At 45.0% G+C, this 115,029-nt stretch overlaps 3 protein-coding genes across 13 annotated transcripts; all 3 read right to left on the reverse strand.

The window, feature by feature from the left end:
• Positions 1-26,064: 26,064 nt before the first annotated feature.
• rnf152 (ring finger protein 152) lies at positions 26,065-76,119 on the reverse strand. 8 transcript variants are annotated; one of them, XR_005707482.1, is made up of 4 exons: positions 75,853-76,115; positions 45,601-45,705; positions 28,574-29,635; positions 26,065-28,482 (listed from the first exon to the last, which is right to left on the reverse strand). XR_005707482.1 is itself a non-coding variant. In XM_040127130.1 (4 exons), exon 4 carries the CDS (start codon positions 29,434-29,436, stop codon positions 28,792-28,794), a length of 645 nt encoding a protein of 214 aa, XP_039983064.1. In that variant the 5' UTR covers positions 29,437-29,635; positions 45,601-45,705; positions 50,606-50,685; positions 75,853-76,119; the 3' UTR covers positions 26,065-28,791. The 8 variants fall into 8 exon arrangements, 7 of the variants coding, with proteins under 7 accessions (XP_039983064.1, XP_039983063.1, XP_039983067.1 ...); XM_040127130.1 differs by adding an exon at positions 50,606-50,685 and having other exon boundaries at positions 26,065-29,635; positions 75,853-76,119; XM_040127129.1 differs by having other exon boundaries at positions 26,065-29,635.
• A 27,760-nt stretch (positions 76,120-103,879) lies between these two features.
• On the reverse strand, positions 103,880-109,229 carry buc2l (bucky ball 2-like). 3 transcript variants are annotated; one of them, XM_040126275.1, is made up of 5 exons: positions 109,112-109,229; positions 108,477-108,752; positions 105,127-107,268; positions 104,626-104,742; positions 103,880-104,061 (listed from the first exon to the last, which is right to left on the reverse strand). In XM_040126275.1, exons 2-5 carry the CDS (start codon positions 108,748-108,750, stop codon positions 104,033-104,035), a joined length of 2,562 nt encoding a protein of 853 aa, XP_039982209.1. In that variant the 5' UTR covers positions 108,751-108,752; positions 109,112-109,229; the 3' UTR covers positions 103,880-104,032. The 3 variants fall into 3 exon arrangements, with proteins under 3 accessions (XP_039982209.1, XP_039982207.1, XP_039982208.1); XM_040126273.1 differs by lacking the exon at positions 109,112-109,229 and adding an exon at positions 108,881-109,034; XM_040126274.1 differs by lacking the exon at positions 109,112-109,229 and adding an exon at positions 108,877-109,034.
• Positions 109,230-110,558: 1,329 nt separating this feature from the next.
• buc (bucky ball) lies at positions 110,559-114,505 on the reverse strand. Of its 2 annotated transcripts, XM_040126276.1 has the most exons (7): positions 114,234-114,503; positions 113,913-114,065; positions 112,350-113,825; positions 112,127-112,228; positions 111,171-111,260; positions 111,005-111,076; positions 110,559-110,832 (listed from the first exon to the last, which is right to left on the reverse strand). In XM_040126276.1, exons 1-6 carry the CDS (start codon positions 114,238-114,240, stop codon positions 111,045-111,047), a joined length of 1,860 nt encoding a protein of 619 aa, XP_039982210.1. In that variant the 5' UTR covers positions 114,241-114,503; the 3' UTR covers positions 110,559-110,832; positions 111,005-111,044. The 2 variants fall into 2 exon arrangements, with proteins under 2 accessions (XP_039982210.1, XP_039982211.1); XM_040126277.1 differs by lacking the exon at positions 111,171-111,260 and having other exon boundaries at positions 114,234-114,505.
• Positions 114,506-115,029: the final 524 nt, after the last annotated feature.

Raw genomic sequence — 115,029 nt, forward strand, 5'->3', positions numbered from 1 at the left:
AAAACACCAAAAGACAAAAAAGGATTTTACACACTGGGAGGGAATTGATGGTACGTTTTGATAATTCGATTGGGTGGAGTTTACTTGAAATCCATGTGGTCAGTCATGCTACAGTACGTGGTATGTGAATGTAGATATTTTTTTGTATTCTTGGTAATAAAAAAGTTCAAAAGTGATGCTGCTGCTGTCCTTAAACCACCTGGAGTTGAGCAAGTTGTTGTTCTATTCACAGCCCTCGCGCCAGAAAAGAAATGATCCTTTTCTAAACATCTCGGTGGCCAAAAATTTCAGAGTAGTTTGGAATGAATGAACTGCTTCTTCTGGCAGTGAAGAACATTATGCAATCCCCCGAAGCATGACAGAAATGTAAGTTCTTAAAAAGATAAAGTAGCTATTTAAATTTGCAATCACAAGCTAAATTGTCCTCCAAAGCGTTATTGCAGAGGATTCAGTTTTCATTACAGTTTCCCTTAAAGTACTTAATTTGCGTGACTTATTTTCTTTTGCAGCGATAATGCTTAGCATTGATTAAAAGCTCATCCCTCCCTACACCGTCTGCTGTACCTGAGCCTCGAGCCTCGGCCGCGCCTCGCAAAATTGTTCCATCTGATCGCTTTCACCGTAACATTTAAATGGACGCATTTGCCAGCGGGAATCAATCGATTGTAAACAACAGTCTCCACGTAATCGCTTGTGTCAATCAAAACCAATGAAGGGACGAGAAAGGAAAAATAGAAAAGGAGAGGAGAGGCGAGGCACGAAAATTGAAGTAAAGATGAAAAAAAAAAAATGAAGAAATTCATAATTGGACGGCAAAAGAACAGAGAATCAAAGCAATAATCTACCCCGTGTGATATTTTCCTTTACTTTGGATTTCCATCTCCGTTGTCAACACAAATAACAAAAGAAATAACTCTGAAATCAGTGGCTCTTGCCCACCTGCTGGGTGGCATTCGGCGGTGAAACGGCGCCGAAAATGAGCCTATAATATTCCCCCGCTTTAAAAGTCTTCGCTGGAACGCCGTCGCACCCTCCGCTCTCTGAGCACAACTCTTCAATTACACACCGGGGGGTGATTTTTCTCTAATTAACCTCCCTTTGTCTTGGCGGTCTGCCGATCTTTGTGTGCGCGTTCCTCCCTTTCACAGTCAGTGTTTTTAAACCAACACTCTCTAACCTCCAACTTTACCCATCAGTCAAACTGTGCGCGAGGACCAGCCGCGTCGGCCAGTGCGCGTTGTCTTTCTGCCCTCTAGTGGTCAACAAGTCTAGTAGCTTTATCTCTTTAAAATTTTACTATTTAATATATTTGCAAGCTTATAAAGTATTCAAGAGCATTGCCGCAAGGTGTATAACTTAAATCACTACGGTTTGTCTGTCCAACGATCTAATGGCGGTTGCTAAAAATGCTAACGGTAGCTGCTTGGCAGAGCTAACAAGCAAGACCTCCGGTCTTTGACATTTTTTGGTATTTACAGTATCCGATTGGCATCATAGTGTAGTATTTTTAAATGAATACAAAGGTACAGGAATAATTAGAAAAAAGTCAGAACTTGACTAAAACGAAGAGCATTTCTCTGTTAATAATGAATGTATTTAGTAGAAGATTTTAGTTGCTGTTTTTTTTCCCTGAAGCCCTTTAAAACTTGGTTTCGAAATAAAAATATTTCTATAGGACACCAAAAATCAGATTTTGATTAATGGAAGTTTGTTACATTACGTTTTTCCGAAACGGGAACCCACCCACTTCAAACCAGTAAGAGGAGCACAGACAAAAACAGAGAAATCTCATGTGAAATAACCAAAAAAAAAACTGTTCGTTTTGTATGTTTGTGCAAGACCCCATTGCTCATGTTTAAAAAAAACCGACTGAGAACATGTTTTCACAGCCGTTAAATAAATAAATAAATAAATAGATCCAGAAAAAAAAAATTAAAATCAAAATAGCACCATTATAGTTGCTTTAAAATTACCCTGCAATTCATGGATATACATGCATTTCTTGCAATTTCTCTTCATAACCATGGCTGCAAGTTACGATCATTTCAATTATCAGCTAATTTCTTTTAGAAATCTCTTTAATTGTTTGGTTTATTGTGACGACCCTCCGGACAGGAATCCTTTGCCTCTCCCTGCAGGTGCGTGGAGTCGGCTCGTCGAGGAGGAGATTCGGCTCACCTGGTCCATCTGAGAAAAAAAAAAAAATCAGCCAGTGCCCCTCTGCTTTCCATCTCCTTGTATTTGGTTTGTTTTTACTTCAGTTTCTCTTTTTGGTTCCCTTACAACTCCTGTATCATCTGTCCAACCTTGACACTAACAAAAAAAAAAAAACTGTCATAAAATATACACAAAAGCCTGTCACAGTTTCCCAGCACCTACTGCATTTTTTCCAATTTTGTTGAAAAAAAAAAAAAAAACGCTGGAAAAACCGAAAGGGCTTCAGTTCATAATGACATGAGGGAGGTTTCCATCCAAATGTAGCGCAGATTTTAATTAAATTGAGAAAAATCAACATGGAAGTGGAAATTAATGTGCATTTCCATTCACTATCATTATGCAAATATTAGGAGTCGGTTCATGAAGTTAAACAGCTGGTGGTGCTAATTTTCCAGTCGGCTGCCATTAAGCCACTGAACGAGAAGAGGTCACAATGAGATGATGTAATTAACAGAGTACCAGTCAACGTTAAATGGTGGTGGTGGGGGGGGGGTGTAGAAAAAGTAATGGAAATATGACCTTTGTTTCAATCACGGATTAGGGATGTTACAGTCTCCTTATCGCTCCGCACGGATCTGGCGTTTTCGCCTGAGTCGCGTGCTTCACGTACGTCTTGGATTCATTTGCTGAGTCTGTGTTTCCATCGCACTTTGCTTTTGCTGATACGCCAACTTTTCCACCTCCACGGAGCGTGAACATTTTTTGGCGTTAATTCAAGAATCTTATGAGCTTGCGGCGTTCCCACACAGGGTTTTGTTTAAGTGCACATTTTACAAAGGTGGATTTACAAAACTGATTAATACAGAAATCTCTCATGAAATGAGTGTTTCAAATTCTGTGCTCATTTAAAAAAAGTTCCTAAGAAGTAGTAAGGAGCTGATCGAGAAATGTGTTCAAGGCCTTTAAAATATTCAAAGTAGATCCAAAAATCCAAATAATTCTGTTGGAAATAGTTTAATTTCCCCTGCAATTCACAGAAATTGCAAATACATGCGTTATGCTACTATGGCTGCAAGTTAACATTATTTTAATCATCAACTAATTCTTAATTGTTTAGTTTATTGTGAGCACCCCCGGGACAGGTCTTGTTGGCCTTCCAACACAGAGATTCAGCTCCCCTGGACTGGCTGCATATAAGTCAGGGCTTTTTCCCCACCTATACTAAATCGGTTGATTTAAGAATGGTTGCGTCACACTGATAAATGCAAAGCCCACCTGGCTACAGGAGCCGTTTAGCTCGAACGGGCAGATTACACCTGGTAGATCGAGGTCAGGTCACATCCCCAGAGTCCGTTTAGCACTGGACCGAGACCACCTCCTCTCAAGGGGTCTCGGCGCAGTTGTTTTGGTCCGCACCTGAGCGTGATAACTGAGTTCACACCTGCCCAAAGGAATCGCACCAACGGAGGAAACGAACCAGTCCAATTTAACCGGGCTAAAAAGCGCCGGCGTGAAAAACACTCTGAAGTGTCAAAAAAATGAACAGTGGCCACTAAGTTTTCTTCCAGTGTCTCGTTTCGTTGGAAAAACTTGACAATCCAAAAGTGTTTCAGTTCATAATAATTACAGACAAAAGCCGCAAATCCTCAAATTGGAAAGGCTGGAAACTCTTTGCCATTTTTATTTGATGGAAATGACAAAGGATTAATTGGTACATAGAAATTCACGACGTTACCTTCTTCCGTCTCAAACCAGTAAGAGGAGCACAGACAAAAAAAAAAAACACTGAAAATGTCAGAAAATATATAAGTCTGTCACAGTTCCCCAGCGCCCACTGAATATTCTTCCAGTGTCTTCTTTTCTTTGAACAAAAGCTTTAAAAACAATGATAGGTCATGATGATAGAAAAAAAAAAAAAAGAAGAAGCTACAAATCCTCTCAATGGAAATGCAAACGTTCAAATGTTTGCTGTTCTTTTATTTGATCTGAAAGGATTCATTATTAATTGTTTGTTGATCTACTAAAGAGATTGATGGACTAGTCGTCTTTGTGTGACAGGAAACGTCGTGTTTCCGCTTTTAGTTTTCATAGTTCTGTGAATGTCCTACTCTTCGAGCACTCTCTCAGTCCGCCGCTCCTCGGGAGGACGAGAAGGATCTGCTCTTGCTGTGACCTTATTCCCATCACCTCTCAGCATAAAATCTCTTGTCGGGAGCCTTTGTCAGCATATAGGGCTCATGTCCTGCAGTCTCTTTCCTCCCCAGTGCCCTTCCTTACACATAAATTAAATCCTAACAACCTTTCACGTTCGGATGCCCTATTGCAGCCTCCTCCTCCTCCTCCCCATTTGCCCCGTTGCCAGCGCCCCCCAGGACCATTTCCAGGCCGGAGCAGTGCCATCCCAAAAGGCACCGAGGGGGTAATTTGTCTGAAGCTCGGCTGCTCGTTCTAACGGACGAAGGAGCTCAAATGGTGGAAGATAATAAGACGCCTTCCAGCTCTAATCCTGCTGAGGGTAAATCGTAGCAGACCCAGTGAATCATCCCCTAATGCGAAGTGGAAAAACACACTCTGCTCCGCTGGAAATTGAGGGGCGAAAAGAGAGGCAAACTCCAGGCCGGAGGAGAGAGGAGCAGGTCCAACCCGTTTGACATGTGGAGTTACTGAGCCAAACACATAATGCAGACCCAAATCGCTGCAGGGTTTTCTCTCCCCGATCCTCTCCTGCCTCTCATTCTCCCTGCAGTTTAACTCTGTTTTTTTTTCTCCACCCTTTCACCCCAACATTTTTCTCTCATCCAAATCCCCGCTCCTTCTCTTCGATTCTCCTCTTCCTCCCTCACTTGCACTGTTTCTTTCTCCTCTCCCTCTTTGTCTTTCCCACCTCGTCCTCCCCTCAGCCCGGCTCACGAGTGCAGCGATGGGTTATTTCAGCTTTTATCTCTTTAAGCTTTCAGCAGAACACAGGCTTTCGCCGTCAGACTGTTTGCTGGGAGAACAGAGTGTCTCCTGAGCCTCTCGGGAGGTTTACGGTAACTTCACACTCAGCTGCAGACGTTGGCGCGTAGCTTCACTTTAAAGCAATAATCTGCCGATTTGTTTTGTTTTCCTTTTCCTCCTTTTGGAGGTTTCTTTTCGTGAAATCGTGGGTTCTAAGTGGCTGTTTTCTGGCTGTCTGCTGCAGGATTGGGGCCAACTCCTCAGTGCCAACATTCACACGTCAGTCACATAACGGACAGCCGGACTGAATTTCTGGGTTCCTTAGGAAAACCTAATTACAAATCACGCTGACATTCATAAGACTTAAAAATCAGGCCCTGCAAACGAAACCCTGCTGCATGTGATCGCTCCATTTGCCTGGGCATGAGTGGGACAAACTTTAAAACAGAAAAAAAAAAAACTTCTGTTCCTAGCTGCCTTTTATGAATGCCATCTCTCGCAAGATCAAGGCTGTTGTGGGTTAAAATTGTTCCTCAGGTCGTCCATCTAACCGACCCGTGGGGAGTCCCAGGCCTTCAACCTCTTGTTGGGGTCGCTAACACCTTGAGAGCCCCTGAGGTCACATGAAGGTCGTTGACCCACCCGGCCATCATGTGAGTTGTTGTCAGGTACTTGTTTTTAAAATGGGCATTTCCGTTTTTTATTTTTTTTAAACTGCGCAAGAATGCAGAAAACCAGAGAAGAAAAATCGCACAGGTTTTTATGTTTGGCTGAAGTGGAAAAGTTAGTGTATCAGTAAAATATACAAAAAATTTAAAAAAACTGCAACGGAAATGGACTTGCAGGATAAACGATGACGTGCATGACGCACGTGACTTTAATGCCCACTGGAGAAACAACATCTGCAGATGAAAAAACATCAGACTTGTGTCGAGCGATACGATTGTAATGTTCCTCAAATCAGTTCATGAAATAAAACAGCTCATATTTCCATCACGTCTTCCGGATAAACCACCTCCTAAATCGTACGGGGCTAGGGGATGGGAACCTCGATTTGTTCCCGTTCGCCTTCGCCGACTTGCTGGGAAAATTTTCACGCCGAAGTTTGCACGGCGTTTGGACGGAGACCTGGCCCGGTGCGATGGTGAGGGCAGCTCCACCGAGCCGCAGAAAAAGCCGACTACGGTCAGAAGCCTCATTAGCCGAACACCGTACACCTGCGTGAGCCCAATAGCCTTGTGAAAGAAGGTTCCTAAGGAAGACGTGGAAAAGGAGAGCCCGTATTATGACTCGGCGAGCGCGCGGTAAACTAACCTGTACTCGCTCGATACCCACTCACCACCTTCTTTAATTTGAAAGATGTTCTAGACTTAACACCTACTAAATCTGCGCGGGCCTCTGGGAGGCCAGGCGTCTTGGAAGGACACACGGTCCCTCCGGTCACGTGGACTCCCTACGTTCACCTTATTACCTTCCAGTACGTAGCAAATTTGATTTATAACAACCTTCGATTGACCCCCGTGCTTCTTCTGTCCTGGAGGTATCCACGTGTCCCTCATATTCTGATTCTTAAAGTTTACGAGTTAACCTAGAGCACATCTCCTTTCCCTGTCCCTCACTATTAATTGTCTAAAACATGAGCATTAAGACCAGAGAGGCTGAATTTTAATTACATTCAATGCAAATGTTGTCGTTTTGATTCAAATCGCGATATCAAGTGCTTTAGAAGTCATTTGTTACAATGCAGACTGTAAATAAAATTATTTGGCATCAGGACGTAGGCTCTCTCTGCGTGATTTCAGTAATGTGTGACAGTTGTTTGCCTTGGCTCCGATTATGTTTCTCTTTTCAGACACTCGGTCGCTCATACTAACTAATTATCAGTTTCTTCTTCTCTCTAACATCACTGATTGTGGAATAAACACAGTTCCCAGGGGAGACGCACCAGACTTTGATACTCGAAACGATGTATTAGGTTTTATTTATCTGTTATTGAGATTAAAATACGGGAAATTATTACTTGGATTATCTTTTACGGATCCCTGTCAACTGGCACTTTTTTTTTTTTGATAGCAGCTTTTCCCCGGAGCCACATGAAAACACAAGCCAAAAAAAAATGTTTAAAAAAATCTAAATCAAAAGGCAACATCAAAGCATCCCTCATCCCTGATGGTAAAGCATCATCACGCCCAAATATATGTCTACACAAGGCATTGGAAAGATGGCAAATATTTTCCATGGGAGGATGACAAACATGAGGGAAACACAAGTGCTTCAGCTTTCCGTCTTGCTCCCGGTTAAAATTATTCAGGACAGAGATTCTTCAAAATTCTTGATTCTGTGAGATTTGTCCCTGTGCATTTCGATCCCGCCTGCTTCGCAGATATTATTGTTAACGGCAGTGGCTGACACCCTCGTTTTAGAGCAGTCGTCGAAAGGCAGTGGATTAGAGGGAAAAGGGGGGCGAAATGAAAAATATCCCTCCACTGCTCTTCCCATCCCTGCTTCGCCTCCCGGGACCAAGGAGACGCCAAACGAATTGGTCACTGCGAAAGGGGATGAGAGAGGGGAGGAACCCTAGCGCTTCTTTCTGCTTTGACGAAAAGAAAAGTGAGGCGTGATAGGACAAACTGGGTCCTACAAATTGGACTTGGCACAGAGTGTATTAGGTGTCCGGGACCCCTTAGTTCAGACGGACGCCACTTTCCGCAAATAGAGCAGCTAGGGGACTGGAAGGAAAGTGATGAGAGCGGGTAAATATGAAGTGTTTGTCAAATCAGAGCTGGATTGGAATATGGTTACGGTGCCAGTTGTCCCTGTGATAGTGTTCCCTTCGGAGCTGCCAATCCGGTAAATCCCGGGAGGACTCCGTTTACCAGCTTTCTGTATTTTGTGAGACCATAGAGATCGAGTTCATGTGGGTGTGACTTCCTGCTGATAAAGTGGATCTGTGCGTGTTAAATAAACTCATCTCTACAAGTCTCCTGCTGACTTCTGGGAAAGTCGTGTCCCGCATCTGGCCACGTGCAAACAGTCCGCAGGTTTCCATTTCCAACCGGTCCACCTCAGCCGGTGATTCTCCTGAATGTGATTTCTACTCGAGAGCGTGCTAATCAGTGAAATCGGCAGGCCTTCGGTTCAAAATTAAATCCTGCAGGCTCTGAGACCCTGCTTGGCACGTGATGGCCCATCCCAAGAGGCTTTTGCCAGCCGAGCGCACGGCCGAAGGCCGGCAGGGGACGTGCAACTTGTGTGCCTTCCGTCACGCACACATGTAACCCAGCTGTGCAGGCTAAGGCAGAAGTAAAAGCCCGTTGCGTGCCATTAGCAGAGGGAGAGGGACTCCCAGGCACACACACACACTTGTAATGCACTTGAGCGTCAACTCAAATCATAACACGGCAGCGAGGTGGATGAGGCAGCAAGTTTCATGAATGTTAGACCGTCCGTGTTGCCCAGCAATGTACAGTAGAAACGCACAACCCTTTTTCTTTTTTTTTTTTGAGTATCCAACTTGTCCGTGAAATAATTCTCGGTCAGTTCGGCAGCCTTTGGTACGGAAAACGACTCCACCTGAGCTCTGAAGTCAGAATTCATGCATCTATATTCAGCTCTTTGTCGTTGCAAATCAAAAAAAACAAACCAAACCGTATGTGCGGATGTCATCCGACACTGAGCCAGAATCCGAACTGATTTGTTAAAGCATTCAGTCGTGCCACATCCAGGTTTTAAGCTAAAATCTTAGTGCTGCGACAGTGCGGCGACTTCCTTTGAGTGTCTCGTACTGTTGACTTTTTAAAAATCAATCAATCAATCAATCAATCAATCAATCTACCAAAAACCGTTCAGAAAAAAACAGTTTCTCGGCTTTTCGCGAGCAAGTCGAGGTACTGCTGAAGTCCCCCCATGAAGTTTGAGTTCCACCTGCCTGTCAGCGCACAATTAGTCGGTTTCAAACCATATGTTCAGTTTTCCCCATCAAAAAAAAAAAAAAATTCATTAAGCATACGACCTTAACGTCCACTGAAAAGCTGAAAGATACTGGAAGACGTAAACATTACATCTGTGTGGAGCGATTGGTTGGCTGCAACCTTCCTCAAATTCTAATCACGGAACATAAAAGCCGCAATTTCCTTCATGTTTTTCTACCTGGTAAGTTTTGACAGATGGGGACGAATAAAGCAAGGGGGGAAATTCACTCAATTTTTCCACCCTTACTGTGTGAAAATAAATAAATAAAAAATCACAGAGTCTTGTCGGGAAGTGCCAAGCATCTGTTTCATGCATCTGCAGCATAAATGAAGGCTCATTTACTTTATATATGTTAATGTATCTCATGTTGTTGATTAGGCAGGCACTTAATTACATTATTAGAGGTGACAGCCAACAAGATTTTACACAAGAGGCCTTGAGGCCAGTTGAGGAGCCGCTTCCCCCTCGCAGAGCTTCAGAGGTCGGTCGTGACGAGCTCTGACATCCACATCCTCAGGTGAGGGAGACGGCGGGGCATTGAAGGGCAAGCGGCGGAGGCCATGCCTCAGGCTACCTCGTCGGAGAGAGAGAGAGACAGGGCTGGTGAGGAAGGGCTGTCATATTCGGTGCAGGATTACTTCTTGGAAAGCTCGGCCTGTGCTCGATACATCACAGGAGCTGCCAGTGCGCATCACTCAATCGGCACACGTCATGGCGAGCCTGCCATGCGAGTGAAGAGCAGCTGTCTCCGTCTGGTCCAGCCTGCCGGCTAGTTCATCTACTTGGATGCCGTCTGCTGACGAGTAAATCTTCGTATGCAACGAGGCAAAAAAGAAAAATTTGCAGAAAATAGTCTGAAATGTAGATTTATTGCTGTGGAGACAGATAGTGACTATTACATTTCTTGAGCTGGAAGTTTCATTCTTGCTTTTTGAAATAGTCAATAGTCCACTTCAATATTAAAAAGGATCATGACAACAGACTCTACATTATATTTTTAAGTTGTCATATTTTGGATTTGAAAATGAAACTAAAAAGCATAGGAGCTAATGTCTTAAGCTTTTTTTGGTTTTGTGCATTATGTAGTGGCACTTTAAATTGAGACGTACATTAAACAAGGTTGTATAAAATTGTGTAAAAGGGAAACACCTTCTGGAAAAAAAAGGGCTGTTCAGCCAAAACTCAAGAGATCTGCATCAGCACCAGTTTTTTGCGACGTCAGCAAACTGACCGTCAGGTTCAACCAAAATTATTCCTTGAATAAACTTACAATCTCATACAAAAGTACATGATAAATAAATTCTCATTGTCGGCAGTTATGCCCGTAAAGCACAACCAGTTTTTGTAAAAACTGGCTGTGCTGAAAACAAAGCGGAGAAAAAAGTTACAATTTTCTAACTTCAGGTCGGCAAAAAAATGTGGGCTCCAAAATGTCAGATGCGCCTGTTATCAGCCGGAGCCCCCTTCCCAGCGCCATCGTGACGCGTCAGGACGCACCGATGTCATGTTCTGGGAGCACCCTCTCATTTTACGGATCTGTGAAATTCCGATTCGTTTTTCCAGATATTCTCCCAAGCATATTTCTAAATGCTAAGCTAGCACAACCTTGAGACTTGTATTCAGAGGAGAGCAGGCGAGCTACATGTGCGTGTCTACAAACAATTCAGCATAAAAGAAGAATGAAGTTTCCAATAATAAAATGAGTGAGTAGTAAATATTCACTTTGCTTTCCATTTTCTTTCATTTAAAATTCAATAAACTCGACACAACTAACTGTAGGAACTAAAATAAGTCTCAGAACTTTGCTTTTATTTTCCCCTTCTAATTAAAACCAGACCACATGGTTCTCTTTCAAGGAAGGTTTCGAGAAATGATCAGATGATAACGGACCCGTATTTCCCGGCGAAACTTGGGTTCAGCGATTTTATAAATTATCCGGTCAGCAGAGCAGCAAATCCCAAGTACCTCCCTGCGTGTGTGTGCGTGTGTGTGTGTGTAACAGGCACCCAAACGATGTGTGTTTCGAACCCGAGGGTTCTGCGGCTGATACGATTTGCAGGAGGTTACGAATTAGAAACCTTCCGCTGAAAACTTGTTACAGATTCAGAAGGTATATCTAAAACACTTCCCGCATGTTTCCCCTCGGCAACTTGGCTGCATTTCCGCCCTCACAATGGACTGTCCCCTCCGTCTCTCTCTCTCCCCTATTGTAACTACAGTCCTACACACAGACTCACAGCCTGACCTTCTGAGACAGTTCCTCCCGGTGCGAGAAGTGAAGCGAGGCATTTCGCTTCACCTCTTGACTCCACATCTTTCCAACCGACACGAGCAGGGAGAGAGGAGTCCAGTTGTGGGCCACGGCCTCTCTGACCCGCCTCCAGTGACAAATGGGGAGAGAGAGAAGCCGGTACGTGCCCCACTGCAAGTACTAGACGTAGTTTTGTGGTGATATTTCCTTTTTTTTTTAAAAAGGGAACATTTGTGAGCTTTATTTCTTGCCTTGAAATAGACCGAACTTATTTCCTTCTGCCACCAAGGGCACCACAGCAGTTTACATGGCTGAATAACCTTGATAGTCCAGTCTGAAGCACGTGTAACCGGTATGTGTCAGGCTGGTGCCGGGATGCAGGTGGATTTTGGGAGGACAGAAATCGTGAGAAAGCATCCTGCCAAGGCAGGGCGTACACACAGCAGCATGATGCATATTCCCAGGATTAGACGCATTTGTTTTGAGTTGAGTATGACCTCCTTTAATCCGTCATGGCGCCTCTCCAGCCTCCCCGATGCATTTATTAAGGCCGGGAGGCGTAAACAGATCGATGGCCCCAGAAACAGGTAGAAATGGAGGCGCAAACAGGGTCAAATGAAGTCGCTGCTTACATGTGAAAAACACTGAAAATAATCACAACTATGAACCTGGTGTCACCAAAACTGAAATGTTAAAAAGGTTGCATTATAACTGAATCTTTTACATGAAATAGAATTACAAATCTGTTTCTCTGGCTACGGTATACCTCTAAACACAAGAGACACCATCTGACAACTGGAGACAGCATTTGGCTGATCCAAAGCTAATGTTTTTGAGCCAGTTTTGATTTCTCTCTCTCTCTCTCTCATCTTGAAAAAGGCATCGCGTGCAGGCTATTAGCTGTATCCGGGTTCTCTCCTTTTGTGGCACCTGATCAAAAAGATAATTACAGGCTTCGTCTGGCAGTCTTGATAAGTGAGTATTCGTGTTCTGATGCGTCTTTTTAAAAAAAAAAAAAAAAAAAAGGAGGAAACTCGTCAAATGCACATTTCCTGCAGCCCAGTGGAAAGAACTGCTAATACTTTGTGTTGCTGGAGTGAAGAGAGAGAAACCAGAGCAGAAACACTTGATACACTCTTCTCTTCAACCTGTGACATGATGTTTTTTCTATTTAATTTTTTAAAAATCTATGAATTTGACAGCCGGACATTCCAGATGGGCCGGCTGTGATTCTCGCTGCAGCATATTGTACATTTCCGCCCCCAGTACATGCACACAGAGACACACACCACGTCACATTTTTATCCTGCGGGGGCCTTGCAGCTCGGTAACAGAATCCCGGGTCCTAAATTAATTCTGACATGTCTCAAATGCCATTAAAACTTGCCTCTGACAGATAAATGAAAAAGTACGGTGTCGTAGCTCTGGTGCCATTGCAAACTGCATGATTTTCATATATTTAAAAAAAAAACAAAAAAAAAAACACAACAGGACCTGATTCCATAGGTGAGCCACACTTATTTTCAGACCCTGATTTGAACATAATGGGGTTGAACTGTTCAATTCCCACTGGAGCAAATCGTGAAAATTAAAGAAAAACGAGATTCGTATGGAAAAAAAAAAAACTTCTCCCAAATGAGATTATATATAAATTTTTTAATTTATTACACTTGAGAGTTCAGGTGAGGTGTAAATGTCAGAGCAGGCCGTTCTCCGTCAGTCGGGTCTGATTAGAGCAACCCCACTGACCCCACTGTGCAGGTTTGTTTAAATATATACACGTAGACATGTCTCTGTCTGGCGTCTGGCATGAATATCTAGGTGCATGTGTACCTTCGCCTGGCTTCTGGGGACAAAAAGCCAGTCCACATTAGGTTAAACTTTTGCTTTTTGAGTTTATATTGGGTTTTAAGTACACTTAGGCTAAGGTTGGTATAAACAATGGGGAAGGAAATAGACAAAAGCTGGCTTGCAAGTGGGAAAAAAACATATATATGAGTCCAGACAGGCAGGTAACAGAACTCAAGAAATCCTGAACTCAGGTGGCAAAGACGCAGGGGAAACACTCAGGAACATGAACAAGAAACTATACAGAGACCAAGGGAACTGAACAGACAACCTGACAAGGAACAAAGAAAGGGCACTGGTGTGTGTGTGTGTGTGTATATATATAGTCCAAGCTTGATTATTGAATGAGGTGCAGGTGGGTAGAGACCAGGAGACGGGGACAGGGTTGATGGCAAGTGTGAACAGGTGTGTGAATGGGTAGAGCAGTCAGGAGAAGGGAAAGATCTGGGGAGATGAGAGGAGGAACAAGGGGTGAGGGGCCGGATCCTGATAATTATATGAGGCTACTAGTCCGGGATCAAGACTGAACTTGTGCGTTTAACGCACAGAAATCACTTTCCCTTGGCCACATCAACGCCCGTGACAATAGTTTTGCTTTTACGCGCCCATGTTTTGTCATGACCTCTTCTGAAATGTCTGTCTCCATTGTCCTGTCTAAAGCTATGAAAAATTCAACATCAACTTGTTTTCCTAGAAACACTGCGTGGGTTATTCTGGAAAATCCACAGGCCCCAATATGGTTTTTTATATTTTATTTAAAAGTTTGAATTGGGGGGGGGGGTTGGCAATGGTTTGAACACCACAAATATCATGGATTCGAATCTACAGTTAATCCCCTACCCTTTGCATGATGGTCCACTTTCCCCCCATAGTAGGAGACTCTTTGAATCTAAAAGTTGCACATAGATGCAAGTGTGTGTCACGTTTGTGTGTCATATATGCATGTGTCGGCCCTGTGATAGACAAGATGTACCTTGCTCCAGCGGATAATATCAAAATATCCCTTTTGTAATTTTTTTTTTTCTTTTTTTTTTAGGGATTCGGGTGAACTGACACTTGAAGGTTAGGTACAAGTCAGAACAATGTCCTCAAAAGTGACAAGAAAAAGTGTGTTTGCAGTGTTAAAATCTTTCGCAGGGCCCTGAGGTGGGGACAGACTGGTGGTCTGATGACTTTGACGGCGGGGGATTTAGTGAAAATGACTGGCCCAGCGCTTTCTCCACAACTGATGGATTAGACAAGCTGGAGCAGGGCCACAAAGGAAAGTGGCCCGTCTCTCGCTGAGCAAGACTCACTGCACGGTTCATTTCAACTGGGAATGAAAGAAACAAGTGCGGTGTGCATTTGGTGTCTGCGTGTGTGTGTGTGTGTGTGTGTGTGTGTGTGTGTGTGCGTGCATAATTTTGTTAGTCCGCCCTTTATGATTGTGAGCATAAAAAATGCACTGCTTGCAGAAATAGGCCCGCAGGCCTGTGTGATGATGGCACAATAAAGGTTTCTACAGTCAATATTCCAGTATAGTCCAATAATTTGCACAGGGCCAAGCATCGCTGGGAACTATCTGAATCAATAAGTAGGGAAATAAATTAAACCCGTGATGGGACAGTCGAGGAAATACACTGACAAATGGCAAAAACGCCAGTGAAACGGAGAGAGCAAGCGCCAGCTCCTCCGCTGGCACCGACGGAATTAATTTCAGATTATGTCTCTTTGAACTATCAAAACACACGAGTGTGTGTGGGCGGCGGAGAGCGTTCAAACTAAAACCAGAACCACATTCCTAATGTGAAAATATTCCAATAAACATTTCTACCACCTGCCGCAAAAGGTTGACTCCCAGCAGCATCGATCCTGCCGAGCGCTATCACCTCATTTCCCAGCCCTGTCACCCCCGACAACAAATAATCTGTGCCACAAATCTAATTAAGAAAAAATCTAATTGAGGATGAAGTGTTTTGCCGGTAGAAAAAATTCATTTAAACAACCTCTAGGAAGCTGTGAGGATCGATATTGTCCTCACTGGGTTTGCAGGATTTTGCTGAATTCAGGAGATAAGAGGAAGAAATTTGATATGGCACCACTTTGTGGCTGAAAATGTGGTAGAAAAACCAAGATGTGTGGATAAGAAAATCTATAACAGGCGTTAGGAAAGATATTAGCCGGATTGTGTCTTTCCATCAAGAGAGGCTCGAAAACAGTAGAAATTTGAAAGAGGGCTGAAATTTGACACCCAGTGGAACGTCTGGGTGAAGCGGCCGAAGAGGACAAGTGGGCACTTCCGAGGGCCGTTCAGATCAGAGTGGAGAAGCAGCGATTTGAGTGATTTCAGGCGTAGTGGGAAAAAGAGTCGGCCGTTCTGAGTGGGCTGCCAGGAGGGAGTGAAAAGCTGGCCGGCATGTCGTGTGTCGGGGGAGGTTACCCGCCATTTCACGGATTGAGGAGGAGAGAAAACAGTCCGGAAGAATAAGTGAGTGGACAATTGACAATTGAGTCCCTGCAGCAACTCAATAGACAAGACCAAGAAAACCAAGCCAAGTGAAAATGGTTAGTTAGGCACTGTTAAATAAAGGTGGCTTTCTATTGTCTATTGTTCGTTATTTTGTATTACTGCTGACGACCTTCCAAATTACCAACACTTGGTACTGGCTACAAGACGAGTAAACAAGACTAAGGGCAAGGTTATACGGGAAAAGAAATGGTTCCAACGATGTGTTATACAAAAATCAAAAGTGTCTATACCCAAACAGCCACACTGTAAAGGTGGAGAGAAGTTGTCCATCTTAGAGAGGGAGGGGGGGTTATTGTTTAAATATGGGAAAAACCTCTGTAAAGAATTTGGACTGTAGATGGCTTTGGACTGGGTTCATGATAAATGGGGACGTGGATGTTTGCACCAAATTTCATGGCAATCCATCCAATAGTGGTTGAGGAATTTCACTCAGAACCACAAATATCAACCTCATCGTGGCGCAAAAAGAAAGGTCAGGGGATCGTCAAAGTCACGAGGATTCCTCATCTGGGATCCATGACTGTCCGTACCAAATTACTTGGAAATCCATTTGGTTGTTGTTGTTGTTGTTGTTGTTGTTGTTGTTGTTGTTGTTGTATTTGTTGAGATATTTCAGCGGTGGACCAACCAACCTTTTCGCATAAGGAATTTTCATGAAAACTTCCACAGTATTACCAAGGTTGGAGACTGATTTGCTACCTTAGTGAGCCATTGTTTTACAGTGTTTTCAGTAGACTATGAAAATCCGTTGTGAAAATGACAAATCCTCTATTACTATTCCTCCATTTTTTATTTTTTTTTGGTCAAAATTACATCAACATCCTGGGAATACATTTGCGAGCAAGAACTGTATTATTCAAGCACACTCTGACATCTGACATTTTAGAAGTTGACTGCCAAACAGCAACATTTTTAAATATAATAAAAGAATCAAGGTCCATGATTATGTATTGTTTGTCTACTGGGTTTCATCAATGACTAATGCTACTGAATAAAATATTTTGTAGCAGCTCAATTTTGGCCGTAATATTTTCTAAAATGGTCCCTTCCCAACATTTACATGTTGATATAAAAATGAGGGTAACAAAGAGTTCACTGCGATGGATTATGAATCTCAAGTTTCAATTTTCTAGTCTTCAGTTTTCTATCTGTACTTTTTATCGTCCTTCTTTTGATGTATTTTGTCCTTTTGTTTTTTAAACAATTTAGAACAAACACCCCTGGATGAATTTACCAAACTGCTTCACGAAGAAAAAGGGTTTGACATTAAGTAATGATCACTTGGTTCTGAAGCACCTAAGTCTGTACTCTCCAAACTGCTGACTGTTTGTTTACTACCCTTGCTGTCATCTGCAGAGACGCAGGGTTGAAGCGATGAAGGATGAGCGGCCCATCACAAAGACTGACACCAACTGATGGTTTACTGTCCAAACCACAGAGGTCAGACCGAATCAGGCCACTCAGCTTTTCTGTGGTTTTCTGATCAAAACAGTCTCAAGGAAGGGAGGAAGGTTTGTTCACATACCTTTTTATGCACATGCACACATGCATATTTAATTTAATTGTTTTTAACCTGTATTTTTTTTCCTATTGTCGTCTCTTATTGCTGTTTTTTTTTTTTTATCCACACTAGCAGCATGGCACCAGGGATTCACAATCGACTGCTTTGGCCCAGACTGAAATGTCTCAACAATTACTGGATGAATTACCTTGAAATTTTGTACAGACAAGCATGGTTCCCAGAGAATGATGTTAGTGATCCTCTGACTTTTCCTCTAGCGCCACCATGAGGTTGACATTTGTGGTTTTGAGTGAAATATATCTCAAATTGATGAATGGCCATGAAATGAAATCCAGGTATTGTCTTTCATTTGCGTGTTTTGTCTGCACCACATTAAAAGATCCTAAAAGGATTTAGTCTATGATGATATGAGACGGAGAAAAGCTGCAAATCCTCACATTGAAAAAGCTGGAACCCACAAATGTACTTCAAATGGATTCATTGATTATTAAAATCATTGTCGATTGATTTTCTGCTCTACTTTACTTCTAAACGGAGAACGTCTTGTGGTAAAAAGAGGATGTTAAATCTTACATAAAAAGGCCCAGCAGTGGTAAAGCTGAAGTGACGGCTTGAATAGAAGCCTGCAGAAAAACACACTGAAACCATCTCGTCCTTTCCCTCCCCGACTTCAGCTCCATCACTGCAAAGATTGACAGAGCTCTCCAACAAAAGGGCCACTTCCTACACAACCAACACTCTCAGCTTTCTAAACTCCTAATTAAGGCTTCTCTTAATGGGTATCCCTGCGATCCTTGACACCCCTCCTTGAAGATAAGAAGACACTGATGGGCACGGCGAGACAGATGAGCAGGGAAAACTAAACACCACGTCTATTAAATCGGTAATTAAGTCAGAGCTGGGGAGTCAATCAGAGAGGTAAAATCGAGGAGAATCCTGGGGCAAAAAATGTGGCGATTGTCAACCGGTGTGATTAAGTCCTTTTAAGTGTAATTGCACGAGGGAATCAGGGTATTGTCAGCATCAGAGAGGGATTTCCAGGAGTGAAGCGGGAAGCAAAGGGATGGGAAATGACTGCCTGTACACACTTGAGGTCCCGGAGCTGGGGGAGGAAGGAAGCCGGTCTGGGCAACACTTGAAGCGAACAATACTCAAGTTCAAAGAATAGCACGAGAGCTGATTGGAGGAGTTGAGCGCTCGCCGTTGATAAACCATACCATCTGTTGTTTATACCCCATCGCTACCTCGTGGGCATCCTCTGTGAAGAAAATGAGATGAACACAAGGGGGGGCCAGTATATCCATTCAGATTACAAGCTCTATTTTTCTTCTTCTACCGTCCCCCGACGAGCTCCTGGTTACCTCTCGGAACTTTCGTACACACTTGTGAATACAATAGTGCAGTTGGCAGCAGCCATCTCAACTTCTCACACTTGTTTTTCAGAGCAGATGTGCCTGTTGAGAGACTAAGCTGTTGGAAGCGGTTCAGGATCTGTTTGGCCATCTGCCCTGCCCAGGGCAAAGGTCACAGCGAGAGTGTCTGAGCAAATGGTCTGCTGCTGATTGGAAAGTCTCGTGCCTCGAATCAGGCTGTGTGTTTCCGCGGTAGACATGCTGGCTGGGAAATTAACAAGCACGGGAGTGATGATCGTCATTTCCTGATCTGGAAGCCAAATGAAACCAGATAGATATCAGGGTGTTTTGACTCCAGTGCACATGGAGTATCTCCAATGCGAGACAACGCTTTTAGCAGTTCACGCATAAACAAACTTAGTGCACAGAGAATTTTGTTTTTTGACCCCATCACCAAGTAGCCCAGTTTTAGTTCAGCACATAAAAACATCATGAATACTTCCCTTAAAGATTGAGGTTTTATTTCCTGAAAGTGTGTCACTTTGTACGTTAGCAGAGATGGTCTTTGTTTCAGGTTGGTGGGGTTTTTTCATGGAAGTTGCCGGTCCCATCGCGCAACATCCATACCGGAGCAACTCTTTCAATATGGATGTCTGTATATCTGCTCTACAACAAAACAAATAACAGGAACCTAACTTGTGAGCCAACACCACAGCATTAAGTAAAATAATACAGGCCTCTTGACAAACGCTGACACAAAGGAAGGCGGTAGATTTGCAGTTAAATATTGAACAAAATGAAGTGTTTCCATGGCACTTACGTTGAAAACCACTGCTGTAGATTAAACTAGTGTTGATTTGTTATACTTGTTTTAAATCTCTGGATGGGAAACCCACTCACAGGGATCACATTGACAGCCTAAGGTGAAGAGGACTCGTTTGTCTGGAAGGTGGAGCCGATGATCGTTTCGGAGAATCCAGCTCACCTGGTGTGACTGCCAAACTAAATAAACGTGTCTCTTTTTGTCCTTCAGTGGCGTCCGTCCTTTGGATTTGTTAGGTTTGGTTTGGTTGTATATGGCTTTTCATTAGTTTACCTTCACAAGTTAGGTAAAATTAACCTATTTTAGGTTATAACTCATTTATCAGTCTCCCCTCTTTGTCTGACCTTCGACCAGGTTGTAACTTGAACAAAATCTTAATGGAGTTTGGCCATTAGCTGGGTCACTCGCTGGATGTGAACAGTTACTGGTAAAAATATGCAGAGTGTCCTGTACTTTATCAGCACTGCTAGAATATGCGACTATATTTTTAGAAAAAACTGTTCAATTTAGGGAAAGCTCTTGCTTAAAGCCTTTTTTGCGAAGAGCCTTATGCGAGGGATTAGAGTGTCAAGTAATTCATAATGAATAATCAGGGAATTTAGGCGATTCATTTCTAAATGTTGGCGGGAGTTAAAAAATCAACAATGACCTCGGTGTCTGCCATTCCAGAGTCTCCTTTAAAAACATCAAAGACCCTCAGACATAAATGTTTTCTCCAAATTGTTCTTCAAATTTAGTCTCCAATACTTGGTGTTTTTACTTTGTAATACAGTGAGTTTTTCAGGCACAAGGTTCAGACATCTAAGCCGTTCCATGAAAAGCTCTCAATTGAGTCCATCAATAGGGCCTCCAGAAAAAAGATTGGCGTCTGAATTTCATGAGCGTGGATTGATTGGTAAATGTTCTCCTGCTTGCCGAAACGCTGTCAAAATGCAAATGAGGGCCTTTGTACCCTGAGAACCCACCAGCCACCAGTTACCGAAAACAGAATTTGGGTGGCGTGTGTGCGAGCGCAGCCTCCCACACACACACAGATACGCCGAACACGCATCCTAATTAACCTGTCATTACCTACAGCTGCACTCCAAACGAACGGTCACGTGAGCAGGAGAATTGATTCCCCCCTCATCTCTGCGCTGAGTTTGCCTGCCCAGCGAAGGTCAGTCGCCGAGGCTGTCATATTTCAGAGTGTTTGATCATCCTGGGATCAATCCAACCTACAGCAGTTGCTGTCTTGGAAGCAGGAGCGAGAGCTCAGACGCGAGCATGCAAAATTGTGGAGGATCATTTTCTGGCTGAATTGTACGGCCACTTTTAAAGAAGCAAGTCGAACTGAGTAGAAGAGGTTGTGGGGTCGAATCCTGCCTGGGTCTTTAAACATATAATTTATATTTTTAGCTTTTGAATATTAATTTTTCTACATAAGAGTCCAACCAAAAATGAAAAAAAAAGAAAACGTCTTAGAAGTTGGCATTTTTAACTGCCGGACTGTGTTCAGCACCATGTTTATATCCAGTTTTATGAATATCCATCTATTTATCATCATCATCACGGCTCAAATCCCACTCAGAACTTTTTTTTTTTTTTTAAATGTCTCTTGTACAAAACCAACCGAGAAACAACCCTGTTAACCTCTAAACATTTACATATTAATTTTATATATAGAGGCTAAAGGGTTACATATATAATATATAGTTCCCAGAATGTGTCTCCTTTTTAAAAAGCCAAAAAGGACAGTTTCACCCTGTATGTTTTATAAAATAATGTTCCAGGTCAAAACCACGTACATACTGTACTCGTCTGTCTTTGCGAACTTCGCCTCCCGGTGCATGTTAAGGTAACACGGACCTCCCTCTAATCCTTGTCACATATAGTTAAGTGTTCAGCTTCCTGACATACTGTAGGAGTGTTCTCTGAAAAATTGATATTGCTTTTATTCACTCCGCGCTGTCATCCAACACTGCCTCCTACAAATAGGAACGATAAATTTTTTTTTTTTTTTTTTTTTCTTCCCAGCATGAGGAAAAGAAGTCTCATCCGCTGCCGGGCTTAAACGGATGACAGTCTCCCAAGCTTAAGCCAAGAATCCATGATACGTCCTCGAGAGAGCTCACATAATACAGTGATACATGAAAATAGTTCCCTGGCACGACTTCCGCTTAAAGTGCAAATGAGCAGCCATCCAGGTGTGAACTGAGTTAGATTTGATTTTCACTATTACATGAGTTTAAGTCTCTGAACTTATCTGAATTTTAGGTAGATAAATTTAAAAAAGTAAATAAAAAATAGGAGGGTAAAGTTGCGCTCCTTCATCATTTCTGCACGTTAACTGCTTACAGAGTATTTGCTGCTGAAAGTAGCCATATGTGTAAATATACAGTAGCTGGTGGTGCGTTATCAGGAGGAAACTTTTAACAAAGCTGCAACTTAGAGTGTTTTCACAAGCAAGCTGCTGGGAAAAACGCTGAGATCCATAATCTCTCATTCGTAAATTCTTATTTAAAGAAAATGAAAATAATGTGGAAATTCGAAGAGAGCCCTGCCTGGTTTTTTTTTTGTTGCTGTGCGGGAAGAGTTTGTGCAGCGTGTCACCGCATCACCGACTGCTCTCCCAGGTACATTATTCTGCAAGTGTGCATGAGTAAGATCAAATTACCGATCTTCTCTGGCATTCCATCCAGAGAGGGCTTTAGCTCTGAATACTGACAGGCTCAGGCTCCAGAAGCGCCGGCAGACATTAGACGGCGGCATCAGAGACGGGATCGGGTGCCCAAATGTGCACAGGAAAGGGGACGGCGGATTTGCGCAAGTGGGAATGTCATTCAGCGCATGATGTTAAATGGGCATCTGAGAGAGAATCGAAAGAAAACGGTAGTTTTCAGTAACACGATAATGTTATTAAAACCTATAGATATGACCTTATACCATATAATTATCACTGGCAAGGTAGGAACAAAGGAAAGAAGTTTAGTTTGTCTTTTTCTTTCCATTAAGAAACTTATTTGACCTTAATAGTCACTTAATACTGTAAATTATAGTTACTATTCTCTCCATATTGTTATTCTACTATTGCTACCTCCCCTGTTGCTCTTCGTTTTTTCCCCCTTTTCTCCCCTGTTAAAGGATTTTGTTTGCGTCGTTTTCCCCATTCAGATTGAGTCTTAAGAGAGATTTTGTTTCGTCAATAACCGTGATGCTCAGGGAGACTCTCAGGCTGACAAAAGCCTGCAAGTTCAAGCCCTGACACAAGTAATACGCCTATCAATAATCATTTGTGTCCACAATCGATACACTGAGCCGCTATTATAAGCAAGATAATATACGTGATACCACAAAATAAAGTCTTTTTTTTTATTATATTAGTTGGCAGAACTAATCCATCCTTTTTCAAGAATAACTGAAAAAAACTGTGCTCATTAAAGTAAAGAATCTATCATTAAGAGTGAGTAGCGATGGCTGCGGAGTCCATGATGAGTGTGGTCATCATTAGCAGCTGCTGCCTGTGAGGAATGGAGGTGTTTTCCTGCAGCAGAGCCGCCTGCAATTGGTCCCTGGAGAGTGTTAATTACCTCCCTGACACCATATCAATAAATATTTGAGGAGAAAAGAGGTTCCTGAGGGTAAACAAAGAGAGCCTGAATTTCCACCAGGTTCACTCAACTGTGAAATATGGGATTTCGATAAATGGAACTACAGGGAATAAGCTTTTTTTATCTTTCAGTGGAGTTCATTTCTTTAAAAATAGGCACGTTTATGAGGAGGTTATCTGTGTTTTTGTCGGGACTTTGTGCAATAAATGTCAAGAAGTATTTCTCCAAAAAAAAAAGGTTCCAAAGGAGCAAAAAGGAGATTTATTTTACAGCTGAAAAGGATCAATGGAAACAAAAAAAAAAAAAAAAATGCTATTAAAACGCTGTTAGATCTAAAATAAAGACTGCTGGAGCACTCGTCGTTCATTCAGAGCGTTTGCTTTAATAGTTCACCAAAAAACAGCTGCTGCTTGCGTCGTCAGACCTGACACAAACAGGAAACTACAACAGGAACTTCACAGCATTTTACAAACACACAGGCACAGAAATGACAAGCCTCCTTTCTGCGGGTCTCTAGTCGTCACTCTTTTAAGTTTCTGTAAAAACGTCGTACGGGGCAGTTTCTGAATTTGAAAAACAGTTATTACAGAGGACAGGAAGGAGATTCAGAGGCATGATGTTCTCTCAAAATTACAAGCAAATGTCATGTGACAGAAGGGATGAAAAGGTTGAATTACGGCAGGAACGGCATTTCTGTATAATGATCAGGCTGTTGAAGGGCATTCTGTCTTATCGTGCTGCTTGTTAAGTGTTTAATTCTACATGGAAAAATATGAAAAGGTGTAACAGAGAGTGCGTATCCAACCTTGCCATTCCTTACTTTGGTGCATAGCAGCATTTTACGGTGTTTGCCTCCGAATAATGGGATTTTACTGTTGTTAAATCAATTATCGCGTTAGTTATGGTGCAAACAGTAGAAAGGTGGGAAAAAAAAGGTTCATTTGTTTCATTTGTTTCTCCTCCACCAGGGGAGGTCGGTGCTGGTAATGAAAAAACTCTGGTAATGCTACACCAGCCAATATTAATGACACTGTTTCAAAACATAGCTTTAGCAATTCTGTACTTCAGCTTCCTGTACATCGTCCGATTTATCAGCCTGGAAGATTTTGGTTTTATTTGTCCTGGTTTTTACCAGTTGAGGTGAGTGGAGCAACAACTCTTTTCGGAAAGAGACTCCCCAGTACTCTGCTTATGATGCATAAAAAAAAACAGTGAAGAGTTTTCAAACTGACTATTTTTTTTTTATTAGAGAGTAGTTCCGGTGAAATCTGCCTCTTACAGCAAACTGGGTGAAAGAGATGTGATGATTTTATTTTATTTTTTCCTCCTCCTTCCAGTGCTTCAGTCCCACCAACCTCCATTTTATCGTGGTGGAGGCAGATGTCACAAAACACCTGGCCTGGCCTGGGTAGGTGTAGGTAAGAAAAAGCTGTCTGTTCTCTACACACCCCGTCCGTGTTTGCCACAGAGTCCAAAAGTTGCCACGTCGTGCCTCTCACATTGTGTGCGATGTACTGTACTTGTGAGTGTCAAAATCACATGATGAACAGTTAAGACTGGATCTGGCAAGTAACTCTTCATTCTTTCAATTGTTTTTTTCTTTTTTTGGATTCACCTTCCCGATGGAAATACTGTCAAATTGTGACATGGAATTGGAAGATAGATGTTTTTGTACCACTTTTTGGTAACACTTTATGTCAACCTCACCTATTCGGCATTAATAAACAGTATATACACATTAATAAATGGTTTCTAACACAATATAAAAATAATAAAGCTAAATGATAAAATAAACACTTAAACACTTTAAAATGTCCACATACCCACTGACAAATACATGACAGTGTTGTAAACCACTTATTAAATGTTTATACTTTGCTTATACAGTGTTTAATGGCTTAATAAAACATTTATTATAAAACATTTATTAACGCTTAATAGATCAGTAATAACACCAATGAATTTTGGATTGCCAGGTTGTGCCAGTTAAATGGTCCCTGATGTTTTAAAGTCTTTTTTTTAATTAATGATCAATCAAGCATTAATAAAAACATTTACAACTAATAAACTCCTTACAAAGTAAGTTTCAATAAAGTCGGAAAAATATGTTAATAAAACTTACGTGACGCAGCGCAAGAAATGCCAAAAACGATTCTTGAATCTGTTTTATTTTGACAGGATTTCAAAATAAAGTCTTCAAGTTATCTCCAAGTTACCTTGGGTCAAGCCACGCTAGAAAAACCACTTCAACCTCAAGTGCTGAGAAATGAGCTTTTTTTTTAGCGCTGAGTGCTAAGGAGCTAAAAATATTTCAATTTTTCAGCAAAGGAGCCCCGAACTTCAAAAAGGGCTCTCAATGCAGTCTCATAGCAACAGCAGCAGCATGTCCGACATGAACCAGTTCAGCTGAACTTAACTCTCACTGCAAAGGCAAAATAAACAGCTTCCCCGCTGTGGTCCAAACGCCTTTTCAAAAGATTATTCATGTGCAGGAACCCTCCAGCCTCAAGTATGTTTTGATTTCAGCCAAGTCAAAGTGTCCAGACTCTCTCTTCTGTTTGAGGGGGAGGAAATCTCAGACCTTGCTGCGGTGGCAGGTCATTTTTAAGGAAAATACTTCATGTTTAGTAGGGAGGAAACTTTAGGCTTTGGTTTTAAGGTGGTAAGAACGCGCCTACGTGCGTTACTGGGGCGGCTGTGGCTCGGGAGGTGGAGTGGGTCGTCCGCTAGTGGGAATGCCGGTGGTCGATTCCCACTCCACGTGCAAGATACTGAACCCCAAATCGTCCCCAATGTATCATCGCTGTGTGGCTGATGGAAAAAGCGCTGCATGAAAGCGTGTGCGAATGGGTGGGTGTAAAGCACTTTGAGTGGTCGATAAGACTAAAAAAAAAAAAAAAAAAAGGCGTTATATAAGTGCAGTCTAAATTTCTTGTAATTTTTAAGAGAAAAAGTCACCTTTTTTAACCGTGAGTGACTGGATCCTCCATAATGTAGATATATTAAATAAATCAAGTAATTGTTTTTGTGGCAGATATAAGTATATATATATGTAACATGTCGGTGCAGTTTAGAACTCTTTATATGCTAAATACCAAACTTTTTTTTTTTTAAACTTTCTTTCCTCACGTTGTATTACTGGTGTGTTGTGAAGTGAGTGCCCTGAAGTGAACTGAAGAACTTGGCATGTTTGTTTCTTTAAGAGCAAACACAGAGAGAGAGAGAGAGAGAGTGTGCTCCCTAATCTCAGATCAGAGGTAAAACATGTCAACAGAAGAAAAATTATCAGAGAGAGACAAAATTACAATCAGTCTGTACATGACGAGGCTGCTATACAAAAGAGTTCACCCTGTGAATCGCGTGTGCTGTACACGCCATTGTTGTAACGATACAGTAAAGAGACAAACTGCTTGCCTCAACATATAAAAGTGAAAAAACAAAGAGAAACATCCGTCTCTGCGTATACGAGAGATATTCAAAAGCAGATAAATCGATACAGCAGTCATTAACCGGACCCCTGCAGTGCCCGCCCACTCCTGACCCATTACTGACCCATTACTTGCACGCATAAATACACACCATCGCACTGTTGAGCCCATATATCCACCAGTTTCTAAATTAAGGGAGGTATTAAGATGAGGAGTCGATAGTGTGTGGGCTGCTGGCGAAGGCCTGGTGGGAGTTGGAGAGTCCGTCTTTAGAGATCGATTGTGGTCTGAAGGAGGTCAGGGGGAAAAGCGGATGGACAAACAAGTGATCACTGAAAAGCATCCGTGGCAAAACACAAAAATGTAAAATGTATGCACTGAAGACGCACAACAAAAAAAAATAAAAGCTATAAAACAAGAATGCTTTCCTTATGAAGGCTTTTGTCAAATGTCAAATATGTTTTGTTTTTTTGTTTTTTATTTAAAAGGCTATTTCTACATTTTGGCTTACTGGGGATTCTTGCAGACAGTTAGATGAGAAGATCGATACCACTCTCTTTTATGTGTTTCAAATGCAGAGCTGGAGCCAGGAGGCCATTAGCTTGGCTTAGCATGAAGACCGGAAGCTAGGGGAAAAAGCTAACCTGAGTCTCTTTAAAGATCAAAAATATCGCTAGTAACACACCAAAAGCACTAAAAGTGCTGTCACATGTTATCTTATTTCTTTAATCCATAAAAAATTTGAAATGTAAAAGTGTCAAGTTGTGGTTTTTATGGGGAGTTACATGCTGTAACTCACGTAGCACGTGAAACCTCCTGAAAGCAAAGGGGAAAACAGCTAGCCTGGCTCTTTTCAAAATTCAAATATACATCTATCAACACCGCTAAAGCCCATCAATTACTGTAATTTGTTTTATCTTGTTTGTTTGCTTTTAAGATTCTAGTTTGGATTAAAGTTTTACAGGGAGTGCTGCGGCTCATGTGGCATATGTAGCACCTAGCACGAGGTCACTGAAACAACTGAGAAACAACATGTTGAGGGATGGGCTTCAAAAAAAGACAGCCTAGCCATTTCCCCCTGCTTCCCCTTTATACCGGGCTAAGCCAATAGCCTTTTCCATAGCTAACAGACAGATATAAAAGGTGGTATTGATCTTTCTCAATGGTTTGAGCCATATCTTTGATTATCAGATGGCCTGTAGATTTTTGGCAGTTAGCATTATACCAGAAGGCTGCACAAATGTTAATTATTATATTGATAAATAAAGACATTGTTTAGTAAAGCAACTGTCAGAAAAATGGTGACCATTGCAAGTTCTGAGATCCCAAGTGACATCTTCCCATTGCTTGTTTTGTGCAACCGACAGACCAAAATCCAGAGACATTAATTTAACAATGATATAAAAACAGAAAAATCCCCACCATCAAATGTTTGGCAATTTTGCTTAATAAATTACTTTTCCAATCAACCAGTCAACAGATCATTTCAGCACTAATTCATATTTTTAAAGCGTAAAGCAACTTAGTACTACCCGTGTTTTTAGTTCAGCTGAATAATAATGCTGGCATGTATGAACGTTACAATCCATGTTTTGTATTTTTTGACAACCACTTTACTAACTACAAGGAACCATCAAAGCAACAGTTTGTTTTTTTTCCAAACAGAAACTCATTGTGTGAAAGAAAATTTTAAAAAAAAATTAAAAAAAAGAGAAAATGAAAGCTCTGTTGATTTTGAGTTTCCCAGATAATTCAGATGGGGCCCAGACATGGATCCTGCACAGTTCATTCCCGCAGCATCAGAGAACGGAGAGCAGCCAAGTCTGGACTCTCTGTAATGCAGCACCAGCTGAATACACCACACTTGGAACCTACACTCATCTAAACAACACTATGATAACTGATGTACTTCTACAAACCACAGACTAAACAGGCAATCCAACCACTGGGAGTGCTGAGTGAGTGTCAGACCGGACCCCAGCCCAAAACATATCAGCTCGCCAAAAACATATCAGGAGCAATTCCCAAAGCGTTCTTCAGAGGAAACGGAAGGACAGGAAAAGGGTGGGAGTTTCAGGGCCAGCAGAGTGCTGTTGGACAAGAAAAATGAGAAGGTTTGTTTGAGTATTTCCATTTTAATTTCAGTCTCCCAAACAAAAAAAGGGGGACATAATGGCAGACCTTTTTCGATTCTCCTTCTTGCCCTAGTCTTCTTCCTCTGTCTCTCTACGTTGCTCCGCGATTTCCTTGGATGCCCATGATGTGACTTTAGTCCCCTCCTCAGCAGAGTTCTGCCCTGAAGAGAGGCGGGCTAGTGGGGGAATCAGGGGTGGGAGAGTGGGGATGGGGGGGGGGGGGTGGGGATGGGGGTCGGCAGTCCAAGCAACCTGCCCCTGCCCTCAGCCGCAGGAGATGACAGTGAAGCGTTTGGAGATGCAGGACATGTTGTGCAGCACGATGCCCAGGAGGAAGAGCAGCACACAGGCCACCAAGATCACCGTGCACACGCCGGACCACGTGGAGCCCTTCCCTCCTCCTCCCACCGGGCCAGTAACTCTCCTCTCTCCCTCGCCTCCTTCCAGACCCATCCCCACGCCCTCTAGACCCATAGCCAGCCCCAGAGGCTGCTGCTCAGGCACCGTCACCACGGTCACCCCTTTCTGCTGGCTGCCAGGTAGGAAGCGACATCCAAGCTCCCCCGGCAGGCCGAGCGCCCGCTCCTTGGCGACGGGCAGGGGCAGCATGTAGCAGCCGTTGCTGGGGAGGCGGATGAAGACGGGCGTGTGCTCAGAGGCATGAGGGATGGCGATGACAGTGATGATGTCCGGGTCGTCCGGGAGCTGGGAGACGGACAGGCCCGGCGGAAGCTTGGTGACGCCGCGGCACCAAGGACAACGAATCTCCTTCTGGCTGCTGCGCATCTGGGTCAAACACACCGAGCAGCATGTGTGACGGCAATCCAGGAGCTTGGGCCGCCGGCGGGGGCTGTAGTAGTTAAAGCAGATCTGGCACTCCAGAATCGAATCCTGGGAAAGAGTCTCCATTTTTGGAAAAGTGGGTAGGTGTTCCCTTATTATATTCACTGACAGATATTTTTGGAGAATGGAAGTCAAAAACAAACAGATCTAGCAAAAAGGGTGCACAGCTCCAAGTGGAGTTAGGAAAGTACAGCTGGCTCCGATGCTTGACTGTTCACCACCATCCACGAATTCACAGCCCTTTGGTGGCAGCATGGTCACACATCTGCAACAGAAGACAACAGAAAGCCTTGAGGATGATGTTCCTTGGTGCCTATGGAACTGCGCTTTGATGTGAGTTGATAAGCAAGAAAGGGCAATAAAAACTGTACTTTCTGTGGAGGTTAATATTTTTTAACTCTGACATGAAGTTTATGTCCTGACATGCACAGTGATTTGTTGGTAGGGGATTTAATACCTTAGTATTAGCATCATGAACGATAGAGAGTCATTATTATGTACAGCACATATCGTATGTATCAGCCGGCAGCTGACTGCAGCAGGGGCGAGTTCATGAGACCCTTCGCCTCAGTATCTGTGTTAAGTATGGCTAATTCTTTTAACTGTCTCCTTCAGGCCACAGACTCCATAAACAATTTCTTCCTCCTCCTCCTACTCTTCTTGCATAATCACGTCTACCGTGCTAATCCATGCGGAAGCTGTGATAGTTTGCTTTTACAGATGATTAAACCCTGTCAAAATAGCACCAAGGAAACAATGAATACCAAACAGGGCCCTGCCGACTTTATATTTTCTTTTTCGCCCAAATTGTCAAGTGTGAAAACTGCTGAGGAGGGAAGAGGACTAGATTTTTTCTTTCCCTTTCTCTTGGCTGCCATCTCAACAGAACCGGTGTCCCCCCAGGCACGACTGTGGGTAGACAGCTAGAGTGAAGACTGAGAAAGGAGGGGGAAGAGATGGAGAGAAAAGCGTTGATAGAAATGGAAAAAGGTGACCACTGATGGCCCTGCAACACTGTATATCTCAGTTCCTTATCAGAAACAAGATCTTAGGCAATTAAACTCCTCATAGTGACCTGTGGGGGACACCGATGTGGCAATAACAGATTAGCGCATGTTCACACCAGGCATGCTTGGAGCAGTTTATTCAGTCTGGACTCCTATTTAGTTTGGTTCATTTGGAGGAGAGGGGATGATCACATTCGACCTTGGGCTGCACCGAGACACGGTTAAAGATTTGATAGCATTTTATTGAGCTGAAATCCCACATAGAACCTACTTATCAAATCGAAATCATTTCATTGACTGATCTCTAGGTAAAGAACGTCACAGCAGCAGAATAAACAAGGTAGTCTAGACGGAGGAATCCTTCATCTCTTTCTGCGGGATTCCAAGGCATTCCCAGGCCAGATGGTTAAATGGATCGAATCAGTATTGGGGCAGAAACGAGCTGTTTTTTGGATGGTTAGACCTTTGCTACGAATTTGGAAATAAAGTTTTCCAAGATTCAATTGTGGACTGCCAGGCTGCTTTGAAAGAAAGGAGAGGCCATATTTTTAGTCATAGTACGCGGCAGGGCTCTACGGATGGAAATATCTGTTATCGATCCACCACTTTGGTCCAGACCAAAATGTCTCAACAACTAATTGATGTATTATCATGTCATTTGTAAAAGACATTCATGGTCACAAGAGGAGGAATCCTAACGACTTTGGCGATCTCCTGCCTTTTAGTCTGGCGCCACCATGAGGTTGATACTGGCTGTTTCGTGTGAAATCTCTCTAAAGATATTGGATAGTTTGCCATAATAATCGGGTTAACATTTCAATACCTTGGCTTGTGACTGAACACAAAGTACATTTCCCTCAGCCTCAGCTATGCTCTGGGTTTAGTGCTAATTCGCAAATGCTATCACGCTAACACACTAAACTAGGATGATGACATTGGCACAACACTATACTGTCGCATGTTAGCATTGTCAGTGTGAAAGTTTTAGCACGTTGATGGTAGCATTTAGCTTTAAGCAATGCTGTGCCTAAATACAGTCTCACAGAGCCGCTGGCATGGCTAGCATGTAGACTCTTATTCTAGTATTATAAGGTTTCAGTTTTTATTAAAAAGCATCAAATTGAACAAAAAGACAAGATTTTGATCTATTGTTACATACATGTATATGATATGTTCATATTCATAATTATTGAGTAGTACTAAGAGTCCATGAAAAGCAAACAGTGGGTGGAAAAGCCTGTAAAGAACTAGAATGCAAATATTGACATTTCAAAAGCTAAAAGTCAAGTTTTGCCAGGAATGGTATTTGTTATTGGGCTACCTGAATGTTTAAAAAAATGAGTGAATTAAACATTTGTTATCCTAAAGCATACAGGTATTCCCCCATGTTGAAACAAATCTCATTATAAAACTAGGGCTGCAACTAATGATTATTGCCACTATTGATTAAACTGCTGATTATTTTCCTCAATTAATCAAGTTTTTGTTTTGTGCATAAATCATCAGAAAATAGTGAAAAATGACCGTTGAAATTTGTCAGAGTCAGAGGTGGCATCTTCAAATGTCTTATTTTGTCTGATAAACAGCCCAGAAACCCAGAGATGCTCAGTTTACTGTCACGGATGACAAACAAAAACATCAAATCTTGACCTTTGTGAAGGTTGAACCGGCGGGTTTTTGGACAGTATGACTTAGAATGATTATTCGACAACCAAAATAGCTGCAGATTAGTTTTCTGTTGATCAACTAATCATTGCAGCTCTACCGTAAACTAAACAAAGATGCAGTTGACAGTAATACTGCAGAAAGTGACCAGAGAATGCACGGTTTCATGGGACAGATGTTTGACTGTTTTGGAATCATGTTGCCCTTTGCTTCGGTGGGTAAAGGAAACCAGCTAGTCTCACACCTTAAAATGCTTCGGCGGAATAACTACTCGAGTGAATCCTCGTTCGACCGCCTAACTCTACGGTCAGGTCGACCTATCGGTGTTCGTCGGCACCATCCACTTCCCCGCGCAGCCTCATGCACACCTCCTTACTCCGCCCTAAGCAGCGCCATCACCGGCCTTCCCCGGGCAAAACGGTCCCTCCCCGGCCGGGTCTGGAGGCCAGGCCCTGCACTCCCCTCCCGCCTCCTCCCTCCCCCGGCTGACCTAGTTTCTCCACTCTGTTACCGAGTCAAAGTCGAGGGAAAGTGCGGAGAAATCCTGGTAGTTTTAACGGAGAAGTGAGGGGAGAGGGAGACGGAAGCAGAGAAAGAGACCTGCCCTTGAGGGGGCGAGACAGCCCAGGGTTTTACTGAATCCTTTTCCCATAGATAAGGATTAGCTTTGATCTGACATAAATGCTTTGTGCCTCAATATTCCCATACATCCAGTCGCTCTCTCTTACCCCCCCTCCTTCCTTCAGCATTCCTAGTTTCCATTTCTACTTTAAACCAATTCTTCCTACTTTTCACCAGTTAACTTCTTTCCTTTTTGCCTCTCAGTCTTTTTCCTTTCCCCGGTTACCTTTCCACTCGTTTTCTAAATGTCGAGGACTACAATAGAGGTGCACAATAAATAGGGAAAAAAAAGAAATAAATAAATCCCGAACAGCAATACTACCTACTGCAATTCCACAAATCACAAGAGGCAGCTTTTCCCTGTACACAGAAATCACTTTCTATGTGATGAATATTACACGAGGTAAATATTGTTAATATTGTGCTCTGCAGAATCAAAGGCTCAGAAATTAAGTTATATGTATGAGAAAAATTGATTTTACTTAAAATGAACAACACTGACATAACTCCCTAAACCAATAATGTTTTAAAGAGAAAGAAAAAAAGGAATATTATGCAGGAAAAGTGATGCCCATGTATTTGACAATTTATACAATATAACAGTCGGTATGCCGTCGGGTTGCGACTGACATTTATTTTCAGTTTTTGATTAATCTGTGGATAATTTTCCTGATTGATTAATTGATTATTTAGTCAACAAATGTCAGGTTAAAAAAAAATATACACATCATAAAATAGCAAAAAATGTCAGGCAATAGTAAAGAATATCAGGAAACAGAAAACATGTCAAGAGGTAACAAGTAACAATCAATAGAAATAAGTAAGAAGCGGCAGGAAAAGAGGAAAATGCCCATCACCATTTTCAAAAGCTCAAGCTGACGTTCAGATTTTCTTGCTTTGTTCAACCAACAGTCAATAAAAACAACATCCCAGAAGATTATGAAAGCCACGAAACATTCACTTTCCAGAGGCAGGAATCAGTGGATTTTTAGCATGTTTCCATGAAAAAGATTACTGGATTATCAACATAGGTGCCGATTCATTTTATCCGCCTATAAACCTAATCGATTAATCGGCTTGTTGCAGCTCTATTCAGCAGGACGTACATCACAGACTTACCTTATGTCGGCGTCACTCAGCTGTCGTATCTCGGGATTGTATTTACAGGTTTTGTGCGACTGCTGCTTTCAAAGTCAACTCTCTGCAGTCCTGATGACACAGTCGCGCAGACGAAGGAGATCGTCTGAGTGAAAACGAAAACCCGGGCATCCAGTGTCATTTTTCTCCGAAACTGCTGAGGAAAATAACACGTCTGCTCTCGGGGAGCGCTCTGAGGTCATGAAACAACGGCGAGGAGCAACTACGGCTGCAACTTAACAATATGATTTATCGGTTCAACTGAGCTGTAACCAGGGCAACCTGGCTTACTGGAAAAAGCTCAGCTTGTGACCCATTTTCTATCACACCTACATAGAAACACAAACAAAACATGACCGAAAGGGTGCAGGGGGGCTGGTGTCCTGAACGAGTCTGAGCCGAGATACACGACCAGCTGTGGATACAAAAAGTCTGATTGAACGGAAACATAAATACGTAAATAACCAATACGAGGTCTATTTTTGTAAAAACGTGACTCTTACTAATTCTACCAGTGTTTTTGTGGCGTCATCAGGGAGGCAGAGAAGGATGTATGATTTAGTAATGATGCAGAGTGACCCAGCGGCGGCCTCCACCACGCCGACATGCCTGTGGCCCACCGGGAGTAACCGACAGAAAAACACACACACACACACGCGGGCGCACAAAGAGGACTGAACAGAAACACGCACTAACAAGCACACACACACTCCCTCCCTCAGGGCCTCCACACACAATCAGCCGAAGAGAAAGTGCACTTGTCCTAGCAGACAAAAGTTAAAAATAACCGCCACGGCCAGAAGTACACACATGCACAGACACACACACACACAGACACACACACACACACAGCTCCACCCAGCTTGATGCAATAAACTACCTGGAAGCAGCGGGGCTAGCAGCATGGAGGAGAAGCTAGTTAATCCGTGCACCCTGAGGTGGTCTGAACAGGTGAAATGTCGGCGAGATGATGATGATGATGACGATGACGTACAGTGCGATGGAACTGTTCACATAACGCATGTGCATGCTGGTGCGTTACGGGACGAGCGTTCGCGTCGAGCAGCTGCAAGGCAGTTGGCTGAAGTGCGCGGGGTTTTTTCAGGCCATTCAGCCTCAACTCAGGTGACGCCGCATGAACTGCAGCGCCCTTGATCCATTAGAGCCCGACTCTTATTGGATTCTCAAGGCTACACTGGAGGATCGACATCAGAATTTTAGAAAAAAATTTAAAAAAAGAACAGTTTTGGTGGTGATCCTTCAAAATTTGGTTTGCTAAGTATTGTAATAAAGACTGAGGCAGGATATTTTGTACTTGAACAACAAACTTATCTGCTATGTGTGAAAGTTCCTTCTTGAGCTTAAAAATAGCAGCTTTTTTCCTGGAACTTTCAACCACATCTCGTGGTTTTTCCATCAGGGTTTGTTTAAAAGCAGTGGGGGGGCAAAAAAAAAAAAAAAAAAAATCTTTTCAAAATATGTATCTACTATAATCTACAAAATGACAGTAACAGTGAATATAGCAGAACCGTAATTGTCACTGGAAATGAAATTATTGTAAATAATACCATCAAAAATCAACTAAATATTTAAAAAAAAAAAGGTTAGTTCCACATAAAAATACAGCCAATGAAACACACTTTACGTTTAGCCTGTCCACCAACTAAGGCAGTGGTGACCACTGAGGACACCGAAGCCCCTCAGAGGACGTCCAGATTAATCCGGTTAAATATGTAAAGCCATCTTTTTCCCTCTGTCTCAGCCGTCCGACTCAATAGACAAAAAGAGTGCTTTTTTTCTCCCCCGGAAAAACGGGGCTCGTCGAAAACAGCCTCCAGAGAGTGTGAATCTTAAAACGGGTAAAACGGTGCGTTTCCTTAACGACGACCTGGAGCCGGTCCACTGAGGGTCAGGGGCTGAGGGGGCTGAGGGCGGTGACGCCGCGACGACTTTCCCTGGGGTTTTTCCGTTTTAAAATGTCAAAAATGGCCGAAAACATAAACACAGCAGAGCTTTTTATATTAACCTGTATTTATTTTTAATTTTGTCAGACAGGCGTTGCAATTACAAAATAATGGTTTTATCTCCGCGGTGCAGCAGCTCCAGAATGACTGCTGGCGTTTAGCGTTTATTGGCCACGATTAGATCTCGGTTTCCTACTTGTTGTGTTGTGTGACAGCCCAGACAGAAAAATATATAAGTGGGAACAACTTCATTGTGAATGCGGTTGCATTAAAACGCAGCATAGGTGGCCGCAGAGGAGAGGGCGGGAGGACACTGAACAGAGGTGTGACGTGCCGACACCCGCAGGGTCGAGCGTGCAGCCTCGGCGGGGCTGCGTGGCGCTAAAGTTACAAAGATAGCTTTCTGTCATACAACATCTGGACCATGAAACGGTAATAGAGCTCTCTACAAAAACGACCTGGAAACACCACGATGGACGTAAATGGTTTTTGGAGACATAGTCCGCTTTAGAAACTTGAGGGAGGTTTTTATATTTCATACTTCATTTAGAAAACACCCATGTTACAGGCTGATACCAGTAATTTTCAGATTTATATTTTTAAGCCAACATCAGGGCCCCAGCATTTCTCCACCAGAAATTTAGCCGTGAAACGGCGCTTAGATATTCATAATTTAGCAGTTGACTGAATAATTCTGTGGGACGCCTGTGACACCTGGTCGCTGCCCTGCTGCCAACATAAATGCCCATAGTACTGACTGTAATAGGCCAATATGCTCCGATACTACAGTATCAGCTGTGCTGATTTATCTGCATCTGGATCTGGATTAACATTCAAAAAACACACAGACGTTTCCCCCTTTCCTCTACAAAAACACCCTATCTGCCAATTTAAAAAAAAAAAAAAAAATTTCTCAACCTCACTGTTTTATTTTTTAAAAATTCCTGGATCTCTACCCAAAACTAATCATTTGTCGCTTAGCTCGTTGCTGAACTTCCCACCACATTTCACTAACATCTGTTGGCAGGTTTCTGCAACGTCCGACCAAACAGGGTTGAAAACTCTGCGGAAGCGTCGAGCCCGGTGCCTTGACAGACGCTTATATTCGCTGCTTTCGTCGCGAGAACAGACACCAACCCTCACGCCCAGAACGTTTTCCATCTATCCAGCCCTTCATCAGATATTAAACACCAGGGGAAACTGACGGGAGCAAACACACACTCTTATCACTGTCAAATATGGCAGGAAAATTAATCCGTAGTCTGTCCATTCAATTTGTGGCACGTCGGCATCCTATTTCTAATGTATTCCATTATGCTCCAAAGGCCATTCGCTCATTCGAATGACAGATAAATGCACCGTGCTGTGATGCAGATGTTGCACGTGTTGGTTTTATGCTACCTCTGCCCCACTTATGCACAGTAAAGTACGAGACCAAGATCAATCTCTCCGTTTTTCACTTGTCATGAAAACAATTCATCAGTGAATTAAGAGCGAATGTGTTGGATTAATCTCAAACACGGGTTTTTTTTTTGCACCGACCTATACGCTACAGCGCAAACAAACGTGCCAAATCAAATGGGGTTCTCCTCTACAGTCACGACAGTGCGCCGAGCCACTATTTGCATGTAGCTGTTGTGTCAATTTCCTCGGCCAAACATCAGAAGGTTGGATGGGAGTCGACACATCACCCCCAGAGTACATTTACCGACTAAAGTGGTCATGCAGGAGGCCGGCCGAGGCCAAAGGGCGACAGCAGCTCTTTCAGTGAGTTTTATGCTCCACAGTCGCAGTGAGTGTGTGTGTGTGTGTGTGTGTGAGTGAGTGTGAATCCAGAACTCATCAATTAACTTAAACTGCAGCCCATTTTTTCATATGCAAGACAGGCGAGAAGGACAAAGAACAGTCTGTCCTTGAAAAAAAAAAGGTTAAAGCGTACCGTATGGACATGTGTTAAGTGTGTGTGTGTGTGTGGTATGTCTATCTTTGTGAGGAGCAATTAGAGAGAAAAATGAGGACATTATTGCAAAATCCGGTGGGATTTGCCATATAGGTACCATAACGTCGAGGGTCCTCACAAGTATAGAAGTAATAGTAGTATAGAAGTGATACCAGTTTCAGTTGGTCCGAATGAGTCGTTGCAGTAAGAGAAAATCTGCAGCTTATCGGAATCAAAGTAAGTCTTTCGGATTTCTGGTTGATCTTTGGTGACGTGCAAATTCCCACCGCTGACCAGCAGCAAACCATCTCGACACTGCTGACCTCTGAGGAACGGAGGGCGAGAAATCCAAAATGGACGCCGCTGTTGTCGCTTACTACCTGTGTGGTTCCGTCCGCTTTTACCGCTGAAGATTTGTGGACTTGGCCAAAAGTATACAGTGATATTTTTGCCAGTACTATGCCACCAACCGTGTGGGCAACAGTTTGAGAAAGACCCCTTCCTGTTTCAACATGACAAATCACCCCCGTGCACAAACCCAGCTCTATAGAGAAACGGTTTTCCCGCGTTCGGATGAACTACCACGCCGACTGTGAGCGACACCTTGTCCCCCAACATCAGTGTTGGACCTCACTAATGCCCCTTGTGGCTGATTGGGAGCAAATCGCGAATCCCCGCAGGCAGGTTTTTAAAGTCTGGTGGAAGGAGTGAGACCTGAGGAGTGGAGGCTGTTGTAGCAGTGGATTAATGCCCATGGTTTTGGAACTATCTCATCTGGGTTTATCTTTCTGTGACCGCTTACTTTTTGGCCATTGGTCAAGTGTGTGTGGGTGTTTTAGCTTATACTATATGTGTATGATGCCTGATAAAACTGAGTGTTTTTTGGTATAGTGTGATGTTCGAGTGTCCTTTTCTGCTGTAAGCACCACCACCAAGTTTGATGCGTGTTGTATTTGTGTGTGTGTGTGTGTGTGTGTGTGTGTGTGTGTGTGTGTGTGTAGGCTCAGCACAGATGGAGCCCCTGATAGAGGCCTGTGCAGCCGACCATTGCAGGACACATTATGGCAATTTCCAGCTTGAGGAGCCAGCGAGCGTCAGAGCTGGCGGGGGCCGGCTGGACGGGCTTGGCCCCCACAGATCTGCCCGAGCGTGACAGACCGCCACACTAAACTCCTGCACCGCCGGGAGTCCGCCCAACCAAGGAAAACTGGCGAGAGGAGAGCGGCGCGCATCCGGCGCATCTCCCCAGGTATTTGGTTTAATTCTCTAACGCCAATATTTGACTACAGACAACCTTTGCCAGACTTAAGAACAAGCGCACCCAGGAAAAAGGAGAGGCCGTGCTGATTGAATTTCCTCGCTAGTCAGAATGTCCTTAAACACATATTACATTCAGTACAACTATTGTGACTGAGTAGACTATTTTCCATGGTTAGATAATGAGGTAACGACTGCATTAACACAAAGAAGCAACTTCATTTACCAAAAGAGAGACGAAGTGTATAAAAATGAAGGAGTTTACAGAAGTAAACTGAATCAAGTAAATCTTGTATTTAATGCAGAGTTAGATTCATTGTTTACTTGTTTTATTGTTATATTACACGATCAAGTTTTGAGAGGCTGTTCAAGCTTTCCCTCAGTCAGGTTTTCCAAAGATGCAACTGGTCAGATGTCAAAAGTGTCTCGTTGAGGTGTTTCCCTCTGCAGTTTTAATGGAGTTTGACGGCAGAAAATGCTTCATCGATCTGAAACGTCACCAGTCAGACCCTCAAACAGTGGGGGACTCTTCATAGAGTGCCAAGACTCAGCCCTCACGAAACAAGAAAATCCATCAGAGATGCAACATGAGGCAGTTTCTCCTTTACAACAGATTAGAATGAGACTGGCTTCGAGTAAGACGGGTGACGGACTCCACTTGTTCCTGACCCACAAAAGCTTGCTCTCTCTCTCGCTTTAACCGGTTTTATTTGTTTTAATTTCTTCGGGAAAGGTAGTTCCAATGAAAACGGTTGACAGCGAAGTCTGTGGATTATCTAGAGGCGAGCTAGAACATCTCCAGTCGCCGTTTCCTCCATTGGGGCGGCAGCAGAGACAAGTATCTCAAAACCAGGAAAACCAAATCTAAAAACATACAAATGACTAATTCTAGGAGGAAAATGAGAGGATGTGTTTTGTTTTGCCTCTTAATTTGGGTGGACCCGCCTTTTAAACATGCTCAGCATTTTTTGGGAAATGTTACGAGATCAGCAACTGAGGCAGAAACAAAAAGAGGCGGGTTAAGTGGGGTGGGTGTGCTCAATGGTTAGGCTGCGACCCGTCACCGCAAATCATTAAACCAATAATAAATATAAGGCTTTGAGATTATCGGAGGTTAGATTTGATTAGATTTAAGTCTTTGCGATTCGGTCACATCAGCTATTAAAAAAGCGAAACCAGAAAGAATTTAAACCACAATAATATCAGCTGTGATCTGTTTTTGATGCTCTGTCATGAAAAATGGAGGAAGCAGGGGGATTGATAGAGTTAGGGATGCACTTTCAATTTCTTCTCCGTCGACTCAGAAACTGATGAATTATAGACTCCTGACCTTTAAAGACAAATTCATGTTCACAGGCAACATTTAGGCAAATTTATTCATTAGATTTCAGATGGCCGGAAAACTTGGCAAGTATTCCTACGTACCGCATGTGTATACTGCAACTTTCAAAAGTTTCGTCTCCATGTACAGTGAATGTGTGTGTCATCTTATTCTGCATCCCTAATGTCGGACTATTTTGGTTTTGTGACTGTATGTGTGTGTGTGCGCATGCATGTCAGGTCGAGCTCCCATACCCGAATGCATGTGAGTGGCGGGCTGGCGGCATCTTTTGCTGATGCTTCCACACTATTCCCATCAATCCTCAGCGAGGTCACACAGAGTCCAAAAAAAAAAAACTCTCGTCGGCAAAACAAATCACCGGCCTTCTCCTCTCGTTGATGAAAGGCATCTCTAAACTGAGAAACTGCGCAGTTTTCAAAGCAGATGAAAGAGGTGAGTGCTGCGACTTCAGCAGCCCCAGGCCTGATCTCCATCTACAGATTCGAATAAAGATCCAGGAGGTAACGGCGATAACGGCGGGGACAGCAGCTCTTCCCAAACTTCAAACGGCGCTGACACTTTTAATTAAGATAATCTGCAACGAGGCTGCTTATGGAAACTACGTAAATGAAGATTATTTAAAAACTATTAACTGTGGGACAATGGTGCTGTCACCGTTTTTGAAAAACAAAAATTACATCCTGAAAAGGGACCATTATTTCAAAAACAAAGATGGCTCTGTTGGAAACATTTCATAAGCGAAAGTGGCCTTTAGTTGACTCATAACTTTAACTATAGGCCGTAATGTGCTTTTTCCTCTCCTGCCAGGAATCATTTTGTAAGAGCCGGTCTCATTTCTTCAAATGGACTATAGCTCGCTGCGGAATGAAACACGTCGATTCACTTATTAAATAACCGAGTTCACCAAAGAGAGGATGATAAAATTTACTGCAAAGGACAGGCCTCGGGGCTCCGTTTCCTCCAGACCAGATGGCTCTAAAAAAGACGTTTGGAAAAGAAAAAAAAAAAAAATCGCAGTTTTATAGAAAAGAGCTTGTGGTCTGTCTGATCTGCCAGATCCACCTGGGATCTGCCGGATCCCAGGTGGATTCGTGGTTTGTGCTTTTATAGCCAGGCAGGAAGTGGTAAATGGGAGTCACTCCCGGCGAGGTGTTACCTGAGAGGAGACACTTTAACATTCTGCACCTATCCAGCCCGGGGGAGACGCAGCGGGCGGCGTGAGATCTTTTTTGTACATCAGCGAGCATCACAGCAGGAGTGTGCGTCGGCGTGCGAGGATGTTTGCGCGCATGCCCCATGTGGTTGAGTGTGTGTGTGTGTGTGTGTGTGTGTGTTTCGGTGTGTGTTTGTACCATTTCCATTGCACAGGCTTAAAAAGACCCAGCTTGAGTTTATAAGAAGCTCAGCACGTAAACGTTTTGGAGGGGGGGGGTAAAAAACTTTCACTTGATACTCAAAACTGTCCGTTTAGACATTCATCAGATGTAACGTCTTCAGTTCAATCTACAACTTGACTCGCTCATCTATCGCCACTTGCGGCAACGCTGCGAGTTAACACTTTGAACAGTGTCAGTCAGTTTGAACCGCCGACGGGAGACGCTGCGTGTTGCTAGGAGACAGAAGTTGTCAAAATCGTTGCCGTTCTGTCAAAAAACCTTGCTCTGGAGGTTGTCGGGGAAGAGACCAGGGGCGGTAGAAGTGACGAGGTGACGGCGCGGCGCGTTTTCAGAGTTGCCCTCAGACTGTTTCGTGTCACCTTGTCACCATTAACACCTGAATGTTGTCGCTGGTGCTACGACACGTTAATTATGAGCGAACCCGAACAAAAGAGGCAGGCAACGGCATCTACTCCGCACAGAAACCCCCCCCACACACACACACACACACACGCGCACACACACACACACAGATCCATGTTTCAGGAGGGAAACTAAGTTGGCAGGCGCAGAGAATCAGTAGCAAGCCCGAGGAAACCATGGATAAGCCTCCCCGAGGGAATATTTTCTTGATGAACTCCCTACTTCGCTGTCTTTTAATGCTCTCTGACAACTTCATTTTACTCTTAATTCTTGAGCACCTATTTACATAGAAAGCATGTGTTTTACTCCCAATTTGGTGTTAGGCATTCATCACTGGACTATTAGACCAGTAACGAGTGAAACAGTGAGGCTGAGAAAAATCATTATTATTATTGTTATTATCATCATCATCATTAACCATTGTCACAGATCATTTAGACACTGCGCTCATTAAAGGGTCCAGGGAAAGCAGAGTTTTTTTTGTCCATTTGAACTAATAATAAAGTTTAATAGACTCATTTGTAAATTAAATACATTCAAGTATGTGATTTAAGGGCAGCTTTGCCACATCAAATTAATGCTGGTTTTCCCCCAAAAAATTACACATTTGATGGTGAAGTCATTTTTATGATAAGGTGAGACATGAAAAAGTCAGATTCAGGTCGTTTGACCAAAGAAGTAGTTTACTGCATTTTGGCTTGGCAGGGCAGTACAGTTCTGCCTAGACACAGAAATCTTCAAACCCGTGCTACAGGCAAGTCTTTGAAAAGGCGTAACATGAATTGCCCTAGTTGTCAACCGTTTTTTAAGCAACTGCTTAAAGCAATGTTAAGGTGGGAACGGACCATACAATCAGTGAAAGCAAGAGAAGAAAAACCAAGGCTAGACCCAAACATAATGACTGTTATGATCCAATCTTGACAGTCAGGAAGGAGCAAATAACGAACGACTGAGGACAACACCTTAGAGTCAGGTCACTAGAAAAAGCCCCCAAATCCCACGAAAACACAAAATCGAATGTGCTTGTGTGCCAGGACAGAAACTGACATCCATCAGCACACAGTTTGCCTGCTAACTTAGTGGAGAAAATGCAAACAATGCGTGTTCAGACTGACCTTAATCAGAACAACTGGGGGCAATGATTAAAAATCCTTCCACCCCACAAAGTACACCAGCTCACCCAGATGGGGACAGATCAGTTGCGACGCCCCAGATCATAAATTTGAAGAACAACAGTCTCCCCGCCTTTAGATGAACACAGAAGCCTAACGTGCTCGTGAGACAACAGGTCAAAGTCCACCACTACCAATCAGACTCGTCCTCCCTCCCCCTACATGGACGCCTGAGGCAGTAAACGGAGTATTCAAACCTGTTTTTCTGGAGCCGACTGATGATCCCCCTCGGCTGTTTGGGCCCGTGTGTTTTACCGAAGGATCGCAGGGTCGGGCACACCCACAGCTTATTTTCCTGGTGCTGGTTACAGAGCTTGTCGGTGTTGTCGGTGGGTGGGTCACGCCACAGTAAACTCCAGCCACTGTTGACTGTAGCCTCACTAGACAGAAGATCCTCTGTAACCACGGTGGAGTGAGTGGAGACTAAATTTTCTGTTTGAATGAATTATTTTCATTCAAACATTCCGATTCTGCTTTGGCCAGATTAACAAAAACCAAACCAAGCACAAAGTTGATGTTTCCAGATCCCCAGTTGTGACAACGTGCTGCTTTTCTGGGTCCTACATTGCAGTTAATTGAAGATGTTTGGGTTTTTAACCGTTGGTCGGACAAAAACAAGGCATTTGAGACACTGTTTTCTGATATTTTACAGAGCAAACGATGAATCAATTAATTGAGAAAAATAATCAGCAAATCATTCGATAACAAAAACGGCCATTTTCCTCACGTAGCCTATGATTTGGTCCAGGGTAGTTTTTCATGGTTTGGTTTAGGCCCCTTAAAAATCTCAATGCTGCACGATGAAAAGGTATTTTTGATAACAGTGTGCTTCCAACGTTGTGGCAGTCTGGCACAGAATTAAAACCAAGCTAAAACAAGTACAATTAAAGGACAGAGAATTACCATTAAAAAAAAAGGAAAAAGTATATATGTGTAAAGCAGTTGCCATGGCAGCGGCTGGCACTTATGAAAACACATGCAAACAGATGTAAACTAGTCTCCCTCCAAACATCTTTTGCAGAGCTGCCCACGAAAGCCATCTCTATATCAATAAAACCACATTACTCTAATCTCAAATGTTACATGATACACTGCACAGTGTCCCTGCCCCTTCACCGAGAAGCACATCATAGCTCCCATATAATTCAATAGCGAGTTTAACCTTCACGCATTAATTTCCTGTGTGAGCCACATTTAAATGGTGGATTATTTCCCTTTTGGACCAACATTCTTCCCATTAGCTCTGATTGTGTCGAAACCCCACTAGACCTAATCCATACCAGCTACTTTCCATTTAATGCAATCAAGATTTAAAATGCCAATCAGACACGGGAATATCATTCTGAATAACATGAGAGGACACGAGGAGGTTCAAGTAGCCACCCGCAACGAGGCTGTAGGCGGATGGGGAGTGTGTGGTTGCCAGGCAATGGCAAGCTGAAAAAAAATAAAATAAAATAAAAAAATAAATAATAAGAAGTCTTATAACTAAACAATAGTCACATTTTGAATCGAGATCCTAGAAATGTAGTGAAGCACCCGCAACAACACGCAGTATCCTCTATCAATGACAGGCTGTGTGTTCAGTAATCCATACTGTGTAAACAGTCGGCCTGCAGTCATTAAAGGGAAACGGCAACCAGCGCAGAGAGTAAACAATTACCCCGCTTAGTTTTCGATCTGAAATCAGCTGCATAAAGAGGACGTAAGCAGTCTTTATTTGAGCACACTAGACAAACACAAAAGATGATTGATATGGCCGGAGTGTGCAACAGAAGCTTTGTCTGAGGGGCCTAATAGATATCTTTTAAGCCTGTGGGTATCTAATAGCCTCATAATTGGATTAGATGTTGGTTCGTGTTACTAGGATTTGATCACGACCTGCATCCCAATTTTTCACTTTCATACTTTTTCCACACACGTACGTCATGGAAAAACTGAAACCACTTCACCACTACTATTATTATCTTTTATTAACATAACCGGTGGGTTGAGGTTACACGCGTGAACAAGTCGGCACATTCTCCAACACTTGTGATGAGGAGAAATGCGCTGCTTTGACACTCGCTCGAGGGCGTTGCGTCTGGCACCGCCAACGGCAACGACAACAACAGCAGATCGTTTTCACCCAAGGAATCGGGACGTGATTTCCTCTCCCTTCTTTGTAAAATCCAAAATGGGCCAATTTGGACAAAAAGGCAGCTGCGGCATCGGCGTGTGAGCGGGGACGCTTTACCTACAAATGCGTTTTTGCGCAATTCGAAATCATCATTACCATCTCTAATAACGCTCCGTTACTTGGGGGGTAGGGTTGTTTGCTTTCTTACCGGCGTTTGACGGAGGTTCTCTCTGTGCGACTGGCCGACAGACTGGTCCGGGATGCGCTAGCTCGTTGCAGGGGCTGGAGGTGAGGGGAAGCTGCTCCTCGGTGCCTAGAGAAGAGGAATATTCATCCATTTAGCTCCAAAATCGACTTATTTGCATTTCATGTTTTCTTAAGACGTGCTTTTAGTCAGGACGGGTTCATTGAACTTGGTTAAACTAAATAAAATTGGTAGACTCCATCCTCTCGTGAAAGCAACCATTCAAATTGAATTCCATTTAAGGGGTTTTTGTGCATTGACTCTGAATTTTTACAGACTCTAATCCATCTGAAACACGTCGATTTTTCTTACCCTTAATTATCGATGAGGAATCAATGGAAACGCTCCATCGACCGCTCCGTAACTATCTATCAGTGGTGTTTTTTAGCAGCAACTGACTGCAGACGTTTCAGGGTAAACTCCCCTTGCTCGTCTCCTTGTGCTTACAATCACACAAAGTCCCATTTTCACTGTCCTTTTAAGAAAAGCTTACTTTTTTCTAATAATTCCAACTTTCAAGCAAGTTGAAATACTTCATTATAATCCGAAATCCTTTGAGCATAAACCAATTAGGAATATTTAATCCCTCTATTTAAAGTGCAAATTGAAATCTTAAAAACAAGGAAAACTGAGCAAACAGCAGTGCAGATAGCAGAAATCATTGAGTAACAGCTGGAGTGTCCCTGGAAGGACAAAGGGGGTGAAGTTGTGCTGTAAAAGACATTAAAAGGAACCTGAAAAACACATTATAAAGTCACAAATAAGGGCTATTTTCCTGAAGGACTAGCTGGCAAGCTCAATGATAAAAGGCTGTAAACCAAGGTTGAGTAAGCAGCAGTAGTTTCTGCGTTTGCCGTAAACTGCAGAGTCGAGAAGCGCGGTCGCCGGCTGCCGGGCCACCGGCTACTACAGCTCTGAGTTTGAGAAATGGCCCTGACGTCTTCCATTGGCTATTTTCGCACCCTCCCTCCCTTCCCTCTCGCCTTCCCGGTGTTCATCTCTTTTAGTGAGACAGACAGCGCCGGGGCTGAGGACACATCTGACGCTCAGCCAAGGAGAGGAATATTTCACCGAGACTGATGTCAGCGCGGACACCTCCGGCTGGTGAAAGCACAAACGGGTCGATACACTGATTGGCATGTAGCTCCCGAGTCACGGGTCAGGTCTTCCTCTGACAAATCCATCAGGACGGACCGCATACTGAGACTGTAGGCGCTGGCTGTCAGCCTCATGCTAATTTACATTTCTGCAGCGGCAACCTCACAGTCTCTGTACAGCCACCTGCCTGGGTAATTTGAATTTCAAAATGCTGATTTCTTTTTCTAAAGTCCTATCAAACAAAACTGATACAAAGATAATGTCTCACCTATAATCAGCTACAACAGCCGTTCTCAGTTCTGTTAGGACTGGAAAATGAGGAAAAACCAGGGTCTATTTTTTTTTTTTTTTTGTAGTTTTTAGCCGAGCAGCTCGACTCTAGGGATGGTCCATTAGTTTGTTGATCAGTCAGTCCAACAATATTTAGTGCAGAGCAACATATCTTACAATATCATCTACAGCTGCGATGATTAGTCAATTGATCCAGCTTCTTCCAGCTTCTCAAATGTCCGGATCTGACGCTTTTCTTTGTCACACGTGATAATAGACTGGATATCACTGGGTTTTAGGCTACAGAGAAACAAAACCAGACATCTGACAATATTACAACGGCCATTTTTCACTGGTTAATGTCATTTTTTAGACAAAACAATGAACGGATTCATCAATAATAAAAAACAGTCGTTAGTTGCAGCCTTAATATCATCGAACTATTCGATGAATCGGACTTGGACAATAGTCCACAATGATGAAATGACTCACCTAAACTAACTCATATCACAGTTTTTTTAAAATCAATTAACTGTCTGAATCCCTTATAATTAAACCGAGGACAGCTACAATGCTCATAAAAAAACTGATCATCATAACGTTCAAACCGAACATTCAATCAACAGTTCAGTCTAGAAATCCAACATCCCACGTGCTCATGCACGGGCTGCAATGACAGCACGCCGGCGTTTCAAAATCAACAGGAAATTAACTCATGTTGCAAACTGCAGCTTGTATGGCGCAACTTTGGTGAAACAGGGCCCCGGAAGTCAAGCATCCCTAACTGTTCGTAGTGTAGTTAATCAGGATGAACATACCATAGGTGAGCTGACAGAAGAAAGGAAATACCACGCACAGATGTATTAGAACAAGCATTTGTGGGTGGGCCATTAATAGCAAGACTGGTGGTGCTCCTCCTGTCCACATGTGTCGTCAAGCAAGACACTGAACCCCACTGAACCCCAAGCCCGATGTATGTGTTTAGGAGGACTGCCAAGTCACTTTGGGTAAAGACATCTTCCAAGCGAATGTAATGTTATTATCGTTACATAAACTGTATGAGAAAACAACGAAGGACTGGTTAAAACCGTTCGCAGCTGAGGCTCGAGAGACTGGAATCGGTGTTGACGCCGTGCCGCCACCAGTCTGAGCTGACCAAATCCAGAAGGCAGAAATATAACCTTCCGCAGTGGTCCAGGCAGAAGACAAGGAGCTGCAGGTGTAGACCCATGATAGTTCTCACCATATGCTCTCAGCTTCTACATACATCAACACACACACACACACACACACGCCAACACAGCCATGCAGCCTCTGCTCGCTCTCCAAAAGGAAACTGAAGTGAAAACACTGGGGTGGTTCTGAAATAACAACGCAGTCCCCAGTGATGTATGGGGACTGTAAATCAGCTTTGCAAGCTCTTTATAAGGAAAAAAAAACAAAAAAAAAACAATACAGTTCTCAGGCTTGCTAATTCCAACTTTAAAGACCGCTTTCAATAGTGTCTCTTCCAGTCATCCTCCAGAAACTGTCCCCAGATGTTGCCAAATACATGGGCTTTGATATTCCTACATGCCTTATCCCTGGCTGGCAAGCGCGCAGTCTTTAAAAAGGCAGCGCGGCGTTGGCGTTGGTGTGTCTGACAGCTGAGCGGGACCCTGCGATGCCGGTAACGACACGGGGGGATGACAACAGAGGCTCCTACATCAAAGCGCCGCCGCTCTAACACACATGCGTACGCAGGGAAATTCGCCGCAGATTAACCAAGGCCAGTTATTCACCGGCACTTACACGAGCTAGGTTACAAGTCAGAAGATAAGTACGCACACACACAAACACAAACACGGGCTCTGAAGCGACTCCCGCTGCTCATTTGTACATGAAGAAGAGAAAGAGCGCACCTCTCAGCATCCTATCGACACTCACTGAAGATAATGGGCCCTGTTGGGAAGGATATAGATTGGAAAATGAATCTTGGTTGTGTATGCCAGCGAATGAGCAGGCGAGGCAGATACAGGGCTTAACAATGGGACTCTACGGTGCCCACGGTGGCAGTTTGTCAGGATTAACGCCGGACGGCGTCTGTCAGTGCGCGTATGTGCGCGTGTTAGCGCGTGGTTGTGGCAGAGTCCGGTGTTTTTCACCGCGCCGGGGGGGTCACCTGAGGCTGCGCTTTCATCCGATCTGACTGGGGCTGCGTTTTTTTTCTGTTGATTATATCTTCAGTCAACTGATTAATCATTTGGTTGATAAAACTTACAGGATATTGTATGGTGAAAAACAATATTGTCAACCCAGCAGTCCAGAACCCAAAGATGCTCAATTTGCAATGATACAAAACAGAGAAAAGGAGCAGATCTTCACATTTGAGAAGCTGGAGACTGTGAATTTTGGACATTTTTACTTGATAAATGATCAGTTTATCAAACTGAATAATCGCCTGATCGTTTCAGCCGTAGATCTGACAGTGACGTTTGGAAAAAAAAAAAAAAGAAGACGTTGCCATGGACTTTTATCTGGGAACTATTATTTAAAAAAAACTAATTAAAGAGATGAATCGATAATGAAAAGTTGGAACCTTAGTCCCACATTACAAAGACATTTCCCCATTTACTCCCAGTGGTATCTTGGCATGCAGACGGTCAGAACTGCACATGCTGAAGGCTTTGAGATCTTCGTCGCCGTGACTTCTGCAGCTCCCGAATGGAACTTCATTTGTGCATCAAAAAAAAAAAAAAAACATTTTAATAACTAAACAGCACCTGCTCTTTTCTTATACAATACAACTGGCAACTGGAAAAACTATCATAGCTCTGTAGGCGGGATTAAGAGCGGGAGTTTTTTTTTACCGCGCCAGAGCCAGACAAACGGTGACGGAGAGCAGGTCGTCTGAAAGAAACAGGAACTTTTAAATGTCCTCTATGCCCCTGAAAAACCCTCAACCTAACTGCTCCTAACAACCGCCACCACAGCTCGGGCCGATAATCGACTCCCCTGAAAATAATGTAGATGGACGAGATACGTCAGTCACTGCTGATCTGAGTAAAATGGCCCTCCCTCCCAGAGAGGAAAAGGCTAGCGTGGACGTGCTGTCGGACCGACTAGTGGAGGGACAAAGCTGTCCATCTACCTCTCATTTTGCAGATTCAATCCCCGACTGTTTTGACGATCAATTCATCATTAGTTACCAGGCACAAAAGGCAAACAGCGGCTGGTTCCAGCATCTCAAATGTGAGGATTTGCTGCTTTTCTCCGTTTTGTATCATTGTGAATTGAAGCTCTCTTGGACTGTTGGTTCGACGACATTACTTTTTTTCTTGTACTTTCCTATGATGTTATATAGTCTAAACAATTGATCAAATAATCAAAAAGAAAAAAGGAGCTACACTTAATTTTTCCCTAGTTGTTTCCACTTAAAAAAAAAAAAAAGGACTATTTTGAGAGGATATGATGGATATTTTTTGCAGTGTTGAGTCTGGACAGGGTTGTGATGGGTTGGTGGTGGAAAAGAGACAGAGGGGCTGTTCTGACTGTCTCCATACCCACACGAGCCGAACGACACCCTTCGACCCGCACAGACATCACACACACACTGACGAACCTGTGACTACCTCCCTCCCCATCTCCAACACTGCTCTCTCTTCTCTCCCTTGTAGCATACAGGAGCCCTGCAGCAGAGAGCTAAAAAAAACAAAAAACAGACAAATGTCAAACATAAGACACGCAAACGCACACACTGTACATACACAGCGGACATGCCTGACCTTCAGCGGCGTCTCCCGAGGCCAAACATGTGAAAGGCTACCTGTGTTCAAGCAGAGATCCCCGATGGCCCCGTGCAAATGCTTCCACGGTACCTCTAATGAAACAGGTTCAGCCTCACAATGCTCCCTCTTCTGCCTCGCGAACACGGCTGATAGAAAGCCTGCAGCCGCACAGAGCCCCTCAGACCTGCGGCTGACAGTGGTCGGCAACATGTGGCCAACATTTAAAAAAAAAAAAAGGAACATCTCGATCTGAGCACAGGCAAAAGGGGACACGGCGCAGAGGTTAGGAAACATGTTGATATTGTGCAGCTACATTTCCAAACACTTCCTCCCACGCGCGGCGACACAAAGCCATTGTGTCAGGTAAATTCCTTACAGTGGCCGTCGGAGCGATCTTAGTGCAGAAATCATCGCGACTGGTTTGAGATTCAGTTCCTCTAATTTGTCACAGAAGAGCGAGGTCAAAAGTATGTAAAACAAATACATATTAACGTGAAATAGTTCCCGGTACTGGGAAGTTTTTCGATGCTAGTGCTGGTACGATACCAGAGTTTCGAGACCGAGACCAGAACAACATAACATGTTTTACTATACATTGAGGAAGGTAAGGCTTTTCTACAAAACCCTTTTTTTTCCACTTAAAAAAAAAAAAAAAGTTTTCAAATGTGAGATGTAGTCTACAAGCAAGCAGCTGAGCAAGACTCTTACCTAAATAAAAGAGTCTAAAATTTGCATAGTTACTGCACAAACGATTAGTCAGTTCATAAAACAGTAAACATTAGTTGGATGAAACAAGCTATTTACACATGTCATTTTGAGCTTTAGTACAAAATTTCACAGTAAAAATTACAACAAGTCTGTATAGAAGTACGTGCAATCGTGCACTCACGGAAGAATTAGCTAAGGCATTTTAGCTACTTTAACATGTACAACTACAGACTTCATGGACTGTAGAACCCTATATTAATGATTTATTAACATCTACAGCTGCAGGTGATTTACTTTTTGCGAATGGCTCATTACAAATTGAGAAACCCAAGACCCTTTATTAACGTCTGACATTTGTAACGGCAAAACCTGACGACTTAATGGAAAGTGCGAAACCCTGAGTACTTATTAATGGTTTACCAACATTTAAATCTGCATTATTGCTGAATAGAAACACACAGTCGTGTTATAATCAAGTCATCTGATTTAAGCAGTGATGATGCTGGAGAGTTTTTTACTCAAACAAAAAGCATGAGAACTTCTTTACTTCAAAATGCCAAAAAAAAAAAAAAAAACAGCTCTTATCAGCATTTCACAATCACTGCATTGTTCTCTCTACATTCGCACTAATTAATTTTTACACTTTATAAATGGAGCCTTGCCAGAGAGGGGTCACGCAATTTCTAGCAGCTGCCCGAGAAACAACACCGCATCTTTCCATCACATTTCCACATCACACTCTGTTCTCTGACAGCAGCACAGGTGTGGGCAGACTCTCCCGTGAGTGAAATGAGCTACAGGAGCACCTGGTGAGGCATTTTGCACGGTAACCTAAATGTTAATGACTTGAGCAGTTGGTGAGAAAATTGACAGGATAACAAGCTCTGATGAGGCCCGCAGAGTTAATCAATGCCAGTGACATCCGTTGGTGGTGAAGGAGTAGACAAACACACAAAGACGCAGTCAATGGGAGGCGGCGAGGACCCAGAGCACAGTCAATGAAGAGCACAATGCAAACTCAGCGAGTGAGAGCTGAACAGCCTCCAGCGATAATGGGGGGGGTGTCCAGGTTTACAGGGTCAATGTTGAATGAAATGCACCGACTCCCCTGTGCAAGCGGTTGACCTTCACGGCAGGAGCGTGGAGGAGCGTCCGCGTGCTACGGCGGTCATAAATCAGCCGCCTGGCATTGTGCGTCGTCAGTCCGCCGGCGGTGTCGGGACCGCGGGCACGTTCCAATCGACGGGTCGACGGCACGAGACGCGGGACAAACTGCGGCGCCCGCGGCCTGCGAAACCAGCTCGACGGAGATATGGGACACCGCAGAGAGACACATGTATCAAGCTTTAAAAAAGGAGGAAAGAGACGACGAATGAACTTCTGAAAAAGAGAGACAACACGTGCAAATCAACCCCTTCAAACAGCGGATACGGGTCATATACGGTATCTCCGGAGCTGATAATCTCGGCAGCTGTAACATGCCGTCACATATACACAGTTCAGCACAGAGGCACACAGACAGACTCATGAATATCCTCTCCGACAGAACCTTCATCTCTCTCCTTTATAGCTTATCAGTCGCCTCAAAAGGCCCCCCTCCCCCCCTCCATCTGAACTCTGCTACAACAGTCGTCTCAAAGTGACTTTCCACGGCAGGAAAATCGATTTCGCTAACAAAGGATTATCAGAAAAAGAGAGACAAAGCATAGCCCTAATATTGTGACTGAAATTAGAGCGCAGATAGAATCGGTTTTTGGGTTCGTATTTTGAGATGCTTAACAAGAAATTTAAGTACCAAATACGAAACATAAAAGTGAACACTAAAGAGAGTTGCTGTTACATATTTTGTCCACAAAATAGCAAAAGGCAAGTTGACTTTTCAGTTCGGCTCGTGATCGAGGATTTTTTGAGTTTAACAAACGTTTTCCAAACATTTTCCAAACAGACACAGACTTGAATTCCCACAAACAGAACAAATCTACGAATCCATCTCAATTAGAGACGGCTGCAGCCGTCTTTCCTGCTGCAGTCCCCGTTTGGGATTTGGTTGGATCTAATGGACATAATTATACATGAAAAGCCTGCCTGGCCCGGCATCAAGTAAACACAGCCACAGGGGACGCAGGGACTCATTGTGAGCCTGGACATCAATAGATGCAGTCTCACAAAAAGTCCTGCATCTGGGATTTCAAAAATAGCAAGTGCTCAGACAGCCGAAAAGATGTGCTCGGTTCCTGGTAGAGATCAAGCGAAAAACCCGTCAATACCACTTAGAGATTCTGTTATTACAAAACCCGCACCATTTAAAGTGAAAACTCCACCTGTCCACTGTTCTCCACCTGTGGGTTGTTTTTTTTTTTATGGCAACAAAGCTGAAAAATTATTTATTTTCCAAGAAAACGAAGGGAGGGAGGCAAAAAGCTGGGTTTGTTTTTGTTTTTTTGATCCGCCAGGCAGCGTGTGCTTTCACTCAGGCCACCCTCTAAGAGTGGAAAGATTATCATTGGCTGTCTGGGAGGAAGCAGAGCCGCAGGATCAGTCCCTCAGCCCATCGAGGCTAGGCCACTGGATGCAGATAAAGCTTTTTTTTTTTTTAATCAAACATCTCACAGAGAGAAAAAAAAACAAAAAACAAGAAAAAAAACAGTCCCACATGCTGCTGTCTGCCGCGACAGGACTTCATGCTGCAAAGTGGTTAAAATGTAAAAGAAGTAATGGCAGCAATTTAAAAGGGCGGCTTAGAAATACAGCGCTTTTCTTAGAATAACTAAATTGCCCTGGTAAGAAATCGGGAAATTGCTTGAGTATAATCCCAGACCTTCAGCTGGGCCTTAAAACTTGATTTCTTGTTCCAAAATACTTTATTTCCTTTGTAAGAAAAGGAATAAGTAAAAATTTAAATACGGGCGTTATCACCTTGTCATTGCCTTTAAACCTGAGCTTCATACACCGGCAGCGACAGAGTCTACCGAGAGGTTACTATTGAGATCAATACCCAGAAATCCTGCAAGGTGACATCAAGTAGAAGCGATCACATCACACGTCACGTTGGCCGTCCAAACTGCGAGGCTTCAAACCAAAAGGAACCCGCAGGAAGCGCAGGGGCAGCACGCCTGCCGCCGGCAAGTCCAGCTTTCTCTGGACGGAGACACTCGCAGCTCTCCATTTCCAATTCATCCTTCCCCGTGAGAGGGGACGTGTTCATAACCCGTGCCAGAATTTAATTTGGAGGAAATCCATGCCGTCTCAGTTAGTGGCAATGAATGAGATACTCTGGTGCAGCCTCATTTTGCGATTTAGGCTGATGAAGTGGCTGCATTTTCACAGAAAACTCCGCTGCTGATTTTAAAAAGCAAATGAGTTTTTGCGCCATGTGATATTGTACAGCATTAGTATCCAATTTAGATCTGGCATTAACATATTATAATAATATGAAAAATAATAACATGATCCCAGGCCTTTGCATGTACGCCGTATTATAGCAAGTAAATCTGTATTTTTCAACCTAGGACTTATTCTCACAATTGTGGCCATTCTGGTCCTGCTAACTTTACACTCACCGCCTCTGAAATCTGTAGTGATTCACGTTACACAACTCCAGTATAAGCCCCTGAGCAAATAAACCTACATTTTACACTTTGAACGCATGCTCTTGAGTCCGACCGAAATGAAACAGAGAAATCGGCTGACGCAGCTAACAGCACGGAGCCCTACTTCCGGGACAACTTGCCGGCCAGTGAAATGGCTTCCGGTTCATCCGGACACGCCGGTTTTCTTTCCACATCTGGGGCTGCCGGTTGCTGTCTTTAGTGTCCGGTTGGACAGGTTCAATACGGAAAAACAGGTAGACGGAGCTGCTGAGCTTCTCAACAAACACAGTGCATCTCAGGTCGAGGCAGGAGACGCGGGATCATCCTGTCTTGAGGGCCCGCTAGGACATGCGGGGCAGATGAAGACAGCCGGGTAACAAGCTACTTTACATCACTTATGCAGTAAGAAGGCGGTGTAAGTGGAGCTGAAACCATTAGTTGATTAATCAAGTGAGTGATCAACAGAAAAATAATCTGCAGCTATGATGACGACACTGACACGCTTTGGTTAGGTTTAGGAAAAGATGGTTTGGGTTCAAATAGGCACTTCCTTGAGGATAGATGTTATAATAAAAAAAAGTTTAAAAAAAATTCAAAAAAAAAACTTGCATCTTGCACACGGTGGCAGTTCCACCAGGGTCTCCTGAAGCCAAGCTGCCGCCTGGGCTCTACTCAGCATTCATGCTTCGCCCCTCATTCCTAATTGAGAGCGTTCATGCATTATTCGACCAGATAAGCAGCCTAAATTATATATAAAAAAATGTATATAAAATTAGCTTTGGGCTATTCAATTAGCCCAAAGCAATTGTATTAGTGTTCATACTACAGTATAGCATGTATTTTATTCTGGTGTATCGAACAGTGGCGGTGTTTGTTGTAGTGGCTTGTTGAAATGTCTGTGGTTCTTTTCACCAAGCGGGCGATACCATTCTGTGTCAGAAAGCCTCCCGACATCCCCGACTCAGGATTCCAAGAGCGGGTTTTCCCAGACGCTGCTGATCATAATTACGGTTCATATGATGTGATGCGATGTGAATCGTGCGCTCCATACTGGATGCCGGTGCCGATCTTGTCATCTGATTCTCAGCAAAAAGGCTAGTAGGTGTATTCCCAAAATGCCAAACTATTAATTTATCATGAGTTAAAGTTCCGTATCCGGATACAGACGACACGTCATACACCAGGTGTAAATGGGATATGATTGTCTCTTTTTCCAAATGTCTCACTGGAAGAAAACGCCTCGTTTCCCGGAGAATTCAGCAGCCGATCCGGGTGAACTTCTCCTCCACTGTGTGGATAAACAGCACCTGGCGCAAAGCACTGAATTTAAATCTAGCCCACCGAGGGAGCAGCTAGCTCGACAAAGATGTCAATACGGACACCTGTGGGCCCTCTCCTGTTGCCATGACCACCAGCAACAGGAGCAGCAGCAGAGCCACCGCAGCGCTATTGTCACCGGATGCCGGCGAGGAATCGGCGCTTCCTAAACAAATTAGCCCGGAGAAAACTGCTGAGGCCTGAACCCTTTAATTACATCAACCTGAAACCAAATTATAGGCCGACTCTGCTGCGCGTAATAACTAATGCACATCAAACAAGCCTCGCTCCCCGCCTTCCTCCTCCTCCTCTTCCTCCTGTCCCACTCAATCATCAGTTTGAAACAGTTATATCGGGGTATACATTCCCAGGAGAGACAGAGAGAAATGTCAAGACAAGGGAGACATGGCTTATCCTCCCTCCCTGGCCTTTTCCCTTCTCGTTCTATCACTCCCTCCGTTCTTTGTGCTCCCCGCTCCCCTTCCTCACTCATTCTCCAGCACTCTGTCTCTCTCTCTCTTTTTATCCTGTCATCTACATTGTGAGGAGCGTCTGCGGTTCCTCTGAGCCTCGGCTCTGTAAGCAGAGCGGGCGAGATGAGAAGCAGAGGTGCTGTACTCAGAATAGCGAAGCACAATAGCTCGGGAGGTTTAATGCGATTTAAAAATTCTGCCACCGGTGGTGCAACCTCAGACACGGCGAAATGAAAAAAAAAAAAAAAAAAAATTAGGTTTCATTTTGAGTTCTCTCTCATAAAGTTGTGTTTCAGATGGAAGAATTTTGTGCTGAAACAATTGGTTGAATAATCAATTAGTCCAGAGGTTCCCAACATGAGGGTTGCAAAAGGAGGTCACGAGAATTAAAAATAATAATAATACTAAATAATAAAAGAACATATTTCAACACAGTTTTTTTGCTTTTATGGAGAATAAAAGTTTGTTTTTTTGCTTGTGAAAAATTTGTCTCGAACATCGCTGCGATTTTGTTATTCCATCGTCGGTCTAATTTGCCTAATCTTCAAGGTTCTTTAGATGCTAGAACCGCAAACACGAATGCACAGCGGGGACCTTTTAGATCCCGGAACTCTCTGTTCGTAAAGACGGCTCGTAGACACTTCTTCAGCTTAAAGCATCTGAAGCCAAAAAGGCTGGAAAACCGCTAGATGGTCCGATCAACAGAAAACGAACTGACAACAATTCGGATGCATAAGATTGAATCTGTCGGGGGAAAAAAACGGCAAACATTTACCGGCGGCAGCCGCTCAAACGGCAGAATCCGCTGCCTCTCTCCGTTTTATATCCTTGTATATTTAAAATCTTTAGGTCCTGGGCTGGTGGCGGGACAAGACAAGATTTTTGATGGCATCACAGCGGGGGGGGTTAGGAACTTGCTTTGACCCATTCGTCACCATTTCATTTTGATCGTGAAAATCACAATTAGTTGCAGCCCTAGTTTTCTTCCTGTGCTGAAAGATACACGGGTTACATTCAGGCAGCGATTAGTTCCAAAATGAATATATGAACGTGTTTCCCCGAACAGGTGCCAGTGCATAACACTGAAGCTCTTATCAATTCATTATAAAAACATTACAGTCTGACTCCACATTCTCCTGCTTACCTTTTTTGGACAGAAAGACAACACCTTGTGATGGCAAGTCATAGCGTTTATCTTCAGTTACAAATTAAATTCAATTACAGCACCATCCCGGCACTAAGGCAATTAATTACGGAATTATACCGTGCTGGTGCACAATGAATGCAATAGGCCCTTTGGGCTTTTTTCTCATTACCAGGTACACACTGTCCTACACAGGCGAAGCAGGGGAGGCTTTTAATAACATTTAGTATTCAGATTAAACTCTTGTATGAAGCCAAAACTCCGGCTTCCAGGGTTTTCGGCTCCAAAGTAGCATCGATTTACAATCCAATTAATTCGAATTGCGTGGAAACATGCTCACGAGGAGGAAAACGATCGGCTGCCCCATTAAGACAAAGACAAGCGTGGGTCTGGAGCAGGAGGAGGAGGTGCACCTGATGTGTTTGACATGCCTCCTTTAACGATTCAGTACACTACAAAAGCAACAATAAAAAGGAGCCAACATCATCCTCTACTTAAATGGCTTGCTGTGATTAGTCCTTGTGTTTAAAAGCCACTGAGGGGCTGCTACTGGGTTTGACTCGGATCGTATTTGAGCTTCAAATCCAAAGTTCTCTTCTTCTGTCAAAAAGCGGCGGGTTTACCCCAGCTCGCCAAGCCCCGCCGCAGCGGAGCCCTCTGCTTCCTCCTGGTTTTGAATGAAGCGAAAACGTTCCACAGACAGGTACAAATGCGAACGTAGGCACAAGACGCACAAGCCCAACAACTGTATGCCTCTCTCACGGCAGCGACACCTGAATCCAATAACCTCCGTCAATAAATCTCTTCACCGACAACTGCGCGGCGTGGATGCACCACGTGACGCTCAGAGGTGTAAATACTGTACAAAGACACACACACACACACACAGATGAAGCTCGGCAAAGGTTCAATAATAACAGATCTTTCTCTGCCTTCATTCCTCTGTTGGAGAGTTGCTGTCAAAGATTTTTGATTTGCAAATTCTTCCGCCGCTACACGTCAGAACAATCACCTTCACATCCATGTTTATTGAGCCCGTCGGCCCTTAGATGCCGGCCGTTTAATATCTTTGCAACTGCCTCATTCCGTCTTTTAGAGCTGGATTACGTTTGCGCAGAGCAATGACCAAACATCAACAGGACTTTCAGGATGTTCTGGAAAATTCCACCTGGAGGGTCCACCCTCCACCTCCTGGATCTGGTCCACCACCATCGGCGTCCACACACTGGAGGATTTCCTGCCCTCTGCTTTAATCAGCCCACAGCCGCCGCAGTGGAAAGGTTTCATATCGAGAGTCTAATCGTCCAAGTCCTTCTTTGTTCCTAATCTCGGTAAATATTGCCACTCACTTGCCGCTGATCTCCGCATATGAAACTGCTGCATACATTTACAACCATGCTTCAAATTCATCAAGTCAGTTTATCCATAGAGCAAATTAAAGTTATATTTACAGAAATCCATAACTTTAAACATCCTGATTCATACGAAGTCAAACTTAAATTAAGAGCTATTAAAAATATGAAACCTTAACAACAATCTCGAGGGATATACTTTACATATAATTTTTAACAGGCTAATTCATATCAAATCAAATAAACTTTATGCTTATCTGCATATTTTAAAACACAGAGACTTTCTAGTGTCAAATTAAGGCTGATGATGAAACAAAGTTCGTTCTCGGACTTGGAGGTAGTGCTTTAACACAAAATAAATAAAAATCTTAACTCAAGGTCCAGTTGTTAGCTTTTCCGGGCGCTTCTCAGCTGTTCCTCAAAGTCTTTGTCGGCAGATGGAGTTTGCTTAGTTGTCATGGAGATGGCTTAGCAGTCATCACACACACACACACACACACACACACAGTGTGCCAACCCTTTATTAATCACATGACCAAGGTTTCATACTTAGAAGACATGATAAGGACCGAGCCAGCGCCCCCCCAAAAAAAAAAAAAAAAGCTAATAAGTGGAGCTTGAGTGAAGACTTGAGACCATAAGAACAAATGTTCCTCAGTTGTTCCTTTGAACAACTGAGGAGCCATCGCCATGACAACGCGGTATACCCCCTCCACCTATGAAAACCATGAGATGTGACTGAAAGTTCTAGAAACGGCTATTAAGGAGACCCCGGAGTTAAGGTCGTGAGGGTTTCAAGTCAAATAAACTAAAAAAAAAATAAAAATTAATTTCGTTAAAAGCCATACAAACTATGTCTATCTGCATATTTGTGAAAAAAAAGTTAAAATATGAAAATATATGAACAAAAAACCTATAAAACCTATTTATATACATTTAAAACAGTGTATGTGTTTACAAAAATCCATAATTTTCAATAGATTGTTTCAGATAAAGTCAAATATAAAAGAAATTAAATGAATATGAAAGCCTCACGACTATCACTGCAACCCTCACCTAAACTCCATCCGATTGTGTGTCTCTTTGTGTGTGTGTGTGTGTGTGTGTGTGTGTGTGTGTGTCAAAAAGGGTTAGTTCCCGCTGTGCCACATGTGACCATCAACCTCCCCGCTGGCAAGGTGCACGGCAAAGCTATGGTAGCTGCTATGGTGATACACAGACACCGAGACGCCCGCTGTAGCAGAAGGGAAAGCAGCCTGGCCCGGTCTGTCACTCTGTTTGTGTGTTGATTCAGACTTAAGAACAGGTGAAGCAATAAAGCAGAAATGAAGTCAGTGAAGCGCTTCCCCGTGGCGGTAAAGACACAAAGGCCCGGTGGAAGATTTGTGCTGGATGAAGTAAATGGGATGCTGCCGCAGACTCCCCGGTGGCCAGGACGATAGGAGGACACTTTTTTTTTTTTTCTGCTCAGCGAAGTTATCTTCTGAGGAACATGTGTGGAAGTCTCACAGATATTCCTTTTTATTATAGAAAACCGTTTTCAGAAGGTGGATCGCATATTTTAAAAAAAAACACACCGCATTCTCCTGTGACATATGTGACAGACTAGTCTATCAGTATCAAAGGCAATCACGCATGTGACATCTAGTTTCGACAACCTGTCGCAGGACTGTGTCCAGCCTGGATGGAGATGAAAAGAAATGAAAAACATTCATCCCCACCCACGACTTGCTTTATGTCCAACAATGATCTGTGGAATGGCTGCCAAGCACATAAATTTGGCTACGAGGACAGGCTCACTGGCAGCGCCGAACAGAGTGAGCTGTGGTAAATCTGAAGGCGGCGCGTCGTCATTATCGTGCGAACGGATGGAACGGCGGAGAGGTGGACGGACAAAGGACAGAGGGTGGCGAGGAAACGTGTCACGTTTTCCATCTGGGCCCAAACGTTCGCCTGTCGAAGAGGTCGCTCGGCGGGCAAAAATAGATCAAAGCGTAGTAAAACAGCAAACGCACGAGTCAGTGTCGGACTAAAAAGTGAGGCGAGAGATGTGCAGTGCGAATTTCTGCATCCTTCAGAAGGTAACGAACTTATAACAAGAACCAAAAAATGTGGCACCAGAGGAAAGGCCCCGTTGTCGCCTGAACTGATAAGGGAACTATCCTTTATCCTCTGTGCATTTCGGGCTCAAGCTTGTCGGCTCTACGTTGTAAGACCTGGTTCTAGCTTGTGCTTTGTCACCTTCAGCTGTTCCCAGCTTGAGCTGTGCTTCAAAATGAATGCCAGCATGAGCATATTAAAGCGCCGACATTGTGTAAACAATGTCACCATTAGTTAGTTATTAGTTGGAATAAATTGCTGCGAGTTGGAATAAACCCGGATTATCCTTTACTACGCATGTTCACGCGCCCTCAGTTAGTACCCACGTTGGCGACTGGCAGACGTTATGACGCATGTTATGTACATTTGTCACGCAGTAATTTGGAACTGCACAGTGCGGTTTAGCACGCTGTAACATACAAACGCGTAGCAATGTTTACCATGTAACGCTTGGCGTGTCACTGTACACGTGGACGGCCAACTTCCGCATGTTAAATTCAGCATCTAATCTAAAACTGTAGGACTCGCTCTCGGCTCGGAAGAGCCACAAGCGGTGCTGTCCTCTCGATCCGGGGGGCACCAGCACTCCGTCAACTCAAAAACACCTACTGTAGCTAATCGGGAGCGGGCGGGCGCGGGAGAGTTAAAGAAAAAAAAAATGTAATTAATTAAAAAAAGAAGAAGAAATGCAGAAATTATGAAGTGGTTAAGCGAGATAAGCAATTGCCACTGGTCTGAACGATGGACCAAATTAAATTTATCCTATCACGAACTCGAGGGTATTCGAAGGGGGCTCACTTAAGTCATCAATCCATACATAGCTGTTGAGATATTTAACTCAAGACCAAAGTTTTGGACTGACAGATTCCATGTTGTGCCCCTAGCCTGGTTAAAAAAAAAAAAAAAAAAAAAATCAAACAAACTCCCCCTGCTGCTCATCTGCCTTTAAGCCTTGTGCCGTCTTTCTTTCATCTGCCCTCCTTCTCAACTTCCCTTGATCACTCATCTTTCTCCTCTCCCGTTATCTCTCCCTCCCTCATTGGAGCTCATTGCCAAGGTTCCATCAGGCCACATCCCTTTAGGGGTTGTGTCCTTGTTTACCCGGAAAAAAAAAAAAAGGAGGAAGGGAAAAAAAAAAAAAAAAAGAACACAATCTCAATCACAGCAGGCGTCTGTTGTGACTCCTCTACCCTACAGACACAACACAGCACGCAGCCTTTTCCACAGAATGTCCCCAAACAAGCTCCGCCAGGTTCAAGAGGGGAGGTCACCCTGAAAAAAAAAAAAAATACTATTTTAACAAAGACCTTCCCTTCCCCTCCCGGAATAACAACCATATTAACAACTCTCCTCCTGGGCCCCTGCCATGCCAGAACCTGAGACAGAAAAAAAAAAATATTATTATTTTTTTTTAAATGTATACCCACGGCGCCTAGCTCAGCCAAGCCACCACTGCACGCCAAGTTTTTATGGAGATGGCTTTCAAATTCAGTCTCCGAATCAAATCCGATAGTGAAATTAGACAGAGGCGGGGAGGTATCTGCTTCCCTGGCCGGCAGATAAAACCAGATCCAGGTTTTTTAAAAAAAAAAAAAAGGTAAATAAACGTATGTTTCATGGCCTCCATAAAATCAATAAGTCACCACCTGCCGCCTGTGTTGGTATCCCTTTTCTCCCGATGCTCTCATGAAGAGTGTCTGTCAGAGATTGTGTCGTGTCCCCGTAATAAATAACGAAGGCGTGCGCGAGCCTAGCGAGGCAGGCAGCGCCGGATGCTGGGGTACCAGAAAAGTGGGTCAGGTGTCTAGTTGATGCCACGCACACCGAGGGTAGCTGGGTGTTCGGCCCAATCCGAGAACGGCAGTCGAAGGACGGATGCTTGTAATTTTTTTCACTCTTTAATCTGTATGCAAAAATCAGTTCCACCTGAGGCGAGCGGCGCGTTAAGCTCCGAGCGGGACGAGTGTGTTGGCTGCAGTTCATCGTCCCTTTTATCAAAAGGTCGAGGGGGTCAGGTGCAGAGTTGTGTCACCTGTGTTGCGTTGTAAATGACTCCCGGGGGGCTGGTGTAGCCTCTGCCAATACATCATTCACTGTGCTGGGGGGTGGGGTGGGACCTGGGGGGTGGGGTGGGACCTTCGCAGCTCGGTGGTGTTACACAGGCTCATCCGTCTAAAAATACCACACATCCATTACCCTCTATATCTACCTCTCAGTGGACCCCCCCACACACACACACATCATGTGGACCATCATGTTGACCATCATGTTAATCCCGGCGTTTACGATGTGTCGTCATAAATCGACCATGAACCATTCAGCTCGTCAGTCACATCGGGATCATTTGAGGAATGGCGCACCACGCCCTTGTCAAATTAAAACAACAACAATTATCACGGCAAAAGTTACAAAGGGTCTCCTCTGGTCTTTTTGCTCGCTCGTAAAAGCCAATCGCACGAGGTTTATGAACAAAAACAACATTTATTAACGCCTCTGAGAGCCTCATGCTACAGGTCAGCGGCTTCACGATCTGGGTTCTGACCACGATGACCACAACAACACGTGCAGAGTCTATGATTTGTCTCGCACCGCGACGGCCCGTGTGCTTTGCGAATACTGCAGTCGGTTATTTGTGGATATTTACCTGCATGGGCAAATTCTACTGCACTCCAGCCATGTTCAGACAAAAAAAAAAAAAAAAATACAAATCCACTTTAAATAATACAATCATCACTTCGAAGGTATATCAGGCACCAAGACACTGCAGCGCTGGTTGATAAATACAAATGATTTTACACCTGTGGAAAGTTATCACAGAGGCAATTGTTTGCTGGCCCTCAGTGGGACCCTGTGTATTCCGTACACCATTTTCACACATGCTGCGGCAAAAACTACCTGTTCAAAAGGTCTTCGAATTGTCAAAGTGATAAATCTCTGTGAATTATTTATAAGCAATTAGTCTGCTTAAGCCCATTTTAAAATCAAATATTCCAGATCAGAGTCGGTCCTTAAATTTAAGACCAGATCTGGTGTCGTTCTTTTGTGCTCGGAGGCAAAGGTAATCTCAAAACAGGTCCACCGTTAACCCGGCATCGGCGCAGAGGAGTAGAAAGTTGGTGTTTTCACTGGGATTTCAGTAAAAACTTCATGCACTATCATCACATATATTGTTTGGAAAAATATATATTTACACATATGCAACGTCGAAGTTGTATGTCTGCCGTTTGGGCATAATTTGCATACAAATCCGGTTCTCATCAAGAAGTAAACAATACCTTTGTGCAATTGGTGCATTAGGCTATATTTGGGTAAAAGCGTAAAAAAAAAATTAAAATTAAAAAAAAAAAAGGCGTCCATCTTGGGCTAAATTAAGACGAAATCCTCCAAGTCACTAAATGTCACAAAATTCAAAACACAAACGTAATTTGTTCGAACCGATCTGAACTCAGCCCACCCAGCCCGTCGCGGTGCCGCCGCCTCCTCGTCGGCAGGCTAGCCGCAACGAAAAGGCGGCTATATTTCAGACTTGCGGGTTTCTCTCGTTTTGAATTCAGCAAAACAGGACAACAGTTCTGAGAGTAACTTGAGGTGTGACGGCACTTTGCAGTCTCTCCTCGGGGGACGAATCACCCAATGACGCATGTCTGACACCAGAGTGCAGGTGACTCAGAGTAGCAGAGACCTTTGTCCTGGAGGCTGAGCACGCTGCATGAACACTCGAGTGCAGACGACAGCACGAGGCACACACGCCCCACTGAGGCGCTTATCTACCGCGGACCGGACGGATCCCTGCGCTTTATAAACTGCAACAATCTGTACGTAGGTGAGGAATAATCTATAGCGATAAACAAACCAGAGTTCATGCACGTTCACTTAGTCTTTCCCGTCTAAAATGAAACATGGATGTTTGAACACAAGAACGTAACACTGAAGCCCCGCACGTGTCCTCTTGCGGCTGTGTTTTGACGGAGCCGTGACGTCAACCGCGTCGCACACAATGATGCAGCCACCAATAGTGCGCCACACGCAGCTGGCATGTCCACAGGACCACACTGATTTCACGGGGCCCGCAGCAAGGTCTCTTCACATAATTGCGCACTCGCATACCAAGGCTAAGTCCTTCACTTGGTGCCTTCTCTCATAAGTACGCGTCCATCAAAGGCAACAGCGCCTAAAAGGGTCCTTTTCATAACAACATTCTAATTTAGGATATTCCACTTCCAGGGCCATGGCATTGTGCGTGCGGGCTCTCTGGCATGACCTACCGATGCACTTCCTTGCAACCGAGACACCATCAGTCTAAACGTGCAGAAACAATTAGCCAATTAGCCGACGAGTCCATCCACAGGACGAATTGCTCTGCAACTGGTTTTTTTGATCCTCGTTGCAGCCATTCTTCGAGCAAAAATGTCAAATATTCTCCGGTTCCTCTCAAACAATTTGAAGACGTAATTAATGTCCATAAAAGGCGTTCGGTTTTACCTGTAAACTGCCGATGCTCCGTCCGCGTCAGGCACAGAGTGAAATCCCCTCTGCGGATCCAACTTTTCTTCTTCTCGCGGACTTGTGAGATGGATTGCGAGAGCGAGGTGCAATGATTTCCCTCTGACAACGGAGGATGAATTAGCCTTCACCATCCGTCACTGTTTACAATCCATCCCGCAAACGGAAACAACAGCGTCTACAACACCGGGGAGACGATGATTGATTCAAATTGGATCCTTTTCAGGAATCCCGGGCAGGAGAAGAAAGAAGCAGAGCCAGATGCCACAAACAACCGCCCCCCACAAAAAAAAAAAAAAAACATTAAGGATAGACGAGTCAGCAGGTGTATCAATATGCCTGTATGTATGCATGCAAGTCATTTTAGATAGAGCAGCTAAACAAATCGAGTGTCAGGCAGCAGAAAAGGGAATCACAGCAGTATCAGCTCACAAGCCTGCTGCAGACAATCAAATCCTTGATCTCAGGGAACTAAAAACACAACGGAACTGCATTAAATAAGACGTCTACTGATGTGTGCAATTCTCTGGAAGCGTCTCCATTTGTGGGATAACCTTAGAGGTCCGACACCGAGTTTTTTTTCTGTCATCTTCCCTCAATTGCCACTTTAAACCTCATCCGCTTCTAATCTCTCCCTCTTGTTTCCTTCTCTTTTTTTTTTTCTTGTGGCGAATCAAATCTACCCCGGCAGTGCAGCGCTGCTTTTCAGCCCGCCCGTTCACCCTCTCCTCCCGCTGAAATTTTTTCTTCTTCTTCCTCCTCCTCCTTTTTTCTCCTCTACCCCCACTGGCAGATATGGAGACCTTACCTCATTACAGAAGGTCAACGCTGGCACCCCGTCAGCTGTCAGGAGGCTCTCAAAAAGAGCTCGAAATTGATTCATCACCAGCAGCTCTCTCAGGGGGCATCATGTGACAAACATTGTGAATAAAAATGGACAGATGCTGAGCGACGAGGAGAGGGAGGAGAGATGAAGGCCACAGCGAAGAGCTCATCATAAATTCTGAACAATCAGAGGCAGCATGGGTGGTCGGTGCCAGTAAGGGCTGAAAAATGCATTGATAATAATATTGTATAATAACAGGAGACTTATGTTGCTGACAGACTTAAATCCACAAGTCATCCCTTTTTCCAGTCAAAATTCGTGTCAAACTGGTTCTGAAATGAACTATCCGCATTTTTTCTTGTACATTTTGTTATTAAAAGATAAATTTTTAGACATTTATCAAATTTGTCGTAAGTTATTTTTCTTTCAATCAACTACAGCGGAATTAAGGTTTGATGAGCAAGGACCAAGTTTAGGAGGATGTATTCGGACGGCAAGAGAACATGTAAAGTGCAACAAAACAGTGACAAGGGAGGGGGAAAACCAAAAAAAAAACAAAAAAAAACATGCAGTTTGTGATCCATTTCAAATTTATCTTCAACTGTGCTGGCACTGCTTTCAGCAATGTCATGGTAGTATGTGTAATGGAACAGGGTCACGGATTTGCGACGAGGTTTTGAATGACATTTTTAACTCAGCTTCTTCTTATACCTTGGACGTTTTGATGTGGGGGTTTCTTATTTAATTTGAGATGACGCAATCTTGGATCTCAGGACTTTATTGTTTAGTTTTATGATGCATATCTTGTGTTTTGTCTTTTAACATCTTGGGAGCGTGTTGGAAACGGATGTTAACCCTTGGATTTTTGTGTGTGTGTCTGCAATCCGTCCAAATGTCATTTTATCAATATTACTATTGGATGACTTTAAAAAAAAAAAAAAAAAAAAAATCTAATAAATGTATAGGTGAATGGAGGGGGTGAAATTTTTTCTGCTTGCAAAGGGAGGCATGAAAGAAAAAGTTTGAGGACTACTGGACTAATAAATTATTGTTTCAACACTGGGTCTCATTCCCAAAATGTCACGTCTAAGTATTTGGACAAAAAAAAACAAAAAAAAAGAATTGATATTCGAACTTCAACGTAAAATGGTGAATGACATTCGTAGCTGAAAGTGGCCACAGATTGTACGTTTACATTTAAGAACATGCAAGGACTAGATATCATCAACAAGCTCGATTTGGTTCATCTTGCGAGAAAAGGAACCAGTCTGGACTCCTCATAAATGTCAGCCCTCAGAGACCAAACACAGTATCCTCTGTTGATACCAAAGTTTAAACAGGTGCGGTTAAAGTGCTGTGTGGACGAGAGCCAACAGTCTCACGGGCCGCCACTGGCTCTGCTTATTTGTCGTCTTAACGTCGAGCACAGGTAGCACCGAAGTAAACAAACGGTCCTTTTCCATGGTTTTCACGTCTGTGTGAACAAGCGTTTCAGTCTTTCCCCATCACTTCCCGTTTAGAGTTTCTAGACCTGGCCACTTCCTCCTCTGAACCTTATCTTTACACAGGAACAAACTCACGCTGCAGATGGCGATTGTGAAATTGAAAAGAAAAAAAAAGCGATCAAAACAGCGATGAGGACGTGGAGACACGGAATGCTCGAACTCAAGTTGTTGATGAGGCACCATTTATAAAAGGGTTTATAAGCTGTAATGAACGGACACAGTAATGGCTAAGAAGTCATTTACTAATGCTTTATAGATCAGTTATGAGCCACTCATAGGAACAACTTTTGGGTTGTCCACCAGACGTCCTGCAGCTCTTTTTCAGAAGACGAGTGGTCAAACAGTCCTTTGGAGAGGTCTCCGTGATGAATTAAAGAGTTAAAAACACTGGCAAAGTGTTGGGCTGGAGGAATAATTCCTCTTGTTCTTATTATTGGTGAACAACTGATCTATTAAAGGATTAGTGCTATAAAGCTATTTTTCGTCATTTAAGAACCATTAATGAATAGTGCCTCGGAAAGTGGTACCAAAACAATTCTGAAATGCTAGAACAGACAAAAACAGAAAGATAACTGTCTGAACTTTGGGCAGAAGGAAAAAAAAACTGAATCATTATGGTAAAACTCCTGACACAAATTACCCGAGATCCTGTAAAGGCTGCTTTCTCCCAACAGATGGGAACCAATTAGCCACCTGACTCCCGGAAAACACTCGGGCAGTCGCGTGGAGCCAAGATGCAAATGAAGCAGAGGGAAAGGTGGAAGCAGACCTGTCTTGGTAGAGGAGAAATTAATGAAGGAGACAGCCGAGGTGCAGTTTTGGAAAATGAAAAGAGAATAAAGTGGGAAATGATGTATGGAGGGCATGCAGAGCTGGGCCGAAAGTCTCCGGAGAGGTTACAGAAACAACGAGCTGGGGGCGAAAATATCTGTTGATGGAGAACGTCGTCCTAATCCTGCAGGCGGTGAATCCTCCGTCAGCTGACATTAACATCAGCTCGACATGTTCAATTTGAGGCTAACATGAAATCATTGATCTAGTTAATGAACAACTTGTCATATTTATTTAACCGATGCACTGAATAGACCAGAGGCTGCAAGAACTGTACGACGTCACAACTTTCAAATCAGCCTCTACTGAGGTCAAACCGTGCTCCACAAAATTTAAGCAGAGTCAAGTCTTGCCCATTCTCCATCACACGTAGCTGTGGACAGCTGGTATTTGAAAAAATGTTTTAAAAGGTTCGGGAACGGACGCATCGAAAGTCACACCTCCTGAGCTTGACTGTGTGTTTTCTATGCTTATCAAGGTTTTAAGAGGGATTTACAAGACGAAACAGTAACGGTAGGGTTATAGTTGGACAGCATGTTAGCTAATCTGAGTGTTGTCTAAACCAAAAACCGAACCAGGACCCTGCTAAACCAGCATGAGGTTGACATTTTGGGTTTTTAATGCTGATGTTAGCATTTAGCTCAAAGTACCACTGTGACTGAGTACAGCCTCAAAGAGGTTAGCATGGCTGCAGACTCTTAGCCTTGTTTGACATATACATAAAGATGACAGAACCTAAATTATCTTTTAGTCTTTTCACATTTGTGCAGGAAAAATATGATGATGATGATGATGATTATTATTATTATTATTAATGACCAAACTTGAACAAAATATCTAATTTTTATTATATGGCCCAGTCCAACATGAAATCATTCAACACATCTGAAAGCATGAAAATCACCACAGCTGAACAAACAAATTACAAAAATGTGAAGAATGATCTAAAACCTGCAAGGGACTAAAAAAAATAAATAAATCAATAAATAAGCTGCCCGTTTCAATTTGTCACAGAATGAAGCTGCAACCTTTTCTGATGCCAAACTCCCAGAAAATCAGATTAGAATTTGGACAAGTTAAGCTCTAAAGGACAATATCAAAAAAGGTATGAACTAGGGCTGCCCCCCTGAAAGTCGGTGAGTCGAATCATCCGCCAGGCACCCCTCGGTCGACCGAGACTCTTCCAGTCAGTGTGCAGTAAAACGGCTAGAAGTTTACAGAAATGCACAGGGATAACATTGCCATGAGGAATTATAAATCAGAGCAATCATGAATATGTTTTTATGATATACATTATGTATATCTCCACTAGGCCCGTCCCATGCACGGCGCCAACAGCATCGCAGATTTCACTGCACTAGACGTGAGGCCTGTGAATATTATTGAGGGTGCGGGATCTAAGAGGCTAATGGAAACTCTGGAGCCGGGGTAAACTGTCCCTAAAAGAGGCAGCATTACGAATGCAGTGGTGGCAAAATATGACACAATGAGAGAGGGGGCTATGGAGCAAAATTAAGCACAGGGCAGCAGTTTAGTTTCTCTACCAACCTTTTGAAGCTTACATGCCAGCGACTGCCCATTTCATCACAGATGACTGGTGACTGGAGTCGTTTGTTTTAGAAAACAAAAGAGACGAGAGAGAGAGAGAGAGTCACGCCGCAGAAAACATTGCTCAAAGACTGAGCGAAGGCATGGATGCGTATGACATTCCAGGAGGAAACACGGCAAACGCGATGCTGTGTTTCAAGACATGTTAACCGCCGATCCGTCCCGGGGAACTGCGCCGGGGGGGGGGGGTTCGTTGCGCAGGGCACGGCCCAACAGAGGTACCCGGTCTGTCACACCACAGCAGCTGTGAGGCATCTGGTCGGTCACCTCAAAAAAAGAGCTTGACTGAACCAGATACACGAGCGCTGCCCGTCTCATTACTCTGACAAATCCATGTGGTAGCCCCACATTATATGTCGGCCATTCAAATAGGCCGAAATTCAAATCTTGCCTCACATGCAGCCGTCTTTTATTTATTTCTAAAAGTTCCAGTGACTCCGTTGCACATGACTGTGTTAATGTGGGCGAAATCATCACTGAAACTGAAAAAAAAAAAAAAAGGAATTGTCGAATCTTCGTATTCAGCAGCCAAAACCGGTTCGACTGACAAAATACTCAGTCGGGTACGGCCCGAGTAAAAATGTGCCTAAAGCTCTTTGCCTCGGCAAACTCAAAAAAAGGCATTTTTTTTCCTTCATTCCTTCTAACTGCTCACACGAGGTCTGAGGCAGCTGTTGGAAAAGCCAAGTAAATATTAGTAAGTGTAGGGGATATAAAGCGACATGTTCCCCCAGGGATTCAGTCGCCCTCGCTGCAACGGCTGAGTCCTGCAGGTCTGCATAATCTCGCGCTCTTTCCAAGGACAGGGACGTTGGCTGTTGCTACAAACTATGCGCCTTTAATTTGAAATCTCAATCGATCCTGCTTCTGTTCCCCACAAGGCTTGTTAACATGTCACGGGCTCCTCTTTGAAAAAAAAATTGCTGTTACAACATCACAATATGAATTTAAAAAGAACGGCTGATTTCATGGACAAGGAATGGAGGAAAAAATAATAATGCAATTTAAGACATTTGGATGCCACCTGACATTATCTTACACTATATGGCCAAAAAGGATATGGACACTCAAACTTAACACCCACTTGTGACTGTTGAGCGTCTAACTCCCAGAAAATGGGCATTAATCTGCAGCTATAAACAGCCTCCGCTCTTCTGGATTCAGTCTCTCTGCCAGGATTTGGAACCCGGCTGCAGGGATTTGCTCCCATTCAGCCACAAGGGCATTAGTGAGGTCCAGCACCGATGCTTGGGTTGATAAGGTCCGGCTCACAGTTCATTATCGTTATCATTATCATTCTTCCACTTCATCCCAGGGGTGCTGGATGGAGTTTGGGGTCAGAGCTCTGCGCAGGCCATTTCTTTATGGTAAAGAACCTTTAAGTGCCTTCCCCGGACTGCTGCCACAAAAGTTGGAAGCACACCATTATTTAAAATATCACTTCACTTGTTTTACGCCATGAATAAACAGCCCCGGGCCAAAAGTACACCCTGTCTGCAAACTTTTGCTCATATAATGTGTCTTATCTCGCTCCTGCCGAGGTCCACGGGGGAGTTCGGGCAAATGTGGGAACACATCCCAAGTTAATCACCTGTCTGTAACAAATTGAGTGACACAGTCGGAAAAAAAAAAAAAAAAAAAAGAGCACAACAAAAGGTTGGGTGCGCCGCAGAGCTGTTGCATTCGATTGCATTATAGTGTACAGCTGTTCGTGAAACCCCGTGCGCCCCGCCCCTACACTAAAGTCCTTCGGCTTTAACATACGTCGACTACGTTATCTTGTTCCGACAACTTGCGCAAATGAAAGCTACCGATGCATTTTGATGACTGTGATAACCGACTTCTCTGCAGCTCCAGACCTTTGCTCTCTCTCACACGGTTGCCCATTTTGCTTAAAAACAAAGAGTGCAATGTTTGAGCCAAATGCCTCAGCAGATTTGAATTTTACAAGGAGCCCAAATCTACGAGGGGGCTTAGGAGAACATCTACTGTTTTTCTGTTTGGTTTATTTGTCCAGGTAAGAATGATCCCACTGGGACTCAAAGGTCTGAAAATGTTTTTCGTCGTCCAAGCATTAGGAGCAATAACAGATAAGCTTTTATGTTTGAAATCCTGCCTTTAATCTCAAACTGTTTAAACACACTAATGGCCCGGTCAAATCCATCGCGTTTCACTTTAAGTGCCGGGTGCACTCGGATTTGTTTTGACTGCCTGCCCTTCACTGCCAAAGCCTCTAACCTGGCGGGCTGACAGGTTGCCACAACGCCGTCCAGTAAATAAGCAACTTAGGAACACATGTGACTGTTGTTCGGAGGAATGGCTGATAATCCACAGTTGTTAACAAAGCAAAGACAAAATATGCAGCAGTGTAAACCTTCCTCCCTTAGTTTGGTCCGAAAAAATGTAAACTGTACTCTGGGAAAAATATATATCATTTATCTCTCAGTAGTGGAAGTACAACATTGTGCCTGAATGCCTACACCGTCTGAACTGTCTGTCCGGCTGCACTCAGTTTGACATCCTGTTGTTATCGCGGAGCTGTTTGTACTTGTTACTACATCGTCTCCCCGTGAGTCACCAACACTCTTGTTATTGCACTTGAACGCACCGTGGAGGCCATGCACACGGTGAAAAGGGCCACATCCCAACTAGGGCTTGCACCCGATCTCACTGTCCATTATTGTTCCATTTCAAATCCCTTAACTATTGAATTGAAGTGACCATCACGACCAAGCAGAGACAATGACACCGAGCGGGCGAAGCGGGCAACTGCCCTGAAGCCACGAAAGCTACAGTCTCACTGTTTGCCAACCGGTTTATGCTCATTTAACTGTAAATTTCTTTGGAAATGTTCTCGACTCAGGCACAAAAATCAACCTGTGTAGCCTTGGGGGGGGGGGACTCCAGCAATCTCATGTTGTATTTCTATAAAGCTGCGGAGCTTGAAAAATGACTGAAGCGATTAATCAGTAATCAAAATCTTTGCCAGTTAGTTTTCCGCTGCTGATCGCCTAATCGGTTCAGCTCCAAACACAGCCACCCACCCGGCGCTGTTCATTAAACCCCCCACGTCTGGTGAACGTCCACGTCTTTCAAACTCCATGCTTCGAGTTTGTAACTCGGGAGATGCTAAACAGCCTGAGCAGTGCTGATCTTGGCTTGTACATCGCCCCCCCCCCCCTCAAAGCAGGTCGTACTTTATTACCCAGTCTTGAGGCTCAGTCTCTAGAGTGTCAAAATCGCCTCGTAAGACCTTATTTTCTTCATTTTGTGCTTGTAAGTTGCGTATACCTGCATTCATTTGTGTTTAATCAAATTACCCCACAGCACAGAGAAACTGTACACGCTGTAAATAAAGGCAGAGAAAACTGTGGGACACTAGGGGCCCAGCAGCTATTTCTCGCCCCTGGGCCTTCTGGCCGGCTAATCCGGCCATTGTCACAAATTCCCCAGGCCCGCGGTGACGTCTCCGAATTCCTCGTTTTGTCCAAACAACACGCCGAAACCCAAAGGTATTCAATTAACGACAAACACCTCCCATCTGACGGGCTGGAACCAGAAAATGTTTTTCGGCATTTGTGCCTCGAGCCCTTAACCGGAACCCACTTGCATTTCCACGTCACTGCAGACAGCTACTGGTTTACAAACGTCTGTTGTAGATTCCCTTTGTTCCGGCGGAGATTTCTTTTCAGTTACAGTACAGACCATGCTCAAACCCCACTGCAGCGGGGCCAACGTGGAACCGAACCAGACAATTCGCTGTCATCTACTGGCCAGCGTGGCCAGAAGTAACTCACCTGGAAGGATGTCATCTTCTATATGCCTTTATCAGCGCGAGACACAAAGGCAAAAAGGCACCACAGGGAATGATTTACGGACCGGGGCGGCTCACAGAGCAGTAAAGGTTTAGTACTTGCAGAACAGGAAATCAAACCGACATAAACTCTCATTCGGACACAGAAAATCCTGCAGGCCATTAAGTTGGGAGAGAATTAAGCAGGAGTTGACACATCCTAAATGTTGGATGAAGTCCAGCTGCAGCAAATCAGGCTTTAAAATGAAGCGGGGGGGATTACAAGGCTTTTGAGGAAGAAGAAGAAGAAGAAGAAGAAGAAGAAGACCTAAATGCAAATGTAAGGGGAAATGAGGCACGCAGAATTCACAGGGCGCAACCAAACTTGAAATTCAGATAACAACTGGCCAACAGCATGCATTCATTTAACAATCTCCTGTCTCCTCCTCATTTCACCCCCATTTTTTTTTTTTATAAACTAAAACAAGGAGCACAGCATCAGGCAGAACATGGTCGGCCTGTGGCACAGCTGGAGCGGCGATCACCTCTAACTCTGCACACACACACACACACACACACAAAGCCACCTCCATTCCACTATCGTCCTTGCACTTAACACTCCAGAGGTGGTTTTTTTTTCTTTTTCTCAGCTTTTTAATTCTACACTTAAAAAAAAGACAAAAACATGAAAACAGATGACAATGGAAGGAGCTGGCTGGAGGGTGTCCAAGTAGCCCAAGTGTCACTAAACCACTAAAAAATAAAAATAAAAAATAAAAAAACTCCTTCTCGCTTATTATTCCTGTTGATGAGAAAGCAGGAGTAAGGTCAAAGTTTACTTTACTGGCTCTCTCCGAACCGGACCCGGTCACCCGAGCCGTGGGTGGCGATGACACCGGTGCCCACCGTCGCCGTGGCCGGTCGGGTGGCGAAACAGCGACGGGAAACAAATCGGAATCGGACGAGGCGGTGTCGACCTCTACGACCCGGCGTCGCGAGCCATCGAGCCGCAGTAGGTGCAAGGTAAAAAAATAAAAAATAAATAAATTAAAAAAAATAAATAAAATGAAAATTCAGTGGAAATAAGACTAAACGAGACGTTTCACCTTAATTAGTGCCGTAATCGTCTGCACGACTGACTGAACACAATGCGCACGCAAAAGTGTGCGGACAAAAGCCGAGCAGGAGGGATGCTGCTCCCACCTTTCACGGCCAAACAAAGCGACCCCCCCCCCGTCGCAAATAACTTTGTTGCGTTTCCTCGGCGCTCCGAAGCCCTACGGCGAGACGAGGAACCACAAATCGTCGTTTTGAGACCGGGGAGCGCTCACCGTCTTGTTGGTTCCTCTGCCGGTCCTCGGGCGCCTGCTCCCCGCCGCTCCTCCGCACGTTCAAACGGGGCAGCGGCAGCGGTTTGCGAAAGTGTTGTCGCCTCGGCTGGTGGGCGGCGTGGCGGTTCGCTCTGCTCTTCCTCTGTGTGGAACCAGCGAAAGCGCCGTAGAGCCCTCCCACTCCTTCCACTGGCGCTCCGCCGACGCTCAGCCTCCCTCTGAAAGCGGATACGCCGTCTCACCGTGGCAGGAAGAAAAATCACGCGTGAGCGCGCGTTACGGGGTGGGGGGGGCGGCTCCGGGGTTTTCTGGGTAAGACCCGCAGGCCGGGCGTGACGCGACGTGAGTCCGGCGCTGGGCGGCCCGAGCAGGCAGTCCGGGAGTCCCGCCGCACCGCCGCGCTCCGCGGGCTTCGGTGGCTCTGGCTGCACTGCAAAAAGTGCCCGGTAGTCCCGGGCACGGTTTTGGAGTCGCAACAGAGGCGCCCGCAGGGGGAGCACAGTCTGTCCTCTTTGGGCTGGCTGCCATTTTTAAACCAATATGTTCCTGTCCTCATGGGACCTTTCCATGCTTTATGTTTGCCCCAGTGTCATAACAGAGAGGTGCACGAGGCCCAGTTGTCCCTCCTGATGCCCAAATTTCCCCTCTGATTGACCCGGTTTCCCCCTCTGGTCATCCAAGTGCCCCTTCTTGTCGCCCAGTTGTCCCCCTGATTGGTCCGAGTGCCCCTCATTTCACCCGAAATGCCCCCGCGGTTACCCGTGTGTGTGTGTGTGTGTGATTTTCTGTTGCAAAAATGTATCCCTGGCTGGTGCCCCCCCCCCCCGATCAGCCTCATTACCGCCCCCAAGGAGGTTACGTAGTCACCCGCGTCTGTTTGTTTGTTGGCTCATTTGTCGGCAGGATTGCGCAAAAAAGTACCCAACCGGTTTGCACCGAACTCGGTGGAAGGGTGGGGCATGGGAGGAACCCGTTAAATTTTGGTTCAGATCCAGATCATTTCCCATGAATTTGATTTTTCTTCCTCTGATGTCTGACGTATGTTCTTTGACACTGGCCTCGGCGGAGGCCTGCGCTCTACTGAGCCCATTTTGTGGTTGGCACCTGTGGTCGACCGGTTGCCCCTCTGATTGGTCTAAGCGTCCCTTTGGTCCCCTGCGCCCTCTGGTTACCCAAGTGCATTCTGTGTTGCTAAAATTCCCCTCTATTTGGTCCAATTGTCTGCTGTGATCAGCGTACACGCCCCCTCTGGTTGGCCTAAATCCCCCTTTTTTTGTCACCCAAATATCTCTCTAGCTGGCTCAAGTGCCCCTCTTTTCAACCCAAATACCCCTCCGGCCACCCTTTCGCTCCTCCAGTTTCTTCTCTGGTCCAACCAAATTGGCCCAGGGTTCCACCAGATGCCCCCCGACTGGACCAAGTTCCCCTCGGATGGGACAAATACCCTTCTACTTACGACTCAAGTGCAATTGTATTGTGACCTTACAACAAAATTTTTAGCGCATCATACAGAAACTCCTTGACTATCCTTATGGCTGACTCCTGCCCTAATGGGGGGGGAAAGGGCAGAATCTATTATTAGCCCCCCACAAATAGGACCCTCACCATAACCAGCAATGCTTTTAATTTAATACCCAAGTCAGGTCCAAGCCCATATAAGGGCCCAATGAATAGAGGAGGGGGTTCGGGACATAGTATTCTGTTTTCCGGCCCATACGGGGAGATTCAGTTGGATTATGGAGGAATTATGATATATGTCACACAAATTTAATGCGTTTTTTTAATAGAAAACATATCAAACGTATATATATTTTAATCTTAGGAGACCTTCGCGACCCCATCTGCATGGGGTCTCCCACGGAGACGGACAGCACTGCTTTTGTTTCGCGCGTGTTTTCACGACGTACTCCTACATAAGGGGGCCTGTGTCGCCACGATATGTTGAGAGCGACGCCTGAGGCTAACGAGGTCCTTAAAAAACACTTCAACGACTAATTCATTGAATGAGCCGAAAAACATTTGTATGCTAACTCGCCGTGGCCGTCTCCAGACAATCCAGGGTTATAGTGACGGAGAAACCATCAGCGATGCTCAGGTTCGGGCCGCTGCAACCGACTCACTGAGAAGGACACAAAAGTTGTAAAACCACAGGATCACGCAAAATGAATTACGGATGTTTGGAGCATTTTCATACAAATCACGCGCCTTCGCGCTGGTTATTTCGCGCGGATTTCAAGCCTTTTCCCCTTTAAAACTTACGCACTCATTCCAGTGGGATTTCACATGTTTGAGGATTGCTTTGTAGCGACGCGCACATTTGAGGAACCGGCTTGATTTTGCGGCTGTCCGCCTCGACTTTCCCCTCGAAGCACGCTTTTGCCTCTCGTGCACGAGAAGCAATGCATTCAGGAATGAACGTCAGCTCTACATCAAGTGGTTGTAATCAGCAACGATAGCTGAGACAATCAGAGACATCCCCAGCAAAAAATGAGGGACAAAAGGGCACAATCTAAAAGTCCAATTTTAGCTTTAATGATCTTTTACAGTGGGGAATTGATTTTTTTTAATTTTTTTTTTTTTTTTCCAGCTAGCTCACTTAAGAAATGTGCAAGCGCTGCCTCTGAGATAAGTCAAGTTAGGACAGTCTTACCTTATTTCACACCGATTATTCGTAAACCATAGACAAGGGCTTCATGCATTTTAGTCCTGAGGTGCATCAACCCCCGTCATTAAAAAAATAAGGATGATGTCCAATAAAATAGACTAGACAAGAGTCAGACATAGCTGCATTCCCTCATAGGAGATTGAAAAGTAGCAGAAATGATGATAAAGTCGTTATTAATTCCCCGTCGAGTACCACAGGCACACTCTCAGTGCTCCTCTGGGAGCACTGCAGGGGCGTTATGACCGTCTCCTGTGAGTGAAAAAGCTCTGATTTGCTCTAAGAATGATCTCCCCACCATCGCACTGAACACTGTAATTAAATGCGGTGACCAGAGTGTAATTAAAAAGCGGCGGCAGACACCGTTTCGTAAGACTGCGACGCACGCGGGGACAGCTCGCAGTTTGGGGTTAAATTATTAAAGAGAGCCCTGAGGATGCATTTAGCAAGATGCTATATTTATGTGTGTGTGTGTGTGTGTGTGTGTCTGAATACGTTAGAAGCCACCTGGGCTGCAGGCCTGAGCCGCGGTCCCGCTGGAGTTCACTGACGGTATCGCTGCAGTGTAAGCAGCCCTTTGATATATTTGCTTTAATTATGGAGGATATTGAATTTAAATTTGTGATGCATCAAGGCTCTGAAATGGCAACGCGCCCCTGGAGCCCGCGAATTTCTGATACTGCCTCAGGCACCGGGGGAAGTTAAGAAATCGCGTACAGGATTGAGTTGATGAAAATAGATAGATCTCTGAAATGCTAATGTTGACTTTTGGTGCCTAAATCCGGCTGCAGCCCACAAGACACACCATCGTGCTTCGGAGATCAATCGCAAAAAAAAACACACATTCACTTCATTCCGTCGGAGACCAGCGATGCTTTTACTCTGCCCCAATTCCTCGCCCTTTGTTTTCACACAGGAATTACACGAAGCGTGAATGCTGCTCTCCGTCAACATCCATATTCGCTCTGTCCGCCCACATGCAGCCGAGCCGCCGGCAATTAATTAAAGGAACCGCATGCACGGCTCAGCCAGCTTGTCAGGGCCTGCCAGTCATCAGCACGGCATGACAATGATCTGACCATCACCGGCTTAATTGGCATTCGGAGGGCACGCTCTCCTCCTCACTGTAGGCTAAATAAACACGCGGGCAGGCAGGGTGTAACCTTCAGTCCTCATCTGTCTTGATCAATAGCCCTGCAACACCGCGTCCGAGTAACAGCTACGGGAGCGTCTTTAACTCGTGTTTTTACGCATATTGACCCACGCAGCTACGAATTCAAATCAAGGGGGGCTGCCAAGAACAAATACAAAAGTTGGGGTTTTTCCCGATGGAAAATTTGGCTTTGCTAAAAAGGGTGGAAAGGTCATCGTCGGCGGGGGAACAGACAGAGAAGAGGGGGCGTCGGTTCGGCTTCATCACGTACGTTTTCCCCACTTGTGCGGGTATTTAAACCAAACCTTGTCGTAAACATGTCTCTATCTTCTCGGCTATAAACTGAATACGCAATTGCGTATGAATCCCGCAAATCCTTCTTTTTTTTTTAAATATTATTTTTTGTTAAAGAAAGTTGCTGGGAGACATTAAGCCAATGCCCCTGACCCAGTGCAAGGGGGCCCCTCCTCACCGGATAGATCATGTCACGCCAATCAACCTCTCTCTGACCCGGGGGGGGGGGGGCCCACGTCAGCCCTCTTCACTGGATTGACTCGATTGGCACAGGTGCTGCAGCAACTGTGCCAATCAATCATTCTGCTGCCGAAGCACGAGATGATGTGCGACATGATGGCGCCCCCCCCGAAAAACGCAAAGACGCCTCCGTCGCTGCCGGAGGGAAAATTTAGAAAAATGTAGACAGAGAGCAGAGGTCGGGACTCAGGTATGTGTCACGGAGTCATTCGCTGCAAAGGAAGGAAGTGATACCGATACTCTTCCTCAATTCACAGGCGAATACTTGCCGGTTCAGCAGCAGACGCCGAACCGTAAGCTATCTCAACTTGGGTGTGTTTCATGTGCGCCTGTGCGTGCATGCGTCGGCGCAAGGGAGATGACTTAAGGCGGGATGTCGTTCTTGTTCATACTGCGTTTTGATGCGGGTTGTTTTGGTAATGACGTGATTATTGTTGTTATTATTAGGGGGAATCGACAAGTGCTCTTGTGGACTACGAGCAAAGCAGAAATGAGGAAAGAAAGCAAACAATGCCGCCGCACGACCACCAGGCCTGTTAAACAAAAGACTCTTCAAGAAGCTCCTTCGTGGACACTCTCTCCCCAGAGGCCTGGCTAGTTTCCCTGTGTTCTGTCTCCTAATCCTTCTCTCTCTCTCCCTCTGTCTCTCTCTCACACACAAACACACACAAACGGTCAAATAGAAAAAAGGCTTTACAGCTTTATGGAAACCAGAGATTGGCAAGTTCTTAAAGATGAATGTTTGCGCCATTTCATTTTTTTTTTTTTTTTACATGTTTTGAAACGTTTTTTTTTTTTTTGTTGGTTTGTTTTCCTCGTCTTATCTTTTGCCCGGTTTTATTTCTGGCCGTACGTAAGTTAAAAATGATGTTTTGGATTTAATTCTGTCCCTTTAGATGTCCGACTCTTATCGTCAGACAGTCGCAGCTCCTGTTCTGCCGCCTGCTGAGCCGGCAGCGTTGTAGCCAATCAAGTATCGAACTGGAAACTGCAACCGCCAGTTGGGCCACGTGTTTTCTCGTATATTGTACTTCAGTATTTACACGATATTGTCATGGGTAGTTGAGGACCCCAGTCATTCTGGCAGTTCCACTTAAAGGACATTGGAAAGAGAAATTTGTATACATATATATCTATAAATGTATAGTTACTTACATATAGTTTTTAGTTATATTTAATAGTCCTTGTTTATCAAAAACTCTATCAAACCTCCTCCGCGGTCACGTTCACAGGACAATAGAAATCTTCTTTATTACACAAGACTGAATTATTTTTTTCTCCAGTCACCCAAAGTGGGTCGTACTGCTTCATGCCACGGCAGCTACTGTGAAAGTATGTGGTCTAGTTGGATTAGTTAGATTTGGGATGGCTTCAGGACCTCAGGGAAAATAAGTTATGGAAGTTTTTAGTGTCTGAAGACATCACATTGGCATCCAATGAATCACAATGGGCGTTTTTACCAGTTTTTTGTAGTTATAGTCAAAACTAATAATCAGTAGATTGAGAAAAATAATCTGCAGATTATTCAATAACCAAAAAAATTCTTGCCTTAACCGTATGCTGACCTTAATAAAGTTGCCCAACCCTGACTTTCTGGCCTTCTCTGAAAATACCTGTTAAGATTAAAGGACCGTAAAGTAATCAACGACTTCTAATAATTTAAATGATTAAATAATCAGCCACTGTATCGATCCTCTTTCTTGGTCACTTGTCGAAACAGGACAGTGGCAATCTTACTGATCGCACTGTTAAAGTTGAAATTGGCGGGGGATAGTTTGGTCTGGAGAGACGGAGCACTTTTCGTACTCATGGGCGACTTTCTTTTGGTCCCACAACGTTGCAGTCTGAGGGTGTGCTGATGCATGAGTTTGGCCTAGTTCGGCTCATTTATCAACGTGGGTCCAGTTTTAACCTGTCTCATTGCTCAGTATTACGCCCCAACGGCATGTTCTCCGTTCATGCGGAATCCTATTGTACTGTATTTCCATTCTGTGATTCTGTGCACTGTGCATACCGCCGTGAATTTATGTTCTGTTGCGTTTTTGGCTTTTTTTTGGCTGGCGACGTGGTCAGCAGATGTCTCAGCCAGGGTTTGCCACATACTGTAGTGATGTGGACGGGCGACGGTATTTACTCGGAACCTCTGTACATGTTGTAGGACGCCTTATGTGAGAGAAAAACGGGTTTTACACGACGCTGTTTTCTCCAGCCGCTGACACTTGATTGGTTGATGGGTTAACGGGAAAAGACACATGCATTTTCATTTTCCCTCATTGCCTGGTGTGAATGAGTGATAGTGATAAAAACACAGAGCACTTACGTTCCTGGAAAATTAGGCCAGTCGCTGAAAAGAGCAAAATTTCAGCTGTGACGTGGGGGGGGGGCACACTTCTGTGGAAATTTTCACCGGTCCTGTCGACTTTTATACCACAACACATCCACCACCTGGTACCACTTCAGGCTGAATAGATAGTAATTGGGGGACGGGGGGGGTGGGGATGGTGGGGGTGGGTTCTGCTTCTTCCTCTGCACAATTTGAGGCATCAGAGCGGAGTGTGTTACACCGTTGTGCAATTGTGTTCACAAGCGGCAGCGGCACAAAGACAAACTCCCCCCCCCCAAGACTGCAGGGTTTTCAATGAGTAAATAAAGGTTATTGTGATTTTTTTCTCCTGCAAGGATCAGACTCTTCAAAGGAGGCAACACCCCCCCACCACCACCACCACCACCTCCCCCGGCCCTCCTCCCTTTCCCCATTATATAGACTGTGTTTCCTGTGCTTCCGTGGGAGCTTCTAATTGCCTATTGTGCTTGCTGCTCGGCTGTCTGGCTGATGTGCAGTGACAAGCTGCATCCTCGGAAAAGTGATGTGTACTCTGGAGGTTCTCTGGGAAGAGCTTTGTCTGTCTCTCACACGATTTCTCCCCTCTCCCTCCCCCTTCCTCACGTCTGTTGGCGCAATGTAAAGTACATATGTCAATTGGAGGCGTAATGTATGTCGAGTCGGAGCAGAGTTCCCGGGGCGACCGCGTTGAGAAAAAAAAAAAAGTTGAGCAATTTGTCAGCTCGTCGGCAAAAGTTTGTTCAAGGTTGTTCTCAGAAGCCGCGAGCCGTTCTGTTTCCACGCAGACGGGTTGGAAAGTCTCGGAAGGAAAGACAAAATAGTGTGGGAGACGCCTTCTGCTCCCTCTGCGGAGGCATGTCGGTGATATTGTCGCATTCGATTATGTAACATTTTATGTTTTATGTAATATTTTCACATATATACATCCAGTGCAGAGCTGCGTTCAATGGAACAAACGAAAAAAAAAGTCAAAATCACATCGAGGCCCACGTGATTTTTAGATGTTCTGCATGTGAAACAGCAACTTCAGATGCGAAATACAGGCCATTTACATACAGGCACGTGTTGCCGTTTAACACACGTTGTGGCGGCATTTGACACGTGATGATTGGGGTTTTCAAAAAGAAACACCAGATTTCACACGCGAAAACGGGATTTTCATACGCACTTTGTGGGGTTACGTGTTGCAAACAGTATCGCTGACTTCAAAATTGAATGTATTTGCTCAATCGTAGAATAACAACATCGTGCACTGGGAGAGGTTTGCAAAGTGGAAGAAAGCGACAGCCTCAAATGATGTTGAAAGCCTAATAGCTCAGACATGGTGTAAATGGCTACTGAACGTAGCCATTTACAGGTGACGCTCTAAAATTTTTTAAAACCCGGGGGATAAAAGTGCGATTAAATTCTAAGTTTGCTCTCAAAGTCCAAGTCACGCTTCACCAGCTGCGTGGCTGCCGGCTGACCGATGGGGTCCGGTCGCAGTACTGCGGGAACTCTCCTCTTGGGGCAGCCTTTGAATTCGCGTATCCCGCCCGTCATCGCCCATCGTCGAAGGGAACGGAGAAAAAAGAAAGGTCTAACGCGGAGGGGCGTCGCTTCTCTCTCTGCAAAAGAGTTCAAAGTTTTTAAATCAAGACGTCCCGTGGCCTGACTCTGAACAGCGGAAATGGATGCGGTCTGCCAGTGCCGATGGAGCTCTTTACCCTGTCACAGTCCTACTTTGTGATCGAGGCTGGTTAAACATGATAGTTTCCAGCTTTAGGAGTTGAAGCTGTTAGAACCTACCAGTGTATAATGGATTATAGGATTCTGTCTGCATTTGGTGGAGTCGTCAAACTGGGACAGGCCCTGCCGACTTGACCTCAGAGGACCCGGACCCTCAATGGTGACACGGCAAGCGCAGTGATTTTTTTTCTTGAGAAGTGGTTCGCTCCTGGCGAGCCCTTTCAAGGGTCACAGGTGAGAGGTGTACAATTTTCTCGGCCACCGGCGTCACGTGAAAGGGGTCGTGACAGATACGGGCTCGTGGGAAACGGCGATCGTAGCCGCCGTCGCCACGGGATTATTCCAGATTGATGTGGAAATTAGTATTATCGTCCTGTGTTCATGCATTCTTGTGTTCACGCTCGTGTGTTCCCTCATGAACAGACAGACTCTCTGACACTTATTATCTTATAAAGCTCAGCGCACGCCGCTGTGCAATCGGTGTTTCCTTTGTTCCGACAAGCCCCACGGCAGTGAGACATCTCCGTGGCGGATCGCGTCACGTCGGTTTCAGGAGTCGCATTCTTCCCCGCTAAACTTTTAATCACATTCTATCACTACTTCAATCTCGTAAACTTGAAATTTTTGAACGCCGACTTCCGGTATTTGGATCAAGTGGCTCATGAAAAGAATATACGCTGGGTCCGATTTAGTATCTACAGCTGTTATTTTAATGTGTTAGAAACAAATTTAAGTTTCACATCGGACTCAGACGTCAGACGTCAGATCTGTATTATTACAAATTACTTGATCGGGAACTCCCTATTAGATACATAACAGAGTGTAAAACGGGAAATTTTGTGATTTTTTTCCTTTAAATACTCAGAAAATTCCATTAAGTTTTGGTTGGTGGCTATTCAAACAATTTTTTTTAATTTTATTTTTTTGTCTGCAGGGGGGGGGGTCTGGACTCCCGACTTCAGTATGGCTGAAACCCCTTGCTACAGCCCCAATGTCAGGGGCACCAGCACCAGCAAAACAACTGAGCTCAGCACTGCGGAGAGAACAACAATGAGCATGGAGAGATGTCAAAAGGACACAGAGGTAAAGTCAGGCAGCTGCGCAACAACAACAACAACAAAAAAGCCAAGGATGAACTGTACGACACCCACGATTCATCCCGGCTCTCGAATCCAGCAGACTGAAAATGAAGCTCATCCGTTAAATTAGTGCAATCAGGGAAGCTCTCTCAGTGGCTCATCAGAGGGATCTGCCCCGTCCCCCATCTGCTCCCTGCCAACTCCGCTGCAGCGCCGCCTCGGCCTGCAGACCGATGGGCCCCCGCAGGCCTGGCACCAGGCTCAGCCACCATGATGAGGACATTTGCATTTTGAGCATTTGGCCGACACTCATCTCGAGAGTGATTTACAGTTAGGAGGACCTGAGGGCAGAGGCTGACCTTGTGTGAATCACTGGTCCTCTTTGTGCCGCGATGTAAGCTGTGGCAGCATGTGCACATTCGTGTTCTGTGTTCACCGTTATCAGGCAGCGGGAGAGGAGCTGCGGTTTTCCCACAGCGTCATACGTTTTTAAACACTTTGTATCTCTGGAATGAACTAATCAACCTTGAAGCTGAGCACTGACACGCTGAAACGTGTTGCTGGGGCCTGACTAATGAACATGCATATTAGATTGGTGTACTAGCTGGTACTGTTATTTTCCAGTCCATGGTGTACCAAGGATAAAGGGTTGCGTGAACTCGGCTTTGTAAACAGGACTGATAGTTACAGTTGTGCCACCAGTGGTTACTGTTCATTACAGCTGTGCAAATTTTAAGCCCCAATCGACGGTCAGCCACGTTGAAAATCAATAGTCAATACAGCGGCCTCTTTCCATGATAAAAACATTTTTTGAACCACTGGCGTGACCTAAGTCGGCCGCGACATCACATTAAATTAGGGACTTAAAGGACAAATCAAGTACAACACAGGGTCACTCGAATCATAAGTTGAATAATGCAAAATAATGTTGTTTAACTATCTCATTACACAGCGAGAGGCAGCACCTCGTGGCGCCACAGGGTACTGCAGCAGCGGACTGCGGCACATTTTCTGACGGTCGCGCCGCACGACCTCATCTTCCGCGTTGTCAGCTGACGTGTTTTTAAATCGATTAAAATGAATTTTGATGGTAAATCACTGACATACTACCGCACCTACAGCATTTACATTACAACTTAATCAAATGAGCAACGTTTCATCTTCTATAACTTAAAATTTAAAGCGAACTTGATGGTTGCTGGTGCAAAGACTTCTGCATTTGCGGCGTGAAAGTGAGTCGACAGAACTGCTGCTGAATAACAAGAGATAATTATGGGAGAAGGACACGTTGAATGTCCAAGGATTCTCCTAAAACAGTCACTCGTCGGCATGATAATTACACGACCTGAGTCAGAATGACCCGGGCCAGGCGCCCAGGAGCAGCGCTGAGCTGTGCGGTGATTTTGGTGTAGAGTGCAGGTCATTCGATGCTCTGGGACCCAGAAAGTCACACCGAGCATCTCTCTCTCCCGTAGTGTGACGCACAGCATTTCTGAGTGAAACGCAATATTGCGAGTGGGGCAAGGTTACGGGGGAGATTTTGAACAAAACCCTTTAGATTTGATTGGATCGCTCAAGAGAGTCCGGGGCTTAGTGAATACAGCTCATCAGGGAGCCATAGAGGACTGTCCACCAGCACCACCCCCCCCACACACACAGACACACACACCTCCCTTACCACATCCGGAGGAGGGGGACGACGTGTGAGAAATGAATCAAATTCGACGTCAACCATATTCTTCGGAAGCGTGAACAAAAGATATCACTCTACTAGCTACAACCCACGGACTAATGGACGAGAGTGGTTTCATATGATGGACGGCAGTAGCTAGTTGTCCCGAAATCACCTTTAACTTTAATGGAATTGGATAGATTTATGTTTACACACCCCGAGTTCCAGGTCAACACTAAATAAACTATCCGTGGCAAACGCTGTGCACGGCAATGCAGTTGTGCAAAACGCCTCTGTCCAGCCCGGGGAAACGAAGACACTTCCTCGAGTTAACAATGAGCAGGTTAGAAAGTGAAGTGAGTGAAAGGATAAAGGTTTAAAAAGTCAGTTGCAATTTACAATTGTTCCCGTTTCCTGAAGTACCTCGAATGTCGCACAAAAACAGATTAGGTCGGTCGGAGGACACTGGGTAAAAGTGTCTCATTCAGAGGGTAAAGTTCAGCGCGTGTCACTGAAAACCCCCTAAAAAGTTGCTCAGAGCTTTATTTCAACGCTGTGGGCCACACGGTCATTGAAATGAAGATGAGAAAGCTGGATAACAAGGAAGGAAGCTGGATAACAATCAAGTCTCTTTCCAAAGATGACGCCGGCTGCTGCAGGTTGCAATGCAACGTTGACACCTTCTCTCTCCTTTATCCAATCCGATGCAAGCACGTGGATGTGTATAAATAAAGAGACCTAACTCTCCGAACTTTCCACACAAACCAGCAAAGCACGCGCAGACACGCGCCTCCGCAGAAGAGCAGGCCTGAGAGGCGATAAGACATCTGCTGAGTCATCCCTCAGCTTACCCCCTAACTGCTGACCTCACGCTCCCACCGGCAAGTCTCACCCCCCCCCCCCGCCCGCAACTTCTCTCTAAAAAAAAGATGGAAGGGGCCGCCGATGAAAATTTACCTGATATGTCCGCCCCCCCACCTTCCTCCTCAACCACCATCACCCTGTCAAATCCCTCTTTCAATCTCCGCTCAATGAGGAGGAGATAGGAGTTAAGGTGACCTCATTCTGAACGAGGCAGGCGAGACTGTATAATTGGATACACGCTGACGTGAGATTGAGTTTATCCCAGGTTAAAGGGAAAAAAAAGGCCCTGACTGACCTGCTTTCCCCGAGTGTCTGCTCCGGGATGGATGTTTGTGAATGAGTGATCACTTCACAGCGGCGGAGGTGGGGCTCAGAAACGCCAATCGGTTTTGAGCGCAGCTCCTGCAGTCGCACCGGCGCGAGGTAAACGGACCAGAGTTCGACGTCAGGCAAGCCCCGACGCCTGTCAAGGATGCGTTCACTGTTGTTTCCTCACCTGGGTTTTTCGGCCACGCAGGTGTTGGTGCGACGACGGGTCAATTAATCGACTAGTCGATTGACAGAAAACTCATCGGCGACTACTTTGATAATCAATTAATCGTAAGTCGTTTCGCAAGCAAAAATGCAAGACATGACCTTGCTCCAGGTACTCGAATGTGGAGATTCGTTGCATTTCTTCGTCTAACGTGACAGTTGATTAAATATTGTATTTTAGACTGTCGGTGAGACGAAGCGAAACAATTTAACGCCGTCACCTTGGGATTTAGGAAGCTGTGACTTACAGATTTTTCGCTGGCCTGACTGGCGTGGTCCCTCGCACCAACCGAGCCGAGAAACGGCGCCGTGAATACGAAACTGGAGTGGCACTCGGGAGAGCGCAGACCTCCGCCGAGGCCAAATGTGGATGAAAATATCTCCGCTGCAATGTCAAGGAAGGCGGCCCCCCCCGTGCCCCATCCCTCCACCCAGCTTGGTGCAAATCGGTTCGGACCTCTCTTTGTCAGCATAATCCCGCCGACAAATGAACAAACAAACCAAGAGGCACGCCTGAAAACATAACCTCCTTGGCAGAGGGGATAAAAGCTTAAAAGTTAACAAAGGTAAATCACAATTATGTGGAAAACGCAGCCCGTATCTCAGGGAACGGGCAGGTATTACGCGACCGTTTGTACCGTGTTTTCCTGTCCGTCTCCTCTATGTCTTTATTTACTTTCTACCGCACTTTCTTACTCCTCTCTTGAAAAGTGCCATATAGATAAAGTTGACCTGATTTACTCACTGAACGGGAAGTGGGAATTAAATTGTGCTCCTGATTTTTTTCAGTCAGAATTTCAGATAAAGCAACCTCTCCTTGTTCGATTAATCTTTAGCCTTCAAAATGATCCCTTTAATTCCAGTTCTCGTTGGTTCCGACGTTGGCGTTATCGCTCAGAAACGTGCTCTCAGATGAGGTTTGAATCAGCAGGATGACCCGCAGCCTCCCTTTTCTTCGGAGCCAAGCTGAGATGAATCCGGGGGAACATTGCAGCAGAAGTCAGATCAAACGCGCAAATCAAAGTTCTGGTGGGGTACAAATTAGAATCTGAATCTCTTCAAAGCTGGAATATGTAACTTTTCCCCCCACACTAAAATAAAAGATGAATAAAATATATCTCATACATTATCAATCCGTGCCTGTGACTGTAGCTGCCAGCTTCATCCTAAAATTTAACTCTCAGTGATGTCTCGGCGCGTGCAACATTTGGCCACGAAGCCGCCGCAGGGCCTGAAGTCGCAGTCGAAGAACTACTAAAATGTCGGAGAAAAGTGTGGGAGAAATGAGCAGCAGAGATAAATAAGCAGCGAGCTCCGATCATGTTTTTTCAAAATCACCCACGAATAAGAACAGACTGGTTGCCTCCAACTCAATTTGTCAGTGTACCTGCTGTATAATTCCAAAATATACAGACGGACTCAAAGTCCCAAACCATCTGGAGCGGGGAAGTCAAAAGAGCTTAAAGTGATGAATCAACGGCTGGAAAAAAAAAAAAAAGAAATGAAAAAAGAAAAACCGGGCCCGCTGCACCGACGGTCGCAGGATTGCTACGCGTCGCGGCTTATATAATATGTATTTATATAATCAATAGAACACATTTGGGACGCGACGGGTGGTGTTGATGAACTCAAACCGAGAGGGCTGGGGGGGTTTAGACAGGAATGGTAACCACTGGACCCAAAAATGGACACACGTGGCCCACAATAGAATGTCGTAGGGAAAGAAAAAAACCACATATTTCTCCTCCGCGCCTCGCAGGCGCATGACGGACGGAAAAAAAAAAGGGTGATTTTTTTTTTTTTTTTGTCATTGGCGTAGTTTAACAACGCTTACAACTCGCCTGTCATGGAGCGAAAGACTCTCTCTGTTCCTCTCCTTTCCAACACGACACAGGTATGGGGGAAGGCGACGAGCGGTCGGGATCCGGCGTGCGGCCGGGCACAGAAACCGACCGGTGCGCCAGAGGTGAAGTGATTAGTGGATCGGTTGGTCGACAGAAAATGGATGAGCAATAACTTCGATGAGACATTTAAGGCAAAAACGTCAAATATTCACCGGCCTGTCACACGTGAAAATTTGCCAGTTCCTCAGTTTTTCTATGACAGTAAACTCGACCATCTCTGGGTTGTTGAATATGTTGACTTGGTGCTTTTTCGGGAAAAATGACGGGCATTTTCACTGTTTTCTGACGTTTTACTAACCGAACCTTCAGTTGATTATCAGAGAAAAACAACCGTCAGATGGAATGATAATGGAAAAATTGTTGTCTGCGGCCTTGCAGTTCTCCTATGACGGAGTAATACAACTTTGCCCGAGGTTTTCTGTGAATTTAATAACTTGGCAAACAGAAATGATGGAAGCAATTTGATAAAAACTTAAACAAGAAATGAGAACAATATAAACTAACGCGGTTAAAGTACCAAGACGAGGTTCCCTCTAAGATTCCGTCTAAATTTCGGTGCGATTAATCAAATAACGTGCCCCAGACGACATGGAGTAATGGCAGCAGTATGGCAGTTGCCCACTTCGCCCGGTCTGGCGCGTCTTTCGGCCGCGACCGAGTCTGACACAGTGCCTCTCCGAGGACACAGAGGCGGCGCGGCCCGACCTCGGCAGTAAGACCAGTGCGTGCCATAAGCCCGGCGCTAGGACAACGCTGTGCCCGAGCAGCTCATTATATGCAGAACCGCAGGAGGAATAACCGGCGGGGTCTTGATGGACAACACCGGGAGTCACGCTGCTAAGCGTCTGACTGCAGGAGTCTTTTAAAAAGCCGTAAATCCTCACAGTGTGTGTGTGTGTGTGTCTCTCAGCAGCCGCCTGTATCTCGCTCGGCAGACTCACACTTCCTCCACGCCTCAGTACATATCGCTCTCTGTTTTTCACTCATTCTGTCTCGCTTCGTCTCTCCGTCTTTTCTCACCCCAATGCCCCCCCCCCCCCGTCTCTCACGTTTTCTCCCTCTCCACTCATCTTTCTCACTCTCCCGTCCCCCTTTCCGTCTCCCCCTCTCTGTCTAATTAATTCTCTCCTCTCATCTTTCCCAGGCTGTGGGTGATCAATGATCTCTCACTAATTTCTTTGGCAGTGTGCACAGTGCAAGTTGGACGCTGTGTGGGGGGCGTCGGTGGTTGGTTACATGTCAGCAGGCGTCCATGTGCAGGGTATAAAATGAACTGGCCTCTGAATACACAGGAGGCTTTATTAACATCTCTGTCGCAGCCTGGAAATAGAGAAGAAATTGAATTTTGAGGCTGGCCGCTTCTTATTTCGGAAAGGCTGACCTTCAATTCTAATACTGAGTGGAGACGGATGAATATATTATGTATTGTGTATACAGAGACGGCGCACACACACACACACACACACACACACAGCATCCACTTCTGTAGAGGTTTTTTGGAAATTTCTCGCACAGCCTCCTGCAGCGTCCAGAGGCCTAATGACCTTGTTATGAGACGATCTCCGGGGAAAAATTTCATGCATTTTGAGACGAACCAAACCACGACAGCAAACGTTTGCACTCTCGCACCTGGCCGGCGCCTTTTGCCCATCGGCTCCATCTCCTCCCCACCTCCGATTCCAATTCAGCTCCGCTAATCCGCGATAGAGGCGCAGCGGGGTCTCCAGAAATCAGTGGCTGGGTCAGATATTTCCTATCCATGAGGGATTATCTGAGCCTTCCTCGGCAAAGTAGGAGAAGGAAAAAAAAAAAAAAAAAAACTCCATATCTTGTGTTAACAGGCCCCAAAAAGCAGGCAGGAGATCAAGTTTTTCCTCGCTCATGAGGTTTATTCATCGCAGTTAAAGGGATAAGCTAATTTTAAGGGGAAAAGCGTTAAATTTAGCGAGGTTACCTTCACTTTAAAGCTTTACATCAGAGCACAGCTGAGAGAAGCATCTGCGAGATAAATCATTCGCGGTCTGAGTGTCACAGATTTAATTAGGTTGTGAAAATGCGAGCGTGTGTTGTCGCGGAAGTATCGATGCCGGCACCACCGCTCACAGCCAGGATCCCTCTCCGAATGGGACTGGAGTGTACAGTAGAAGTCTGGGACGGGCCTTTTTCGTTCAGTTCTATTAGCGGACCACATGGCGGATGCTCTCGAGCCATCTGCGCTTCAGTTTTATCATCTTAAGTGAAAATGTAACGGGGCTTATCGCAGGAGAGGCACGGAGAGGGGACATTACGGTATCTGACGGGACGAAGGCTGCATATCTCAGTGAGAGAAGCTCTGGCGGCTTTTAGAGTCTGAGCAGCGGTTTTGTTGCCTAATAAGACGCTATTACAGGATGGGGTTTGTGTACAGGCAAGTCACATGTTGTTCCCACGGCAGCTTATCTTTCTAGCAGCCACGATAAACACATGTCTTTTGGAGGATTTGGATTTTGAAATATTGGACTGAAGCGAACACTCCAAAACGCCTCTCGTTAATATGTGTATTTTTATATTCCTGGGAGAGTGTTGTTATTTAGAGTTGAATGTGTCATGGATAGCTGGCTCCATTTATGGTTACAAACTTACCATGCTTACACAAGCTGTGCCCCTTATTGGATTCCACTTGTATTTGCCAATAAATAGACACTAAAATGGAAAAACTAATACCCCGCTGACATCTCTAATGCCGTAATGAACGATGAGAGACATTCATAAAGTCTCAGATCTAAAATCTAACGCCAGCATTCAGCCGATCAGCCTCTGTCGCTGTCATGCCCGCCGTACGTCGGGTCACTCAGCATGCGGCGAAGACTCCTCTGCATGGTTTACTGCACATTCCCGTGAGTGTAGTTTTTCTGCACCAAGGTCTAAACCAACCAAAGACGGTCAACGAGAAAAACTCAACTAAAATCAGGGCTTAAGACCTCGGCCCGAACTACGCACGGGCCCATATGGTACCGAAAGGTCAGAAATATAGCAGACCTTAAAGGTCATTAAACTCAATTCAGAAGCACAAAAAGGCTGCTGTAACTGCTGGACTGTGCAGCACATTCTCATATACATCACCGTGCAACACAATTTCCTCTGCACTCTCCGTGTCAAAAAGTACCCTTTGAATAGTTACGGCGTCCACCATCATGTCCATTGCATTTAGAGTCTCTAAAAGCCACCCCGGGTCGTACCGAGATGTTAGTTCTCGTGTCATTCATGGGCATGAGCAGTTATTCTTAAGTGTGACTCACAGAAGATTAAAAGGTGGCGTGACAGGCAGCAGCAAAGTCTGGCTTTCTTGACTCAAACCCTCTGGTGTCACGGTATAATCGGCTATTAAACCTGCAGAGGAGATGGTAAAAGACGCGGCTGCGGCTTCACAGGTACGTGTGTGTGTGTGTGTGTGTGTTCCTGTGCGGTACCCCACCTCATTTCCCAGCCACGTTACATAACCAGGATTAGCTCATTTCTCCATCCTGCATGTTATTGTTTGCTAACCCTTCGCTATCCTGTAATCCTTTTCTGCAAATGAAAGCTCAGCCCCCGATAGCCACATCTGGTGCCTGTTTCTGGCAATTAGGCCTGTGGAGGGACATGGCGTTCCTTCGCGCCCGCCGAGGGGCCCCCCAGCCACACATGTTAGCAATCTCCCTCTTCCTGAATTTGGTCGTCTCCGGCATTCCCCCCGCTGTGTTTGTTTGGGTGCGGGCGGGACCGTCCCTCCGCAGAGATTTAGGCCGAAAAGCCCGAAATGCAAATGCTGATTACCACTGGGTGGGGTAGCAGCGATGCCAAGAATTCATCCTAGGAAAACAGCTCAGTGCTCCGCTACTCACAGTGCCTGTGTGTGTGTGTGTGTGTGTGTGTGTGTGTGTGTGTGTGTGTGTGTGTGTGTGTGTGTGTGCCATCTGAGCTGATCTGTTCAACAAGTAAATATTGTGACATTAATCGTGTGGATGATTATTCCCACGGCAAAGCCAGGCAGATGAACGCCTATTCAGCAGCTGTGTGGAGATGATTAATTTAATAATTTACTGTCTGCTGCTGAATATTCATTTCATGTCTGAAAACAGGTACAAACGGCAGGGCAATATGTGCCCCCCCCCCCCGATGGTTACTGTACACGACATGAATATTCTGGGGGGGGGGGTTGTACACAGTAGATTTCCAGAACCTGATCAAAACTAACCACTATTTTGTTTGTCATCTGCTTTTTTTCTTTCCTCATAACGATGAGATAAAAACTCGTATTTATAAAATGATGCGTCACAATTATGACGTTAGTATCAGTTTATCTGATAAGTCAATTAGGAGAAAAAAAGACGTAGGTGTTGGATTTATTTTGTTGTATTTTTATGCGCAGAGGAAACGGGCTTCCATGGTCAGGAGTCTTCTTCCGTGTGAAAAATAACACTTCTGACTCATCGGATATCCTAGCTAGGACGTGTCTCATGTTTGTACCCTTAATTTCGAAGTTTTGAAAAGCGTGACAAAGCCTCATAGCCGTTGTTCATCTCCTCGGTTCATTTGTTGGAACTGCTGAAAAGGAAGGAAAGCCCGATGTACTGGTGCATCCCCTTCCTCGATTTCGGGCCCGTTTCAGGGGCGACGAAAGGGCTGATCCCGAACACTCCTGCACAGCAAAATGCAGGGTCGGGACTTTGTAGCACGACATCACGCAAATCCTCCTGCTCAATACTGTGTTTCAGGTAGATGCACCGAATGAAAAACAGTGAAGATTTGGCAGCTTGTTGGTTTTGCGTTTTTTTCTTTTCTTTTTCAAAACTGAGAAGTCTCCTCTCCTGTTAGAGCTAATACAGCGAACGGCCTAGCGTCCTGGGAAGCCTGGTTTTGGTGTGTATCTTAAAAACAGGCTTCGTTCGCTTTTTTTTGCACATTCATCTCAGATATAACTGTGGATGACTGTGCTTCAGCTCAGCTCTCCCGGACACACGGGACTTCTCGGCGTGCCGCCGCACCAACCCCGTCTCCTCCAAATTACGTCTGCATCCCGCTAGTCGTTTTGCCGGGTGTGTTCTGAAGAAAGAATTGGCCCTGGCTTTGTTCACCTCCACCCAAGGAAGCGGCACCGTGACACCAGAGCCCGGGGTGAAAAAAGGTTGAGAGCACTTTAACTTCCGATGGGGTTGCGGCATTTTGTCTGCGCTCATTCGTGCTGTGGGCATAGGCTAAGATTATACTCCGAGTCTGACCTTAAACTAGACTCTGCGGCTGGAGCGGGGATCTCACGCGAACCACGTGTTTCGGTAGGCATGCGACGGCGACATACTGCAGCCCGGGAAATGCCAGCGGTGCCAGACGCACCGCGAGCCCCCACTGCATTGCCGTCACACCGTGGGCATCACCCTCTGAACTCACCCCCCGCTCCCCTGAACGCTTCTTTTCTCTGAGTGGTTTTCTCTCACTTCCTGTAAAACCTTGCAACCGTCCTCAAGTGCCACCGGCCGCTCTACAAGTTTTATAAACACAGGTCATTTTTCAAGTGAAACACATTAAAGTGTAAAAGCCCCAGGTATTAAGACCGCAGAGCTCGGGCTGATCTATCTACTGTCACCTCGGCGGTGGAGAAATGCTGAGCCTGCAGCCGGGGCGGCCGAGGCTCAGTCTCGGCCGCGGCTCCGTGACGGACCTGTTTTACAGCGCCGCTCTCCGCGCGGCTAACAAGTGGACGCGCTGAACTTTGCCGCCTCTGCTTCCCCCCGAGCCCAGCCATTACAGCACACGGCGCCTGGAGACCTCACACCGTATTCCTTTTCACACTACACTGACTCAATATCCGGCAAGGCCTCGCTCCGTTTTTTCGTTTGTCTGGCGGAGGACAGGCAGACAGGATTTTTCGGTGCTGTTGTTGTGATGCTCTCTGGTGCGTCTGAGCAGGGGCCGAGAAGGCACGGCTCCTCCAGCTAAGAGCTACATGATAGTGTGAATCATCCCAAAGAGGAACTGTGGGGGGGGGGGGAAATGCACCCTTGACATTTACGTGTGGAGCTCACGAGCAGCCAAGCGTCACCCGCTTTTGGATCTGACCTTCTCCCTACACTCTTGTTGTGAATGTTTTAAAAAACAATAATGCTCTGAAACAAGACGTGATTTTTGATTCCTCATGTCTCTCTCTCGTTTTTTTTAAACCGTGGAGACAGTGACCTCATCCAGGGGATCTGCTGCAACCAAATTACATCACCACCACGCGATGTGTTGAGTGGCTATTTTCTTCAAAACATCGAATCTCCGCACATTCGTTAGCAGAAGATTTTCCGGCACAAGTTCTCTAAGTGCTGTTGAATGGTGAAAAGCTGGTCATGTTCAGCGCTCGGCCTGCTTTTTTTTGAAATGACGACACTCTGCCGCTCAAACAACTCAGCCTGAGCTCTTCCTCTGTGTGTGACGTCACCAGTGGAGAAACTGATGAAAGTCAGTATCTAACGTTCCCAATCCAGGCTATAAATCAGGATTGTGTGCTGCTAAATGCTAATTCTGAGCAGATTTGGAGTAAATATATATATATATATACATATAAAATAATCAACTGGAAAAGGTACAAAATTAGGCAAACACAAAATTCAAAACATGTCAGTAAACAGATCAAATCCCGTTGATTTGCTGTTGACGCGAAGGATTTTCCCTCAATGGAAAAACAAAACTAACGTGTATTTTGATGAGGGCTAAAAACCTTGGGGAAAAAAATGTAAAACTCAATTTCTGGGCATCTTTGTGAAGTTTCATCGTCCTGTAGGGACCATCGGTGCACACTTCATACCACACTATGTGGCCGGAAATACGTGGACTCCGTGTCTGCGTACTCTGTGCGCAGCGGCGCTGCACTGGAAATAAATGACACCAACTGGCTTCGCAGGAACACAGGGCAACAAGAAAGTACCCCCCACACACACACACACACACACACACCCTTCAGCTAATCAGGTACCCCTTTCCAGCTCCAGTGTAAATGTAGTCAGCGTTGTGTAAAAGCTATGACACAGTCAAGGTCGTGTTTCGCTGTGGCCGCCGGCTGATCTACATTTCCTCCCGCTGCGGCTCGCTGCTGCCAATAACCGCCGCTCAGCGCGACCTTGACTGTGTTATTGCTTAATCGAGCGCGCGCACCTGAGCGTGGGGAGGCCCCGGTGGAGCCGAAACCCCCGACCCTGCTGACGTCAGTGCCACTTGAGCCCCACGAAACCGACCCGGCTGCTGAAAAATGGCCGCACACCCCGCGGCGGCACACGCACGCAGGCACATACTGTATCCGCCAAGTCTGTCAAGAGCCTCTCTGCCGGCGCCCAAGTATATGCTGATCACAACACTAACCGTTCCGGGTTTGTCACGCCGTCTGCTAAAGCACCGTAATGTACCCTGCAGAGAAATACAGCGTCTACCAGCCTCGCAGAGTTGCCTTTGCTGCTGTGTCAGGTGACCGGTGGACGAAACTGCCGAAGAAGCCAGTGCCGCCCGCTGAGTGACTGATGCTGCCCTCCCACCTCTCAGTCCAGAGTGGCGAGCCGTGGCCGGCCCCTAATTGGGCGTCTGGATGACAGAAGGGATCCTTCAAAGAAACATCCATCATGTCCTTTAGGGGCCGCAGAGAGCAGACGGCGCTGTCAGGACACCGTGCGTCACGTCTGTCTCCGGCCGAGGGAGGAGCGAGGGGTCCGATAACCTAGACACACAGGTTTTACACAGAGAGGCTCGCAAGTGTAGGTGTCGTGGCGGAGGGCGAACGCGGCGCAAACAAATGACGGACACACGCAAATTCAAGTTTTGCTCGTATACCAGCGTTAGTTTCGGTAGAGCAACTGCTTTTCAGAGCATCGTCTCACGGCAGCAGAGGAAAAGGGCACAAAATCCTTTGCGTCAACTTTGGTGAACTTGGGCGCACAGCTTCACTTGGTTGACCGAAAAAGTCAAAGCTATCATAGCCCATTGCCTGCGCACGGTCCACCTCTGTATGACGCTGCTATCTTGAGCGTAAGCTGCACACGCTTGTGAGACAGGAGTCGACAAAAAACGTCTCTTCACAGACTGGGTTAGGTTGTTGTCCGCGCGTAGCCCGCCAGCTATTATGGAGCGTCTCCTAAAAATAAAGTTTACATGCAACTGATTTGTGAGAGCGAATAGGCTTTGAGGGAGGCGTACCTGTGGATTACGTTTTCGCACAAAGCGGGGACATGTGGTGATTTATAGCCTTTTATGTTCATGGACAGCGACAGTAGAGTGGACAGGGAAACAGAGAGAGACGAGGGGGGGGTAATTGAAAACAGGGCGGTTCTGATTACATCGTACATCGTACGTTAACACTCGACTATCGCACCGTCTGCACCAACTACAGTAGTTTAACGACTGAATAATAATCAATCATGTCATTTTAATCCATTTTTAGCGGTAGAAAACCTCAGAATACAAAGAAAACAGCTAAAAAACAGCTGACTGTCTGTTGAGAAATGTGAGACCGAACCAGACTTAGTGTAAAAAATGCACTATTATAGTGACAATGTTAGCGCAACAGGGACCAAAGAGAGACTAAACAGCTCCATAGAGCCTTAAGCTGGGTGATGAATCTCTGTGTCACAACTGTTCCAAGTGCAGCACTTGTTTGACACAATACTTGAATAAAAAAATATATATATTGATTAGTTCATTCTTTAATAAGTCATGGCTTTCCGTACCCTTAAATCCTCACCTGACAAAAATTCAGACATGTGTGGACGTACCCTACATGCACAGACACTTGAAACCTGATTGTCACGCATGAGTCCCATTTTTTGGTGTAAAATATTACCCGTGGATAATTTTGTAAATTTGCCTGCTCACTGACAGAAGTTTTCCTTCTCTCAGTTAGTTAAAGTTCCTCTACGACGTTTACCACTAGCGGTCTTGCAGGTTTCACGTTTCGCATGCACTCCCACCTTCCTACCTTGCAGGGAGCCGTTAGTTTTTCTGGTCACTATTTTGCAAACGCTCTCTGTGTTAGTACATTCAAGGACAAAGAGTCAACCAAACAGCAGTGTTTTTTTAAAGCAAGAAATGTATGACGTTAACGCTTTCAAACTTTTACTGATATGTACTCTACTGACCAAAGTTACAACGTGCTTTACAGTGAAGCATAGAAAAGGCTGTGGAAATATGATAAAATGATGTTTTGCTCAAAGGTATAACAGTTAAAATGGCGCACAATACTCCCTAAACACAAAATAATAAAATAAAGCCAACAAAAACAAGTGCGTGTTAACAGTGTTAAAATGAGCAAATTTCAAAAGGAGCTACTAAATTCATGGTTGGCTCCTGGTCAGGGTCTTATGTCCGACCCAAGGGGGGTCACCTCAGCAACACCTTCTTAATGCCAGAAACTAAAGACTCTAAAAACTTACTTTAAAACTTAAAGGAGGACAAGGCAATTCTGGAGGAGGACTGTTGACATTTGAACGCAACAGCAAAACAAATACACCCCTCCCTTCAGTGCTCCTTCAGTGCCCCCCCTCCCCAAAATCATGGACGCGCATCGCCAAGGCGAGGACACAATGGCGGGAGCCACAGATTCTTGTACGACTTGGAAGTCGCAACACTAGCAAACGGGACGAAAAAATACCGACTGTGAAACATTGTAAAACTAATGTTTTACACACCTGTTACGCAGAAGCGGAGCAACCATCCGTCTTTCCTGCCTTTCGAGTCTCGGTCGGAGGCCTCTTTAGCTGTTCCTCGGCCGTCTCTCCTTCTCGCCGCCGCCGCCGGTAGACCCTCCTCCACTCGCACTCGCCTTAACGTCGCCACTGGTCTCTCCTCTGCGGTCCCAATCAATCCAGTTCAAAAGTCCACCCATTCTGGCAGTGATGAAAGGGCGGACCGCCCCTTCTCCTTCCCCTGGTCATCCTTAAAATCGGCGCTGTCCACTAGCACGTGCCAGACTAGCCGTCACGTCTTTTCCGAGACCTGTGCACGAGCGCCAACGCCACCTGTTCGCTGATTGGCTGGTACGGTCGGTCCAAGCCACTTTGTTTTTTTTTCCCCATTTACAGGTTGTGTACAGACACAAACGCAGAGAACGCACAGCTGGCCGACCATGAGATTATTCACTGAATTTGACAAAAGGTGCAGATTAGAAATGCTAACTCTACCTTTAATGGTTTCAATTGGAACTACTTGCATGGCTAGATACTGCAGCACTGGAGGTAAGTGGGAAAGAAATGGGTTTTGTTTTGTTTTGTTTGCCACAAGCTCAAAAATGCAGTGCGTTTCAAAAGCTGAAGTCCATGAGGTAAGAAGTAGTAAAACGTTCTCACGTCAGGGGATTTTTCTTCATCTCTCTGTCATTACGAGGACATTTCGGTGTTCATGCTCGGGAAGAGATGAACTCACACCGGCCGCGTAGAGAGAAATCACCACTGCAGGATGTTTCGCCCACGGAGACCCCGGACTGTTTTGGCCCGTGTGCCTGAAACAGAGTGTTCGCCTCGTCCAGCTTCATGCGCTGCACGGAGCATAGCGGGCATCCTGCCGCCACCCGGGCCGCGAATCCACCCGGGAGCCACTCACTTCGAAGCCTTCCACGCTCACCCATAATGCCGGCGTCATGAAGATGGAACGGCGGCGCAGGGAGGGAGTCTGCCAGATATGAGCTCGGAGACCATCCGGACGGGGCTGTCCATCTCCGCCTGACGAATCTGAGGGGAAATCATGTGTTGCGCTCTAGTGCTGCAACTTTCCTCATCCCGGCCTCCCTCCCTCCCTCCCCACGTATTCTAGGCTTCAAAGAACCTTTGCTCCCCGTTACCCAGAAATCACTTAAGAGGGCTGTCTCAAATTGCAAAAAGCTTTTGACTCTCTCTGCTTCATGTGATGCACAAATGCGAGGCCCCTCTTTCCCCCTTTGAAGACAGCACATTGTGTGCGCGCCTTCTGTGCAGATCTCTCCACGGAGGACGAGGAGAAGAAAGCCAAGCAATCAGAGGCAACGCGGGCGGCTGCTGGCCTGCCGCGAGACCCCTGAAGATCACAGTTCCTCGCACGTGGAGCAGCCGTCTGAAACGGAATCTCTACATCTAAGTATTTACCGCCCCTCCAGCCGGGAAAGCTATTACCGTCGCACATGCCATTACATGTTTCATCTAGAACAACGTCAGTGAAATTGGTTTCATTAGGTGGTTTCAAAGGCCCGCTGAACACTGCATAAAACCCTAATGGTCTGATCCAACATGATTCATTATTTATCCAATACATTTGTGTATTTCTTCCCCTCGGGCTGCGACGCTACATATAATCGGTCAATAATGGGGCCCACAGTTGCCTTCGCAGCTTGACAAGAAATACGAGTCAAATAGTATCTGACTTGACCATTAATTCAGTAACGTGTCGAAACGCTGTTTTCCACAAACAAAACCAGACACCCGTATCAGAGTCGTGTTTCAGTGTTCTCGTGATTTCGCTGACGTAGTCGGAAATGGGACTAAAGACTCCACAGCCGCGCAGCTCCACGAGGCTCCACCGGGACCTACGGTGGCTGCGGAAATCGTTTAGGCCCCTTCACTTACTGCACACTTTATTCTGATGTAGATGGGATTTTAAAATGGATAAAACTGCCATTTTGCCCATCAATCTACACCCGATAATCCATCTTGAAAAACTGAAAACGTACTTTCAGAAATTTATTGAAAACCAAAAAGTGAAATCTCTCATTCACAAAAGTAATCAGACCCTTAATTCAGTATTTTGTAGAGGCCCCTTTGAGCTTTTACTGATTGCGTTGGCTGTTGTATCACGTTTTATCTGTTTGCAGAAGGTAAAAGTTCTACCGAAAGTCCACCCCGTCAATGATCTTTGTGTTGAGCCGATAACATCGGGCTATTTTATGGTCCCTCTCATAAAGTCTTCCTCTTGCGGGGGCGGGATGAATGCACCCTTTAATTTCCAAAAGTGTTTTTGTTTTTTTTCCCCTTCAACAAACGATTCAGCGAGTTCAGCAGCAGGAAACTCTTTCGTTTGCACGCCACACATCACTTGAGACACCGGCGCAACACGCGTCAGACTGTATTCAGCTTCCTACTAATCAGTTAGCGGCCGGGACCATCTACATCCGTAGTCGCAGTAAATACAAAACCACAAAAATAAGAATTCGTGCTAAATTGAAAACCTCCGGCGACAGTAGTTGTCAACATTTGCTGATTAGCGCCAAACTCAAAGCACCGCTGAGGCTGTTGGGAGCCGCTATTTCACCCTGTGCACTTAAAAACGAACAAGTTAAGTTTGTCATTTATAAGTTGGAAAAACTTGACAAAATCAAGTAAATACAACTAAGTGAAATAAACAAGAAGATCCTCAGTAAACGTAACTTGGAAATAATAGTTGAATTTACGTAGCTTTTTCCAAGGCCTTTGTTTTTTTTTGGTTTTTTTAAGTAAGATCAACTCGTCAGATTGTACAGTTCTGGGGAACTAGGGACGTCAACACAATTTCATGACAATCCATCCGGTAGTTGTAGGAAACATGTCGCTCAAAACCGCACATGCCAACCCCATGGTGGCGCTACAGGAAAAGTCAGGGGGGGGAAATTGCCACAGTCAGTCGGATTTCTCCTCCGTGGACCATCAAGGTCTGAACCAAATTTCGCGGCAACCCATCCAGCAGCTGAGACATTTCAGTCAAGAGCAAAGCGGTGGACAGACAAAGAATAGATCGTACCTTTAATCTGGATTATGTAGATTCGGATATGTTTCCCAGTGTGTGGTATAATTTCCATTTTGTGCTCCAAGGTTTGTCTCTTTACCTGCATCCGCTGTCACCCTTAAAGCTACCAGCCTCATTAAGAAGTTGTAGGTTATAGTCCTCGGGCCTCACTGCTATCAGAAGGTCACAGGTTTGATCCCTTCGGGCAACCACTGAGACAACAACTGACTCACCTGAGCATAATGATAAACACCCACCTTAACACTCGCTGAAAGTCATTCCAGATAAGAGTCAGTCAGAAAGGTCTTATGCAAATGTGCGATCGCCGTGCCGCGTTTAATGACGACTTGTGTGCAAAAAAACCCAGAGATGAAGGCTGTCAGATGTTCTTTCCAGAGACAAAACGGGTTCGTTAAAATGGTTAGAAAGGATGATATAGCAGCACCCACCTGGGGGGAAATAGGTTGTTAGACTGCAGGAGGATTCACTGTCTTACCTCCAATATGGTCTATGTGCTGTACAGAGTTTTGTAGGAAACATTTTCCCTTTAAATTCTGTTTGTCCACAATTTAATATTCAAGCTTTTATTACATCTATGCATTATGAATATTTTTTTTATCATTGAATAAAAAAAAAAAAAAAGCAAAAAAATAAAAAAAACTAGAGCCCAAGTTTGATATTTTTATCGCCTGATGGATTGTGTATTTTATGTAGAAATAGTTCCATCTAGTGGACAAATCCAATAACTACAATAACTGCATTTTTACTGCAAAAAAAAAAAAAAAAAAAAGGGGCTGCAAATAGATGGGGTTTTTTAAAGTAAGACAAGTACAAGACAAAAAAAAAACTATAATCAATTTGTGTTTATTTAAATGTTAATAAATAAATAGTGAACAGTGATTTCTTGTACAATGACATTAAGTGAAATATTTTAAATTAAGTGTCTTTTTTTTTTAAAAAGTGTCTTTTTTTCACTCTGTTGAAGTGTGCTCTTGTGCAAATCAGCATCTTGTGTCTTTTCTACTAGTTCCTGCAGAGAAAAAAAAAAACAAACAAAAAGCGCATTGTGGATTATATTACAACAAGACAGCAATTAAGGAAAACTGTGCCAACTTGCAACCTTATCTGTGAAATGCAAAAATTCGATCTGAATTTCACACACTGGATCCGGTCTGTTCCAGATCCTGCTGAGCAGTGACAAGACGAAACTCAAGTTATAGATACACAGACCCAGGTAGGGGAGCCACTGAATGCAGAAAAAAGTGAGACAATTTTAAACGTGCTTTTAACCGTTTCTGTAGAAACACGGGCACCAAATGGCATGAAGGACAAGGAAAAGGCTTGGATCAAGATTCATGCCGACAAGTGTCTGGTAATCGGGGAAGAAAAAAAAAAAAAAAAAAAAGCGCACCAGTGACGCTGTGTGTTCATATTGTAAACTCATTTATCGTGTCATTTCATAACTTTCCTTGATTTCTAGACACCAACATGAACGATTCCACCCCCCGGCTCCCCTCCTGTTTTTCTGTGTAAATCATGAGTACGATGGCTCTCGCCAGGCTGATTTTGGACTACAGTGAGGTGAAAAGCAAACCTTGTGATTGTGATTTCTTGTGCTTATTCAGGTGTTGTGATCTGGCTTCATTCTTGGAGCCGTCGGCGTCAAAGTTAGGCATCACTGCTTTCGATGACTTCTCTGTTGGATGAGAACCTGTACGATTATAAAAAGAAATACAGGCCCGTTACCGAGGCCAGAGAGGCCCAGAAAGACCCAGGTTTACTCCGTATCTTCTGGGCCTCAGTAATTTGATCAATTGCAAATAACTCAGAAATTTGCAAGACTCAAGTACAATATTAGCTACGATGAGTGTTTTGTCTCGTAGAGGGACGCTATCAAAATGTAGTTTTAAGACCTTCATTTTGTGGTCATTTGTTTTTTCTTGACAGGTAGGTGAAAAAAAAAAAATTCCAATCAAAAGAAGAAACTGCTTTGCTGTGGCCAACAATTATTTTTACTATCAATAACTTAAATGAATTGCCAGACATAATTAAATTCTCAAAGTTGTGACAATTTTCTGTGAACAGACTCTCTTACCAGTTTGCCACCTGTGTGTCAGATAAATTTGATCCACGTTCCTCCATTTTGCCTGAAGGGAAACGGGCACGGCGCAGTTCTCATCCATTTCTCGGATGGCGTTGCCGTGGGGGCAGCGACGCAGCCGCTCCCACGCAACAGGCCGATACTGCAACTCATTGCACACACAGTTCTTTTCCCGCAGCTTTGGGTACAGCGCTGCGGGACATTTCTCCAGGTTCTGCTTGGTGGCCAGTGGCCTCTTGAGGTCTGCGGGTTTCCTGCCATCGTCGGCTGCCCGCCACTTTGGGCCTCTGCGACACGAGCTGTTCTCGGAGGATTCTCCCTCGGTGTCGCGCCCGTGATGGAGACCGCGGACGTCGGGACTGGAGCCTTTGCTCGACAGTTTCTTAGTGTGAGATTTACATGCTTCACACGTTGGTAGGCGTGCGTCATTGCGCTGTTGGAAGGGAGCCGCTTTTCTTTTTAAGCTCCTGCCGTCGATCCCGGGACCGGCAGATGTGCAGGTCCTGCGTTTTGCCAGACATCTGGAGCAAAGTCGCTCCCTCTTGGACGCGTACGGGGTGAACGCATTCTCATTGAAATTTCTGCTGAGGCAGCACTCGTGGTCAGAGAGGCTTCGCCGATCCACTTTGCCTTTGGGTTTGTACGTCTCCTTTGGCATGCGAACGGTAGGTTGTTCTTTGTACTCTAGGTCTAGTTTTCTCCTCCTAGTGGGCACATCTAAATCACAGCTGCTCAGGGGTTTTTTCTGCTTCTTGGGAGTTGGTGGCATCTTGCTACGATAGTAGATGTTATCAAAGTCAGCCAGCCAGCTGGTTGAGGGGAGGTAGGCAGGCAACGATTCAAATGAAGTGTCCTGGTGATCCTGCATGTTTGTTCCTCTATGTTGGTTCCTATCTCCCTTAAGAGGGGAATTATCCAACAACAACAAATCATGTTCAAGAGCCACCTCTGCTGTGTGCGTCAACCGGGTCCCAGGAGCTTCCTCTGCAGCATCCATCATGGGGCAGATATCCGCCTCAGACACCATCTCGTCCACAGGACTCCCCACAGCGGGGACCATGTCCTCCAGTTCATTCTCTGCCAGGGGAGGCATCTCAATCATGGGGACGACCTCCTCTGTAGGAGCCTCCTCTTTCACCGTCAGCACATCCGCTGAGGGCATTTCAGCAACAGCGGTCAGTGTTTCATCATTAGAGTCTGTGCAGCCGTTCTCGATCAGCGAGTCGGGGGAGGGAATCAAGGTTTCCTCCACCGACCAAACAGTGGACTCCATCTTCCGCAGCTCATCCAGATACTGTGGGTCGAAGGGCAGGTGAACGACTTTAAAGTGAAAATTCTTGGAGGTCATACTCAGGTCTCTCTTGTTCTTTTTCTCCGCAACGTCACCGTGAGCTGCTACCTGAGATCCCAAATTGGAGAACTCGGTGACAGCGTCCGTTTGATCCCTGGACTCCTCCAGGGCGGAGATCTTCTCACCGCTGCTGGGCGTCCCGACTAACAGGATGTCAGGACAAGCTTGGAGTGCCGGCTCCGACTGGTCTGCAGGAAGGCAGAGTGCTTCGTCCTGCAGCACACTGCCCTGGAGCATGGAGCTACACTGGACCACGTCTTGGGAAAATCTGTGGGACACTTCTGCGGTCTCGTGAGAGTGCAGAAGTTGTAGTCCCACCGGTGTAGTGCAGCATTCAATCCTCACTTCCTCAGTCTGAATCACGAAGCTGCCGTTTGGCGACGTCCTGGTCGTGGGGGAGGGCACCATGTCCTTTAGCTCCAGAGAATTGTCCCCCTTCTGCACAGCCGAGGGTGGTGAGAGCGACTGGCCGGTGGGGACACTGGGGATATCAGTGCTGCAGACAGAGAGGCCACTGGAGGTTTCGACATCACTGGAAACCGGGGTGCCGGTCCTCTGGGTGGCAGACAGTGGCTCAGTTTGAACCTGAGAGGTGGTCATTTCTCTGGCCGGGACGTTGTGTTGATAGCGGAACCTGCGAGAGTGGTAGGCCATGGTCTGGTAATACTGGGGATTGAGCAGGCGCCTGTAGTCCATCAGATGCAGGTGAGTATGGGGTACAACAAAGCCAGGTGGCTCCATGTATGGATTTGGCTGATAGTGGGACATCAGTGGCATGCCGTAACCTTTAACAGAAAAATAAATAAATAAATAAATAAGTGACAACAAAATGCCGTCAAGACTTGAACCAGACTGATGCAAAATTGGCCCAAGCAGCAGTAAAACGAGATAAATAGTTCAAAACAAAACTAAGAGGCTACAGCCATGCTAGCAGCTCTGCAAGGCCTTAATTAGGCACAGCACTGCTTTGAGCCATATGTTAACATCAGCATGGCAACGCTAACATGCTGATGTTCAGTAAATATATTTCACCTAGTTAACATGAGCACGCTGACATTTGCTAATCAGAATTAAAACACAGGGTACGGCATTCATTTTGGGGAACACGAATGTATCTACCAACTTTCACGGCAGTCAGGTCCAATAGTTGCCGGGACATTTCGTTCACTACCACAAATGTGAACCTCATGGCGGTGCTAGAATGAAAGTCGAGGGGGGGGGGCAAAATCAGCAAATCCACTAGGATTCATCATGTGGGATCCATGAATGTCTGAACAAAATTCCGTGCATAGCATGAAGCTTGAAATAAATTTTAAATGACACGACACATGGAACTTGTGCAAAAAACAAAAACAAACACATAAATTTACATTTATGTGGTAGAAGCAATGGTATATGACCACTGGCTGAAAGGGGTCATACATATTTATTGAGATTCAACTTCATTGTTCTTGTCCAGAGTAAAAAAAAAGTACAAAGTTGATTAAACACAGTTAGAATCTAACCAGAAGTGCAAAAGAATAATATTAACAGATAAGTGAGATATTACACAAATTACTGAACAGAACACTTTTGGTAGAAGATCGTCCATCTGATTCAGAGATGGACGCTCACCTCAATAGACACTTTCAGCATTGGGGGGGGAAGCTAAAAAAAGGACTTGAGCACATTTGTGTGTGAATTTAATTTTTGTAAAAAAGGGTCCGGAGATGTGCACCACCTCATTTGCAAAAAAATGTTGCAGAAAAAAAACACATGAAAATGTAGAAACCATGATATAATTTAGTGGAAAAAGTTACACAAGACGACTTCAGGTGAAAGCGTTTCACCGCATTAGTTGCTCTGTGCATATGACATGAAAAGGCCTTAGAGAGCGGTGATTCTTGCTACATGACACGCAGCATAAGTTATATATCTTCAAGAGGCACTGCACCTCCAAAACCCAACAGCTGCGCCAAAAAGACGAGGAGATTTGGAGATTTTTGGCACTTACCTAAGCCAGGGTAGCCATAGTATGGGTTATAGGACAGAGGTATGGGCACGGGCACAGGCCACTGCAGGCTCTGCATGGGCACGTACGGCTGCGAGGGCTGGATGTAGAAGAAAGGTTTGTGGTGCTGCTGCTGCTGGTCCTCAGGACGTGGAGCCCCTGAAGGCCCTGGGGGCGGTTGATGGGGCCCCTGGGCCTGCTGAGCTCCGTGCGGTGGGTTGGGACCCCGAGGGCCCAGACCGTAAGAGTGTTGCAAAGTGGACGTGGCCGCCTCCATATCTGACAAAGAGACAAGAAGCAAATTGAAAGAATTGTTTGTTGTTTGTTTGTTGGCAAATCTGCTGCGAGACAACAGACACTTTCAGTGGATTATGACAGCAAAACAGTTCCTGAACAAGCGTACCTACATGCAAAAGGATTATCACTAACAAACCAACACAGCTTTCCTAGTATGATTTAAATTGGAAATGGAAGGTGTGCGCTCAAGCTGCAGGCTCGCTTGTCAAATGCTACGCTGATTGGCTGGATCTTGGTCCCAGGTGACGACTGTCCAATTCAAGTTTAATGACCTGCATTTAAAGCCAATGAAAAAGGCTTGTGCCCCACTGATTCCCTCCCACTGTGGTGCGTCAACTCACCTGAGGAAAGGCAGACAATAGATCAGAGACGGGATGGAAAAGCACCATCAGTGTCCTGAGTCAACTTGCTGTGACCTGTAACGTTAGGTGGAGGGAGGTGAGAAGCTGATTGGCTTCAATTAACAAAACAGACCCGCACCTTGCTTTGGCTTGATGATATGACAGGACCAAAGGGTTAAAAGATACGTGGCTCAAAGTGGCACATCCCGTTCTTTCTAGCATCTTTGAGTGCTCCAGGCTCTTTTTCTTGCAGCTTGCCTCGTTTCTAGGTGAGCGGATCCGAAATGCAAAGCACACACCCACACGTCTTGTGTTGAGATGCAGTTTTCAGCCCTGAAGGGCCAATTATGAGGTTAGACGAGAGCTTGTTTGGTTGTCTGCAGCTGGATTTGTAGATATGGAATTATCCACGAGGAATAAACACACTCCGAGACCAGACTGACGACTTGACACCGATTTTAAATCAGCGCTTCTGTTTTGAAAGGTTTTCTGCATATGGATTCTGGAAGGCGTCTTGGTCAGACAGATTCATTGCACCAGGCTCATTTATATCCTTCACTTCTACACATATACAGTCTACTTTTTCAAATTGCCACAGCAGCAGATTCTGCCATTTGCATTGGTACCTGTTTTGGAAAGTAGCCTTTCCCCTTAAGAACGACGATCTGAATTAACAGGTGTTGCCTCAGCTTTCTGCAAAAGCACAGCTGTTGTTTGCAAAAAACGTCCTTAGAGCATCCACTGAAAACCAGAGGTTAATCCGACCCAATATTTTTTTGGTTTTAACTGAGAAAATCATTTGGTCTATTAAACGTCAGCAGTGAAAAAATGCCCATCATAATTTCCCAAAGCTAACGTCCGTTCAATCAGACCATTCGCCCAAAGATATTCAATTTACAGTGATGTAATGCAGAGAGAAGCACCAAATCCACACATTTGAGTAGCTGGAAATCAGCAAATCTTTTGACTTTTCTGCTCAAAAAAAATGACTTAAATGATTAATTCATTAAATATTATGCCGATTAATTTCCTATCAAAGGACAGGTCCATCATTCAACTGATCATTTCAGGCCAAGTAGATAGTAGACGGTAGCCTGAGCAAAGGACCTATCTCACCTCATTTCCAACAGCTGTACTTCAAAGTAAATAGTAGGTAACCCCGTATTACTAGCGGATCAACATTAGATGCTCATAGTGTAAAACCTAAGGCAGGTAAACCCCTAAACCTTCTCAAATCTGGAAACCGGGCTCCGTTATTATTCCAGGTTGTCCAGATAAGGGAGCATGTAAAAATCACTAGACCTGCAGCCCGGGATTCCAACCAGGATGAACAAGGATGCACGTGACCCTAGACAGTAAACACTGTAAGATGTGTAGAAGTCTCCAAGTGTTGCACAATGACATCATTTTAAAAAAAAAATAAAAGATTAAAAACACAAAGCTTAAATAATGACAATATTTTATTGGACTGGCCCCAAACAGTGGCACACCGTCATCTGCAACACAACCTCTCAGCCCATTTGTCTGTTTGTGAAATCCATTAATCATGAATAGTGCAAGGCAGTGTCACTGCAGAAACTTTATACATTTTTTTTCTTTTTTTTTTTTTAAACTTTTATCTAAACAAAAAGAGGCTTCCTGTGCAGTGCATTTCACCTGGTGCTCTAAGTATTTTCAGACACATTATCCTGGAACATCTACACCTTTGGGGGGGGGGGGGGGGACCTGTGGAGGAAAGAAACACGCATTAAAACGTATTTTCACCTAGTCCGAAGTGTTGCAGATAGTGTTGGTACATGTCAGCTATCTGAACAAATAATAATAGGGCCCCTGTAGAGTTTTGTGATTCAGGGAACAAATTTAATCTTGTGCAGTGTTTTGCGAATTTCACCTACAGTTCAACACACTTTGTTCAAAAGTCAGTCCAGGGACATTAACATCTTGGTTCTCCTCTCATGGCAGAGCCTGGCAAAAAAAAAAAAAAAAAAATTTTCATTATATTAATAAAAGTGTGCTAACAGGGTCAAAGTTAACAGTATTGCAGAAGAAAAACATTAACCTCTCTCCCAGTGTAATGGTGGCGGATCATTGTCATCATTGTCCTCATCTCTTGCCCTGTGGTACATCACCTTCCTCTGAGCACTCATCTCTGTCAAATATATATACACGAGCAGACCAAATCATCAGGGGCTCAGCATTGCGAAATTAATTTTAGAATGGATTCCAGCTAATAGCAAAAATCACGTGTTGTTTCTATGCAATTTAAAGTCGAGTCCTCTTTATCCCGACATCAACTAGAACTCAGCTGGCACCCAAAGTTCAGCCAAGAGCTCAATTCAAAAGACTTATCACATTACATTAAAAGCACCGAGTTTCAGGGGCTACATGATGTCCGTTAACATTTCAGCCGTTAACCAACTCAGACCAAAGAAGCACATTCAGATCTGTCCAAATTGGAATCTTCAAAAAAGGAGTCAAACGGGAAATAACTGTGACAGCTATATCACATTTGATATGAATCCTACGAGTCCCACAATCTACGAGATAACCAGTCACACGTGTCGATGCAGACCTGTCCAGGTGATCTCCGGAGCCATTCAGGGTTTCTCTTTTTTTTTTTCCCCCTCACAGTATGTGAAAAAAAAAAAAACATGCTCAACTTTCAGTTTTTTTAATTGCAGTGCCAGAAATCCAAAACTAAAATGTCTGCACACTGACTTATGCAGAAATTACTATTTAATGTGCACGGATGTCAATAGACATTAATTAGGTTTTCTGCACAAGTCGGGGCGCAGACTGTTGCATTATCATCGATTTTACATTGTGTAATGTGTTCCCAGATGTAGTCTCTGCTGGTCTGCCTCAGCATTTCAGCAAAACTAGAGGGGGAAATAAATAAATATGGGGCCAGAACTGCACTCACTTTGCTGCAAGATCCTTATTATGCTGCTCACGCTGTTTAGACAATTCTCAAACTGACAATGAGATTTACTTTGGGGGGGTAATTTCTTTAACCTTGTCGTTGCAGAGGAGCTGCTTGTCTCCTCCTGGGAATCACGTCACCGTCTCCCCACCTGCCTTGACCTGAGGTGGTCAGATCTTCTCTGCAGAGTCTGTCTATGAAAAGAGTTCACACATTCGTTGCGTATTTCCAACATGATTTACACACTTGAACTAAAGATCAGCGTCAACTTAAGATGTCAAAAGAAAAACAAAGAAATCCCTGGCTGAGACTTACCCTGGCACGTTCGGCACTGCAGCTCGCTGCCAGTCGTCTCTCCAACCTCACCGTCACCTGGCTCCTGCTTACAAAGATCATGACCTGCCTCCTGGTCGAACGGATCTGAGGGATCTTTGTGTTGGCCTCTTTTATACCAAGGTTTTCCCGCATGTCTCGGTGGGACGGAATGAGGCTTCCTGGGCGCAGAGTGCTTCCTCACAACCACCCTGACTGGCTGCTCACAACCTCTCGCATACCTGCCTTCCTCCTCAGAGTCGCCGGCTTCATCTCTGTACACCTTGGGGCTGTTGACTTTGCTCCTACCCGCACCTTTTGCCAGGCTTTTCCCACAGCAGGCGCACACAAACCTCCTTGAACCCGGCAGCCACACTTCCTCTGCGTCTTCCGCAGCTTGAGGGGATACACCAACGACCTCTGCGAGCCTCCCGCCGGTATACACGTGTTTGGAAAAAAGATCGTCGTCCAGATCTGTGGAGAACATCTCGTCTCGGGAGGAAAGCTCATCAAGAGATGGGCTGAGGACACTCATCCGCTCATGGGTGGTCTGCATGGAGAGGTAGTTGTAGTAGTAGGGGGCGGCAGGGGAGGAGAGGCGGCCAGCTCCTGCGGCCCCAGGTGTCAAGGCGCTCTCAAAAGGCAGCTTGAGGATCTGGTAGCTCGGATCGGATTTGGTTTCATCAAAAGATCCTGTCTGATGCTCTGTCTTTGAGACTTTGTCGCTGCTTTCAGCCTCCTTAAGCACAGGCTGGCCGGAGGAGAAGGAAGCTGCCAGCGACGGTGTCGACTTCAGGAGGCGCTCGGCATCGCATTTGGGAACACTCGGATCGGTCACTAAGATATCTGACTGGGTATCCGTGACCTCTTCTCTCTCAAGAGGGAGAAAGTGTTCGTGTCCTGCTGGCTGCTCGAGCTCACGACACTCCTCATGAACAGAGGAGCTATCGAGGGGCAACTCCTCTTCCAAGCCTCCTGACCAGCATCCCTGAGGGCTCAGGGCGTCAAGGCACCTTTGACTGGACTCACCGTCGTACACCGCTGTGGTGGAGTCACTGAAGGTCCTGGCCGTACACTCCAAATGGCTGTCATCGGGCGCCAAAGGCAGGACGTGACCCTGCTCTTCACTTTTCTTCTCTTTCCCTGGGGAAAACATCCCCGAGGACTGGGAGGCGACACCGGAGTCCAGTTCTCTCTCAGCACCCTGCATCTCGTTGGCTCGAATTTTATCCAGGCACTCGATGAGCTTGGTTATGGCATCACTGGGGTCCGTTTGAGCCTCTGAGCAGGCCATTTCTCGACGCCCGTGAGGCTGCGGGTGATGCTGCTGGCGGGGCACGTCACTCCAGGCGGGAGCCTGGAACCGAGGTTCAAACATTCGCCTGTAGTCCATTGGGTAAATTGGAGCATGTGGGAAAACAAAGCCGGGATACTGCATGTACTGGTAAGGGTGAATGCAGGGACGGCCGAAGTTAAAACCTGGAGGAATATAAACACAAATGTCAGATTCCAGGCCATCAATGCGAGACGACTGCAGCAAAGATCTTAGTTTGAAGAGCCCGATACCTCCAGGCAAACCATAGTGGCTGTATGGGTTGTTCAGATGCCAGTGCTGGTAGAGGTAATAAGGTTGAGACGGTGGCTGGACGTAGAAAAACGGCCTGGGATGGTGAGTTCTCTGTTGTCCACTCCCAAATGTATTCGGCTGTTTGCCTCCATCTACAGGTGAAACAACAGACACAATATCAGGAGGAAAAAAAAAAAAAAAAGAGGCAAAGATATAACTTTCTACTCGTCGTTTTTGAGAGTGATGAGACTGAAAAGTCGCCGCAGCTCAAACTGTTGCTAATTCAATCTGGCAAATGAACGTTTCAATAAAGTCTTTACCGTCCATTTTCACATGCGCGTTCTTGCTCAACCTGTCAGGATAAAACACCGCCGAGGAAAGACGACGACAACAACAATAATAACAATAATAACAACAATAATAATAAACACCCCCCCAGCTTTTTTTCTTTTTACACTCTTTGAACGAACAGCAGCGGAAAACGCTCCTCTCTCAGGCCCACATGACGCCCGACTCAACAAAAGCCCACAACGTGTCCGCTCGTTAGTCAAATAGGAAACACCTGCTGCTCCGCTCGGGGCCGCGGGCTCCAAATTGATCCGCGTCGCCTCAACCCCGGATGAAACGCCCTAACGGCAAGACCTTCCCCCGCGAAATGGACAGTTACGTGCAATTAAAATCCGCGAGTCTATGGAAATATATGTGTGTGTGTGTGTGTGTGTGTGTGTGTGTGTGTGTGTGTGTGTGTGTGTGTTTGAATATGAGATTGGCTCATAAAAACCCACAGAGAACCCAGGACATCAAGTCAGCAAATGAGCTACAATTGAAATGCGATCTTTTTTTTTTCTAACCAGGTAAAAAAAAAAAAAAAGGGTCGTATTTTTTTTGTAGGATTGTGGCCACTTTTCTCATGGAAAATATCCAAGCTTGCTTTCTACAGAACAAAAAAAAAACAACATAATTTTATTGTGACTTTAAAAAGATTTAGGATTCAGTCATGACCTGCTAGAAATATAATCCCGCGGAGGATTCCCCAACACCAGAACTCTATTTCTGTAAAGCACAAAATGCCTGGCTTGAGTAATGTATGGTCAGACAGTTTATAATTTCGTTGTT

This window comes from Xiphias gladius, chromosome 5 (genome assembly GCF_016859285.1).
Source record: "Xiphias gladius isolate SHS-SW01 ecotype Sanya breed wild chromosome 5, ASM1685928v1, whole genome shotgun sequence".
NCBI classification, from domain to species: Eukaryota; Metazoa; Chordata; class Actinopteri; order Istiophoriformes; family Xiphiidae; genus Xiphias; species Xiphias gladius.

Bases quoted from the DNA above. Each gene is read 5' to 3' on its own strand.
- buc (XM_040126276.1), bottom strand. The intron at 113,826-113,912 runs GTATCGGGCTCT...ATATTCCTCCAG, and splicing joins CCACTATGGTTTGCCTGGAG to GTTTTAACTTCGGCCGTCCC. The intron at 111,077-111,170 runs GTTAATGTTTTT...TTTTTTTGCCAG, and splicing joins ACCATTACACTGGGAGAGAG to GCTCTGCCATGAGAGGAGAA.
- rnf152 (XM_040127135.1), bottom strand. From the start codon at position 29,436: ATGGAGACTCTTTCCCAGGATTCGATTCTGGAGTGCCAGATCTGCTTT.
- buc2l (XM_040126275.1), bottom strand. From the start codon at position 108,750: ATGGAGGCGGCCACGTCCACTTTGCAACACTCTTACGGTCTGGGCCCT. The intron at 107,269-108,476 runs GTAAGTGCCAAA...TTTCTGTTAAAG, and splicing joins CTATGGCTACCCTGGCTTAG to GTTACGGCATGCCACTGATG. The intron at 104,062-104,625 runs GTTTGCTTTTCA...TTTTCTCTGCAG, and splicing joins CAAGAAATCACAATCACAAG to GAACTAGTAGAAAAGACACA.